Source organism: Sarcophilus harrisii, chromosome 1, assembly GCF_902635505.1.
Source record: "Sarcophilus harrisii chromosome 1, mSarHar1.11, whole genome shotgun sequence".
Classification (NCBI taxonomy): Eukaryota; Metazoa; Chordata; class Mammalia; order Dasyuromorphia; family Dasyuridae; genus Sarcophilus; species Sarcophilus harrisii.
The window spans coordinates 587,174,136-587,318,314 of NC_045426.1; positions in this window are offsets into that span (position 1 = coordinate 587,174,136).

Below are 144,179 nucleotides of genomic sequence, written 5' to 3' on the forward strand. Positions count from 1 at the left end.
TGTTCAGGGTATATATTCAGAGCAGGAAGTTGTCCCAGATGCAGGGTTTATTGAGTGTTATAGTTGATGTAATTTGAGATGTGCAAATATTTCCTCCATGATATGTCATTACTAACTGAAATTTCACCCTTAGTGATTCATTCCTTTGTGTTAAACATTACCATGTCCTGGCAACATCTTTTAGAATGCAAATCTTCCGTGAAGAGGTAATGCATCAAGCCAGTGATGTCTAACCACAAAAGGGGGCCACTAAACTGCATGTAAGGATCCCTGCAGGCATATATTGGTATAGAAAATTACGTATTAACATTATCAATGTTTTAGTCTCATTTTGAAAAAAAAACATTTCTTGATAATTTTGTTAAATATCTCCCAATTTTAATGTGGTTCATCAACACTAGGAAGTGTTATGGGCCATGTGTAGCTCTGTGTTTGATATCTCAGCAGTAGATTGTCATTGTGAGGTGAATAAATTCTCAGGATGATTGTGACTCATCTACTAGCCAGCTGCTTTTTAGGTGATCTTATCCAATGTGATTGGGAATTGGGATAAGGTAAAAGCTCCATCTCCGTACCTATTAAATTTTCACATCTGTTTTGAAAAACAGCATAGGAGAGAGAGAGAACGGTTGGACATAATCTGCTGAGATTTGCTATTGCTTAAGAGATATTGTATTTTCCTATATTTATGCTATAATCAAGCTACACTGGCCAATCTCCTAATTCCAGGATTGTTTCCTGGAATTTCAATGCTTTCTTTTTTCACTTCTGCCTCTTAGCTTTCCTGGAAGACTCAATTAAAATTCCACCTTTTGCAAAAGACTTTATCTCTGGCCATTTTCCCTTCCACTCTTCCCAGTTCCCTCTCTTTGTATTACTTTCCATTTATACATATATATGGTGTGTATATAAATATTGTTCACTTGTTTCAGTCATGTCTGACTCTCATGACCCTTTTTGGTGTTTGCTTTGCAAAAGTACTGAAGTGGTTTGTCATTTCCTTTTCAAGTTCTTTTTAGAGATGATGCAAACAGTGTTAAGTGACTTGGTCAGGATCACCCAGCTACTAAGTGTCAGACCAGATGTGAACTCAGGAAGATGAGTTTTCCTGATTTCAAGCTTAGTGCTATATCCATTGTATAACCTATCTCTCTTTGTGTGTGCATGTACACATGTGTATGTATGAGAGTATACACATATGTGCACACATGTTTATGTATGTATGAGGTATGTATGTGTATGTGTTTATATCCTGTCTTTCATTAGAATCTAAGGGACTGTGATTTTTTTGTTTGTCTGCTTTTTTGCTTTCCTTTGTCTCCCCATTGCTTAGCACAATCCCTGAATCATAGTAAGGACTTCATAAATATTTGTTGACTGATGGTCAAAATTGCCAAGGACAAAAGATCCCAAGTTTATGAGATCATGGCCAGTAAGTAGCAGAAACAAATAGTCATAGGTATGAGTCAGAAACAAGATTTGAATCTTAGTCTTTCTGACTCTAAGGCTTTTCTGTGCCCACTTTGCCATCCTAGTTGTTCTCAGAAGGACCTCCAATTTACCAACGTCCTTAAACTATCACACAAAATGGAGCACAGTTATCTCTGATGTATCTTGATTCCTCTAAGTTTTGCTTCTCAGTGAAATCCAAGATCTCATTAGTTTTTTTTTTTGACTAGCACTTTACACTGTTCACATAGTATACTTTTAGTTCACTAAAATTCTTGCATCTTTTTTTCAGACATGTCAGAATTACAGGATCATTGGATTTAGAGACATCTGTTGTGCAGTGGGTAGAGCTCTGGTCCTGGAGTTCAAATTGAGCCTTATACATTTGCTTGATCAAGTCCCTTAATTTTTCTATACCTCAGTCTCTTCATCTTTAAAATGGGTGAGAGTCTTCCATACCCAGATGCATTTATTTATTTATTTAGATTTTTTCTGGACTAGGTGAAAAAGCAGATTGTTTGCCTCAATTGCTACCTAGTCTTAATCATGAATGGGTAGCAGCCTCAGTCAAACTGAGACCTCTTGAAGACTTTACCTTAAAAAGACCAAGGTCTCCCATTTCCTCCAAGGTCATCTTCAGTCATCCTGATCTATATCTGGTCACTGGCCCCAGATGGCTCTGTGGGGGAAAGTGGGACAGATGACCTTGCCCAGTCTTCCCTCACTTAAATACAATTTACTTGCATGTCATGGCATTCCCTCCCTAATGTCATGGTCCTCTTTGAGAACAAAGGACAAACAAGAACAACAAAATGAGTATGATGATAATAATGGTATCTATGCTCCCTGCCCCCACCATAGTTATTGTGAGGATACAATGAAATAATATTTGTAAAATGCTATAGAAATGTTACCTCTTATTTCAGGGGATTTAACATTTAATGCAATCCCCTTTATTTTCTAGATGAAGAAACTGAGAAATAGTGCTTTGCCTAAGGTCAGAAAAACAGTAAATCTCAGAGCTCCGAGTTGCAGAGATGAACTCATAAAAATTTGTTATATACTGGACAGAGTGCTCCAGGTCTAGGGTAGAATATAAGCATGAATGAGAAAGCCATAGTTTTTAATTGCTTTTGAAAAGGACTGGAACAGGTTAAAGATCCAACAAGAGTGCACTGATCAATCAGTAAACATTTATTAGTTCTTTTCTACTATGGATAGTAAGTCTCTGAACATAATAAAGGATTCTGGGAAATGTAGAATTTTAGATTACAAAGGGTCTTTTAAGGTTCATCATAAGTGTCAGTGATTGTGTCCTCTTTTCTCTGTATCTGCTTCTCTCTGTACTTTCTTACCCTTTCTGCATTTCTTCTGCCTTTCAGAAAGATTTTCCCTGGTTCTTACTAATTTTAGTAGTCAGGACTTTGGCTACATTGTAGAGGGTTAGGAGCAGAGCCTAGTGATAAAGTGGTTTGAAAAATCAGACGATGTGGAGAGATGAAAGGAAGTGGGATGATTCTGCCTGGAGCAGATAAGACTGAAGGACAATTTAATAACTATTCTCAAGTATGTGAAGAGCTCTCACACAGAAGATGGTGACCAGCTGCTCTCCATTTCCTCTGAGGGCCAAAAAGGAGGAATTTTTTTTAAAGTACAGACTGAAAAATTTTGATTAGATATAAGGCAGAATTTTCTGTCTACTCTTTCAAAAAATGTGATCAGGGTCAGGGAGAATACAGGCAAATTATGATAGTGGTAAGAAAGAGGAAGAAAGAACAAGAGGTGAGATAAGAATATGATCCTGTGCAAGTCAATTTTTCTCCCTCAGACTCAGTTTCCATTCCTTAAGGGACTGAATTCAATAAATTAAGTTATCCTGACTTTCTAAATTATATAAATTAATGGCAATATTTAGAAACAGAATAGAAGAGGAATGAAAAAGGAAAAGAAACTAGGAGTCCCAAACAAAATAATGCCTTCTAAAAGTTCAATGAGAAAAAATATATAGCCTTAACAAAATTTAAACAATTCTTCTAGTGAAAATAAAAAGATAGGTCTTGTATTCATTTGTGAATATGATCAAAGTATAGAGAAAATAAGGACTTCTCTTTGATTGTAATGATTCTCATGCAATATGACATCCAGAAATATAAAATCCCAAACACCTGGGATACAACTGCCTCAGAAAGAAAATCTGAGAAATAGGAAGGAAAAAAAAATAAGTTCTAAAGAATAAGATACTTCTTATTCACTAATTGAAAAAAAAGCAGAATGATGAAAAATTGAAATCTTTTCAACAATTTAATTTTCTATAAGTATTTTGCTCCACCAAATCAAGTGAAGTATTTCTGATAACTCTTTTCTCCTCCATCCATGTCTCTTCTTTCTAGTCCCTACTACACTGTTTTCCTTCTTTTCTTTTCCTTCACATCTCTTTGAACCATCATCTCTTTCTTTCTTTAACTCTTTTTCCCCCTCAAAGCATTGCAAATTTAGATTTTAGAGACTTAAAAAATCCTGCAGTCCAATTCACTTATTTCAGAGATCAGAGCTAATGAGTTTTGTTTGTTGGGTTTTTAAATTTTTTTCAATAAATAAAAATATACTTTGTCTCTTACTTTTCCCTCTAAAACTTGAAAAAGAAAGGAAGCTAAAACTTTAGCAACAAATATGTATAAGCAAGCAAAAACAAATTCTCATGCTGGGCACATGAAAAACATATATCAAAATACACTCTGAGTCTATTACCTCTCTTAGGAATTGAGGAGCCTTCTGCAATAGTGGGTGAATAGTACATTGATAAAGTTCTAAAGTTTTTAAAAGATTTTTGTCTACAATGATGTAATTGTGTTCTCTTGGTTCTGAACACTCCACCCTTCATCAGTTTATATGATGCTTACTAATTTTCCCAAAACCATCACCTTCATAATTTCCTATAATATGATAGTATGCAATATTCATAGAGCATAATTTGTTGACATTCTCTAAGTGATGATATACATTTAGTTTTCAATTGTTTGTTTTTTGCCCTCATAGACAGAAGTATTATAAATATTTTTGTACATATAACCTTTTTTTCTTTCTTTCATATCTTTGTGGCATAGATCTAGAAGTGGCATTTTTGGATTATGCAATATGCAAAATTTAATAACTTTTAATAATAAAAACATGTTATTTTCAGAAAAGCTAGACCACATCAAAGACCCATCAACAGTGCATCAATCAATCAATAAACATGTTTTAAGTGCCTACAATGTGCCAAGCACTATAGTAATCACAAAAGATATTGAAAAAGCCAAAGGATAGTCTCTGACTTCAAGGGGCTTGCAATCTAATGATACTAAGTATAAGAAAACAAATCCAAAGCAAGCTATATACAGGAACAGAATGAAGGCACTAGACTTAAGAGGATTTGGGAAAGCTTTCCTGTAGTAAGGACTTAAAGGAAGCTAGGAAGGTCAGTAGTTGGAAAGAGGAGGAAGAGTATTCCAAGGCTGCAGGAGGATCAAAGGAAAATGCTCAATGATTTGAAATGAAGAAAACATGGCAAGGAGTAAGGTAAGATGACTGAAAAGCTAAGAGGAGGGACTAGGTTATAAAACTCTTTAATGCAAAAACTTCAGAACATACTGAAGGTGATAAGGACTCAATGGAATTTATTGAGTAGAAGTATGACAAAATCAGAGCTTTGCCTTAGGAAAATTTTGATATATGAATGGAGGATAAATTAGAGTTGAGGCAAATAGATCCATCAGCAGCAGAAAGTAATCTAGGCCCAAGGTTATGAGGGCTTGCAGTAGAGTAATGGCAGTCAGAGAAGGGAATGTAAAGTAGAGATGATTCAAAGATAGAATAACAGGCTTTGGCACTAATTGGGATATGGGAGTTGAGAGAGAGTGAGGAATTGAGTATAACTTCTAGGTTGAGAATCTGAGTGGCTGAGAACATGGTGTTGCCCTTTATAGTAACAGGGAAATTAGAAAGGAAGGAAATTTTAGGGAGAACAATAATGAATTCAATTTTCAACATGTTTATTTTAAGATGTGTACTTGACATTTAATCTGAGATGTCTGAAAACTGGTGGTGATAAAAAATTGGAGGTCAGCAAGAAAAGTTGAAGGGTCAAGAAAAGTCAACAGGAAAGGGGGATTTGAGAATCTTTAGCATAGAGTAAGTAAATCCATGGGAGCTGATGAGATCACCAAGAGAAATAATACAGAGGGAAAAGAAACTGCCCAGGACCAAATCCTGCAGCTTACTCATGGTTAGAGGACATGTTCTGAATTAGAATCCAGCAAAAGAGACTGAGAATGGGTAGTCAGATAGGTAGAAGGAAAACCAAGAGCAAGTAGAAAATATTATCAAGGATGATCAAAAGTGTCAAAAACTGCACAGATTGCATGAATGCATATTTTGCCATATCTACCAAGATCAAATTTGAACTTAGGGTACTTTTTTTTTTTAACTATAAATCCAGAACTTTTGTCTCCTACACTGACCTTTTCTCTTTAATTTCTCTCCTTCTATATGGACTCTCAGAGAAGGGGAAGAAAAAGGAGAGAATAAAAAGGATTAAAGAAACTGATGAACCACAAAATCTCAGGATTGCAAGGGACCACAGCTACATACTAGTCCAATTCACACTTAAAGAAGAATTCCCTCTACATCATATTCAAAAGGTGGTCATCTAATCTTTGCTCAAAGCTCTTCAACACCTAAAAGTGACCTGTAGTGGTCTCTGAGCCTTCGTTTCATCTGAGTAATCACCATGAGAATAACCAGGTGTTAAAGTCCAAATTCTTTATTATTTCCTTCAAAGTCTTGGCTCCTTGCTTGGGGCTTCGGCTAGTTTTCTGGAGGCCTTCCAGAGTCTTGGTTTCAGTGGAGAAATGAAGGAGGAGAGCCTATGCTCTATAATAATTACATTATCATTGATGTAAATCTTGTAGAATAGGTGTCAATCGAACTATATTAAGTACTAAGTACATATACTGAACTAGAGAACTATTAATCACCATGCTAAACTAGATAACCATTGTCTTATTAATTCCACTGGGTTAGCACCTTGTAAGAATCCATGTTTCAAGTACAGAGTTCTGGCCCATAACAGTGACCCGTTCCACTTTTGATAGTGAATTTTTCTTTAAATCAAACTTAAACATTTATCTTTGCATAACTTATAATCTACCTTTAGGATTTAAGTAGACTATATTTAATTCTCCTTCCATGTGATGATTTTGAAGACTTGAAAGAAGATTTCATATTTTCTTGAGTCATTTATTCTTTAAGATATGCACCCATGGTTCTTTCAATTAATTTTTATATGACATCAATCAATCAATCAACAAACATTTATTATGCACTCCTCTTAGTAAAAGAAACATATGTTAGGTACTGTGCTGACTGCTAAAATTAAAAAAAATAATAATTAGAAGTAGAAACAGTGTCTGTCCTCAGGGCATTTTTATATTCCCATGAGGAGACAACATAAAAAAAAAAATCAAGACATACATAGAAAAAGGGTAACCTTAGAAAGTAGGGCATTAGTAGCTGGGGAAAGAAGGAATGGTATCTTATAGAAGATGTCCTCTGAACTGAATTTTGAAAGAAACCAATGATTCTAAGAGTTAGAGATTGGGAGGAAAAGTATTCCAAGAATGGGAGACAACCAGCAAAAAAGGAACTGAAATGAAAGATGGTGTGTTGGATTTGAAGAATAGTAATATAGCTGGATCATGGAGTGCTTAGAGAAAAGTGAAATAAGACTAGAAAGGCAGGGAGGAGCCAAGTTAGCAAGAACTTTAAATACCAAACAAAAGATATTATATTTAATTAAGGATGGGACAGGGAATTACTGGAGCTGATTGAGTAAGGTAGTGACATATTCAGACTCTACTTTATGAAAATCACTTTAGCAGCATGTAGGGGATGCATTGTAATGGGAGAGACTTCAGAAAGAGACCTAAACTAATGTAATATCTGTGTAGGTAGAAAAAAGAGGAGACATTTAAAGACTTATTTTAGAGAAATAAATTATATAATTTGTCAATTGGATATATGAGGTAAAGGAGAAAGAAATTGAATATGGCACCAAGGTTATGAACCTGTATGACTGAAAGATTTCTTTAAGGGGACAGAGTAGTTAGGGCAGTTACACAGTGTCAGGGCTGCAGTCAGGAAAATTCATTTTTGTGAGCTCCAATATGGTCTCAGATACTTATTAGCTGTGGCAAATCACTTAACCCTGTTTGTTTCAGTTTCCTCTTCTGTAAAGTGAGCAAGAGAAGAAAATGACAAACCACTTCTGTATCTTTGCCAAGAAAAGTCCAAATGGAGTCAAAAAGTTAGATATGACTGAAAAATGACTGAACAATAACAACAATAGAACTAATAGTGCTCTCAATATTATCAGGACAGTTTAGGCAAGGGGGTTTTTTGGGGAAAGAAAATGGGTTTTGTTTTGGGCATGTATAATCTTATTTTTAAGCCAAATCTTTAATATGATACATAATTCCTTTAATTAATAGAGAATATAGTGACTTGATGATGCATATCTGGTATGAGGGGTAGAATAGGTTTGAGAGTTCTTGAAGAGAAGAGATATTCTGGGTCCCTTTTTTGAGACAGACTCATATAGTTTCAAATTCTATTTGAAGAGAGATTGTGGAAAGAGAGGAAAGAATTAAGCAAGCGGCAGAAATGTAGTTGGTATGGCACCTCAATGTGTCTCTAATATCCAGCCATATTCAACTCTTTCCCCATTTTTCCTCCATACTGAGATAATGCTTAATAAATATTCTCTCTATTCTTGTCACTCTGTGGCTGTGTATTCTCGTCTCTATCTCTCTCTGTCTGTTTTTGTCTCTGTCTCTTTCTATGTCTTGCTCTGTGTCTCTCTCTCTCTATCTATCTCTATCTGTGGCTCTTTTCCCCATTCCCCTGCCTCGCTTTCCCATCCCATTCTGCCCTTATCTCCATCTCTCTTATTCTGTACATTTTGTATATTGAGTATATATACTTCATCCTGGGATGAGATTATTATTGTGTGTTTTTTTTTTTTAAAGCTCAAAACTGTTCTGTATATTTTGAATGTTTTAATATGATTTAAATAGTCCCCAAAGGCAAAAAAGGTTAGACCTTCTATAAAAATAAAAGTTATATGAAAAGCAAGTAATCTCAGAGTTTTTACTATCCCTGGTGTGATAATCTTAATACTCTACTCCTACATCAATCAGCTACAGGCTTGGCCTACAGGTTTATGCCTGCCTTGTGGCTAGAATGAGTACCTACAGGCCCAGGGCTGCCCATACTCTGCAGGAAGTATGAGACTGAGCAGAGAAGAAATAGTTTCTATTGTAGGAACAGAGTTCAAAGCAATTCTTTTGCCTTTCTTGTTGACACGGGCTTCCTGGACTCAAGACCCTGCCTGTTAGCCTTCTTAAGACCCAGGATACCTACCTTTTCCTTCCTATCTTATCTAACCTTACTGAACTTTTTTCCTTTGACTTTTTAGACTTGAAAATTCTTCAAATCCATCATGTTTTGGTCTAATGGCCTTTTTTTAGTCCTATTCTTTTGCTATTCATTATCTAGCAGGACACCCCTGGGCATGAAAATCCTTACACTCTCTAGGATGGAGGCTTTTGCAAATTAGGGTTTTGGGGGGAGAGGAGGAGGGGAGAAGATGTATTGGTATACATGATAGGCTTTAGTATTAGGGGGAAAACTGTAATTATAGTTGTCATTTGAGGAAAGATTAAGTTTTAATTTAAGTTTATAGATTCAGTTCTAGGATGGGCATTGGAGATCTTGTCCAATGCTTTCACTTAACAGATGGAAAAAATGAAACTCTGAAAGCTTAAGGAACTTATCCAAATGATAAAGATATAAATACACAAGAATGACAAGGATAAGTAGTAAGGGATAAAGATGAGACTTGAAACCCCATGCTCTAACTATACCTGTGCATTTTACTCCTTTACTACATGATAAGTAATGACAGAGAAGGGCTTTTTGATCTAGAGACTAAATAGACCATAGGGAAATAATTTAGGATGTATAATTCTTTTAATTTAATATTTTATTTTTCCAAATTACATGTAAAAACAATATTAACTTCTTTTTTTTTTTTCAAATTGGGAGCTCCACTTTGCTTCTCTCTGTCTTCTCTCCTCACATTGAGGAGGCAAACAACATGTATGATCATTTAAAATACATTTCCAAATAAGTCATTCTGTGAAAGAAAACAAGACAAGAAAGTATAAAAATTAAGAAGATTTAGGGCTCTTCATTGATATTAAGTGACCAAAGCCTTTGGCACCTAAAATGAATCTCTGTGCCTCTGAAATTTCAAGACTCTAACCAGCAATGATGATGATGATGATGATGATGATGATGATGATGATGATAGATCAATTTAGTTAAAGCTTTTTTTCTTTTTTAATGGGGAAAAGGAAGGCATTTGGGGGTAAGGTTCACACAGCTAGTGATTAAGATCACATTTGAACTCAGATCCTCCTAAATCTAGAGCTGGAGTTCTATCTACTAGCACCATCTTAGCTGACTCCTTAAAGTACTTTTCTTACAACCACTATGATAGGCAGGTAATTCGTGTATTATATCCATTTTACAGAAAATGGAATTGAGTTTCAAAGAAGTCAAACAATTTTGTCACTACCATGGATAGGGGATTCAAATCCAGGTCTCTCCCAATTAGAGTAGAAGCTCTGGAAGAAATGTGTATAGACTCTCATATAAGGGAAGTGAAAAAATAAAACCAGATCACAAAGAAACAGATAAATGATGAAATGGGTGGAACATTGGACTTGGAGTTAGCAATAACTGATCAAATTCAGTATCAAACATTTACCAGCTATATGATCCTAGGCAAATCACTTAAGTTCTGCCTCAAGTTCCTGATCTGTAAAATGAAAGGATTAGATCAATGATCTTTAAGGTCCCTTATTGCTCTAAATCTATAAGCCTAAAATCAGCTTGGATACTGATAGAAATAATTAATACTATCAGAGAAAGGAGGCAATTTTATTTCCTTCAGCCTAGTTTAATGATTTTGTAATTCACCTTCTAGAAATCTGCTTATTTAATTCATAGTCATTATGATTTTTTAAGGGATGTGCATTTCTATTGTCTAGACAAAATAATTTGAATCATGAGTTAATTCCTGCTTCTTATTTGACTTATTTGAGTGTACAGAGAAAATACTGAATCTCAAGCCTATAGCTCTAAAAATGAGGCTCTCCCTCCCACATCTGGTTACAGGAACCTGAAATATTCAAATTCCCAGGTATTCCCAATTTCCTTATTTAAGCCAAAACCATAAAGAATTTTTGTTGTTCAGTCATACCTGACTCTTTTTGACTCCATTTGGGGTTTTCTTGGCAAAGATACTGGAATGGTTTGCCATTTCCTTTTCCCATTCATTTTATAAATACAGAAACTGAGGCAAAGAGGATTAAGTGAATTTCCCAGAGTAAAACAATTTGTAAGTATTTAAGGTTGGATTTGAATTCAGAAAAATGAACTTCCTGACTCCAGGCATAACACTGTATCTACTTAGTTGTCCTCTATAATGAAGTAATACCTAGCCAATTCAACTCTATTTTGGGGGATACAAACACTGTTGCTGAGTGGGGTAAGCTTATTGTTTTGTTTTTTTGTTAGCACAAATTCTTTGAATGAACTTCTTTGTGGTAAGATTGAATAAACAACCAGTTATGTGGCATTTTTCTTTGTTTTAGACCTTGTGTACCATTATAAGAAGTACTTCTCAGATAGTCATATGCTCTGATCAAAAGCTGAGAAATTATGTTTTCTGTCACTGAATTAAGCTGACTTTATGAGATTTGTCCATTAGAAGTTTATTAACTCTTAATTTATAATTACTTTTTGCAGATTGGTTAGCTGCAGTTTGGTGCTGGTTAGTACCTGAGAACATGTAAAACAAGTCCCAGGATATAGAGAATGGAGATAAAATTAAGTCCAAAGTCTAGTTGGCAGTAGATTTCTTGATTAAAATTCCAAAGTCTGTGTGTATAAGGAGAAATTTGGTTTCCTATACAAAGCTCAATTGATATAGTCATGAAATATAATTGTGATTGATGAAGTTTTTATGTGTTAATAAGTTGTTTAAATTTTGTTAGCTCTTTTTAAACTATAGGCATAGCTCTCTTAATCCTAAACCTAATATGTGAAAATTATTAACAACAACAATAATAATATATATATATATATATATATATATATATATATCCTTTATGGTTTACAAAGTGGTTTACATTTGACCTTTACAGTGGTCCTATGAGGTAGCTGCTATTATTATCATAGCCATTTTACAGATGTGGAAATTCAAACAGAGAAGATAAGTAATTTGTGTAGGATCATACAGCTACCTAGGAGATATCTGAGACAAGACTTGAATTTGAGATTCCCATGCTATCTATCCACTGAGCAATCCAGCTGCCATTGTCTGGACATGATTCTTCCCAAATCTTTTAAGAAGAACACCCTTTAATAGAGATAGTTAGAAAGTGGGAGTGAAACATAGGCTTAGACCAACTATGGATAAAAATTCCTATGCTTATACCTTTAGCCCAGATGTTTCTCCTTCCATTTCCAGTCTTTACTGATCATGGAATCTAGTCATAAATGTTCCACCTCATTTAGAAACTGAAGGGTTATTTTGAGAGTTCATGATTGAAGAAGTAGGTAGACACATTCCAAATAGACATAGATAAAAAGAGACAGTCACTCAAGGAATAAATCATCTTTTGGGAGTGGGATCTCTCAGAGCACAAGAGGGAATGAGCCATTGACTCAGGAGAGTGCCAGCCCTGCCAACGGAGAGTGGAGCTTACACAGAAGAAGACAGAAGTACCAGAGAACTGGGTAATTCTAGCATTTCCTCACTACTACTGGGCTCTAAATGTGTGTCCACTCTTTCTGTGAACACTTTCTTAAATCTAGACAGTCAACAAAACAAGAAATGAAGCTCTGATGTAGCATTTGGCAATTTCTTAGCTGAAAATGTTCACATCAAAAATTTAACAGCTGATTCTTAAGGGATTCAAGCTAGTTCCAGCACATTTCTGGTTCCCTTCTATCCTGGGGTGAGAATATTGGGAAAAGAGTAATTGTTCAAAGATATGTAAGGACATATTATCAGAACTTCTCGTTTCATTTTGTTATTTTGCTTTATCTTACTTTAGGGGAAAGTCTGACTTGATCAAAAGATTTGAGGGGGAATAAAATGCAGATTTGGTTTCCCAGATCAGAATCAATATCTAGTTTAAGACAATTCTCTTCTGGAGTGTGTTAACCCTTGCTGCAATTGGGTATGGTTTTGACCATCCCTAGCACTCCTTGTGCATCCTTGTGGAATTTGTTTTTCTCAGAAATATTTTTCTTTCCCTACACTATTTTGATCCAAGTAATAAGAAGAACCTCTCTCTATCTTTTCAGTGGCTCCTTTCCCAAGAGAAACAGAAAATTAAGTAATGCATCTTCCTTCAAGAAGAAGAAAGAAAATAGGGACAAATGTGGACAGAGTCAATGGAGCCTACTGAGATGGGGAAAAGAAATTGAGAAGAAAGATGAAGTAAGACTAGGGTATTGAAAGGAAGTATATTACAGAACTAACCTCTAAAGCCAGACTCCCTGGAGCAGGTGCTGTAGCAGTTGGTATTATAGATGTTTTTCAATATATGATCAAACCTGAAAATAGCAGGTAGCGGCACAAGAATGGTATCACTGTGTCCCCTGTCATAGCAGGAAACACAAATCCTTGTCTAAGATGAAATGGGTTTATGAATGACCTATGAATCAGTGAATCTGTGATGCATGCAAACCCATTTCTTCCTGTTCAGCTCCCAGGAAAGGCCAAAAACTTTATTTCTTCACCCCAGGGAAGTGAATCCTTTAGCTGTTTTGTGCCTGCCTTCATCAGCTAGCCAAGGTCAACTGTGAACTGTCTCTTTCCTTACTGCCATCACCCCTACACACACACACACACACACACACACACACACACACAGCAAGAGAGAGAGTGGACTCTGGCAGTAGAAATAGCAAAGAGTTGTGGACAGGATATAGAAGAGTTCAGGGTACTTCATTATTCTCTGATTTTCATAGATAATCAAGAGTGTTCAAGATTGTTTATATCCCAGAGACTACTTTCACAGAATGCATAAAGTTGTACCTCGAATAACCTCACCTTCCCATTCTTTTAAACATTCCCTCAAGGACTTGTGGTATGTTATTGTTCCCTGAAATTCTATTATTAAAAATTCATTCTCTTAGATAAAAGCATTAGCCTCAGTTAAAATCCTGGTACTTCAAGGAGAGAAAATCAGCTGTAAACACTTGAATGTGGATCATTTAGGGACTACAGAAAATTTTGGTTCCTGAGTGAAAGAGGACAAAGATCTCCTAAAACCTATCCCATTTTCACTCTTGCTCCCAAGTTGATTTGTATGGCAGTCAGAGGCATTCCAGTGGGTTTGAAAGATTTTCCTCATTCCAATTCTATCGAATCCTTGTGCAGTATTATTAATTTTGGTAATTCTAAGAATTCCTAAGCTCTTGACCCAGGGATATGATAGGAATGAAAAAGAGCAGCTGAAAAATGGTATAGGAGCAAAGAGTGTCATTGGCAGATACACTTAGCAAGAAGACAGGGCTGGGCAGCAGAGGACCTCAGATTAGAAGTGATAACGGTTTACTAATATATGTGCAATGCAAAAAATAATGGAATTGCCCCATAGTTCTTAGCCTCTGCTTTGCTACTTACTATTCTGTGTGTCTGCTCTGGGAGAGATAATGACTGAGGCAGATCCCATCAGGGTAGAACTTGAGAGTTTTCACTGTTCTAGAAATAACACAGATGATATTGTTTAGTTCCAAGGTTAGTTCTGTTAGTCCAAGAGAAGGTTTGGTAGCTCTTTCTCTAAGAGTAGGTTGGATTGAGAGGTTTCCAATTGAGTTGTTATATGCAGTCATTACTTCCCAAATTGCTTTCCTGGATTTCATGATCTCCAGAAATTCATCATTCTGCAAAATAAAATCAATTCAGAAACTTGTACCTCCTCAGCATTCCCTGATCCTGGTTGGAGAAAGTGAACTTTGAGGAGCTCCTGCTTGATGCTCTTCCTTTCCAAGAGAATTCTCCACATCATTTCTCACCCCTACTGTAGGATTTCATCATTCCTCCATTCTAGGTAACCTTTCCTACCCTTTTCAGCTTCTTTTTATATATTGTCTCCTCCTGTAAGTTATAGGGAGGACAAGGACTGGCTTTTGCCTTTGTGTTCCCAGTGTTAACTTAATGCTTGACATATAAGAGACATTTAATTAGTATTTACTGTCTCTGACTATTATTGAGATTTATGTAATTTTTTTCTGTTGACCCCTTTAAAAATGAAACTTTTACTTGCAAATAACATCCCAATTTCCCCGTAAGATTATAGGATTACAGATGTGTCATAAAATCAAATGTTATTTTTAAATAGGGGATTATAAGAAGTATGTGCATGTGTGTATTTGTATGTGTTTGTGTTTATCCAAGATCTAACTTCTGGGTTTTCTTTTGAGGACAAATCAGCTGTAGATCCAAAGTTCTACTGTCTGTCTTCTGCAGTATGAGAGCATGCAAGGCTATTTTAAAGTTGTTGAAGAAATGCAGGGAGAGAAGACAATTTTGAATGTCAAAAAAAAAAAAAAAAAAGATTCATGAACATCAGCAACTTGCAATCCAAGGAAGTTTGGTCCTCAAGGATCACTTGAGACAGGTTGAACTGCTTCTCGTACAAAGCAGATATTGATGAGTGACTCACAGCTGCCCAGTAGGGCAAACTCAGATTGGTTGTATAAAGCTAGAAATGTGTAATACAATCAAAATCTTATCTGTACAAATTAGAATCTGTCTAGGAGCCTGAAGAAAAAAGGGCTGAAGGTGAGCCAAGACTGGCTAGAGGGTAAGTAAAATAAAAAGAATAAAATAAAAATTTCGAATAAACCAAAAAGAAAAGATTGTCAGTCAGAGAATTATTCAGGAGAGTAAGATTTGGAATGTGAAACAATGATATGTATAGAAAGTATGCTTTGATTTGTTCTATGGAGTCATGACAAATAAGTAGAATAGATGTAAAATTTCCAAATCTACTAAAATCATTAATAGAAATGACATTCACACTCTAACCAGGTATTAATAGAATCATATATTTAGAACTAGAAGGGAAATTAGAGACCACCTAATCCAATCCATGCAGTTTATTGATGAGGAAACTGAAGTCCACTCAAGGCTTTAGAAGTCATGAATGACAGGAAGAAGCTGAATCCTGATCATCTGATTCTCAATTTGGGGATCTTTCCATGGTACCACCTGACTTCTACATTATTCCTAAATGATAATCTCATTTGCAACAATTCATGTTTGTAAAATGCTTTCTATACTTATACATACATATACATATACATATGTACATGTATATATATATGTACATATGTGTATATATATATATATATATATATATATATATTTGTTAGCATTTCATGACATACCTGAGAAAGAGAATACTAAAATAATTTTAACATTTGCAAAGTACATGATTACCTACAATTACACTTTGAGGTAAGTGTTTCAATAATGAGTGTATCTCACCATGTTGTCTCCAAAGAATTAAGATTTAGATTTTCTATATACTATTCAAAAGCATTTATTTGGGGTGATGCAACCAGTAGGTTTTTGTCCTTTAGGGAGAGGCAGCAGCTGGGGGAAAAAGTAGTTCTCTTATAAAGCAAGAGTGCCTAGGATTCGCTGATGAAAAAAGTGGCAAGCCATGATCAACTGCTGAAGAGATAAAAAGAACCCAGTGCATATGCTATTTCCCAGGGGGCATCGTATTCTCCTCTAAGGAAGAGGGAACTGCAATGCTAATTATATATTAATAAGACTAGAACCACTAAATGGTGGCAAGGAAATTTGGGACTATGCTCAAAAAATTGCCAAATTGTGCCTACCCTTTGATGCAGTAGTGTTTCTACTGGGTTTATATCCCAAAGAGATCTTAAAGGAGGGAAAGGGACCCACATGTGCAAAAATGTTTGTGGCAGCCCTTTTTGTGGTGGCAAGAAACTGGAAACTGAGTGGATGCCCATCAGTTGGAGAGTGGCTGAATAAGTTATGGCATATGAATGTTATGCAATATCGTTGTTCTATAAAATAAATAATCAGCAGGGTGTTTTCAAGGAAGCCTGGAGAGACTTACATGAATTGATGCTGAGTGAAATGAGCAGAACCAGGAGATCATTATATATGGCAACAATAAGACTATATGACGATCAACTGATGGATGTGGCTCTTTTCAACAATGAGATGATTCAAATCATTTCCAGTTGTTTAGTGATGAAGAGAGCCATCTACAACCAGAGAGAGGACTGTGGGAACTGAGTGTAGTTCACAACATAGCATTTTCACTCTTCTTCTTGTTTGCTTGCATTTTATTTTACTTTTCTTTTTTCTTGTGTGGCATGATAATTGTATAAATATGTATACATACGCTGGATTTAACATATATTTCTACCATATTTAACATATATTGGACTACTTGCCATCTAGGAAAGGGAATAGGGAAAAGGGGGGGAGGGATTGGAACACAGGGTTTTGCAAGGGCTAATGTTGAAGACTTGTCCATGCATATGTTTTGAAAAATAAAGAGCTTTAATAAAAATAAAATAAAATAAAATAAATGGTGACAAGGATTGGCTAAGTAGAGGAGCCATTTCAGGGAAGGTCCCTTCTGCTTAACTATATATTCAATGGCCAGAACATTTTCCTGTGTTCATGTGAAGCTCACATGCATGTGTCTCACTCACAGCAGAAAGACTTGTTTATCTCATCAGTTACTACAACATGTATTTTTATCCCTATTTACAAATGAGGAAATTGGAGCTTGGAGAGATCAAATTGATTTGACTATGTTTATATAACTAATAAGTATAAAAAGTTGGATTTGATTCAGATATCTCCCAACTCCATCTCCAATACTCTGCACTATTGAAAGCAGCCTTTTATTATTCCCATTTTGAAGATTTGAAAATTGAGGACTTAATATAGTACATATTCATAGTAAAAATATATAGTAAGTGACCGAGCCTGAATTTTAGTTTCAGAATTCAAGAAGCATGTATTAATCTTCTTATTCCATTTAAAGCACAGAGAAAGCATAGTTAAGCAATAGAAGATAAAACAAACCAATCCCTATCCTCAAAGATAAATACAAAACATTGGAATGGAGGGAAGACTGAAGGAGTTAGGAAATGCACGTGTGACATGAGTCTTGAAGGAAACTAGGGATTCAAAAGAACCAAGATGAAACAGGTTCCTGAGAAAGTCAGCAGGAAGTATGTGCCACCATTACCACCACCTTGATTTACCACCTCCCCTTGACTCCAACAGAGATAGTCCAGGACCTTGAACTCAAGATCTTTGGAAAAAGCAGTGCTTTATCCCTTTACCACCTCCACTCCCATCATCGCAAAACGACCAGAACTGCTTCCAAATCGGCTCCCACAGTTCGTACCAAAAGGAAAAAAAAATCATTGTGGAGAGAGATTCCACCTTCCTTTTGATTATCAGCACTAACTACTGACCAGCTATTTAAAGGTGCATGTACACAAGAGCTTTGGTACTGCATTTTAGAGTAGCAGTCCTGATTTCAGTCCAGTTTTCATAGCCATTATTAGGGAAACAGTCCTGTAGAGAAGGGGCCTCCATCACCAAAGGTCAACTAACTTACCCACATGGCAGGCAAGGCAGCCTAATTGAAGAAGCAGCAGGAACCCTGTGAGAAGTATCAGGCAAATCAGATCATTGTTACCAATTTGACCAACATATCTCTTTAGACCTTCACAGAGACAGCCCAAGGCTCTGAACCCAAGGACTTTGCAAACAATAATGCTTTCAGCCCAGTGACCACAGCATCAGTCTGGGATATACATCTCTGTAGATCTATACATCTGTTCCTGTAGATGCTACTGTAATACAATCACTAAAAATACAGGAAAGAAAGTTTTTGCTATTAAAATCCTTGGCACTGTGAAATCATTCAACAACTTATGCAGAGTTGATTTGCAATTTTAAGTCCATCTTTTAAATGTACAGTGTTATAGAAATGTTTTTTATTCTATAAATTAAAAATAATATAAATTTTTTAAAATTTAAAAATTAGAAACTGATTTTATCAGTGAAAAAGATATGAAAAAAGAGGCATTATAACCTATTTTGTCTTTGTAACGCTAAATAATTACCATGGACCACTATTCATTTAATTTGCAATTGTGTTGCCTCCCCCATTAGACTATCTACAGGGACTGCTATTCTATTTGTATTCCCAGTGCTTAGCCCAGTACTTCACATAGAGTAAGCATGTAATATATGCTATTTATTCACTCCTTTATTTAATCATTCATATTAGGCACTGATAGCATGGTCCATAAAGACACACAGGTAAAAAAATAAAATTTCGTATGTTAGAAGCAAAAAGTGGATCAGTTTTATGGGAAGGTGAAGAATGTGAGGAGAAATAGTGTAGAATAAATCTGGAAAGGCAGGCAGGAGATGGATTGGGAAGGGCTTTAAATTGGAAACAGAGGTGTTTGTATTTTGATCCTAAAGGCAATATGGAGTCATTGAAGATTTTTGATAAGGAAAGTGACATAGACTTGTGCCTTAGGAAGATTGTTTTGGCATCCACATAGTGGATAGATTGAAGAGGGGAGAGCCTGGAAGCAGAGAGATCAATCAGGAAAGATCAGTGCTGAGGCTATTATTGTCATCCAGGGGTTCTAAACCTTTTTTCTTTCATAGAGCCTTTTGACAGCATAGGAAGTCTAGGAAGTCCTTTTTAGATTAATATTTTTAAATACATAATATTAAAAGACACAAGATCAATAAAGAAACAAATTATACTGAAACAGCAAAAAAAAATATTTTTTTAATTCAAATTCATGGGCCCCAGATTAAGAACCCCTACAAAAGTCCCTGTGAGAAGTGACGGGGATTTGAACCAAGCTGGTGGCTGTGTAAAATAGAAAGGAGCCATGTAAGGTCTATTTTAAAGGAAGGGACAATAAGACTTGGCAAATGCTTGACTATGGAGAGGGTGGTAGGAGAGAGCAAAGAATTAAGAAGATAGATCAGAGCTTCTTAAACTCTTTCCATTCACAACTCCTTTTTGCCTGAGAAATTGTTATATGACTTCAGTAACATAGGTCTTTAAAACAAGTATACAAATCAAACATCTACAGACAATAAATCACAATTTCATGACCCCCACATTCAGTTATGAGACTCTATATGGGATCACAAACTACAGTTTAAGAAGCTGGGTGATAGAGGTTGTAACCTGAGTAGGTGGAAGGGCAGTGATCCTCCCAAAATTGATAAGAAGAGTAGATTCCCTGGAAACAGTTCTGTTTCATACAAGTTTTATTTTGGAAAAGCCTATAGAACAATCAGGTGGACATTTTTAGCTGGCACTTGAGAGAGAAAAATGGAGATGAGATTTGGAATCTCATGACTGAAGCCATTGGAACTGATAAGATCAACCAAAGAATTCCTAGAGGAAAAAAAAGAAGAGGACCCAAGATGGGATCTTGTGGAAACAGAAGATGTTCAGGAAAATAAGAGGAAGAATATAATAGTCAGACAGGTAGGAAGTCAATTAGATGAATATATTATCTTCAGAACCATTGGAAGAGAAGAATACCAATTGTTAAAAATTTCAAAATGTCAGAAATAATGATTGAAAAGAAAGAATTTTGGATTTAGCAATAAACAGATCATTGGTGATCTTAGAGAAAACAGTTTCAGTACTTTATGGACATTTTTAAAAACCAGATTTGGTAGAGTTAAGTAATAACTTCACGGAAGAGAAGGTAAAGGTTGGAGGTGATATTTCTTAGGATCTTGACTATGAAATAAAGAAAAACTATAGCTAAAGGAAATATGAGGGCCAAGTGAAGGTTGTTTTAAGAGTAAGAAAAATATGAATATCTGTATAGACAACAGGGAAAATGCTAGTGGATTAAAAGGACTCTGAATATAAGAAAGGAGGAGAGAAGAATGGGGAAGAGAAAGGAAAAAGTGAGGAAAAGAAAGGAGGAGATATACAATGTTCAGTTTTGTTTGATTTTCTTGGTCTTTCCATTTGCATGATTATATATTGCTTTCTTGGCTCTGCCTAAATCACTCTTATTAACTCATGTTAATTTTTTTGGATGCTTCTCTGAATTTTTTCGATTCATTTTATGATTTAACAGTATTCTGTTACATTCAAATACATAATCATTTATGGGTATCTATTTTGTTTATTTATTTACTGTCATAAAAGTGTATACATATTCTTATATGTAAGATACCTTTCTTCCTATTTTTGATTTCCTTGGGATTAGTGGTGGACCTGAGAAGCAGACTTTTGCATCATAATTCATGCTAACAACTGAATTTGGTCAAACATTCTTGTCAATTCTTTTGGCTCTTCAGGTAAGTCTGGGTGACTTGAAACCAGAGGTCAGGGCTTTTAATAACAAAAGAGAGTTGAAGCTTAATTATTTGTATATTACTTTTTTAGTAACAAATAAGAGCTAAAATCTGTGTTTCAGCTAGGTGGTAATCAATTTTCTTATTTTTTCTGGTGATTAAGGCTCTGGTAAGGACCAGTGGGTCCCAGTGGCTATAAGTCCGTGGTCTAAACCCTTCATAATTCTGAACTATGAAAATATGGAGATATTTTGAGAGGCAGAGATCCACATTTGTTTTACAACCCCACATAAAGGCTGTATTTATCTACACTATGACTCTAGATAAACCCCTATCAACAAAGAACTTCAGTAACAGATTTAGTAATAATGCTGAAGGTGTAGGAATGTGTCTCCAATTGTCAAATCAGGGGAAAGAGGAGTTAAACTTGATTTGCTCAAGTCCAGAGGGCAGAACCAGGAGTAAAGAAAGGGTAGATATTGCAGAGAGGCAAATGTGTGGAAGAAAAATAACAAGGACAAAACCAACCTCCTAACACTTTTAGCTCTCCAAAACTAGAATGTGTTACTTTGGAAAGATCAGTTTCCTCTAACTGGAGGTTTTGAAACAAACACTATAGCTTCACTTTCTAGGAATGCTGTAGAAGGAATTCTCAGGTACCTGTTATCCTGGAATTAATAGTCTCAAATCATAGGATATGTTTATAGCTGGAAAGAATTTAGAGGCTATCAGGTCAAATGAGATAATTGATGTTAAGCACTTTGCAAAATTTAAAGTGTTCTATAAATATAAACTACCATTACCTGACCCAACTTTTTCATTTTATAGATGAAGACATTAAGACCACTGAAATAATTATTCAACATCTTGCAAATTGCGGAAGTGAGATTTGAACTCTGGTCTTCTGACTCCAAATCGATTAGCCTTTCTACTAGACCATGCTTTTGGGATTCTGATATTATGGAGATTAATTCTATAATTCAAGGGTTGGTGATTTCAATTGACTTGTCTAAATTCTCAAACAATACAGACTACAAACCTTCTGTGGCTGATAACATTTGTGAACTGTTGTGACAACACAGTAATGAATCTATTATTCTTTCGGGGTCTTTTCAACCTAGTACAATGCCTGATACATATTAGAGTGCTTAACCTATTGTTATTTGTTCTTCCTTCTTAAAGAGAATCATGGCATCAGGGATAGGTTGCCATAACATACAAGTGAATTGGATTTAAGTGAAGGAAGACTATGCAAATTTACCAGCTTTACTTTCTCCTCTGGAGCCATCTAGGTCACTGGAAAATAGTGGGAGATCTTGGCCTTTTTAAGCTCTTTATCAGGCTTGAATTTGACTAAAGCAAAATCCAATCAATGACTAAACAGTAGATAAGATATGAGCCAGAGAATGACCTTTTTTACTTAATATTTATCAATTTGGGAGGGGAAGACCTGAAACAATTGTCGTTTATATTCACTCTGAGCCAAAATCCAATTCACTTGCATGTCATGGCATCTTGTCCCTGATATTGCAATCTTCTTCAAGAACAAAGGACAATTAATAACAACAGAAGGATGCTTAATAAATGTTTATTGAATAAATTGAATAAATTATTGAATGAATTAAATCAATTTTTATTATTGAATGAATGAGTGAATAGTAAAATTCTTTGATCTCCTCTTCTATAGTCTCTTCAACATAATCTGGTTTTACCTTCCAGAGAGTATGGCATGGAGGGAAATTCCTGGCTGATACCTCTCCACCACATCTCCACAACACATATTAGTGATTATCTCACCATGAATACAATTTCTGAAAAAACACAGCCCGTACTTTACTTTTCTCCTTCCTCTTTGGCCTCCCTTACAATCCCCTTGATAACTGTCTTGCAAATATCCTATTCTTTTCTACCATTCCATACTGTTCTGAAATCATGCACTTTGATCAAATCAATCCTGCCATTGTTCCTGTATTGAGTGTGCCAGTCTACTTTCCCATGGCTCTCCTTCCATTCCTGTGAATTTCAAGATTAAAGAGTTGTTCCTTTCCTTATAAATAGAATCTTCTTCATTAGAATACATGTTCTTTGAAGATACTTTCTTTATTTTCAAATTTGTGTTCCCCACACATACCTGGTGTTTGGGAAGCATTCAATAAATAATGTTTTGTTTTGCATTCATTTGTTCATTTATTAATTTTTTCCCCCAAGACTTCCCCAAGTAAAATGATGCAATGTGGTTGGATCTTGCTGATCAAAATGTGATCCAACAATTTAAAATGTACTTACTATAAAAACAGGTATGGTTATTAATGACCAGGTTTGGAGACATTAAATCTATTTTATATTATTAGTATTATGAATATTATCTACTTACTTGCCTCTGGTCCAAGGTTTTGCAACCTATCAGGTATGTACACTATCAGGAAGCATAAGAAGTATAACTTCTCATAGGTACTGGAAATATTTGGTATAGAATTATGTTAGCTGATCATAATTAATTAGTCTATTTATTATGTAGATATGCCTGGTAAAATCTAGAATTTATTTCCTCTGATGCACTTAGGACCAGTGCTGAACTTTAGGAAAACATGGATGAAAGTTCCACAGGGCAGTTAGGTATGGATGGGTTTCTATCTTCATATTTGAAAGGAACTTATGAATTGATGAGATCACAAATCCAATTTAAGAGTATTAATAGTATGAAGATGGCCAAGTCACTTAATCTTTCTCAATCTTCGTTTTTTATCTTTAAAATGGGGCATCCATTTTACTATGATGTGAGCTTCATATTAAATGAGATACATAAAATTGTTTGATTAAAATATTACACAAATACTAGTTTTTGATTATTACTTCTTACTGAAAAGTTTAATTTATTTTATTTCTTATGTGCATATGCATGATGATGTCTACAATGTGTTTCTTTTCATATATCATATCATATAATCAGGGATATAGAAAGTTTTCTGGATACCAGGGATAGAGGGTTCATAAAAAGCTGGAAACTAGATTACTAAACTAAAGGTAAAAGCCAATAGGGTTTTCTTAGAGAGGTGAGAGGGAGAGAGAAGGGGGCAGAGGGAGAGATGGAGGCACAGAGACAGAGGATAGAAATATGAGAGACAGAGACAAATGAGAAACAAATGGAGAGAAAGAAAAACACAGAGAGACAGAGAGACAGTTGAGAGAGAGAAACAGACAGACAGACACAGAGGCACAAAGAGAGAGAGCTAGAGAGAGATCCATTTTGGGGAGGGAGAGCATATCCCCAGCTTTGTATTCTGAGCTTTCTCTTTCCTTTCCATTTGCATGTGCTTCTATTCATTTTCCTCTTATTCTCCCAGACTTTGCTATCCTGTACATGATACTGGACTGTCTCGTTTTTGTCACTATCTTTCTGCCTCTGTTACTCTCCTTGTTTCCATCTCAACTCTATCAATGTCTGTGCGGGCGCGCACACACACACACACACACACACACACACACACCCCTTTTGTTTCTGGGCACTTCTCTCTTTGTCTTTGTTGCTCTTCAAGCTTCTCTTCTTTCTCAACTATGTCATTTTGAAATTACTACTTTTGTTGGTCACTGCAGGACTTTGGAGAGTAGCACAAGATCATTGATGGTAACATGGGTACTCCTCACTTCCAACCCAGGAAGGCCATCTTGTTGATCAACCAAAATTTCTAATGCAGAAGAATATCCTGCTTTCTGAACAGCTGGTCTTTACAGTCTTTCACTATGCCCACCCATACTTTTGAGTCCTTCTAGGGAAATATAATGTCTGTGCTATAAACTTTTCAAGGTGGACCACCGGGAGATCTACCCTCAGAATAAAAGTTAGATCCACAACCATGGCCTTACACTATACTATCTCTAGATGCCTGCCCAAGTAGCTCCAAGGTTCAACCCTTTCACATGCTAGGCCCAGGATACATTGCATTGTATCAGTGTGGGACATTTCCCGGTCTATTATTTGCTATCCCAGTCTGCTCCAGTGCATGAACATCAGTCTCTCCTCTTGGAAAGAATGAAGGGATGCTAATCTGGGAGTCTTCACTGCTGGAATTGTCCGTGCTGGGATTATGGAGATGGGAAGGACTCCTTCCAGGATGACTCCAGGGTGTCCCATGTTATGCAGAAAACAACCACAAGGCTTTATGTCTTGGGATCCAGAATACTGTGAATTGTGTGACTGTCTAGTTATTTAACCTATACCAGTACTGGAACTGAATCCAAAATAATTAAATACTCAAGTAATCTGCCCATTGCTCCCCCAGGTACTCAAGTGTCCTAATTTCTCTGCCCCAGATTCCTCTGGTATTCTGGTCCCCATCTGGAGTTTGAACTATGATACACATGAATGGAATCATAGGATTTAGGGATAGAAAAGACTCTAGAATTGTTAAGTCTGACAACAAATGATCAAAAAATCATCGAGGTTATACAGTCATTGTTAACTCTGAAAATACCCAAGAGCTGACACAGGCTTATCACAAGCAGAGTTAACTCTAAGAAATAAGATTTTAAAAAACCCAAAGAACTAATAGTTATAAGCAAAAAAAAAAAAAACCAACCAAACAAACAAAAAACAACAACAACAACAACAACAACAACAAAAACACCCTTTATTCCACTGGAGGAGGGAAACCAGGCTGGAAACCTGTTTTAGCAAGACCAAACCTTAACAACAAATTGACTACTCAGTGAGCCATGACAATGAGGGATAACAACAAAAATGAAGCAAGTTTAATTCATAGCAGGGCTTCATGACTAGAACATGGTTCTTGCAGGTGTTTGTCCAAGCTCAGGGAGTACCTGGGACTGACATGAAACAATTCTGGGATTTTTCTGTGGCAGAGTTTATCCAGAGGGTGAGAACAAAGAATTGTTTTTAGCCAACCTTGGGGCACAGCTTTTTTGGTGGCACTTAGCTTGGGAAAATAGGATAGTTCCTAATAGCAAAAAGAGATGGGTGATCTTGGCATTGCGATTTTATAGAATATAAATCATCAAGGATGAAAGGGTCTTTATAAAGAGCCCATCTGTCTACTACAATTCATTTTTACAGATGGGAAAACTGAGACTTAGAGAGTTAAAGTGACTTTTTAAGGTTATAGTATGTAACATATTATATGTTAGTATGTAACAGAGTCAGATTTAAAACTAGTACTCTCTCCACTCTGGCACTCTAATGATTCTGTGAGACCTGAAGGCACCTATTAATCCCCAAACTTCCCACTGAGCTGCCCGAGCTCCCCCACATTTTCCATGAATCCAGTGCCATCTATCAGGCATTCAGAATAATAAAAATAAATGAATATCTGAGCTGGTCCCACTGTGTCATTCCTCCATCACCTCAAGTGTGAACAATAGCATTAGATTAATAAAAACCTACCAAAGCATATATATGTATATGTACACACACATGCACACACCAACCTGTCATAGACTAACTTCTATATATTCACTTAAAAAAAGATTGTTCTCATTAAATGTCTCCTGAATTTTGCTTGATTTCCTCCTCTTTCCAAATATCTGAAATACCTTTCTATTGTTCACATATAAGAAATTTTTTCCTATTGTTCGTGTGTCACACTTTTTGACAGCACTTACGCCCTGACTCTCAAACTTCATCTTTTCCCATTCTTCATCTGCTTCAAGAAAAGACAGCCCTAAGAACAGAGCTGTAATCTTGGAAGGTCTTCCAAAATTCTGGTGATTTATAAACCAATTGTTTCCATTTGTAGACCAACCTCCTAAGATTATTACCTTGAATTTGGGGGAGAGATTGCCATTGAACTTCGCTAACACGAAGAAAAAGAGTGAAGTCATATTAGTGTCATAGTCTGCACATCTCCTGTTAATTATCACAAGGAAGTGGCTCATAAAGCTGTTTGTAGGCTTTAAGGAATGACTTTCAGAAGGAAGCTGCTGCCCTTGGCTTCAATTTGTATTTTCACTTCAGAGGTTTCTGAAATACAATTAGAAAATGGAGAGGAAAATTCAGTGCCTTATTACCTTTCCCTGTCCTCCTCATTCCCCACAATGAGGACTGCTCAAAAATTTATATAATAACAAATTGTGTCTTGAGTATAACAAAAGCAGGAATGATGGGTGGATAAAATGAGTCATTTAAGAATGTAAAATTAATGGCTATTTCTAACATAGGAAAAGCTGATATTTTTACCAATTTCTGTCAAGTTAAGAGTAGATTTATGGGTAAATGGCTTCTAAGTTTCAAGTTGAGGTTTTTTTTTTTATAATTAAAGCTTGGAAATAGGATTGCTTTTTTTAAGTCAAAAGTTTTTGGCTGCCATTTTTCTTTATCATTTTCCTCAGGCTCTATTTTGTAGCAATATTTTTAGAATAATTACATGGTTGGATTAATAAGTTGATATGGCATATAAATTTAATTTCTATTTACTTTTATGTTGTGGAAGCTATTGTGTAGCTAGAATTAAGATATCATAAAATCATAGATTAAGAGATGAAAGGTATCTTAGAAGTCTTCAAATCTTTTTAAAAATTTCATTTTAAATTAAAAGTTTCCCCCAAAAAAAAACCTTGTAAAAATTAAGCATAGTCGAGCAAAACATATTCTTATGTCGAACATTGTCTCATCATGAGGTGGCCATCAGTCTTCATTGATTCTCTGGAAATATCGCTGATCTACATTGATCAGTTGTCAAGTCTCAGACTTGTTTGTTTTAAAACATTGATATCATAGTATAAATAGGTTTCCTGGTTCTGTTTATTTCACTCTGTATCAATTCACGAAAGACTTATTTGATATTTCTGAAACTATTGATTTTCATTTCTTATACTCTGGTAGTATTCCATTACACTTTTTATAACTTAGTTTTTTTCATCTATTCTCTAATTTTAAAGCACTCCACACACACACACACACACACACACACACACACACAAACACAACCGGAGTTGCTATATTTTTACAGAAAAGATCGTTTCTCTATCTTTGGTCTTTTTAGGGTTTTTTTTTTGGGGGGTAGCTTAGATTCTAGGCCTAGTAGTGATAGTACTGGGTCAAAAGACATACTTAGTTTATTAACTTTTGGAACATAACTGTAAATTGCTTTTCAGAATGTCTGGACAAACTTCATATTTTAAAGATGAATAAATTGAGACTCAAAAATTAAATAAAAGGAACTGTCCATTTTTAATAGTATTTTATTTTTTCCAATTACATGGAAAGGTAATTTTAGCATTAATTAAACTTTTTTTTTAATTTTCAAATTTTCTCCCTCTCCCTCAATACATTCACCCCAAGATGTTAAGCAATTTTATGTACTTTATACTTGTGTAATCATGTAGAACTTATTTCTATATTAGTCGTGTTGTAAAAAAAAAAAAAAAAAAGAAAGAAACAGACCAAAAGAAAAAATACAAAAAGGAGAAAGAAAATGAAATGTTTTATCCTTCAATCTGTATTCAGACTCTACTTGTTCTTTCCCTGAATGTGGATAACTTTTTCATTATAAGTCCTTTGAAATTGTTTTATATAATTGTATTGCTGATAACTAAATCTTTCATAATTGGATATCCTATGACATTTCTGTTGCTATATATAATGTTTTTTTTGATTCTACTTATTTCACTTTGCATCAGTACAAATGAGTCCAGGTTTTTCTGAACTCTGCTTGTCTTTTCTTGTAGCATGAGAGTATCCCATTATATTCAAATACCACAATCCTTAGCCATTCTTCAGTTGATGGATATCCCTTCAATTTTAATGTTTTGCCATTACAAAAAAGAGATGCTATAAATATTTTAGTATAAATAGTCCTTCCTCCTACCTTTTTTATTTCTTTAGGATACAGATCAAGTTGCTATTGTTGGATTTTATATATGCACAGTTTGATTGCCTTTTGGATATAGTTCTGAATTATGCTCCAGAATGGTTGGATCAGATCACAACTCCACCAACAATTCATTAGAGTCCCAATTTTCCCATACTCTTTCCAACATTTATCATTTTCTTGTTCTGTAATATTAGACAATTTGATAGGAGTGAAGTGGTATATCAGAATTGTTCTAATTTGTATGAAGAGTTTTTTTTTTTTTTTTCTTTCTCCTACTAGTTTTTCTTCTGCTGGCAATTGGGAATGGATGAGTGTAGCTCCCTATTCAAATAAATTCCTCATTTGTAAAATAAAAATGATCATTTATTGTCTGAAGAAAACAAGCTCTGCTAAGAAGAGCCAAGAATTATATAGCACTTTAAAGTATACAGATGATTTTATTATTATTTGATGTCATAGAAATTCTGGGAAGTAAATACTATATATATATATATATATATATATATATATATATATATATAAAATTAACTCCCTTTTCATTGTAAAGAAACTAAAGCTCAGAGAATTTAGGTGAATTGTCCAGTGTTACCCATTAAGTTATCACCAGGCATTTATTAAGTACCTACTAAGTGCTAGGCAGTCAAAGACTTTCTTGGCTCCAACTTTAAGACTATTCACTATGCCTCATTATCCCCTTCAGACTATCTTTTGAAATCTCTTTTAACTCTGATCCTCAAAAGTTATTCGTTGTCAATAGCAAGGAACTCTCAGGGATTGGAGGCTTACAAAGAAAGAGAAATAAATCTCCTCATCCTTTGGTTATGTCTCATTGGTCAAAGTGATTCTGCTCCTAAGTCTCTCAGACCCCCAGGCTTGTGATGAGTGGTAGTTGAGATGTCATATCCTCTTCTGCATTCCTCTCTCTTCTCTCATCATCTTTCCTCCAGTCCAACAGCATTTGTTAGCATTGTTATTATGTAAACAATCAGCACCATGGCTAGAGATAAACATTCTTGTGGTCAGTACCAAGGCCAGGTAAGAGCAGAGATGATACTAAAGTTAACCTGTGTTGTACTAACCATGAGCAACAGGGGAGTAGAGAGGGAGTTACCAAGGCTATTTAAGGAGTAAGAGGAGCAGTGAGTGATGCCAATGGATTTAACTAGACTGTTCAAATTTGGTACATTTAGGCAATTTGAATGGTTCCCAGAGTGAGAGTATGACCCAGCTGAATTACTACTGACCCATCCCAGCTAGAAGCAATCCTATTTTTAAGTCCTACAATTCTTAAAATAACTAAAAAGCTGTATTAGGGGCTGTGGGATAGATGTAAAAGTGCATTGTTTCATGGAGTCAGATGTCAAGTCATTGACTATTCTTGATTAATTTCTGAAGTTTCTTGATAAATTGGAACAAAGTACTTCGAAAGGACAAGGAATCCCATTCCATAGCTTCAAAAAATAGTTGAAAGTTTATGTTGATTTTGAAATTTAAAAGGTACAAAGCACGTAAGCAGTTTTGGTTTGTCTCATTCCTGATCAAGATAACCAGAAACTGATCTATATTTTGAAATTGGTTGGTTGGTAGGTAGAAAAAAATCAGTGGATTAAGTTATCAATCAAGTACCTACCACCTGCTCCAAATAACCATAGTTGCAGAATTAGATAACTCAGATAAAACAGAGATTAATAAATTAAGTACTTAATAAATACTTATTGACCAATTTCTTGATGTACAGAACTCTTCCCTGTAGAAATTCCCTCTCTCAATATAGGTTATCACCTTCTCTTATAATTATAGTCTTAGAAATAATTATAGTCTTAGAATACCCTTCACAGAAGGGTAAATTTAGAAATATATATATATATATATATATATATATATGTTGATTAAAAAAAAAAAAAAAACCTCTCCAAATACTTCACTATCTGGAAATCTCTTGCCTGCCTCAGAAGATATAGGGGATGGCCAGATTATATTTCTAATCATAGTGTTTTAGTTGATTAATGACATTTATTATATTTCTCTTATCCAAATTCTGACAATTTCTGAGAGGACCAATTTTGCCAGAAGTCTGTTTAAACTAAATATAACTAATATTTAGTTATTAATATATATGTAGAAATATAATTTATATATAAATATATAACATAATATTTAGTTATTAATATAAATAATATAAAATAACTAATAAATTAAATATAAAAATAACTAAATGTACTGAACAAGATTAGAGAGCATTAAAGAAAATAATCATGACTTCCTAAATTTTTCTGGTTGATAATAAGACAGATCAAGGATATTTTAAGGCCTGAGTGAATCCATAAAATGATTTCTCATTTTCATGTTTTCCATTTACTAAAATGATAGCCAAAGTCTATTCTGAATGACCTTCCATACTTCCATGTTCCATTCCCAGAGATTCTATCTGAGCTATACTCTTTAAGGGAATTAGATCCCTTTTGATCAAAAGTGAATTACGCAGAGTATTGTTTGATTTGACGTAGTCCTAGTTACCTGAAAGAACAGTGGGTTATTCACTGAGCTCCTTAATGCTACATTGTATCATGTGGTTACAATGCAGTTTATAAAGTAAAAATAATCTTACAGGAGATTGTTAAAAATGAACAATGAGATATGTCTATATGATAACATTAAAAATATTTTAAAGGAAATTTTTATTGTTTTAAATTGAGAAAACAAGATTTTAGAAAAAAGGCCAAAAGTAGGTCCTATATATGAAAGCATCTGGTTGATGCATAATTTTTAGGTCAGAATCAGAGAGGAGAGCAAGAAAATTTAAAAAGTATGTAAGTTTCATTCTTAAAGGTTTTTTTTTTGTTTTTTTTTTTTTAAGAGTCTGGATCTTAACTGAGCAAGTAGAACTAGCACTTAGTCTTAGAAAGTTGTTCTTGATGTTGAGAAATTTAAGTAACTATGTAGCCATAGATAGCTGATTTGAGCCAGTGGAAGAACTATAATCCAGATCTTTCAATCCTCTAGAACCGAGTCCTCTATCCACTATGCTGTCCTCTCTCCCTCTCTTCCTTCCTTCCTTCCCTCCCTCCCTCCCTCCATTTCTCCATTCCTTCCTTCCTCCTCCTCTCTCTCTACACCCCCCCTTTCCTCCTGTCTCTGTGTGTCTATGTCTGTCTATCTGTCCATCTGTCTCTCTTCTCCCCTGTCTCTCCTTTGTGATGCTACTTCATTTTAATTTCTCTCCATCCTTTTGTCTTTCTTTAGATCTAAGAAATCATGAAGAGAAGCCTCAGGACATATCTTAAACATCATCATCTCTTTCCCTACAAAAGAAATGAAACAAATAGCAAAGAGTTTCTGGCTATAGGAGCTAAGCTCATTCTCTTTCCTTTGCTAGCAATATTAGAAAGGAGACTCTTTTTTTCTAATACCTGAGGTATCCCTGAAAGGACTTAAGCTTTTATTAATAGCCTACCATCATCAAAGGCTAACATTCATTTGGCAAGTGCCTAGGAAGAAGAGGATGCACACATAGTATTTTGATTACTGTTCTTTACATTACAGAGGCTTATAGCATTTGAAAATCAAAATTATATTTTGACTGACAGCTTGCAGGTTATAAGATTCCTCCCAATGTCATTTTAAATAGCAGAGATGCTAAGTTTCCTGAGTCAATGCTTCTAGTCAAAAGACAAACTCAGGGTATGATGGCTGTTTTGTAAGTATGACTGCTAAATGCCTAAGCAAATGAATCCTGAAGGGAGCAAGACCTGTGAGTTTTTCAGATCAAAAGTGAAATCTTAAAAGGCTGGAAACCTCAAAGAAAGACCAGAATTCCATACATCTTGATCAATAGACTTTTGAACAGAAAATTATTAAATCGGAACTTTGTTTCTTTTTTCTTTGTTTTGTTTTCTTTCTTTCTTTCTTTGATAATTCCATTTTATTTATAATGTGTAAAACATCCTAGGCACTGGGAACAGGGAAAAAAAAAAAAAAAAACAACAACATGGTTCCTGCCTTGAAGGTTGTTGGGATAAGCATGATAAAGCAATACTGGATTAGGAGACTTTGATTGAAGTTCTCACCTGTTTACTAGCTCATTATTCAGAGTAAAATCAAGTTTATGTTTCAGAGTATTTTCAGACTCTGTTTCTAGAAAAATGAATGGGATTGCATTAGATGAACATTCTTATCTGTTCCAATTCTAACATCCTATGATTGGGTGGTTGTTAAGTAACAGAGTGATTAAATGACCTAACTATAGAAACTAGTATTTGTTTTAAAGCTTCCAAATCACCTGCTTGGGAATTTAATGACCATATCTTGAATATGAACTGGCATTATAAATGTGCCATTGAAAATTGTCAATATTTTATTTCTTTTATGGAAACGGAATTCAGGGAAATTGGCTACAGCAGAAGTGTCAAAATTCTGATCTGTCCAATTGAACCAGATTAAAATGTAATTTTAAAAGATTTAGTGAAAATAATGCTAACAATATAAACAATGTTAATTTGTGGTTTTCCAAGTATATATGAGATTTTTAGGTATCCATTTCTATTTGAGGATAAGATCATAGGAAAAGATCTTAGAAGTCACACAGTCCAATTTTACAGATGAGAAAAATGGAAAGTCAGAGAAATAAACTGACTTGTTCAGAGTCGCACAGAAAGAGTCTGAGATGAGGTATGACCCCAGTTCTTCCTCACTCCAAATACAGTGCCTTATCTACAACATTACATGATCTTTCAATATTTTAAAACTATTTGTCTAGCAATCTTTCAAAAGTGTGACTCAATCTTAGCTACCCTACTCCTATCCTTCAGTTACTGTAAAGCAAAAAAGTTGTAGTAGTAATCAGAATGACTCACTTATCCTACCACTAAACCCACTATGAGGAAAAGGAAGGCTTTTGGAGGCTGAAAGATATATAACATATTATTAATTACCTGTTGGCATCTTACTAAATTTATCAGACTTTTTTTTTACCCCAATCATTCCTGTGTTTTCATTGGTATAAAAAACTTTGAGCAAGAAAATTCTCTTCTGAGATCAATCGATAATTGTTTTGCAACTGAGTGTGAGAAAAATTGTCTGGGATTCTGAGAGGTCAAGAGACTTTCCTAGGGGTCATATGGCCAATACATGTCAGAGGTGAGACTTGAACCCAAGTTTTCTTGATTCTTGAGCATGACTTTAAATTCATAATATTAAGTGGTAGCCTTATGAAACAACTTTTTAAAAAAATAACTTCTTTTCATAGGGAAAATAATTTTGGTGGGGTTGGTCAATCAGAATGATTGAGGCTAATTTTAGTGGATCAGGATTTGAACTTGGAATGTTCCTTAAAAGTCATCTCATTCAATTCCACTATGTATATGGGGCAATTGAGGTAAAAGAGGCAAAATTATTTGCCCAAGATCATTCAGATGATAAAGGCTAAAGCTGGAACTCTCAGATTTAAGTGATCCAATCCCACATCGTGTATTCTTTCTATTACACCATGGTAACTAGTATAATTTTACAATGAAGTCTGGGAAGGGGTGATGGAGGAAGAGGAAGGGAAAGGAGCAAGCATTTAAAAATACCCATTATTTCCAGACACTGTGGTAAGTATTCTCACTTGACCTCTCAACAGCCTTGTGAGGTAGGTGCTGTTATTATCTCCATTTGATTGTTGTGGAAACTGAGGTAGACACAGGTTAAGTGGTTTGCCCAGAGTCACACAGCTATGAAGTATCTGAGATTAGATTTGAAATTTTGTCTTCCTAAGTTCAGGTCCATCATTCTATCCACAGAGCCATTAAATGTCCTGACAAAATATTACATCTATAAAAACATTCACAAAACATGTACACAATTTCAAATTTATTTGGTAATAGGGCATGAAGAGGAAAAGTTATTAAGGTAGGCCAAACATCAATCAGGGAATAATTACTAAAGGAGATGAGGTTAGAACCAGATATTTTGGACTGAGTGATGAGAAACCTGCTTCCAAGTTAGAAAGACTTGAATTTAGGTCTGGCCTCAGACTGTGTCATTTTAAGTAAGTCACTCTCAATGCTTTGGCAACTCTTTAATACTATAAACTGCAGAGGAGGTGATGACCTGCAATGTTAGTAGGAATTTCCTCACCTGGGAGTACCAATGAAATCCATTGGCTAAAGCCTAACCTTCTTGGTCTTAAATATTATATTGATTCAACTACAGACCACATTGGAGCATATCTGGTAAAAATCTTGAATATGTATCAAAATCCTATATTTGTACTAACTCTTGCCCAAGTCCTTGATATGTCCTAGACAGAGAAATCACAGTTTGAAATGAGACATTAAAAGCTACATGGACCTTCCCTATGTCAGTGACTTTTGTAACTACTCAAGAAATCTATTGAATCAATGAATCTATTGTCATCACTTTCACAGCCGGTTATCTTTCATATGCAACAAAAGATGGTGAAAGTGACTTGTGGAAATATTAAGAAGAGATTGGCAACAAAAGTAACAAAGACAGTGATAATGATAAAAGGGGATGTAATAATTTTAGGAGAAATAAATCTGAAAACATTTTTGAAGTAAATATATAATTAATGTTACAATATAATTAATTTACCATGTATGTGTATATGTGTGTGTATTTCCCTGTGTATCTATGAGGAGTATGGCATCTAGGTGTCACAGTGTATAAAATGCCAGACTTGGAGTTAAAATGCCTCAGATACTTACTGTGTCACCCTGGCTAAGTCACTTAACTTAGCTTCAATTTCTTTATCTGTAAAATGAGATGCAGAAGGAAATAGCAATCTAGTATCTTTGCAAAGGAAACCCCAAATGGGGGCATGAAAAGTCGAACATATAAAAATGACCGAAACATATATATATATATATATATACACACATATATATATATGCATCCATACATGCATGTGTATGTGTATATAGACATAAAAATACACATGTGCATGAAATGCACATGTTTATGCACATACATGTTTTTGTGTGTGTCTATATGTATGTACACATATATGTATATGTTTATATCTATAATTTCTGTGTGTCTATCATTCCAAAGCAATCTTATTATTGGGTCAATATTATAAGTTATATAATTGGTAATAGCATAAGCCAATCTAAAAATGGATTTTTTCTTTTCCTTTTATGAAGTTGCACGGCCCTTAATTATTGTTCATATGACTTGATATGTCTTGTTCTGACAAGGACTAAGATACCCTTTTCTCTCTCCATTGTTGAGCATAGACTTTCAGAGATGATGGGCTTTCCTTAATGGGTTTGATTTAGAGATTATTACAGCCTCATGCAACCTCTGGAGCCTCAGACCCCAAGTTTCCTATAGGAATGATTAGACAGGACCTTGAAAAAAAAGTAAAACTCCTCTCCATAGCCTTTTTGGTGAATATATTTTCTTGTGAAAATGGATGGTTATATATAAAAGCCAGATTCCATATGCAAAAACATATCTAGCAGATGGATAAATATGTATTTTTGAGCTCAGTTTTCTACAGAGTATATTATGTAGGATTTAATCCTGAGTCCTTAGTAAATGCACACCTCTGTTTTCAATTAGAAGCATAAGCTTGTGCCATTCATTGACTACATGTATGCCATTTATTCATTGTGGCCTATGTAGGTGCATACTGCTTAGGTTGCTAGGTCAGAAAAAATTTTTAGCACATTCAGGAGGCTCTACAACATTCTAGGGTTTGTTACAGTCGGCACAGTGATGTAGCATTTAGCAGACTTTTGTATATAGGGATTCTCTACTTGACATGTACTGGACTCTGTTTTATAGCATTTCCATGAAATTGGGAAACAAAATATTTTATACAAATGGAATGGTATATGATTTGGAGTATTTGGTATATGGGTTTGGAGTCATTGATGTTCTTTCCATTTTCTGTGTCTTTGGTATCTTCCCCTCCTTAATTCTTAATACCTTGGGAAATTTCTTGGTACAGTTCACTAAATTTATTATGGCAGATATGTGTTCAATATATGTATATAATGCAATATATATTATAAATGTATTATATATGCATTTATATTTATATGTATAGTAACTCATACACACACATACACACTTACACACCCTTACAAATTTAAATGCTTATGTTTCTTTTTGTAGGCTGCTCTCTAAGATTGATGACAATGTGCCACAGTGGTGGCAAATGAATCTCTATATCAATGAGCCAGAAGTTCAGTCTTCAGACCATCAGATGGATTTTCTTCCTGCAGTTGCTGGACATATTAATCCCAATTTGCCATTTGCAATGGCTTCTACTGCTCCCTTTTGGCAAAGTAATCAGGATGCATTGCCTTCTCAGAATTATGCCAGTAATTTAAGTACTACTCAGGGAATTTATAACACTCATATCTTTCAAAGAAAGTGCCTCCAGAGGAATCATGGAAGATATATGGTTGCTATTGAGACCAAAATTCCTTCTCAGCTTCTATCAGCAGTTTGGTAGTCTTTATAGTATCCTTTTCATTCTTATGTTCTTCAAGCTCTAAGTAAACAAGCTCTGAGCCAATAGGTGTCTTTGTGGATATATCAGGACTCAAAACTATAGAAGACCATCTTGTAGAATCTTGTGATCATGACCATGGCTGGAGAGTCAGAACATTATCTTGACCCTCTTTCCTCTATTCCCTTGAAAATTATCTCTTAATATCTTCAAATTTGTGTTTCTTCCAATAAATATATCCTATATATGTTTTAGTATAACTTTTGCTCTCTCCACATTGGATCTCTTCAATGACATTTATACCTCCTCAATAAGCATTCCTGATACTTCAATAATGGAGTCAAAATATAGTAACTGTATTATTACCTGTAGTAAAAAGTTTGTTGGCAAAAATCTCTGGGGACATTTGCTACTTTTCTGTTCATTATTCTTATTCCAGTTTTATTTGTAAATGCTCTTGGAATGACTTTTATTTAGTGGGATCCAGCTTTCTGCAAAGTGCTTTTTCTCCTATGGTTTTTTTTTTTTTTTAAACTGTTTTAGTAGGTGATAACTGCTCATTATTATTTACAGTTCTTCTTTGTAAGGATTTACAAATGGGCTTATCTTCTTTGTTGTTTTTACCTTTGACTTTCATATTTCTCTATTTGATAAATAGTTGTTAACTAAGGTGAGTTTTACAGCTTGTGTCTCTTTTTAGGGAGATTTACATTGATTAAACTTATCTGTTAAATTATTTTTAATTCAACCTTTTTTTTTTTTTTTTTTTTTTGGTTTGGATGTTAAACCATTACTTAATTTTTTTGTAGACACCAATTGGCAGAAAGCAAAGAAACCAATTCTTAGAGCCATGAAGAGCTCAGGTTAAAAAGTTCACCTCTGACAAATAAATACTGGTTGTGTGACTATGTTCAGATCACTTGTCTTTTCACAACTCCAGAAAGCACTCCAAGATTAGTTTTTGCAGAGAAGATACTGACTTGCATTGGTAGAATTCATTATTTGGGAATTTCCTAAACCAAAGAAATCAATGATTCAGTCCAATCCTTATACACTATGAAATCAATATGATCAGTGCCAATGACCTTTCCTCTCCCTATTTCCCATTTTTCAAATATCAACAACCTGTTTAAATAGGTCAGATTTTGGTCTAATTGCATATCTTTTTTCCCCATTATTTTTGTTCTTCAAGTTTTATCTTAATTTTGCTCTTTGCTCTAGCCATTCAGTGATCTGACTACACATATAATTGATTTAGGTATAAGGAAATGACAGTTCACTTGTCCTGATTTTAAGTCTCCTTTTCAGAAAGGAAGTTGCTGAGTTTTCTGCCTTAACTGTTCACTTGTCTGGAGACTTAGCTCTAATTAGAGTTCTAAGAAAAGCAGTTACTCTGACTTAGAGTTTTGAGACAGCAGTACCTCTTTTGAATGTGACAAGCTATGTAATACTGGGCCAAATAGAAAAGATAATATATTTCTGAGACATATATATTAAGAATTGAAGAAACGGAAAACTTTTAGGTTAATAATTACTGAAACATGGATATGTGAATTATTGAACATATGACAAAGGCAATTTGCTTAAAGAAGATGAGAAATTTAGCTAAGATATGGTTATTTATTTAAAGGAACCAGTCTATACCCTAAAAAGTAAAAGAACAGATTTAAGAATGATATTGAATGAAGATCATAACTCTATATACTTTTTCTTCTTACTGAGAGGTATAAATTCAACTGAGAAGAAAAGAAACTTGGAAGCAGAAAATCAGAGAAGTCAACTAGAGGAATGATTGATTTGGCTGAGAAATTGTCCTCAGTTAAGGTGTTCATCAAGCACAGCATAGATCAACTCAGTTTAGCAGTAGAAGAATTTGCTACAGAAATATATATTGTATGGACAGATTTTAAGTCAAAAGATTGTTACGGGAGCCCCCGCCAGTGGCTCCTGGATGTTGTGGAAGCCACCTGTTAGTGGCTGCTGCAGATCTAATTCTGACCATTTTGTGAGAGGAAGATAATGATATAAGGAGACTTGAGAGGCAGTTGCATTCTCTGACCTCTTTTTTCTTTCCTCTTGTCTCTGATTTATATCATTCCCAAGTCATGAGGAACATCTGCATCGGTAAATTTGTTAACAGTAAAGGCTGATCTGCAACACCTCAACTCTGTTCTCAAGTGTGTTATGATTCACAACTATGGGGGCTTCAGAGAATCAATTCATCCTTTAATGGTACAGTCCCCTTTAACCCTTTACAAGCTTTCTGGGTTTCATACTTAGGCGTGGTCCTCAACCAAATTTGACAATGGTGTTTACAGTAACAGAGTTGTGAATTACCCCAAGGGAAAAAAAATTCACTTATGTGCTGTTTATGCTCTGGAAATAGAAATAAAATAGAAATCTCTGGTGGATTTCTATAAGTGTGTGTCCACTCTTCTCAAATCATTGAGTACATTAATGAAAGAGCACAGTCCTGATGTATATATGAATTGTGATGCATTTATTTACTTTATTTTATAATATATTTGTGATATATGACTATCTATAACATTTCTACTTTTCTCTATTATTAAGTAAATGGTTATGTTTAAGACTTCTATATTTCATAATTTTGAGTGACTAGTTTGTTTAAATGGAAATGCACAGGTGGGGGTTCTTAAACTATAATAAAAAGTAAGGAGGATGTGTTTCCCTCACAGCAGAGTTACCTCTAGGACCCTGAGAGAATTTGAATATAATTTAAATAGTGGTAGTCCTTTTCTGGAAACCTAATAATGAAATGATAATATGAGGGTAGATTTTAATAAGCAAGCCAGCCCAGAGAATGAGTAAGTTTCCACATATTTTGTGAATGAGATTGATATTGTAGACATACATACTGACTATTCCAATGTACCTATTACATAGTATGGGCTCATACTAAGAAAACTACACGGATTCCATATCAACAATAAGCAATTGTATAATCTCATAAAAATATAAACAATTTTATTTTTGTTCCTCTGATGTTATTCAGTATTCACAATGTCTTTTGATTCTTTTTTCTAGGAAAATATTCATAATGTATAGATGTGAGGCTACTATGTGGTCTATAAGTATTTTGGTCTCTCTCATTTCTTACTTTAATCTTATTTTCCAACCTTTTTTCCTCCTTACCATCTGGGGCCATATTTACTTTTATTCTGAAGTTATTAAGTACCAAAATATATGCTGATTTGATTTCTGGGGTCAAACCAATTTTTTTTTTATTTGGTTCTCTTACATGTTTTGGCACATGAATGGATGTTAGGATTCTTACAAGGTGCTAAGTAAGTGGAATTGAGGTGACAGTGGTTAAATCTAGTTTAGCATTGTTTTAATCCTACAACAAATAATGGTTTCCTAGTGATATAATGATTGGTGTATACTCAGTGTGGGGTATATAAGGAAGAGCTGTCAGGGCCAGAAAGGACAAGTGCACTAGAAGCTTTCTGAGGCTGACAGATTCATTCCATTTTCGATCTTTGTGCTGTCTAGAGGCTGAAGATGGCAGAGACAAAGGACTAGCGGCAGGAGGTCTTGGAACCAAGGAGAGAGATAGGCCTCTAAGAAAGCTAACCGGGCCCAGGAAAAGAGACACGATTTGGAAAGAAACAATAAAGCTTTGATTTGAACTTTAATACCTGGCTGCATTTGGGATGATTACACTGAAATGAAACAAAGACTGATCCCAGAAGCCCCCCAAGAAACCTGCTCCCAGAGAACATTATATTTTAGAGAAGAATACTACAAACTGCAATCATTTTGATGATTTCTGCCAGATATTTATCTGCATTAAGATAGATGAGCACATGTCCTATGAACCAATGTTTTATTGTTGCCTTTGAATACCTGATGAAACTAAGTCCAAAAATTTCTTTATTTGTTTCTCCAGGAAAAACTTGTGAGCTAGTCTTGAGATATAAATTCCCCTTTCCTTTTGAATTCATTTATAGTAATTGTGTCAAAATGGGTATAATTTCATTTCTTCAGCTCTTTCAAATCATTAGAGATCAATGGATCAGGATCTCATACAAGAGATTTTTAGAATGTCCATAGCTAAGATAATATTTGTAGAAAGTAAAAAACCCTGTGACTGCTTTGCACCCTCTGATTTCTTTTCACTAATTTGGATGGTCATTGTAGAAGAGGTAGAGGGCCACACAAGATTGAGTAGGAGGGTTTTTATATTTTGTGTCACAAAGAATTTATTGTCATGTTTCCAGCTTACTAATGATGGGTCTCTTCATATTTTCTTAGGTTAATCGTTGGAAGACAGACTTAGTCTATTTTACCAGAGCTATTGTGAAAGCCTCTTTAGATTGGTAGAATCTGCTGGTAAAGCTTTCAATAATCCAGGGTTACTTCTGTACTTTGATGAGAAATCAACATAGGATTTAGTGTATGGTAATTACAATTGTTAAATGGAATATATATGTATGTATATGTGCATATATATACCCCCTACATATATGTATACATATGAATATGCTTGTATGTGTGAGAGAAGTAATTATTTTCATATTATGTTCATAACCAATTAGTAAATTAAAGTGAATATTTTTCTAGTTATTTCCTCATTCATGTTCTAGATCCTGTAGTCCAGTCAGTAAGATTCTGAAGGACATTGCTAATAGATGAGATTTCCCAGATTTTCTGGGTACATGCTCTGAGATCTTGGGGGCACACCACTCAACTAGAAGATTTTACTTTCATTTAGAATATAAACATGATCTACTGTAGGTTAATTCTTGCTCTTAGAAAATAAGCCCATGGCCTTGACCCCTCCAGTGGAGTTTAGGGTAACCCAACTTATGAAGGAGAAAACCAACCAGAGTGGTCTGAGAAAAGAAGGATTCTTTTGTCCAGATCATTAGAGGCAACTGAGTCTCATGATCAAGTCATGTTCTCAGTAAGAGGAGCTGAAGATTTTTAACTAATCTCCTCATTAATATGTCTATCCCCTTATGAATTGTGCACCAATTAGGGTTGATTTTCACCTGTCAGAGGCACTTCTTTTTCCAAAGGTGTTTAAGCATTCATTGATCTCCATGATTTTGTTTTGTGTTACCAAGAGAAACCATTGACTTTCAAATTATTGATTATCAGGTAGCCCTAATTAATAAATTGTTTATTAATTACCCAGAAACTCTTGTCTCTCAGGCTTTTCATTTATCTCATATAAATGCATGTGTACTTACACACACACACATACACACACACATATTATATATATATATATATATATATATATATATACAGACATACATGTATATTTATATTATCTCTTTTTCTATATGTATACACATATGCATATATATAGATATATGTACATATCTCTACCTACCTACATATTCATCCATCCATCCCTCCTTTTCATTTCCCTTCCTCTCTTCCTCCCTCCCTCCATCCATCTATCTATTCATCTGTCTATTTTCTTTGTTTTTTTTTAAAACTTATTCCAATTAGCACCTCCTGTAGGAGCTTTTTCCTGGTTCTCCTGTCAGTAAAGAAGGTATGGGGGACAAGAGGCTATAGACAGATTTCAGGAAGTACATGAATTTGGGTGGGAAAAAGTCATGTCTTTATTTTCATCATCTGAAATTTGGTATTTCCTTTGATTATTTAAAAATATTATTCTGAAGGAAAGAATTTGTAATGAAATAAAAGTTAGAGAACATAGAAAAATGAAAAATGGATAGTTTTTATTACAATACATTGAAATATTTTTGTACAAACAAAACCAAATGCTGCCAAGATTAGAAGAACAGCAAAAGCTGGTAAACATTTTTTACAGCCATTGTTTCCAATAAAGGTCTCATTTCTCAAATACATAGAGAACAAAGTTAAATTTATAAGAATACAAGTCATTCCCCAATTGATAAATGATCAAATGATATGAACAGGCAGTTTTTCAGATGAAGAAATTAAAACTATCTATAGTCATATGTAAAAATGTAAAAATTGATTAAAGAAATGCAAATTACAGCAACTGTAAGGTACCAGCTCACATCTATCAAATTGGCTAATGTGACAGTAAAAGGGCAATGATAAATGTTGGAGAAGATATGGGAAAAGTAGAACATTACTTAATTGTATTCGAACCATTGTGGAGAGTAATTTGGAACAATGCCCAAAGGGTTATAAAACTACGCATATCCTTTGATCCAGTAATACTCCTGCTAGGTCCATATCCCAAAGAAATTATATAAAAAGGGAAAAAGACATGTACAAAAATATTTGTAGCAGCTATTTTTACATTGGCAAAGAATTGGAAATTGAGGAGATGCCCATCAATTTGAGAATGTACAAATGAGGTGTGGTACATGAATGTAATAGATTACCATTGTGTTACAAGAAATAACCAGTAGGCAAACTGCAGAAAAACCAGGAAAAATTTACATGTACAGATGTTGAATGAAGTGAGCAGAACAAGGAGAACATTGAACACATTAATAGCAATGCTGTTCAATGATCAGCTATGACAGATTTAATTCTTTTCTGCAATATAATGAAACAAGATAAAACCAAAAGATGCATAATGAAAAATCTAGAGAAAGAACTATGTGGAGTCTGAATGCAGATTGAAGTATACTATTTTCACTTTTTTCACTCCTTTTCTTTCTTGTGGTTTCTCCTTTTCCAATTCTTCTTTCACATCAAGACTAATGAGGAAATATGATTAAGAGTGAGAGGGAGAAAAAATTTAAAAATTATAAAAGTGAATTGTTAATACTAAAATAGTATTAAATGGAGATATATATATATATATATATATATATATATATATATATATGACCTGTAAAAGTAAAATTAAAAAAATGTTCTTCTGAGAAGGGATCCATCAGCTTTACCAGCCTGCCAAATGGACACATGGTTCCAAAAGATAAAGAAATCTTATTTAAGGCTAGATTTCGTTTGCTCTATATTTTGCATATGTACAGGTGTGTGTGTGTGTATTCTGTCCATTCGAATATAAACTCCTTGAAGACAGGGACTATTTTTGCTTTCTTTTTCTACTTCCAGTTCTTAATACAGAGTCTGATACATAGTAAGTGCTCAATAAATACTTTTCAGTTAATTTGTTGATTAGCTCAGAAATATCAGCTCTTTTGTGTTACAAAGATAGTTTTAGTCTGTGTGAATGAGTTCTGGCAGGAGAATTATTATTATTTTTTTAATTCAAGTACCATGCAAACAAATAACAATTCTTTGGGGAAATTTTTTTTTTTTTGTTATTACCTCAGTTTTTCAGGTGAAAGAAAGAAGAAAAATTCACGTTTTATCTGGTTTCTAAACATTAAAAAACATAAGAGTTCAGCTTGCAGTAGAGTTGTAATACCATTCAATCCAACAGATATTTGTTAAATGTGGACTTATCTGAATGCCAGACTCATGTTGCCCCAATGGACTTAACATCTTAAGAATTGACAAATTTTAGTGTTCTGAAACTATATAGATAATATAGCTGAAGGGTGGGAGACAAGAAAAGGGAATGGAACATGGTATAGGGAAGAAGGGATTTCATTAGGCATCTAATAGTAGCTGGGTTACAATCTTATGGCTGCCACTTACTAGCTGTACAAGCTTGGAAAATCTCTGAATTTTGGCCTCCTCATCTGTAAAATGAAAATAATATCACATCACTTGCTAAACATAATATGCAATTAACAGTGTGATTGTGCTGAGGCACAAATGAGATGGCGCAATGAAAGCACTTGGAATACTGCAAAGTGCTCTGCAAATTGTCCAGAGGCCTCACTGTCCCCACATACTCTATCCTGGCATTGATAATATCTTGGCATCAGTGGACAATAAGGATTTTTATAATTTCTTTGAGGTCACTGTTCTGGCATTGGATGGTATCTCCTTAATGAATTGTGAGTTTTTTGTCTTTGGTTGCAATCCCTCAATTGGAGACAATCTATTGATGCACAAGCAGTTCATACCCTGGGATTATTCCCTTGGACTTGACTTCAAAAAGGAGAGTTGAGGCAGAAAGCAAGGCTGAATTGGAGGGTCAGAAAGAAAGGTTAGGCAGATTTTCAAGATCTTGTTTGCTTTTTTTGGTAGATAGCCAACCACCTACAAGAAAATCTTGTGCTTTGGGGAACTAGATGTAATGTACTGTAACATCTCTAGACTATCAGAAGAGCTCCTGATCAAGCTTTTTGTACTTGAAACAGGGGGTACTCAATCCCATAAAAATACTAGAGGAATTCATAGATTCCTGATGGAGATTATGCTTGTGGGAGAGGAATGTTTGACCATTAGAGTGCTTTCCCTTTGAGAATAGTGTGCAAATCCTGAATAGTACTTTATGTTATAGATCTGGAGAAATTGTAGAGGTCTCTGTTGGGTTGAAATCCACCAGAGAAGATAACTGTTTATCTGTGTAGGTATGAGTACATTATATGTGTGTATGTGAATTTAGATAGACAGACAGATAGATATTTTGTTTGTTATACATTGGAGCAATTTATGACAATTATAACAACAAAGGAAAACCTATGGTTTGGATGTTTTTATCCTGAGAACTTGTAGGGGAACTGAAGGTTCTTTTCCTTTTATATATAAACTTAAACATGAGTCAAATTCTGATATTTCCAAGGGATTCATTGGGAAGGGGGAGCACAATCCAAAACAGGAATTTTATGAGAAGTTTCCATAATTGAACTCATTCTTAATAGACCCAGAACTTTGGTTCTGGCTTCTGGGTTATAGACATAACAAAGAATTTCTATCTTGGTATGACATACTCATAATGAAAATAACTTCAGTGAGATATGAAGGAATATTTCCAACATGTTCCCCATAGGTTTGTATTTGCAATGATTATTCTGATTGATGCTGTACATGAAGATCTACGCAGCTATTAAAAATTGGGGCAAAATATAACAGTCAAGGAAGGGAACATTAGAAATGTGAAGCCCCAAATGGAATGATTCTAAGTGACTATTCCTGCTTATTTATCTGACAGTGCCTTAAATACAGAATTACGTTTGAGATCATTTTGCCCATATTAAACATTAAGTAGTACATAGCAACTCTGATTCCAAGCTGCATTATAGTATTTTCTATTCAAAGAAATATAATTTTGTATCCTTCTAAAATGGAAGAAAATATTCATCTTCCTTTATGAAAATCCAACAAGTACAAGCAGATTTACAGAAAGAGAAATTAGGTGATTTTCTTTACAAGTTGGCTTTCTTTAAGTAGCATACATTTAAAATGAGTCAATTTACCAAAAAAAAAAAAAAAAAAACCCAAAAAACCCAACCCCAACTTACATATAACTTTTAAAGAAGCAAATCTATTGTATAAAACAAGGTGCTGGTTTCTATTTTCTCCTAATTAAGTTACATGCTCTTACCTCATGGAGTACAATCCTAATCTTAGGAGCTATTCTCATTTCACAAATGATTCACAATCTTGATTTAGCAAAGGACAAAGAATAACTAATCTCCTCCTGAGCCTAGCCTGCTGTGTCTGTGTTGGGCCATAGTTCTTTTGAGAAAATGTTCCAGATACCCTCCCTGACTTCAAACTCATCCACCCTGCAGTACCCTATGTTTCATCATTATGTATAAATCCCTTTTGTCCTCTGCTTGCTACATTGGGAGGGTCCTGATTAATTAATTAGGGCAAGATCTACTTGGAACCATTAAATAGTGAATTTCACAACCCCCCCCCCCCCCAAGCAATCAGTGTTTCTTGCTTTCTAATTCTTGCTGCTTGCTATGAGGTACTCCAAATAGGAACTCTTGTACAGTCTCCTATCTTTTTTATTGTAGAAGCAAAAGCATCAGCCTGTGAACGTGGGCTCAGAAAGCTGTCAGAGCTGGCCTCCCCCTAACATTTGAGGGGATACTGGAAGCTTATTGGTGCCTCTACTCTGAGCCTGAGTCAAGGACAAGTGGGGGTGGGGAGGAGAGCAGCAATAAAAGCTAAAACATCTCTGACAAAGCCCTAGAGCTGCATAGGAAAGACCCAGGTGGCTAGGAAGCTAAATCACAGAGAAAGCCATGGGACAAGAGTAGGGGGAAAGTAGAGAGAGCAACACACACACACAAACACGCAAATCCCTTTCCTTACAAAACAGAAGAAATTGCCTAAGTAGCAAGCAAATGAAGCCCCAATTCCAAGGACTTTTCAGGGTCTGCTTTCCCTTCAAAGGAGGAGTCAGTACGGCCAGGATAGAGAAAAAGCACCGAAGAGTTGGCCAAACTTTCTCCCACCCCCGCTCAGGCCTCCTCCCTCCCCTAGCTTTATTAGGCAGGCAGCCTGATAATTGGTGTGCAAAGGAGAGGATCTCAAGAGCAGCAGCTGGGTAAATGGTAAATCATGCCATTCTGCCGGCGCGCCCACATCTGCAGTTTCACGGAAATTACATTAGGCGAAGGCTTGGCCAGTGCCAGGGGGCTCGATGCCATAGGCTTCTCTGTTTCCTAGTTTGGAGTGGGAGAAGAAGGATTGCTCAGGAAGCTGCCTCTGGAAGCTACAGTTTTATCCTCTCCAGCTTCACAGTCTTGGAGAATTACTTATTTATTGATCTCAGGTAAAGGAGGTTTGAGCTCTCCTCCTCCTTCCATTGCCCCTTTCCTTCTTCCTCCTCCCCTCCCTTTTCTCCTCTGCTCCCTCTGTTTCCTCTTCGCTTCTTCCTCTTCTCTGCTCTCCCTTTCCCTCCCCTTCTCTCCATCTTCTCCTTCCTTCTCATTTACTTCCCTCTCCCCTTCCCTTCCAATATCCTATGGGATTGATTTTCAGTAGGCAAGAAGTCTTTTCATCACAGCCCTTTAGCAGCAGTGCCTACTGAGAAGTGGTCTCCGGAAGCATGGAGCAAGCTATCAGGGAACACACACATTTATTCCCCCTGTCTCCACTGAAAATCAGGTTTGTCTAATCCACCAGTCCTAACAAGTTCATGCTTTCCTGTTAGTTGTTCAGGAGAAATCCAACAGATTGAAGCTATTTGATCACTTGATTAGTCTAAACAAGTCTGGATAATTAGCCTGCCTAATTAATACCTCTGTCTATTGTGCAGTTTGAGCAGAAGGGTTTTGAAGGTAGTGCCAATTTAAAGATGTAGAAATAATTACTCCATAAAATTGGGCATCAGGCATATTTCCATGGGATTTCACCTTGAACATGCAAACACTTTCTATTTTGAAATGGGATTTGTCAAAATGAGGAACATTTGAACGTTCTCCAATCTGGAACTGTTTCTTATAGGAGTGGATGGAAACCCTGAATCTACCTTACAGGCATGAAATCCTTTCCAGATATTTCCTGTAAAAGAAAAGAGGCACCTCAGTACCAGTATCCATTGCTCTCAGTAAACTAATATAAAGAATTATAGAATTGGGGATTTACTAAAGAAATTCATTTTACATGAATTGAAGCTCTGAATTTAAGGAATTCTTAGCATTGCCTGCTGACCAAATGTGACATTACAATTCACATCTATCCTGGACAAAGAAGGAGGGCAATAAATTCTGGCAATAGAATTTATTTACTAGATTCTGGAATTAGATAATAATCACCAATTGCCTGTGAGACAGTGGAGAAGATATAGGTTCAGAGAACAGTAGATTTAGAACTCAGAGTGCAGGTCTTGGAATCAGGATGGAACAGGGTTCAAATTCTATCTTAGACAATTATTAGTTGTGACCTTGGACAGGTAATTTCACTTCTCCCAGTTTCAACTTTCTCATATAAAAAGTGGGAATAATAACCCTAGGGCACATTATACCCCATAGAATCATTGAGGTATGTATGTGTGTGGGTGTGTATGTACTTTATGAATCTTAAGGCACTATAAAATATATAATTATTATTATTCCTAGTTAAATACTTTGTAGTAGCAGACATGTGCTCCAGTGTGCAAAAAAGATTCATGGACCCATGAAATAAGCAGCAGCCCATGTGTCCATATTTAAATAGGTGAAGACAGATTTCTAAGTGAAGTTGAGGTAGAACTGGAATACATTCTAGTCATATATATGTATATCATATGTGTATGTAAATATGTATATGTATATATATATATATATATATATATATATATACATATATATATGTATGTATCTATATGTTCCAGAAATTAGGCACCTAGTTGTCACAGTAGAGAGAGTCCTGGTCCTGAAGTCAAAAAGGCCTGCCTTTAAATCTAGTTCCATGTGCTTATCAGCTGTATAATCCTAAGAAAGTTATTTAAGCTCTATTTGTCTCAGGTTCTTTAGCTATAACATAGGAGAAATAATAGCACGCATCTCCCACAGTTGTGAGGATCAAGTGATATATTTATAAAGCACTTAGTATGGGGCCTGATACATAGTAGACATTTAATAAAAATATTTATTTCTGTCTCCTTTGATAGAACATATGTTGAGCCATCTTGGCTGATTTCCATCAGCCATGAGCACTGGTGGAGTATTGGAGATTTTGAGCTCTTCCAAAGAAAATGATAATGAAGCATTCCCATTATTGATCATTAGGTTTTATAATGGTGGCAAAAGGTGTCCACTTAAAGAGTCCACTAACCCAGACAGAATGCATCAACTCAGTGGACATTAAAAGTAGTGAACCTGTCCTTTGGCTCTCCCTTCTCCCAATAGTCCAGTACGTCAGATTTTTTTTTGGGGGGGGGGTGAAGGGATAGGACTGTTGCCTTCTTCATCTTCTCCTCCCTATTTTACTCTCCACCCCCCAACCAGTTGGAATGACAGACTGCTTGCATTTGTCAGACAGCTCACCTGGGCAAATTCAGCCTGGCTATCTTTTCTTTGTGTTTTTCTTCTGAGCACAGATAATTAAATAATGATATTGGGAGGCAGCTTCATAAGTTGTAGAGCTGGGAGCTTTGGGATCTCTGAATAGGAGCTAAATAACAGCAGGAGTTTCTGCATCAGAGAGGATGACCCCCTGAAGAAAGATGAGCCCAAGCCCTGATCTGAATTGCCAAAAGACATGAACTTCAAGGTACTGGTTTGTACAGTGCAGAACCAAGATGAAATTTCAATTCCAATTTGTCAGTTTCCCCCCCAACCCCAAATGCTTTATGATTTGACAATTTAAGTATTAAATTCCTGGGAGAATATGAGTTAATCTGAAGTTACTGGGCTTATTTAGGTATTTTATTACTCTGTATTTATGATTATTTTAGTAATTTTATAATTTGTTTTCTAAGGGAGCAAATAAAAATCATACAATATCATATACACTGGGGCAGAGGTATAAAAAGCCAGAGAGTTAGAAGAAGGAAACTCTTTCATGTAGTCAGACTCTGCAAGAACTGAATCTAATGTATATTCATGAGTCCTGAGACAGGAGGGATCCCAAGTAGAAACCACGTAAGAACTAGAGCTTTCCCTCAGTCAATCTTTTTAAAAAAATATTATTTTATTTTTCCAAATACCTATATAGTTTTAACATTCATTTTTGTAAGACTATGTGTTCCAAAATTTTTTCTCCCTCCCTTATCTTCCTCCTCCCTAAGACAGCAAGCAATGTAATATAATTTAAACATGTATAATTCTTTTAAACATATTTCCATATTTGTCGTGTTGTACAAGAAAAATCAGACCAAAAGGAGAAAAACATGAGAAAGAAAAAGCAAACAACCAAGCAAAAAAGGTGAAAATACTATGCTTCAAACCATATTCAGTTTCCATAATTTTCTTTCTGGATGCAAATGGCTTTTTCCATTCCAAGTCTATTGGGATTGTCTTGGATCACCAGCAGATCTTTAACTTGTTGGAAAAAGAAATTAGGCAACAGCTCTAAGAGGAATTTAATATGCTTTGGGTTTTTTGACTTAATTTTTTATATCTTTTGTCTTTTTGTAGGACAGAAATAATTGGTGTTCTCAATATCATCTCACATAAAGTAAGCAATAAGATGTACAATTTATCAATCAGTGGCCTTGAAGCAAGTGTGAGAAGTCTATGAAAGGGATATAATGATTTGAGATAATGTGAGACAAGAAGTTCTATCCTAGTTAGCTGAAAGATTTTATCATGCCCTCTAGGTTCCACATAAAAGTGTTGAATGGGAGGCAGATACAAGATGGCAGAGTACAGGCAGCAAACCAGCTGAACTCTATAAATATTCCTCTCCAACTTTAAAATAACCCTCAAATCAAAATTTTAAGTGGCAGAACCAATAAAAGGTCAGAGTGAATTATTTTTCTAGCTTAAGACAAAGTGGGAAATTGGCATGAGATGTCTATGACACTGGGGTGGTAGTTTGTTAGGACAATAGGAAGAGTACCAGCAATGGGCTTTGAAGCAATGGCAGTAGTGCTGCAGCAGCTTTGGGAGCTTCCAGATCAGAGATGGCAATTATGTTCAGAAAGATATTACAGGGGACTCTTTTCTGGGTATTGGTTCATCTGGTGATTGCAAATTCTATTGCCCATGTGCAGTTCTGTGTCACAATTCCAGGGTGGAGAGAACCACTAGTACTTGTGAAACTGAAGAAGAGTAGGGGATCAAGAAGAAAGTACTGTAAACAGCCAGAAAGAAACAATTCAAATATGGAGCCACAGTTAGGATCACACAAGAAAGGAGTGGATATCTTGGAATATGATATTCTGGAAATCAAAAGGGCTGGTATTACAACCAAGAATACTTATCCAGGAAAACTGAATATAATTTTCCAATTTAAAAAATGGATGTTTAATGAAATAAAAGATTTTCAAGCACCCCTGATAAAGACCAGAGCTAAGTAGAAAATTTGACAAACACAAGACTCAATAGAAACATAAAAAGATAAACATGAAAGAATAGTCAAAAGAGACTTGATAAATTAAACTTTTTAATCTTCCTCTCTGGGAAGATGATACATGTAACTCTCTCTTCCACTTAATAGTATTTTGTTTTTTGTAATTACATGTAAAAATAATTTTCAACATTAATTTTTATAAGATTTTCAGTTCTACTTTTTTTTCTCTCCCTTCCTTCCTCCACTTCCCAAAATGACAAGCAATCCAATACAGGTTATAATTGTGCAAGCATAATGAACATATTTCCATATTAGTCAATATATGTAATTCCTAAGAAATTTATCATTAGGGCAATGAGGAATGTACCAAGAGTATGAATGTAACTTGATTATGTTGGAATGATCTCAAAAAAAGTGAAGGAGTGAGGGGGGATGCTTTGGGAAAAGGGAGAAAGGAAATGTAGAATGGGATACATTTTCTCACATAAATCATACAAGGAAGAGGTTTTTAGTAGAGGGGAAAATTGGGGGGTAATAGCAGACAATTCTTGAACTTTACTCTCATTGAATTGATTCAAATTGGTTCAAAGAGGAAAGAATACTTTCTTTCTCTCTCTCTCTCTCTCTCTCTCTCTCTCTCTCTCTCTCTCTCTCTCAGACATTATATTAGAAATATATTTTACCCAATAGAAAAAATAGCCAAAGGGGAAGCTGATAAGAGATATGGGGAGGCATGATAAAAAAAAAAAGAGCAGATTAAAGTGAGGCAGTGGTCAAAAATAAAAGTCTTTTGGGAAGGATGGTGGAGAGATAGAGAGAGAGAGAGAGAGAGAGAGAGAGAGAGAGAGGAAGAAGAAGAAAACATGAAGAAGAAGATAAACAGAAGAAAATAGGATGGAGGGAAATATATAGTTACCAATCATAACTGTGAATGGGAATAGAATGCACTCATCCATAAAATGAAAGCAAATAGGAGGATGGATTAGAAATCGAAATCCAAAAATATATTGTTTACTAGAGACATACTTGTAACAGACATATTTGAAACAGAAGATGCATTTAGAGTTAAAACAAAGGACTGGAGCAGAATCTATTATGCTTCAGTTGAAATAAAAAATACAGGGGTAACAATCATGAGCACAAAGTAAAAGCTAACATACCCAATATAAAGAGACAATCATGGAAACTACATTTTACTTGAAGGTATCATAGAAAATGAAGTAATATAAATTTTTTTTTAGCAAATTTCTCTGATAAAGACCTCATTTCTAAAATATAGAAGGAACTGAGTCAAGTTTATAAAAATAAGGTCCTTCCCTAATTGATAAATGGCCAAAGGATATTAATAAGCAATTTTAAAAAAATCATAGTCATTTAAAAAATGCTCTAATCACTATTAAACACATGCAAAAAAAAAAAAAAAAACCTCTGGGATACCACTTCCCAGCTATCAGAAATAACAAATATTGAAGGGGTTGAAGAAAAATATGTACACTTATAAACTCTTAGTGGAGTTGTGAATTAGTTCAACTATTCTGAAGAACTATTTGCAACTATGCTTAAATGGCTACAAAATTTTGCTTGCTACTTGATCCAACAATGCCACTACTAGGTTTGTATTCCAAAGAGATCAAATAAAAGGACCTATATGTCGAAAATATTTATAGCACCTATTTTTTGTGGTGGCAAAGAAGTGGAAATTGAAGGAATGATCATTTATTAGGGATTGGTTGAACATGTTATGGTCTATGATTTTGATTGAGTACTATTGTGCTATAAGAAATAACCAGAAGGATGGTTTCAGGGAAAAAAATAATATTTTATTTTCAGTTATGTGTAAAAATAAATTTAAACATTCATTTAAAAAAGTTAAAGCTCCAAATTCTTCCTGAGATGCTAAGCCCTTTGTTATAGGTTATATATGTGAAATCATGCAAAATATATTTCCATATTACTCATATTGTGAAAGACACAAACAAAAAAACAAAAACAAAAAACCAAACCCAAACCAACATGAAAAAATAAAGACATTAAAAATAATATCCTTCAATTTGTGTTTAGACTTCCGAGAGTTCTATCTCTGATACGGATAGCATTTTTCATAATGAGTCCTTTTCAAAGGACCCATCATAAAAAGCTGCTATCTACCTTCAGAGAAAGAATCAATGAACTCTGAGTGCAAACTGAAGTGCAATTTTCTAGCTTTTTTTGTTTTACTTTTTTTTTTAAATATGGGTAGCATAAAAATTGGCATCATATTGTTCTCAGTGGGTGGGAGGGATTGAAAAGGAGGGACAGAATTTGGAACTCAAAATTAAATAAAATAAAAGAACATTAAAATAAATAATACATTAAAAAGAAAACTCTATAAAAAGTTTTTAATTTTTAACTTAAAGCATATATATTTAAAAAGAAAATAAAGTAGACCTATAAAAATATTGAGGTAGCTGAAATAAGAGAATTACTGAATTTGGAGCAAATATAGTTTTCTAGTACACCCTTATTTAAGAACTACTTAGAAGAGACGAGATAGGTCTTGGGCAGAAGTCCTTCACCTGCTTTTCACCTTTGGCCAGAGAAGAAACTTTTGAACTTTGGTGGGAGTGGAAAATGTTGGACTTTTCACTTTCCCATTGGTTTCCCAGAAGCATTAGATGATTAAGGAAATCATGAGAAAAATGGTTATTTCCCAGATGCTCACCTCTTCCCTTGGTGATATCCCTTACTGAGCCTAATCACTTTAGCAAACTCCATTTTTGCTCCCTCGCCTTCCCTTTTGGATCGGGGTGTGGATATTCTGGTTTGTCTAGAAACATCTCTGGTTTATTTTCTTTTTTCCTTTGTTTTGCTGAGGCAATTGTGGTTAAATGACTTGCCCAGAATCACATAGCCAGGAAGTATTAAATGTCTGAGTCACATTTGGACTCAAGGTTTTCTAGTTTATTTTCTCTTGGTTGGAAAGAAGCAGAATGATATAGTGGGAAGACTGAGGCCTTCCAAGGCAGGAGGATCAGAGTTCAAATCTAGACTCTGGTATTTTTATTGTTAAGATCTTCCATAGTTCCTTTCATATCTTCGTACTTCTATTTTCATATCTATAAAATGAAAAAATTGAACTATAGCACTTATAACATACGTTCCATCTCTAAATTTATGATCCATTTTCTCCATGAAATCCTTAATCCCTGATTTACATGTCCTTTTTCTTCTCTCCCATACTATTCTCTAGCTCATGGAGATAGGGAAGACTGTAAGCTTCTTTTAGACAGGTACTATCTTTTGCCTCTTTTTTCTATCCCCAGCACTTAATTCCTACAAAGCAGAAATTTAATAAATGTTTGTTTATGTAATCTGGTAAAGCTTTGCATAAAGGTTGGAAATCTCTGAGCCCATTCCAATGTTCTGTTTTTCTAGCCTCTTGGATTTACAGAGGATTGCTTGATTCAGTGACTGGCAGCAATAGTCAAGTCTGTTGAACAGTATCTAAAAATTCATTTTTCTTTTTGATTTCTTCTTGAATAAAATAATCTCCATCTTGCACTTTGAAGTGGATATTTGTATAACCTGAAACATCTCCTGGAATGTTGCTTGACTTTCCATTATTCAAGCTTCTGAGAGATTATGGGGTGATATTATGTCCCTTTGAGTCACTGGCTCCCTGATATTGTCACTCTCTCATGAAGCCAGTTCCTAGTGTGAGGTTGGGTAAGTTGGCTTTAGAATTAAATTGGGATTGCGACTGGCAAAATTCCCAAGTGAATTACAGAGCATCTAAGAGTGGGGACTCCCTCAGGTCATCCAAGGGATCTGATATAGCCTTCAGCCTGTACAGCATGCCTGGGGCAGTGTGTGAAAAGAATATTCAACTGCTGGTGAGTTTGCCTGACACAGACCAATAAGGATGAACAAATGAAATTACAATGGGAGAGAGAAAAGTCATTTTATCATCTGTCTGTGCAATTTCTAAAAGAGTATATATTTATGCCACCCATGCTTCTACTAATTGCTATCCCAGGGAATGATGCTTGTGGGAGGGATGCGGGGGAAATGGGTTCCTTCCCCACCAAGTTCCTTTGCATGTGTGACCCAAGTTCCCTAAATATAGTGGTTTGAAAAGATGAGTCAGCAGAACACAAATAATGGGCTGTTTCAGAGGTACTTCATACATTTTTGTTGAATAGATTTGTTGAGAAAAGGGCCTCTGCTATGTTGCTACATCCTTTTCTTCCTTTCCAGTCGTGAAGGGGAGTATGCTATGTGCTCAGCACCTGGCTGGGGCTTCTCTTTTTTGTCCATGGACAATTTCTGAAGACTCAGTAAGGGCTAACAATACCTGAAAGAGCATGGAGGAGGTAGGGCCCTTGGCCCTTAGGGATTTTCAATAGCATGGGTACATATAGAGTATAATAAAAAAAAAAATGTTAAGACTGATTTTTGAGCAAATGTTCCAAGCAAATGAGTGTTGACCTTCAAAGCAATTATCATAGAGTCTGTACTCTGATTTAAATCATAATAATGGTTTATTAAGAGTGCTAAAGCACTTCATGTACTCTACTAAGAAAGCTCATTGGGGTTGGGGGATGTGGGCAAATCCTCTGGTGCTTATTATTTGTGTAACTTGGATTGATTCAATTAACTTTTCTGTGCCTCAGTTTACTCACTTGTGGATTGGAATGAATGACTTCTGAGATCCTTTTAAATTCTAATCAAATGGGACAGCTAGATGGTATAGTGGATAGAGTGCTGGCCCTGAAGTCAGGAGGGACCTGAGTTCAAATCCAGCCCCAGACACTTAATACTTCCTAGCTGCTTCATTTTAATCAGTGTCTCCAGACTTGATCATTTGTTCAGTTATTGGAATTAAGCTTAAAGGATTTTGTTAATTTCCAAAAATAAAACTCAATTCTCTCAGAAGTTGAAGCTTTGCTGCCATTGAGGATACTAAAATAATATGCCACAGATTCCAAAGATCATTAGCAATTTGATTTGTGAGATCCCACAAATAGCTTTGATTAAGTCATAAATACCTCTTAATAATTGTCACTTCCCTTTCTGCTTCGAAGGAACAATACCTAATTGAATATATAAATTCTAGTCTTATGGTTAAAAATAGTTTCAATTTGGATACAGTCCTTTTGGGGGCTTGGGAATATTCTCTACAAACATCCTTGCTATTGATTATCCAGTCAATGCTTAAATACTTCCAGGAAGGAGGAAACATGCTATGTCCCAAGGTCATTATATCCATTGTTGAATGAATAACAAAGATTTTTCCTTACATTGAATTTTCACTAGCTGGCCCTTACTTCAGTGCAGTTCAATTCAATTCAGTCCAACAGTTTCCTATAAGTAAAGTTAGTAAGCTAGGTGCCAAACAGACACAAAGCATAGTTCCTGGTATATAGTAGGTGATTAATATATACTTGATTATTGATTTATTAATTTCTTCGCTTTAGGAGTATGCTTAATTTTATCTATAGTCTTCTTAAAATATAGAGTCTAGAATTTAAGACAATATTCCAAATGTGCATTAGCCAGTATAGTACACAGTAGGACTATTCTCTCCCTTATTCTGAAGATTACCTTAATGCTTGAAAGTTCTATAATTTTGTTGTTGTGGCCGCTTTTTCCACCAATACAACTGGTAACCATTCAAACAATCTTGCAGAATTTTTGTGGCCAAAATGTTTATCACTGTATAAATAATATTGTGATAAATTCCTCCAAATGAAATCCTCTGACAATAGACCTTCAGCCATTTGTTGAGTACATAGTAAAAACCTTTCTTCCCAGCTTGGTAATAATAATAGATATATATATATATATATATATATATATATATTTTAGTATTTTCAGGTTTGTCCAATACTTTATATTTGTCATCTCATTTGATTCTCATATCTGTTATGTGAATGCAATTATTACCTCAATTTTAGAGGTAAGGAAAAAGTTTGAAAGAAGTTAAGGAACAACTAAGTATCTCAGTCAATATTTCAACTCAAGTCTTCCAAACTCTGTATCCAATATTGTCCACTATGCTGCTCAGATGCCTGGTACAACCTATTAAAGTTGACATTCTAGCATCAGAGAAACCACAATCACAGCTAAGCTGTGGTAATGCATTACAGGAGGATTTTATTGCAAAGTTGTGGACATTAGACATTACAGTCTAAGATTGTGTAAGACTGGGATCATAAGAAGCAGTTAAATGGCACAGCAGATATATTGTTGAACTTGGAATCACAGAAGCTTGAATTCAAATCCAGTCTCAGATGGTTACTAGCTGTGTGGTTCTAGGCAAGTCACTATCTCTATTTGTCTCAGTTTCCTCATTTATTAAATGAAGTTAATAACAGCTAACTCCTAGTTTTATTGTGAAGATTATATATGAGATAATATGTGTAAAGATCTTTGTAAATCTTAAGGTATTATACAAATGCAAGTTTTTCTCGTTATCATTAACTCCTACATGGAAGGAACCTTTGAAGATATCTAGTCTTCCACTGGGAAAGAGAGGTAAGATGATTTGCTCCCTGTCATAAAAGGCAAAATTACCATTAAAATTTAAATCTTCAAACTCTCAATCCAGCATTCTTTTCATTATATCATGCTATCTCTTATACTCTTGACTCATCTAAGACATGCCTTGAAACCTCCAGAACTTCTTCATATAAATTGCTATCTAGTCCTATACTACTCTCATCTACTTGTATAATTGATTTTGTAAATTTGTGTATGATGACTTTTATTCCTAGTAAAAATCTAACTAAGTTCAAGATGGTTTTTACATCTTGATTTTTATCATCTAACATGGACTATATCTCTCCAAAGAGAGATGCCCTGGAATACTCTGTTTGAAACTTCCCTCCACCTTGACATCAATTCTTTAAATAAACCCAACTACTTTTTGAGTTTAGCTATTCAACTATTTCTCAATCTCTAGGGCTGATTTCTGGGGAAGAAGATAGAGCTATCTCAGATATTTCACAAATATGTCTATATATATATATATATTTATTCTGATTTTGATATTGATATTTGAGAAAATATGCAAACAAAACTATTCATAAATTTTAGTATTTTCCAGTTACATGCAGATACTTCTTTGATTAATAAAATACACATTTAAAAACATTATAGAAGTCTCAGCAGTTTTCTGTTTTTATGCATTTTTTTCAATCAATGTGAGGAATTTACATTTTTTATATTTAAAACAAGAGTTTTTCTTACTTAAAAAGTTTGGGAAGCACTAATGTGGTCCACATTTCTCTATCTTGTATTAGAAGGAGAGATTTTTATTAAATGCTTTACTGCAATCTAGAAAAATTACATTGATGGCATTTCCTTTGATCTAAGAATCTAGTCAGAGGCCTATGAATGTCATTAGAAAGATCATTGTGGGGAATGGAATAAGGTAAAAAGAACAAGAATTTTTTGTGTCTCTTCTGTGCCAGCCATTGTGGTAAATGTTTTACAAATAATCTCTCCTTTGATCCTCGGGATGAGGTAGATACTATTGTAACTTACATTTTTATAGATGAAGAAACTGAGGCAGATAGGAGTTAATTGACTTGCTCATGTAACTTGGCTGTTACATGTCTAGAGTGCTTAGTGGAGTGAGGCAGGTCAGTGGTAGAGCAAGGCAGGAGAAGGGGGAGCAGACTGGAGAATGAGTGAGAAAGGGAGAGCAAGCATAGCTGATATTCTAACAGTTTGAAGGTTTCAGGCACTCATCAGATCACTGAGTCAGCCTCAGATGTTTGTTCTAGAGGGCTAGGCAGCTGATGTGGAGGAGCAGGCTGGAGCATGAACTAACTCTTACCATCTGGGACTGTTTTTCTGCATTTCTTTGTATTCTAATAGTTTAGCACTGTGTCTGACACACAGTAGGCACTTAATAAACAAGTCAATTAGTCAGTAATCAGTTATTAAACCTATGCTAGACACTATGCTAGATTTAGTGAGGGATACATAGAAAGGTAAAAGACAGTCCCTGATCTCAAGAACCTCACAGACTAATGGAGACAATAATATGGGAACAATTACTGTGTACAAAGATGTTGCATACAGATACATTTTAAATAATCAGTAGAGGGAAGGCATTAGAATTAAAGGGGATCAGAAGAAGGTGGAAAGATGGCAGAATTGTAGCTGGAACCTGAAGGAATCCAGGAGGCAGAAATGGAGAAAGAAAGCATTCCAGATTAGTGAAAATATCCAGAGTCTGGATATGGAATGTCTCATTTGAGAAACAGCAAGGAGGCAGGGAAAAGGAGCAAGAAGTATCGTAGGATCATTCAAAACATGGTGGAGAGGGAGATAACGGTAGGTATAAAAATAAAGAAGAAGGTTATGAAGGCCAAATAGATTTTGCACTTGATTCTAAAGGTTATACGGTGCCACTGAAAATTTTTGGGGTATGTGTGGAAGATGACTTTTGACTCTGTCTTATTAGACTGAAAACCCATTGAGGACAGGGACTATCTTTCACTTTCTGAATCTCTAGTGCTTAGCATAATGTCTAATACATAATAGGCACTTAATAAATGTTTCCTGACAGAAAATCATAAAACTGACTGACTGACCTAAACTCAAGTGTTCTGCCTCCTAAATCACTGCAGTCCAATTCAACTCCTCTGGAGGTTATTTTGACAGTCCAGATTACCTGGCCTGAGTGAACTCCTTAGCAGTCAGTTAAATGGTAGGATTTCCTGAAAGATGGATCTTCCCTTTGGAATTTCCTTTCTTTCATAACCCTTTTCACCAGGACAGCCTTTTTCACAGAGGCCCTGACTCTGCTGGTTCGCTCAGGACTGTGCCATCAGGGTTTGCCACAGTGAGCACGGTACCACCTGCCCTTAAGAGACCACATTCTCTGCTTGACTCTCAGCTTCATGGGTTCTTCTACTGCTCTAATAACTCAGAATATTCTTTCTGTTCAAGAACTTGCCATATATTTCTATGCACCAGATGGTCATTTGGTAGCTACTTGATCATATCAAGCAAGGCAGTCAAATCTCTAGGCATATGATGCCTTAGAAAATAGTCCTATAAACCTCCTTTTAGGTTCTTTTGAAGAAGTTCCAACAGTGCTGTCTCCTCTTACTGAAATATGGCTTTCAACTAGCAGAACTCATTAAAATGAGTTAACACTGAAGTGACCCCAGGATGCCTGAGCTGAATACTGTTTATAAAAAAATAGTTGACATTTTCATAATACTTTAAAGTTTCCAAAGTGTTTATATATACATATATATGTGTGTGTGTGTATACATATGTATGTGTATATATATGTATATATATATATATATATATATGCATATCTTTATCTATCTATCTATCAACCATCCAAAATCTTTGCCAAGAGAACCCCATGGACAATATTGGCCTACTATACTCCATGGGATCATAATAGCCTGACATGATTAAATGACCTAAATAACAACAACAAATACACAGACACATAATATATATATATATATGTATATATATATATATATATATATATACACATACACACACATACATGCATACATGTAAAAATCTCATTTTTATCTTCACAATTACTTTATTGTATAGCTACTCTTATTATTCCTATTTTACAGATGTGGCAACTGAGGCTGAGACAGGTTAAGTGACTTGCATAGATTCACATAGTCAATAAATGTCCCAAGTGAGATCTGAACTCAGATCTTTATGACTTTAAGCCTAGCACACTGTATTAGCTATTCTACTACTACTATTCTATTGGTCTCCATAAACATATCCCATTTTATAGAAAAAAATCTTCATAAATTGCTTATTAACCCCCCCCTCAGTATCTAATAATTCAATATTAAATTTAGGTTAAATTATTTCTTTATATTGTTTGAATACCCCAAAGGTGTGAAGCTAAATTGTAAATTAGTTCAACAATAGCCAAACAAACTCATTGCCTGCTCAAGGTGACCTTTAAAGGTGGTTTGCTGTGTTATCAGTAATGCCCACACAAAATGTATCTTGATTTTCTCTATTATGATTGGCATAACAAGGAAGGAACATAAAGACAAAGATACATCAGGGAGGAAAGATAGGTGGGACAATGCATAAAGTGCTGGACCTACAGTAAGAAAGACCTCAAATCCAGTTTCAGATACTTATGTGCTGTGTGTCTCTGGGCAAGTTACTTAACCTGTCTTACTCGGTTTCCTCCTTTGTAAAATAGAGCTCAAATAAGATAATATTTTGTAAAATACCTGGCACAGATTAGATACTTAATAAATGGCTGTTGCAATACCTATATCCCCAAAGCTCTCCTAGGGCTTTCTCTGGTTCTATGAGCAATTTAAAGCCCCTAAATGATACACATGTTGGCCAGCTTGGTTCAATCTAGAAGCACAATTAATTGATTTTTAATGCTTCTTCTATAGTCCTGATAATATTGCCCTTGTCTCTTGCCAGAATAATGACATAGTGCATCCTAGCTGTGGTAGATGCCCAGCAAATTGTGATCTCAGTGTCAAGCCATACAATTCAGGGACTCAACCTTTTTGATGTCATGGGCCCCTTCTCAAAATAATGTTTTAAAATATATAAATCAAAAGATAAAGAAGTAAAAAAGAAATCAAAGGTTAGTGGAAGAAATATGTGGGTGTTTTTTTTATTATTTTTTTTTCCTGTTCATAGACCCTTCTTGAAATCTATCCACAGATCCAAGAAGTCCAGAAGTTAACCTAAACTTTTCTATCTCTGCTGCCTATGAACATTGAATCCTATGTTAACTGTAACCCTTAGGCCATGTGGGAAGAAGTTTGTGAGAGGAAGTAAACTCTCTGAGGATAGGGATTATTTTTACCTTTTTTTTTTTTTTTTTTTTTAAAGTTTCTAGTGTTTAATACAGTACCTGATAGATAGATACTGGTTGATTCAGTAGGGCTTGGGTGTGGGAATGAAGAGAGGGGGGCAGGAGAGGGAGAAAAAAGAGAAGAGACATGCAGAGGGAAGAGAGAGACAGAGAGAGAGAGACATGGACACAGACACAGACAGACAGACAGAGACAGAGAGACAGAAAAAGGGACAGAGAAAAAGAGACAGAAACAGAGAGACAAAGAGAAACAGAAGACAGAAAGAGAGAGAGAAGAAACAGAGACAGAGACAGACACATACAGAGAGACAGAAATAGAGACAGAGAGAAACAGAAGAGAGAGAGATAGAGACACACACAAACACAGAAAGAGAGATAGAGAGAAGAAGAAGAAAGAGAAGGAAAGGAGAAGAAGAAGAGAAAGAAGGGAGGGAGGGAAAGAGTGGAAGAAGGAGGGAAAGAGAGCAGACAGATAGACAGAAAAAGAGAAACAGAGACAGAAAGACAGAGACACATACAGAGAGGCACACACACACAGAGACAGACAGAGACAGAACCAGAAAGAGACAGAAAGACAAAAAAGAGAGACAGAGAGAAAAGCAGAGAAATAGTATGATGGAGACAGACAGAGACACTGAGACAGGAAGACAGAGTCAGAGACAGACAGAAACAGACAACAGAGACAGAGAGTCAAACCCAGAAAGACAGAGACAGTGACAGAGACAGAGACAAAAAGAGGCAGAGACACAGACGGAAAGAATATGAAGAAATACTAATTAATTTTTCCTTTTTTTTAAACCTGAAGTTTGAATCCAGAATGATGACAGCCAGAGAAGAATCAGGACATCAATTTTACCCTTTTGAATAATTTTTAAAGTTCAAAAATGAACATTTATTTATTGATTAACCTGAAAAAAGCATTGCAGTTATATTAACATTGATATACCTCTAAGCCTTAGCTTTTCAGACTTGAAATGTGGATTTGAAGACTATGGGTAATTTTTGCTATTCAAACAACACATTCCCCAAAGATCCCTGCTCTACAGACAGAGAGAAGTGACTTGAGAAAGCCAGCATGTCTTTTGGGAGGCTGGCAGAACTAGAGTCTAAGAGTCAGAATTACAAGCAGTGACAGGTCTTTCAAATAGTGGTTATGGTCACTGACCAAAGGACAGCTAAAGGGCAAACTTTACATGGGTACCATGTGGGAAGAATTGCAATTTCTCCATTTCATCTCTTCATCCATGCCTACACACATAGGTCTGATGACCATCAATGGCAGAGCCTTAGGACATGAAGGACAGCAATGTTTATATAAGATCATAAAAGACTTCCCCTCCCCTGGAAACTGTTGGGAATATATATATACACACATACATACACAAGATAATATATATACATACACACATACATATATATATATATATACATACAAATCAAACATTTACTTTAATAAATTTATTTAATAAATCATAATTTTGGGACCTCCATATTTAACTACAAGCCCCCAAATTGAGTTATAAACCACAGTTTAAGATACCAGGACCTATATCACTCTGCCCTAAGATGCAGGTTGCCATAGTGAATAGAGAACTGATCTCAGAGCCAGGAAAGTCTGTGAGTTCAAGTCCTATCTCTGCCTTAAGTTGATTATATGATCCTGGGAAAATCATTAAACTTCTCTGAGCTCTCCAAAAGAACTCTCAGGGGTTCTTAACTTGGTGTCAGTGAACTCATTTTAAAAAATTATATAGACATATGTTTATATATGTCTATATAAACATATATACATATATGTTTATGCCCATATATACATAATATACACATATGCAATATATTTCACATATATTACATATATGTATATACATATATATTACATATATTTAAATATGATTGATTTCCTTTGTCATCTTATAAAAAATCTTAAATTTATGAAATAAGCATTTCCGTAATATAGTACAATAAAAAGATAATTGCATATGAAACTACAAATCAATACTGTATAACTTGCTATTCCTTTCAAATATATAGCCAACTTATTATGTAGATTTCTTTTTTCTCTCTTCCCTCTATCCTAGAGTAGACTACCATTAGACACAAATAGGTATATTTATGTAAAATTTTTCTATATATATACTTCTATATAGTATCTTTCTTTATATGTCTTATACAGTTAATTTGGGAATTTATAATTGTAATGTTCAGGCTAGTTTTCTGGTGGTCCTCTGGAAGGGCCTTAGTCTCAGCAGGATAGACACCACGAGAATGGACAAGAATAGAGTCTAAAGTCTTTATTGTCTCTTACGCAGTCTGTGTCTGTCATAGTCTGATTCAGTCTCAGTCTGACCCAATCTCATCCAGCAGTATGAAAGTCTGTCAGTCTCAACCAGTCTCAGTCTGAGTCTGACTTTGTCCCCAGTTCTCTAAGCTCTTATACTGAGTATAAGCTAAGCTAGAGTGATTATTATCATTATTTCAAACTAAAGTGATTATAACATTATATCATACTAGATATATGCGAACTAGAAAACCATCATCTCATCAATTCCACTGAGTTAACACCTTGTTTCAAGTATATTTCGCCAAAGTTTGGGTCCAATCTATATAATAGTCAAAATAATTTATTTGTTAAAAGTTATTCTTAAAACAATATTGTGCTTATTGTATACAATGTTTTATTTATCCTTACTTCATTCTACATTATTTCATGCAAATCTTTCCATGTTCATGTAAATCTTTCCAGGCTTTTCTAAAATCAACCTGTTCATCATTTTTTATATAAAAATAGTATTTCATTACTTTCATATACCATAACTTATTCAACCATTCCCTAATTGAGAGCTCATCATTTTATTTTTTATTGCACAGTAGTATTTCATCACAATCATATACTATGGCTTGTTTATCCATTTACTAATGGATAAGCATTCCTGCAATTTCCAGATTTTTACCACTATAAATAGCATTGCTATAAACTTTTTAGAATATATAGGTTCCTTTCTTTTTTCCCTAGTAATCTTTGGGAATACAAAAAATAGTTGTCTTTCTAGGTCAATGAATATAGGTAGTTAAATAACACTTTGGGCATAATTCCAGATTGCTCTCTAAAGTTCTTGGATTAGTTCACAATTCCACCAACAATGAGTTGATGTCCCTTTTCCCTTCTATTGTTTTAGCCAATTTAGTAGTTTTAAAATTTAGATATCCTAAGTTTGTTTCTGTAACCAATAAGGATTTAGATTATTTTTATATGACTGAATTATTTTGATTTCTTCATCAGAAAACTGCCTGTTCATATTCTCTGACCATTTATGAATTAGAGAATTACTCATATTCTTATAGATTTGAGACCTTTATATGATAAACTGATTATAAATTCCTTCCCTCTCTCCCCCATTTTCGGTTTTCTTTCTGATCTTGACTACATTGCTTTTATTTGTACAAAACCCTTTTAATTTAATGTAATCAAAAAAAACCATCCATTTTACACCTAACTTTGCTATTTCTTTTTATTCACAAATCTGTTCCATAAGTCTGATAAGTAATATGCTTCATGTTCTTCTAATTTTCTTGTAAAATTTTTCTTTATATCTAGATCAAGTATTCATTTTGATCTTATCTTAGTAATTGGTATAAAATATTGGTCTATGTCTAGTTTCTGCCATATTGCTTTCCTGGTTTCCCTACAATTTTATCAAATAAGAAATTCTTATCCAAAATCTGAGTTCATCCCATCTACATTCAAAGTTATAATTGCTATTTGAGAATTTTGCTCCGTCTTATCTTTAGATGGAGCAAAACCTAGCTATTTCTATACTAAAAGACTATAAGTCTTAGAACACTAAATTTCAAAGAGCAAAGGCTCTAGAGTAATATCCAAGAATAACTTAACCAGCAAAGTTGAGTATAATCCCGAATAAAAAAATGGCCACAAAGCTCTTTTTTTTTTTTTATTTAATAGCCTTTAATTTACAGGATATATACATGGGTAACTTTACAGCATTAACAATTGCCAAACCTCTTGTTCCAATTTTTCACCTCTTACCCCCCCCCTCCCCTAAATGGCAGGATGACAAGTAGATGTTAAATATATTAAAATATAACTTAGATACACAATAAGTATACATGACCACAACATTATTTTGCTGTACAAAAAGAATCAGACTCTGAATTATTGTACAATTAGCTTGTGAAGGAAATCAAAGATGCAGGTGTGCATAAATATAGGGACTAGGAATTCAATGTAATGGTTTTAGTCATCTCCCAGAGTTCTTTTCTGGGTATAGCTAGTTCAGTTCATTACTGCTCCATTAGAAATGATTTGGTTGATCTCGTTGCTGAGGATGGCCTAGATCTATCAGGACTGGTCATCATCTAATGTATTGTTGTTGAAGTATATAATGATCTCCTGGTCCTGCTCATTTCACTTAGCATCAGTTCTTGTAAGTCTTTCCAGGCCTTTCTGAAATCATCCTGCTGGTCATTTCTTACAGAACAGTAATATTCCATAATTTTCATATACCACAATTTATTCAGCCATTCTCCAACTGATGGACATCCATTCAGTTTCCAGTTTCTAGCCACTACAAAAGGGCTGCCACAAACATTCGTGCACATACAGGTCCCTTTCCCTTCTTTATAATCTCTTTGGGATATAATCCAGTAGTAACACTGCTGGATCAAAGGGTATGCACAGTTTGATAACTTTTTGAGCATAGTTCCAAACTACTCTCCAAAATGATTGGATTCGTTCACAACTCCACCAACAATGCATCAATGTCCCAGTTTTCCCGCATCCCCTCCAACAATCATCATTATTTTTTCCTGTCATCTTAGCCAATCTGACAGGTGTGTAGTGGTATCTTAGAGTTCTCTTAATTTGCATTTCTCTGATTAATAATGACTTGGAGCATCTTTTCATATGACTAGAAATAGTTTCAATTTCTTCATCTGAGAATTGTCTGTTCCATATCCTTTGACCATTTTTCAATTGGAGAATGGCTTGATTTTTTATAAATTAGAGTTAATTCTCTATATATTTTGGAAATGAGGCCTTTATCAGAACCTTTGACTGTAAAATATTTTCCCAGTTTATTGCTTCCCTTCTAATCTTGTCTGCATTAGTTTTGTTTGTTACAAAACTTTTCAGTTTAGTATAATCGAGAATTTTCTATTTTGTGATCTGTAAGATCTCTAGTTCTGCTTTTGGTCATAAAACCTTCCCTTCCACAGGTCTGAGAGGTAAACTATCCTATGTTCCTCTAATTTATTAATAATTTCATTCTTTATGCCTAGGTCATGAACCCATTTTGACCTTATCTTGGTGTACTGACGTTAAGTATGGATCAATGCCTAGTTTCTGCCATATTAGTTTCCAATTTTCCCAGCAATTTTTTATCAAACAGTAAGTTCTTATCCCAAAAGCTGGGATCTTTGGGTTTGTCAAAGACTAGGTTGCTATATTTGTTGACTGTTTTATCCCTTGAACCTAATCTATTCCACTGATCAACTAATCTATTCCTTAGCCAATACAAATAGTTTTGGTAACTGCTGCTCTATAGTATAGTTTTAGATCTGGTACAGCTAAGCCACCATCATTTGATTTTTTTCATTAATTCCCTGAAATTCTTGACCTTTTGTTTTCCATATGAACTTTGTTGTTATTTTTCTAGGTCATTAAAATAGTTTTTTGGGAGTCTGATTGGTATAGCCTAAATAAATAGATTAGTTTAGGTAATATTATCATCTTTATTATATTACTCCACCCTATCCAAGAGCATTTAATATTTTTCAATTGGTTAGATCAGACTTAATTTGTGTGAAAGTGGTCTGTAATTTTGCTCATAAAGTTTCTATTTTCCCTTGGCAGATAGATTCCCTAAATATTTTATATTATCAGTAGTTACTTTAAATGGAATTTCTCTTTGTAACTCTGACTGTTGGATTTTGATTAGTGATATAAGAATGCTTGATGACTTATGTGGGTTTATTTTATAACCAGCAACTTTGCTAAAGTTGTGGATTATTTCTAATAACTTTTAGCAGAATCTCTGGGTTCTCTAAGTATACCATCATGTCATCGCAAAGAGTGATAATTTGGCTTCCTTATTGCCTATTCTTATTCCTTTAATCTCTTTCTCAGCTCTTATTGCTATAGCTAGTGTTTCTAATACAATATTAAATAATGCTAACGTGATAGTTAGGCAGACCTTGTTTCACTCCAGATCTTATTAGGAATGGTTGCAGTTTGTCTCCATTACATATGATGCTTACTGATGGTTTTAAATAGATGCTGCTGATTATTTTAAGGAAAGTCCATTTATTCCTATACTCTCAAGTGTTTTTATAGGAATGGATGTTGGATTTTATCAAATGCTTTTTCTGCATCTATTGAGGATGATCATATGGTTTTGTTAATTTGGTTATTGACATGGCTAATTATATTGATAGTTTTCTAATATTAACAAGCCTGCATTCCTGGTATAAATCCTACTTGATCATAGTGTATTATCTTGAGGATGATTTTCTGTAGTCTTTTGCTAATATCTTATTTAAGATTTTAGCATCAATATCATTAGGGAGATTGGTCTATAATTTTCTTTCTCTGTTTTCCAGCCTACCTGGTTTAGGTATCAAGTACCATGTCTGTGTCATAGAAGGAATTTGGTAGGACTCCTTCGTTCCCTATTTTATCAAATAATTTATATAGCATTGGAGGCCAATTGTTCTTTAAATGTTTGGTAAATTCATGTAAATCCATCTGGTCCTGGGGATTTTTTCTTAGGGAGTTGTTTAATTGCCTGTTCTATTTCTTTTTCTGAAATGGGACTATTCAAACAATTTACTTCTTCCCTCTGTTAGTCTGGAAGTCTGTATTTTTGGGTAGTCATCCATTTCACTTAGGTTATCAAATTTATTGGCATAAAGTTGAGGCAAAATAACTCCTTATTATTTCTCTAATTTCCTCTTCATTGGTGGAAAGTTCTCCTTTTCATTTTAAGACTACTAATTTCATTTTCCTCCCTCCTTTTTCTAATCAGATTTACCAAAGGCTTATCTATTTTATTGGCTTTTCATAGAACCAACTCTTAGTTTTATTAATTAGCTCAATAGTTTTTTACTTTCAATATTTTAATTTCTCCTTTTAATTTTAGAATTTCCAATTTAGTATTTGATTGGGGGTTTTAATTTGGTCTTTTTTAGTTTTTTTTAGTTGCAAAGCCCAATTCATTAATCTTTTCTTTCTCTGTTTTATTCAAGTAAGCTCTCTAAGGATATAAAATTCCCTCTTATTACGCTTTGCTGCATCCTAAATTTGGTATGATGTCTCATCATTGTCATTATCTTGAAGTAAATTATTAATTGTATCTATAATTTGCTGCTTCACAATCATTCTTTAAGATGAGATTGTTTAGTTTCCAATTACTTTTGGTCCTATTTCCCCTAACTTTTTGTTGGATGATAGTTTTATTGCATCATGATCTGAAAAGAAAGCATTTACTATTTCTGCTTTCTTGCATTTAATTTTAGGTCTTTATGTCCTAATATATGGTCAATTTTTGAATAGGTTCCATGAACTGCTGAGGAAGAAAGTATATTCTCTTCTATCTCCATTCAATTTTCTCCAAAGATCCAACAATACCTAATTTTCTAATATTATATTTACTTCTTTAATTTCTTTCTTATTTGTTTTGTGGTTTGATTTGTCTAATTCTGAGAGTGCAAGGTTGAGATCTCCTACTATTACAGTTTTGTTGTTCTATTTCTTCTGCAACTCTCTTTAACTACTCCTTTAGGAAGTTGAGTGCCATACCACTTGGTGCATATATGTTTAATATTGATATTGCTTCGTTGTTTATGCTACCCTTTAGCAGGATGTAGTTTCCTTCCTTATCTCTTTTAATTAGATCAATTTTTACTTTGCTTGATCTGAGATAAGGATGGCTACCCCTACTTTTGACTTCACCTGAAGCATAATGGATTTTGCTCCAGCCTTTTACTTTTACTCTATATGCATCTCCTGACTTTAAATGTGTTTCTTGTAAACAACATATTGTAGGGTTCTGACTTTTGATCCAGTCTGCTATCTGCCTCCCTCTTATGGGGAGTTCATCCCATTTACATTTACGGTTAGAATTACTAAATCTGTATTTCCTGCCATCCTAATAACCCCAGATTGTGCTTTATTTTCTTGCCTCCCCAACCCTCTTTCCCCTTCTAAACTTATGTACCCTCTCTGTATCCACGATACTTATCCTCTTTATAATCCCTCCCTCCCCCCTTTGAGTCTTTCCCCTTCCTTCCCTTATTACTCTTTTCTTTTCCCTTTTCCTCTCCCCGTTTTTAATGAGGCAGGAGAATTTTCTCTAAAACAAATGTCAATTATTTTTCTTTTGAGCCAACTCTGATGAGAGTAAGATTCACACAATGTTCCTCCCCTCTCTAAATTCCCTCAGATATGATAAGTTTCTTAGCCTCTTTGTGGGATGTGGTTTCCCTCTTTTTATCCCTCCTTCCCACCTTATTCTGCCATCATCCCTTTTCCATATCTACTTCCTTTTCATGTTATATCAGTACAATCAAATTATACATGTATTCTTTTTGTATATCCACAACAGAAATACAATTCTCAAGAGTTATTTTACCTTTTCTGCATCTCTTGAGTTCTATTCTTGGAGATCAAATTTTTTGTTTAGTTCTGGTTTTCTTCAGAAACAAATGGAATTCATTTGTTTCATTAAATATCCATCTTCTTCCCTGGAAGAAAATGCTCAACTTAGCTGGGTAGTTTATTCTTGGCTGCATCTCAAGTTCTTGTGCCTTTCGGAATATCATATTCAGGCCTTCTTTCCTTTAATGTAGAGGCAGCCAGATCTTGGGTGATCCTTATTGTGGCACCTCGGTATTTAAATGGTTTTTTGGCTGCTTGTAAAATTTTTTCCTTAATCTGATAGTTCTGAAATTTGGCCACAATATTCCTTGGGGTTTTATTTTAGGATTTCTTTCAGAAGGTGTTGATAGATTCTTTCAATGCCTATTTTACCTTCTGATTCTATTACATCTGGGCAGTTCTCTTTGATGATTTCTTGTAAAATAATATCTAGGCTCTTTTTTTCATCATAGTTTCGGAAAGTCCAATAATCCTCAGATTATCTCTCCTAGATCTATTTTCCAAGTCTATGTGTTTACAAGTAGATAATTCGTGGTTTTTCCAGTTTGTCATTTTTGTTTTGCTTGACTGATTCTTGCTGTCTCAATGCATCATTAGTTTCAATTTGTTCAGTTCTAATTTTTAAAGAATTATTTTCTTCATTAGCTTTTTTTACTTCTTTCTGTATATGTCCAATTGAGTTTTTGAATGTATTGTTTTGGTCTGTGGAATTTTTTTCCATTTCACTAATTTTTTTTTTTTAGTGAAGGCCACAAAGCTCTTATGTACAATTTGCTATTTGCATTTTAAAATAAATCAGTATAACTTTCCTGAAGGATAGTTTTGTCATCATATCACATTGCGATCAAAGGTAACTAGGTTCAATAGATACCTAACTGGCTATGGAAAGAGGAAGTTCAAATATTTTTCTTCCCAGTTTCTCTTTTTACCTTATCCCAGTTACCTTATCTTTCCCCCTTTATCATCTATTCTTTATTTTGCCCACTCCTCTAAAATTCCCTCCCTTTTCTTTCCTTACCATTATAATTTTATTATATACACTCTCTTAAAAGTCCCTCTTCCACCCTCTACCTCACATTTCTCACCTTTCTTGAAGTTCAGAAGACTTCTCAACTTCTTCGGATGTACATTTGACTTCCTCTTCAACTCAGATAAGAGTAAGGTTCCAACATTACCAGCCTTTGATCCCAACCTGTTTCCTCTACTAGTTCTTTCCTTCAAATCCCTTTTAATGAGGTAATTGTTCCTTTTTACCTTTTTCTATCCAATTTTGTTTTTTAGAATCACTTCATCATATACAGCTTAGCCACAACCTTTTTTTCAAACTACCTTAGGAATGATAAATTTTTAAAATGCTGATAAGATTTTCACATATCATAAGTAAACAGTTTAATAGTTTAGTCAGTGCCTTATAACTGGTCGTTAATGATTTCCTTATATTTATTCTGGATCTTTTATAACTCATTTGTCATTAAGGTTTTTGTTTTTTTGTTTTTTTTTTTGTTATAAATATCTGAAAGTCTTTCAGTTCTTTGTGTTCTTTTTTTTTCATTTAATATTATGCTCAATTTTGTTGGATAAGTTATTCTTAGTTGTAACATTAGCACTTTTGTTCTTTGAAATATACTATTCTAAGACCTATGATCTTTTAGTAAGAAGCTGCTAGGTCTTATGAAATCCTGATTGTTTTCCTACAGTATTTTTTTTTTTTTTTTTTTGGTGGCTTGCTATATGTACTCTTTAACCTGGGAATTTTGAAACTTATCTATGACATTCCTGTAAATTTTCTTCCTAGGATGTCTCTCAGATGGTGATGGTTGGATTCCTTATACTTCTATTTTACCTTCTTATTCTAGAATTTCAGGTTCTTTTCCTTAATAGTTTCTTGTAATATTGTATCCAGATTTATATGATAATTTTCAGGTAATCCAACAATTTTTATATTGTCTCTCCTTGATCTGTTGTTTTTCTATTAAGCTGTTTGATATTCTCTTCTATTTTTTATTTTTATTATATTTTGGTAACTTGTAATACCTTTCAATTTCACTTGCTCACTTCTAGTTATTTTCTTTCTTATGATTTCATATTTCCTTTTCTAATTGATTAATGTTTTTTTCATAATTTTCTTGGATTGCTTTTTCCCTCTAATTTTTCCTCATTCTTTCTTATTTGACTTTTGAATTCCTTTTTAAGTCCTTTCAAGATTTCTTTTTAGGTTTAACATTCATTACTCTTTAGAGTAGGAATGGCTTTAAAAAAAAAAAAAAACTTAAATGTATTCCTCTGAATATGAACCCAGATCTTCTTTTACACCAAAGTTGCCATTAATGATTGGGTTCTTTTTCCTTTACTTACTCATTTTTGTTTCTAATTTGTCTTATTTTACTTTTTAGCAGCTTAATATTATTATTATCAAGTTGTAGCCCCACACTGTGGCTAATGTTATCCTAGGCCTCAGGTCCTTCTAATCGCTGTTTTCTCAATTCTGCCCAGGAGAAGTCCCTAGCTCCCTTCCTGAAAATTTCTGACCTATTCCACCATCTTCCCAGAATGACACTTCATCTTATTTTAATCATTTGAAAACATTGTTCTAAGAAGGGATCTGTTGATGTCACCAGAGTCCAAAAGGGGTCTAGGACACACACAAAAGTTAAGAACCCCTGCTTTAGAATAGAAGTTTCAGAGCAGCTCAATATATGAGTGTTGGAGTAGTATCCTCACCAGGAGTTCTAAAAAATGCTAAATGCTAAATCTAGTCTCCGTTGATTGATTGGTTTTGTGTTTTGGCTGGCCCTGTGATTTCATCAATCTAAAGAACTCCTGGTGAGAAACTTCCACCACCAACACAAATAGAGTCCTCTGAAATTTACAGTCTTGGAGAGCTGCTTGAGGACAGTGATAGGATAAGTGACTTGCTAAGGATTAGTCCTTTTGAGCTAGAGGCAATTTGAACCCAAGTCTTCTTTCCATGACCAGTTTATCATCTATTGTTTGTCTTTGAGTGCTGTGTAATATGGTGTACAAAGCAAAAATTATACTGCTTGATTTTAACATCCAAATAATAAATTTAAAGAGAGTTGAACTAAACAGATGTGATGGGAAACAGATGTCAGATAGATGAGGAACATTATTATATATTATACATTACATTTTAACATAACCATTATATAATAATTATCTATAATGAATAAACAACCACATATTTTATGTTTTTTTTTTTTTTTTAATTGTTGTTGATTTCCTCCCTAACAACTTCTTCCCATATGGGGATCATGGATTAAAAAACTGGAATAGAATAATGTATTCCACTGCTTGCTAGACAGTGGCCCCTAGTGGCCAATGAGTGAAGTAAGATTGCAGGCTTTGCAAGTTTCCTTGAAGAACAATCAGATTAGTATTCTTTTGAATAATATAAAAAAAAAGAAAAAAGAAAAACAAACCCAAAACAAACAAAACAAAACAAAGACCGCAATAACTCCCAAAACCAGCTTTTTAGACACTGATGTTCAGTCCAAACACGACTAGAGAAGGAACAACATTTGTTGAATTAATTTAGTCATTTTTTGTTTCCATGTTACATTTTCAAAGGAACCTGAAAGGCTGAGATAATTATTTCAGGCCACTTCCATTGCTAATGATGACTTCATCTGGATTAAAAATCCTTTTAGGTTAGCCTGAATAGAGAAGCAGCCACATCTAGAGAAATTCATATTCAAGTAATGCTAAATATCCATAAGTTAACCCTGATTCACAAGCATGTTTTACTTGGCTTATTGTTCAGAGGTCTTATATTTGTCAGGTTCTTCATGATCATGTTTTTAGGGAGGGAGGGGAAGGGACATTTTGTGGCAAAAATACTGGAGTGGTTTGCCATCTTCTTCGGTTCATTTTGCAGGTGAGAAACTGAGGCAAACAGGATTAAAATGAATTGCTCGGTTAGCATTTTTGTCTGAGGCTGGATTTTAACTCATGAAAAGAAGTTTTTCTTATTCTAAACCCAGTGATCTATCTATTACCCAACTTGACTTCTCAGTAGCAATCAAATGTTCGAACCCTGAAAATGCCCTATCATAATTCAGGACTCTGGACTAAAGGAAATAATTTGAAAAATGAGATGTTCCTATGTTAGTTAATAATTTTAAACTGAGCCTTCTCCTTCCCTGAATGAGGTATATGAAATTCTCCGAATAAAATATTCTCCAAAGGATCCATACTGATACCCCTTCAGCACAGCCTTCTTTGAAATACTTATCCTGCTTTAGAAATGAAGCAGGTCTAAGGTGAAATCTAGAAACAATTTCCAAATGAATTTTTTAAATGGAATTTTCCATTTAATTAATATTAATTATTATTATGAATATTATTATGATATTAATATACTTGAAGGCATATAAAGCTATAGTGAAACTGTGGTATAAACCCTATCATTACAGTTGAAAGGGACCTCATCTAGACCACTGATTCTTAAGTGTGACCCATAGATTCCTGGAGATCCTTGAGACCATTTCAGGAGAGTCTAAAAAGTGAAAACTATTTTCATAATATTAAAATGTTTTAAGGTCTAATCTGGTAAATGTCTAACAAATGGCTCTCCAAGAAAAATAAATGTACCTACTACATGCTTTTAAGCATGTAGTATTATTAACATTTTCTTAAGTCTATACAATCAATAGAATAATACTACAATTTGTATCATTTGCAGGTTTCTAAAATGACATATTTACATTGAAAAGTAATTATCAATGCACACCCCTGGATCATATAACTCATATAAATAAAGGGCAATCCACACTAATTTTTAAGCATATGTTTGTGTGTGTGTGTGTGTGTGTGTGTGTATATATATATATATATATATATATATGAATATATACGTATGTGTGTGAGTGTGCGAGATAAACACAGAGAAAGAGACACAGAGACAGAGACAGAGACAGAGAAAGAGAAAATATGGAAAGTAATAGGGAACTAGAAATTTTATTTCATTGGTATATAAAGAATTCCCTTGATAAGGAATGTCCCTCTACCAATGCAAGACAGGTACTTCTAATTGTTGCACTAAGTGTCAGAAGTGCAATTTAAAGCTGAGTCTCTCTTGATGGCAAGTTGCTTAGAGCCCTGAGACTAAATGGTTTTTCTAGATTACACATTCAATCTGTGTCAGAAGTAGAATGTGAGCTTATGGGGTCATAGTCTTGAATCACACACACACACACACACACACACACACACACACACACAGAGCCAAATAATAAGACATATACATTCCCTAAAAGCATGGCATTATACAAATTCACTCAATAAAACCAAAAAGTTTTATGGGAAAAAATGAGATCGGGAATAACATTTAAAACATTTAAAAAAACAAAGGACAAATGTCCCTTTCTCTCCCTCCCTCAGTGACATCCATAAAAAGGTAGAGGGACCTAATAATAATAGTAGTACAATTTGACATGTGTAAAATAGTTAAATAATGCATAAATACTATAATAAATAGTGTTTGCATTGGAAGATGGGCTAGAAAAGTCTCTTGATAATTGAGTAGATGCAATTCTGCAGTTCTGAGCCTTAGGCCTTGGGTAGTCAGAAATCTCAACATATAGGAAGGGGTAGTGGTATGAACCAAACTAGTACTTCTGCACCAGAAGATATATAATATACATGGTACCTTACTTAGACAAAGATTTGAAGTTTGCTTGTGGGACACTTGTAGCTTGTGAATAATTATGAAGTGGCAATTTGCTGCTTTCTTTAGTGTATATATCGATTGTTTTCAAAATGCTTTACCAGAGCTTATGATTAGAGTCTTGTTTCCATTTATAAATAGGGAAATTGAATCTTCAAATGGTTGTGACTTAACTATGGTTACATAACAAATGTCAGAAGCTAAGTGAAGCCAAGTGTCTCACTGCCAGATGCTGTTTTCTTGCAATCCATTTTCCTTCATTTGGCTGAATTGAAGAGTAGGGGTGAACTAGCTTTCTGAATGTCATCATCTTAAGGAGTGATGGAATTGAGACTCCAACTCAAGTTTTTTGATGTCAATACAACATACTTTTCATTTTTATTTTTGTGTATATATCTGTATGTATATACATAGATTATATATATAATATATTTTAGTTATATTTAAAACGTTTTTATATTTGTTTTAAAATTTTTTGAGTTCCAGATTCTTTTCCTTCTTTCTTCCCATTCCATGCCCCCCCTGGAGAAGGCACATGTGAAGTTATATAAAACAATATTATAAAAGTCATGTTGCAAAAGAAAACATAGATCTCCCCCCAAAAAAAGCCTTAAAAAAAAAAGCCTTAAGAAAAATAAAATTTAAGAAAGTATAGCATACTTTAAGAAATTTATTTATTTAGTATTTTATTTTTCCCCTAGTTACATATAAAAACAATTTTTAATATTTTTTCTTTAAAATTTTGAGTTCCAAATTCTCTCCCTCTTTCTCAGCCCCCTTCATTGAAAAGGCAAACAAGTTGATTATGTTATGGATAGGTAATGCATATGTAGTCATGCAAAATATATTTTCATATTAGTTATATTGTATAAGAAAACATAGACAAAAAAGCAGAAAAAAAGATTATGCTCTGATTTGTATTTAGACTCCACCAGTTCTTTCTTTAGGTTTGGATAGCATTTTTCTTCATCAGCTCTTCAGAGTTGTTTTGTAACATGGTATTGCTGAGAATGTCAGCACACTTTTTCAGTGAAAATCTACTTATTACTTCTCTTATTTAACTTTGTAAATAATACTTTCTCATAAACTTTTAGTTGGAAGAGACCTTAAAATGGGTTCTAATCCCATCTCTACTATATTCCCAACATGTGATTTTATGTTAATCCAATTTACAGAATTTTAGAAATTATAGGGAATTAATTTATATTCATTCATTCATATATAAGTATGTGTGTGTGAGAAAATAAAATTTCAGAGAGAAATTGACTTGCTCAAAGTCCTTCATCTAAATAAGTTTTTTCCATATATTTCCCCACACTCACTCTACTTTCCAAACAAATTGGACCCACTATTTTTTGGAACTTGATGTTCAATGTCTATGTTTTCATGTCCCCCATGTCAACACTACTCTTCTTCCTAATATTGGCCTTTCCAAATCTTTAGTTTCCCTGAAGATTCCCAACAAGTGAGCATTAATTTTACTTGCAGCTTTTACTGAGATTAGATCCTATACATTTTTCCTTGTTAATCACATTTACAACTCTAAATTCATGGTTCACAGATCTAACTTTTACAGCCTTTACCTCTTTCCTAGTTTCAGATCTGCATTTCCATCTACTCTGTGAATGATTCTACCTGGATGCCCAAGTAGTTCTTCAAACTAAAAATCTCTGTCACCAATCTGTTAGTCAAGAAAAATTTATTAAGTACCTCCTATTTACCTGTTCTAGTCTCATTGTTTCTACCTTGTTACAGGCTTTCAAGTACTTTCTTTACACTACTTTTCATATTATTGCCATATATCACTTCTTTTAAATGTTGTTCAATGAATTCTTATTATCAAATGAGAAAGGTTTGTTAAAAAGTTCTTAGTACACAATAGACAGTATATAAATATTTATTTCGTTCTCTTCCCCCTTTTTTATTCTCTAGCAAGTAAAATTCAAATTCCTCAGTGTTACATTGAATATCCATCATAATTTGAAACTGTTGTATCTTCCCACTCTTCTCTGATCCTTTGCTTGTCAATGCATTCCATGCTTCAGTCAAATTGGACCATTCCTTTTCTCATTTTTTTTAATTTAATTTTTTCTTCAGTTAATAAAATCTCACGTTTTCTTTTCTACTTCTACCACTGATATTGGAAAAAAAACTGAAAAAAAACACTTATAAATATTTGTATAATCAAGTAAAACAAAGTTATTATGCCATGTTCTGTGCATTGGGTTTATCTCACAATTAGATTGAATGTTTCTGGAGGAAAGCAACCATGTCTCATATTTATGTTGTATCCTTCTTAACACCCATTTCCTTATAAAATACTGAGTGATTTACAAATACTTTAAAAATAATAATTAATAACTTTGTACATTAGAAAGTCACCTAATACTCCAACAACTAGAACAAGAACTACAAGAATTGTGACCTCACCATTGCATCATTATGGAGGGTTAATGGGAAGGTCACATTTAATTCAATTCCTTCCCTTCTCTCAGGAAGATCTGAGTGGGCTAAAGAAGAGCAGGTAGCTCATTCTCTATTTGCAATCTGCTCACAACTGCTCAGTACTCCTTGAATAGATGGGAACATTTTCCAATCCAATTTACTTCAAAGTAAGTGCTGAATCTTACAACCAAGGCTGAGATAATGCTTTACCACCTCACTTGTATTATATATTCCTCCAAGTTTGAATTCTCACCCCACTTTTTTAAACATGTAAAACTTCTGGTGGGGTAAATGAACATGTAATCTGGATAGGTTATATTACAGTTGAAAACTAAAAATGATGATGAGTGCTTTTCTTTTAATTACTTTCTTTATCAATTCAACTCAGACTCATTTTAAAGTTGCCTCTCATTCACTCTGCTAACTTTGATTTGCGGAAGTTCAGTGTATGGTGAGCTATTTAAAAACACAGTAGAAGCGTAACCCTAGCTCAAAGTTAAGCTCATCTTTGGAACTCCACATTTTTAAATTCAGTTTTCTCTCCTTCCTCCTAGAATCTTAATCAAGTGTATGAAAGAAATAAGGTCCTCTACTTAAAATAGTTTTTGCTCTGTTATTATTGAAACAGGCAACTTTGATACATTATGTTTAAAGATATTTCCTTCTTGAAAGCTATTGAGACTAGCTGGGTAGCTGCCCTGGATTTTTATATGGGATGAGTAACTCACCACACCCAGAGTTGAGACACACAGAAGGGGCAAATTTTGAAGGGGCTTAAGTTTCTTTCCTGGTCCTTTTGTAGGCTTAAAATTTGATTGTTGACAGATTATCTTGCCCTGATATCAGATTCTGCTCACCTGTTTAAGAAACCTTGCTATAAGAGATTTCTTAAGTAGTCTAATTAAAACTAATTTATTCAATAAATACTTAGCTCAATCATAAAAGACTGACTCATGCAATTCCAGAGACATGAGGAAAGCAGATAATTGATCAAAATATTAATTTTTGAGGACGCTTGGGCAAGAGAAATATTGAACAAGTGTGGATAGAAGATTCTGCCTAAGCTATAACAGAGAACAAGTATGTTAAGAATATAAAAACAAAATTCCCCCAAAGTACATAGATGATAGTTTGATTCTTGGGTTTCTTGCTCTTTGCTTATTTCCTCTGTTATATAAACATCTAGCTATATTTTATTTTAACAAAAGAGAAAACATTTTTTTTAGAGAGAAAGTAGGCTGAGTTATAGACTCTTCTGTTTTTTTTTTTTTTTTTTTTTTTTTTTTTTTTTTTTTTTTTTACCTTTTTTCCACTATAAAGCTTATCTCATAGTCAATATCACAATAAATCTCCAACAATGTTAGAAACACCAAGTTGCACAGAATAGGATCCTGGAATTCTGAGAGAGATCTAAGGAATATGTTTGGAAGTCCAACACATTTCAGTGATAGAAAATGTTTTCAGATGTTAACAGATTAAGACAATATACTTCCCAGATTTATAACATGTCGATTATAGTCTTTTGGCAGCTAGGTGACATACTGCATAAAGTTCTACACTTGGAGTATTGGAAGACCTGAGTTCTTACTGGCTGTGTATCTTGGAGAATCACCTAATTTCTGATTGCCTGAGTTTCCTCACCTGAAAATGGAAATAATAATAGTACCTTCCATTTGGGGTTGTTGTGAAAGTAAAGTGAATATTTGTAAGAAAGGCTTTGCTAACATTAAAATGCTATATAAATATTGTTATGGGACAGCTAAGTTATATAGTGAATAGAGTGCTGGGTCTGAAGCCTGAAAGACTAATTTTCCTGAATTCAAATCTGGCCTCAGATATTTACAAGCTATGTGATACTAAGCCAATCACTTAATTATTTTGCCTCAGTTTCCTTACCTGTAAAATAAACTGGAAAAGGAAATGGCAAACCACTTTAGTATCTTTACCAAGAAAATCCCAAATGGGGTCATGGAGAGTTAGACATAACTGAAATGACTGAATAAAAATAACAATAAAATAGCTATGATTATTATTTAAAATAGAATTGAGCTTTAGATTCAGACTCTGACAGATATGTGAGACATATTTAGGAGAGAGAAACTTGATCTACCTCTCATGTCAACCCACAGAGGAAGCTGCCTATATTTGTAAGACTAACTTGTAAGACTAGTTTTGAAGAAAAGTATAACCACATAACAGTATATGTCAACAAGCACTTTTAGGCAAATTAATAACTCCATTATTTTGTGTCCATAATCATCTTTGTACACACACACACACACACACACACACACACACAAAATTCAAAACTACTGGCCCTGTCTATTCTTAACAATACACTTCTACCTCTGAGTCAAGTCTATCCCTTCATATCTCTAGGTTAAGAAAATACAAGCCTCATCATGCAAACATACACAGAATTATGCAAATATATTCATATACAAATATAACAAAAAGATAATGGAAAAAGAAACTTATTAAGTTATTTAATCCCTGTACACTAGAATTTGCATGACTTCTCTGAAGAGTTTGCCTGATTAAAATGTATAGACATATTTTGATATTCCACACCCAGATATTTTGAAAATCTCTTGAAGCTTTGAGGATGAAGACAGAGACCAAGTAACAATTTTAGAAGATCATATCTTCTCTACAGATTTTTCTATATCTAGGGAAGGTAAATAAGAATTCTAATTAAATTCATTAAAATGTTTGTTATGCCTTTATGTGCACAGCCTTGTGTTTGGCTACAAAGAGATAGAATACAAACTCTGTCCTCAAAGATTTATAATTTGTTAGCACTTCTTAGAGAAGTTTAACAAATGCCAACTGGAGAGGTATGAGAGTCACAGGCAACACTATTTTAGAGTAAAAGCTCATTAGAAAAATATTACTTTTTTGGATGACATAAGATTAAAAAGCAGTATCAAATCACAAAATGGAAAAAAAAATAGGTTAGGGGGAAAAAGAGCCTTCAGGAAATTTGTTACAGATAATGCAACATTGCTGGGAGAGATAGTTGACAGCTGGATTATAGAGTCTATATTAAAAAGCTCTGGAAAGGCTAGAGCATTGGAACAAATTAAAAAAGAAACTATTCAAATCAATACAGGCAAATGGTTTAAAAAGATCCATAAGTGCAAGATTAAAGATGGAGAAGTAGCTAGACAAAAGTTCACCTGGAGAAGATTAAGGAAGTTTGGCAAATCCAAAAGGAGACAGTATAAACATCAAGAAAGATAATGTTATTATAGATTGAACTCTTGCAGGGGTCCTCAGACTTTTAAAATAGGGTGCCAATTCACTGTCCCTCAGACTGTTGGAGGGCCGGACTATAGTAAAAACAAAAACTTAGTTTTGTGGTCCTTTAAATAAAGAAACGTCATAGCCCTGGGTGAGGGGGATAATCGTCCTCAGCTGCTACATCTGGCCTATGGCAGTAGTTTGAGGACTCCTGAATTGTCAAGAAATATCAAGTCTATACTTCTATTACATCCTGCCATGACAAAATCCTATCTGGAGTATTATTTTCAGATATGAATATCACATTATAGGGGGAAAATATCGATAAGCTGGAGAGATCCATTTAAAAGAGTGAAACTAATAATTCCACTTGAGGAATGCATGAAGATACTGAGAATTTTTAACCTCGGGGGAAGTTGTGGAATAAAACTGCCTTAAGTATTTAAACAACAATCACATAGAAGAGACATAATTCTTAGTGGCCCTTGAAGGAAGAATTAGGGATTATGGGTAAATATTGCAAAGAGCAAAGTTTAGAATCAGTACCATGAAAAAAATCTTAACAATTATAGTCATTCTAAAATTGCATGAGCAATCCCAGGACATAGTAGATTCTTCCTCACTGGGTATGTTCAAGCAAAGATTGACTGTCCACTTACTAGGATATGATATTGTTGGTTTAACTATATTAATTCTGAAACCTCTTTCCACTCAGCATTTCTGTTAAAATTGTAATGTATTTCAATTAAGCCAGATCATTCCTAGAGCATCTGAAATCAAACCTGAAAAGATGACAAAAAGAAATAGAAAAAGCAATAGGGATACTACATTTTTAGAGTAAGACATAAAATATATTGCTATCTTCAATGAAGACAGCGGAACTATTATACTTGCACTCAAATAATCTCACTCCCTGAAGTACTCAGAAATGATACCACGATGGTGCTTGGAAAGTTGTCATTGAGAAGAATGACTAGGCCTGATAAAAAATCAGAATCCAAACAAGTCAAAATAATTTTACTGGCATATATATCTAATATCCAAGATATTTCAAAGAGAGGAAGATTCTTTTAAAAAATGGAAAAAGTCATGGATGATGTATTAATAAAGCAAAAAAAAAAACCCAAAAAACACCACCACCAACAACAACCAAAAAGCTATCCAATGGCTACTGAGTTTATGATGAAAGTATTTAATATTCTATATGTTATTTATAGGAATATTTTTGTATATATTGAGGGATATTAGTAAAAGCTTAAGAAATAGGTAATTATCAACAGAACCATTTTCAGTAAAAAACAAAATCTTTATTGTCATTTGGCTGTCTGAGAATTGTAGAAAATGTTAAGGCTCTCTCAGTGGATCTACTGTTTATTGATTTTTTAAAAAAGAATCTGACTCTTAAAAGTTCTCTTTAGATGAAGTACCTTTAAAAACATCATGAAATTTTATAGTAGTCTATGGCAGAAGGACTATAAATTGTGATTTGACCAGAAAGCAGAAATAAGATCTATCAGGGGATCTTTTCTATATATGTTTAGACCAGAAGGTACAGTTGGGAAGCATAGTATCAAGTCTCCTAATATTTAACTGTTCAATTTGAATAGCTTTATACAAGATTGAAGAAAAATAGAGAAAAAAGAGACCCAGATAGGAGATTGTCGTAGTAATCCACACATTTGTAAGTCCTTAATGAGTTAATCATAAAATTTTAAATTAAAAGGAACTTGTATAATCTTAATCTTTTCTATTTTCCCCCCTAACTTTTGCCTCATTCTAAGTGGTTTGACAAGGATAAGAAAAAATTGAGACAGGGGGTTGGGATACAGTAAGTTAAAAAGAGTGAGTCTGACAAAGCATTTTTGCCCATTGTTATACTCAATTGTTTGTTCCTATAAGAGCATAGACTCTACATGATGGTAAACACCATTATCTGGTGGTAACTCCAATAGTTCATTTCCACAATACATCAAGTCTGTTACATGGTCCAAACCTATCTTTTGGAAACATATTATCATTGTTCACTCCTGGAATTAGTATAACCTGAGTTCAAATCCAGCCTCAATACTTCCTAGCTACATGAAATCATTTAACTTCTGTGTCTCAGTTTTGTCATCTGAAAAATGGAATAATAATAGTACGATTTCTACTATTTTTTCCTATGATTATTATAAGGATCAAATGAGATAATAAATATAAAGTTCTTAGCATAGTGCATACATAGTAAGCATTATATAAATGTTAACTATTATTTATTTATTGTGATTTACATGTTGTCATATGCCCATTCAAGAACTTGTTCCTGTTTGGTTATAAGATTCCAAATTAACTTCAATCTAGTATAATGGCTTTCTATTATTTTTATTTATTCATTTTAATGCCATCATTCAATCCCCCAAATTTGGTCTTCTCATCCATTAAAAGGGGCAGCTAAGTGATGCAATTGATAGTGGCAGGCCTAGAGTCAGGAAGATTCATCTTCACAAGTTCAAATCTTGTCTCAGCCACTTAATAGCTGTGTGATCCTATGTAAGTCACTTAACCCTGTTTGCCTCAGTTTCTTCACTTATAACATGACGTAAAGAAGGAAATTACAAAATTCTCCAATATCTTTGTCAAGAAAATGCCAAATAGTATCCTAGAGTCAGATTTGATGGAAGTGACTGAACAATAATAATCTGTTAAGAATATGCCCCTTGACATTTGTCACATATGTGCTTGTACATATATGCCTTTTAAAAATAGTATTTCATTTTTTCTTAATTACATGTCAAGACAATTTTTAGCATTCATTTTATATTAGATTTTGAATTTCCAGTTTTTCTCCTTCCCTCTTTGGCTTCCCCTCTTCTGAAAATGGTGGGTAATTTGATATAGGTTATACAGGTGCTATCATATAAAACATATTTTTGTATTAGGCACAGTAGTGAAAAAAGAAACAGATCAAAAGGGAAAAAACACAACAGATAATAAAATGCAAAAAATATGCTTCTATTTGTACTCAGAATCCAAAAGTTCTTTATCTAATTATGGATAGTATTTTTCTTTGTGAGTATTTTGTACTTGTCTTGGATCAGGATTGTTGAGAAGAGCTGAGTCAATCATAGCTCATCATCACAATGTTGCTGATATTGTGTACAATGTTTTCCTGGTTCTGCTCACTTAACTTTGCATCAGTTCATTCAAGTCTTTCTGGGTTTTTCTGAAATTTATCTGTTTAGCATTTCTTATTGTACAGTAGTATTTAGCCAATTGATAGTCATCCCCTCAATTTCCAATAATTTGCCATCATAAAAAAGTCTGCTATAAATATTCTTTGCACATGTAAGTCCTTTCCCTATTTTATAATTTATCAGATTATCAATAGAATCTCTTCATGCCTATTTTTGCCCTCTATTTCCAAGATATTAGGTCAGTTTTCCTTGATAATTTCTTGGAAGATGCAATTCAGATCTTCCTGTTGAATATAACTTTCAGGTAGTTTAGTTATTCTGACATTGTCTCTTCTGCATATATTTTCTACATCAGTTGTTTTTTTCATGAGGATTTTTCCATTTTTCATTCTTTTGAATTTGTTTGATTGTTTCTTGATGTCTTATAGACTCATTACCTTCCACATGACAAATTCTACCTTTTACCTACATGTTTTCCTCAATTAGCTTTTGTTTTTTTCTTTTCAATTTGGTGAATTGTATTTTTAAGGAGTTTTCTTCTCCTTTTCCATTTAGCCAATTCTACCTTTTCAGTGATTGTTTAATTTTCCCAAACTATTGACTTTTTTTTCATAATTCTCTCACATCACTCTCATAGATGTTTTAACACTGCTTTTCTTTTATGAGTTTGTGTCTTGATCTTCCTTGTGATCCTAATAACTTTTTATGGTCAGGTCAGGTCCTTTTTTTTTTTTTTTTGAGGGGGAGGGGGTCATCCTTTCTGTCCTTTTTCCTTTCTTTTGGTTTTTGAGCTTTGCTACTTGGGTGGAAAGGGCATTGTCTCAGGCTTCATATTTTAGGGACTCCAGGCCCTGACTGTTTAACTTATGTTGTATTGAAATTGATTTGAGACCCACAGTGGACCCTTGTGACTGGCCTGGTGCTAAGAGGGATGGCTGGTACTGCTGAAAGACCTATCTCAATAGCAATCTTTCAAGTGATTTATCTTCAAGTAAACTTAAGAGCAATTGATTTAACCAACATTTATAAGGGCCTATCAAGATTCCAATAGCACATGTGTATCAATAAGAGGAATCTTTCTTGGCAGATAGAAGATGCTGAAAGTAGATTGATATCGTAGATAGAGTGATGGACTTGGGTCAAAATCCACTTCAGATATTTAATTATTATGTGACATTGAGCAAGTCATGTAACTTCTAAAAGTCCTAGTATCTTCATCTATAAAATGGACTTAACAAGTTCATATATGTAAAACATTTTAGCAAAACTTAACAAGCAATACAAATATATGTGAACTTCTACAATTATTAAGTCACAATTCATCTATTCTGAGTCAATGACAGTTACTATAATCCAAGAATAATAAACATAAAAATTACAAAAATTGGTAGCACTAAATATAATCACCAGGTATTTTAAAAGGTTCCCATAAGAACTGAATGTTTAAATAACTTGCTCTTAGTCAATGCGGTGACAACCTCTACTGGTAATTGAGGAGGGCTAATGTAGATAATCCTGGTAGGAACTCTTTAACTGATTCATAGAGTTTATGTCATGGGTGAACTGTGGAATTCCCCAGTTTCTCCCCTCACTCCTCAGTAACCCTCAGTTCTTACAGCTACCCACAAAATGCTTTGTTTCAATGCTTTTTGCAGGTGTTGAAGTGCTCAAGGGCCTAGCTGTGTCAGCATCAGATCTGCCTTAAAAAAGCTAAAATAGAAGTCTAACCTTGTCCCACATTGACTACTCCCTTGCTTTTGGCTCCCTTAGCCCTTTTGCAATATTTGTGCTACTTCATATATTTGTTTCCTGGTTGTGCATGAATATAAATCTTTTCAACAAGATTCTTAACTCCTTTAGGGCATCAACTGTGGATTTTCTTAGTTTTTGTTTTATTTCTTCCATTAATTCTTGGATAGACTCCTTTTTCTTTCCTTGGGAGACACTTAGTGATGTTTACTAAGTGATTTTTATTTTTAGTGAATGATGCATAACAGGCAAATGACCAACATTAGCAAATAATACTCTCTGTAGCTGCATAGAGGGTATCTGCATTAGATGTAATGATTCCTGACTTCCTATCATCCAAAATTAGGATAGAAGGCTACTTGAGAGGGTTTCCCCGTGATTCTAGTTTCTCTTCTCTTGTTCCTAATAAAATTAGGGTTCACTGTTGGGCTTTTGACTTCCTCAGATTTACAGCTGGTTTTCATACACACCCATTTGCCCAAGATGCCTATACACACCCAGTAGGAAATATAAAAGAAGCCAGAGGGCAAAATTTGCTCTAATCTAAGATCAGGTTTACATCAGTGTTTCTTCTTATTAGTACCATTGTCTCAAACTTTTTGAATTGCTGGATCCTTGCCTGTTTTATCATTTGAAACCTTCCTGACATTCCTAGTCTTGCCTTAATTCTTGTATTCCCTATCCAGTAACTGCTCTAAATTTTGATACCAGCCCAATACCTCAAGTTTTTTTCTGAAAACTACTACCAAGTCTATTCCCTATTGCTGCACATTTCCTCAAAATGCTAATATCTAATGTTTAACATTAATAGACAACTCTTCAAAGTTTAAATTGTAGAATAGTTGCCAACTTGTATTAACAGAAGGTGTTTCCACATTGAGATTCCTCCTAATGTAATGCCAGAGAAACTGAGGCAAGAGAGAGATTAGAGAGTTTTTAATAATTTATTGAAAGGGAGAGATTTACTGGGACCTTATGGATCCATGGTTTGGTCCCAAGGCTGAATGAAACTATCGTCTCCAAGAATCTAGCATCCAGCATTAAGCATTCAGCAGAGAAGGTAAGTTCTCCATGACATATTTATACACAGTAGCTAAACAAAGACTGGGGGGAGGGTGGAGTCCAAACTGGTAAGTGGAAATCTCCAGGCAGGAACCACCAATTTGGTTCTGACAGGTTGGAGGGTAGGACCACAAATTCTTACTAAGTGGGAGGTAATTAAGTGTTTGGCTAGATCCAGAATGTCTGAACTCAACCTTTCTGAGTTTACATATTGACAATTTATAACCTCTGAGTTATACCAGTCTTAATGAACCAGAGTGGGGGTGAGAGGGGTTTGCAACTAAGGGGATTGAGGCAGAACAATTAAGGAAACTGAGGCAGAACAATTAGGGAAATTGAGGCAGAATCAATTTAGGGAAACTGAGCCAGGACAAATAGGGAAACTGGACCAGGACAATTAGGGAAACTGGGCCAGGACAATAAAAGAGAACTGTGGCACAACACTACCAAAGGAAATATTCCATTGAAAGGAAATTTACCACTTTCTGAGGTGGATTATTATGCTTCTGTATATCTCTATTTGTTAGGAAGTTTGATCTTAATCAAATCTTTTCTTCTAGTTTGCACTTTCTTCTCCTTGTTCCCAACTTTGTCCACTGAAACCAGAAAGAATAATGCTAATAAAAACAAGAAGGGTAAGCAGTTGGATTAGAACAAGTAAACACAGAGGAACCTGATAATGGTGACACAATTTTGAGGCTATTGAGGAATTGATTCTTGAGCATCAGAAAGAAGAAAGGATTCCAAAGTTGTGGGAAAAGATCTTAGACAGACAAAAAAGCAACCAAAAATGTCAAGATTCACTTATTTTCTCTACAACATATTTATAATAATAATCTCTATAGGTATTGATATTCTCTTTAATGATGATAGTATGACTGGGAAAAGGAAGACTTTCACAAGTGATATTCTACTGCATATTACATTTTTCTATTTACACAATTGACTAAAAGATGATGAGAAAATGACCTAAATATTGTTGATTTCAAAAAATGATTTGGTAGAACAGAAATGCTGTCTCAAAGGTTCTCTGTCAACAAGGAGATGTATATGTTAAAATCAAACAAGATTGCTTGAAATGGATAGCAAGAAGATTGTCTGATTACCCTCTATTAATATTGAGAGAAGCAAAACAGGAAGACACATATGCTCATTGAAGGTCTTTGCCACTGCCATAAAATTTGGCTAGTACAGAATCCAGATACAAAGATGATACATTATAAATGTCAAGATTTTCCAAATGCTCTTGTTTGTAGATGCCTTTATACTTAGAGATTGTATCTATTTCTTGAATATTCACAGCCTCCAAAATGAGATCCATACTAATGTAGACTATTTTGGCCTATCCACAAAGGAAAAACCAAAGTGATAAAGAATGCTCATCAGTCAGATTATTATCTGTATTTGGAAGTACAATTCAAAGATATCTTCCACTAGAGAGCCATCAAAAATGCACTGTGAGCCAAGTCTAGAATGGAATGGGAATAGAGCAAGCTATTTTGTCTCTGGAGAATTGTTCAGTTTCTTATGCTCTTAAAATTCTACATAAAACTTTAATCCCATTTTTAATACAAATATTTTTCTTAATATGTTATAATTAAGGTTCATAGAATAACAAATTCTTCAAATTTTAAGTTGAGGTTCACTCAAAGACAATGGGCTAGTATATGGTTAAGTGTAGGTGGGTTTCAACAAACAAGAAACAAGTAATTGTGCAGAAGAAGCAGTATTAAGGATGGGCTAGATTAGACACGTAGATAAAAAGGCCAATAGAAATGGCAATTGATCCATTATTATACAAAATATGTCAAGAAGTCTTTAGGTAGGTTTCCAGCCCAGTGAGTAGAACCCCTATGTGCATTCAAAATTTACCATTTTTGAAAGCACATACACAAGGTGCCAAGATGGGCAGGCATTGGGAGATTGTGATGTGCAGTGCTGAAGGAATATCTCCATCAATGCAAGCAGAGATCTATCTAAGAAGTTTTGAAATGAAGTTTTCTCGGCCTTAGGTTTTACCACTAGTTCCTTTCTTAGATTTCATCTTTTGTGAATTTCTGACCGAATTTATTCATATCTTTTTTACATTGTAGCTATTCTTTATGCTAGCTAGCTTGGAAGATATACCTAAACAATTTTCTTCCTTTCCCTTATTCCACTTCCCTTTTCATCTTAAAGCACATTTGAATAGATTTGAGAAACTCAAAGCAAATACATTTTTATTTTTGCTTGTTATACTCATGCTCTTTTAGTAGTAGTGTATCATTTCTGTATTTTGAGTCATAAATTCAAATCCATTTTTCTCACATATTTCTTAATCAATGGTTCATTTTCCAACCCTGCCTGTCTCTTCTGAAGCTATTCCCTGTGGTTATCAGCAGTGATATAAAATATCACCTGTGCATCTAAGGTCTTTATATTCTTTGCCTCTGTAATCTTTATTTTGAAAGCCGTTATTTAAAAAAATTAAATAGAATATTATTATTTTCCCCAGTTACATGTCAAGAAAAAGTTAGCATTTATTTTGACAAGATTTTGAGTTCCAAAATTTTCTCCTTCCCTCTCTTTGAGTTCTGGTATTGTTAGGTCACCTTCCTTTACATTTTTTCATGAATTCCCTTGATATTCTTCCAGATGAATTTTGTTATCTTTTCTTTTTTCTCATTTCTATCAGATAGTTTTTGATAGTTTGATTGGTATGGCATTGAATAAATATATTAGTTTGGGCAGGATTGCCATTTTTATTTTATTAGTCTGGCTTAGCCATGAGAAATTGATATTTTCCCATTTGTTTAGATCTGACTTTTATTTGTGTTAAGAAAGTTTTGTAATACTGTTTATCTTGGCAGGTAGACTCCCAAATAGTTTTATATTGCTTATAATTATTTTAAATTGAATTTCTATTTCTATCTCTTTCTATTAGACTTTGTTGGCTGTATAAAGAAATTCTGGTGATTTATGTGAGTTTATTGTACATCCTGCCATTTTTCTAAAGTTGTTAATTATTTCAAGTAATTTTTTAGTTGATATTCCAGGATTCTCTAAATATATTATCATGTCATCTGAAAATACTGATAATTTTGTTTCCCCATTGCCTATTTCAACTCCTTTGATTTCTTTATTTTTCTTCTTTTATTGCTAAAGCTAGTATTTCTAGCACTATAATAGGTGATAATGGGCATTCTTGCTTCATCTCTGATCTTATTGGAAAGGCTTCTAGCTTATCCCCATTACAAATAGTTTAATTTATCTAACAATAATTAACAGTTTATCTAAACAAATAGTTTAGATAAATACTGCTTATCCTTTTAATGAACACATCTTTTATTCCTGTTTTTTCCTAGTATTTTTAAATAGGAACGGATGCTATATTTTGTCAAAAAAATTTTCAGCATCTATTGAGATAATTATATGATTTTTCTTGGTTTTCTTACTGATATGGTCAATTATGATGATGATTTTTAAATACTGAACCAACCTTGCATTCCTGGTATAAATTTCATCTGGTTATAGTGAATATTCTTGTGATATATTGCTGTATTTGCCTATTTAGTATTTTTATTTAAAGCTTTTTCATCAATAATCACAGGGAAATTGGACTATAATTTTCTTCCTCTGTTTTAGCTCTTCCTGGTTATCAGGACCATTTCGCTCATATTGTCAGGTATTGTCAGAACGTCATTTAAAGAAATAAAAATTTCCCTAAATACTTTGGCTGCATCTATAAATTCTGGTATGCTTTATTGTTAATCGTGATTTTCTTTAATGAAATTATTTTTTCTGTGAATTCTATGATCCCCTCCTACTTCCTGTTGGTTAAGATAGATTTCTACATTCAACTGGTTGTGATTATTATTCCCTCTTTGAGCAAATACAGATGAGAATAAGATTCAAGTGATGCTCATCACCCACTCTCCCCCACTCCTTCTCCACTGTAATAGGTCTTTTATATCTCTTCATGTGAAACAATTTACACCATTCTACCTCTTCCTTCCTTCTGCTCCCAGTCTACTCTTTCTCATTGCTTAGTTGTTTTTTTTTTTTATATCATTCCCTCAGATCCATGGTATACACATATCCTCTGTCTACATCTATCCCTTTTAGCCATATTATTAGTGATACAATTATTAAAAATTACAAATATTATTTTCCGAAGTATTGATTTAAACAGTTTAGCTCTATTGAATCCCTTATGTTTTCTTTTCCTACTTTTACCTGTTTATATTTCTCTTGTAGGTTAATTTTGGATTTGGTTTTGGTCTTCTTTTAAAATCTTGAATTCCAACAGAAAGAGCTACCAAAATGCTGTGAGAGAAGATAATGAAAATGAATTAAAGCATAGTATTTTCAACTTTTTTGTTTTTGTTTTTGTTTTTTTGTTTTTTTTTCTCATAATTTCCCTTTTGGTCTGGTTTTTCTCAACAATATGACAGATATGAAAATATATCTAAAATTACACATATTTAACTTATGTCAGATTGCTTGCTGTTCTGGGGAAGGAGATAGTGAAAAGAGGGAGAAAAATTTGGAACACAAAGTCTTATAAAAATAAATGTTGAAAATGAGCTTTACATGTATTTGGAAAAATAAATAATAAAATACTATTAAAAGGGGGAAAAATCTTGAAATCTTTCTCTTTCATTGAATGACCATTTTTTTCTCTTCAAATATTATGCTTAATTTCACAAGGTAAGTGTTCCTTGATTATAGTCCTAGTTCCTTTGTCTTCTGGAATATCATACTCTATGATCTTTGTTTCTTTAATATTGCTGCTACCACGTTCTGTCTAAACTTTATTGGAGCTCCCCAACATTTGAGTTGTTTCTTTCTTGCTACTTGTAGTATTTTTTTTTCTTTGAACTGATAGTTCTGAAATTTAACTATCATATTTGTTAAATTTTTATTTTGGTGTCTCTTTCTTGGGGTGATCAGTGGATTCTCCCAATGTCTATTTTGCTGCTTGTTTCCAGGACATTTGGACAATTTACTTTGATAACTTTTGGGAAGATGCTATCCAGGACCTCCTTTTGATTATGACTTTCAGGTAGTCCAGTGATTCTCTTTTTTTTTTTTTTTTTTTTTTTTTGTCATTTTGTGTTCTGATGCTTTATTTATTTATTTTTTTTTATTTAATAGCCTTTAATTTACAGGATATATACATGGGTAACTTTACAGCATTAACAATTGCCAAACATCTTGTTCCAATTTTTCACCTCTTACCCCCCCCCACCCCCTCCCCAATGGCAGGATGACCAGTAGATGTTAAATATATTAAAATATAACTTAGATACACAATAAGTATACATGACCAAAACATTATTTTGCTGTACAAAAAGAATCAGACTCTGAATTATTGTACAATTAGCTTGTGAAGGAAATCAAAGATGCAGGTGTGCATAAATATAGGGACTGGGAATTCAATGTAATGGTTTTTAGTCATCTCCCAGAGTTCTTTCTCTGGGCATAGCTAGTTCAGTTCATTACTGCTCCATTGGAAATGATTTGGTTGATCTCATTGCTGAGGATGGCCTGGTCCATCAGAACTGGTCATCATATAGTATTGTTGTTGAAGTATAATGATCTCCTGGTCCTGCTCATTTCACTCAGCATCAGTTCGTGTAAGTCTCTCCAGGCCTTTCTGAAATCATCCTGTTGGTCATTTCTTACAGAACAGTAATATTCCATAATTTTCATATACCACAATTTATTCAGCCATTCTCCAACTGATGGACATCCATTCAGTTTCCAGTTTCTAGCCACTACAAAAAGGGCTGCCACAAACATTCGTGCACATACAGGACCCTTTCCCTTCTTTATAATCTCTTTGGGATATAATCCCAGTAGTAACACTGCTGGATCAAAGGGTATGCACAGTTTGATAACTTTTTGAGCATAGTTCCAAACTACTCTCCAAAATGGTTGGATTCGTTCACAACTCCACCAACAATGAATCAATGTCCCAGTTTTCCCACATCCCCTCCAACAATCATCATTATTTTTTCCTGTCATCTTAGCCAATCTGACAGGTGTGTAGTGGTAGTCCAGTGATTCTCATATTGTTTTTGCTGGATTTATTTTCCAAGTCAAGAGGTATTTAACTTTTTCTTCCTTTTTTTATTCTTTTGTATTTTTTGACTGGTTCTTGATATTTCACAGAATCATTAGCTTCCGCTTGCCCAATTCTGTTTTCCTCATTTAGATTTTTTCCTTTTTTCTCCACATGGTCAATTATATTTCTTAAAGAGTCTTATTCTTCTGAATTTGGGTCTTGGTATTCCCTGTCACTATAATAGCTTTCTATGGTCAGATTCTTTTTTGTTGTTTGTTTCATTTCTCTCTTCCTCCATCTCTTTTCCCCTCCCATTCCCTTCCTTTCTTTTGAATTTGAGTTCAGATTCCTAGGGGGAAGGAATACTATTTTAGGCTTCTTGAGCCCATGGCTGGTATCATAGTGATGTTGTCTGTTGTCTTGAAGTCCACAGGAAATCTTGGTGACAGGAAATCTTGGTTATTGTTAAGGATGTGATGTGAAGGGTATCTGGCAAAGCTGGAGCTAGAGGGTCTGGTAGTTTGCTTGTGCTGCCTTGGAGTTTTATTGGTGGTATCTGGCATGTGCTGAGGGTAGATGTTTCTGTATTTTCTCAGGGCCACACTGAGGCACAGGTCTAACCGATGGAGGATGTCTGATTGCTTGGAATTGTGCTGTACCACATGGAGGTCTGCTTGCTGGGCTATGCCAGAGCACATGATGATTCCTTACAGCTGTAATCTCTAAGGTTCCTTGGATTTGCCAAAGACATATGAGTTGTATTGGTATTGGCATTTACCTGCTCCACCTCACTTGGATTCAAATCTTCAGTGGATTTGCTGAGGTGGGGTATTTTTGCTGTGAGATTGCTCAGATCTTCTTGTCTTAGACTCTAGGAGCTTTCCTTCCCTTATACTAACGAGAGGGACCCCTCCTATAGATCCTTCAAGTTTCCTGGGCAAAAAGATTGTTTTACCCTGTCTCTGCTACTTTTGTTGCTCTAGATCCTGTCTTGAGGTACTATTTTATGGTTGCTCAGAGACAGGTCATTCTGTTCTGGGGAAGGAGATAGTGAAAAGAGGGAGAAAAATTTGGAACACAAAGTCTTATAAAAATAAATGTTGAAAATGAGCTTTACATGTATTTGGAAAAATAAATAATGAAATACTATTAGAAGGGGGAAAAAATCTTGAAATCTTTCTATTTCATTGAATGACCATTTTTTGATACAGAAGAAATGTATTTCTTTTTTTGGAGTGGGTAATTGGGACAGTGGGGAGAATATTGGACCTGGAGTCAGAAAAATATGAGTTCAAATCCTTCCTCATACACTGTGTGAAATGAAGAAGTCATTTAATATTTCTTTGCCTAAGTATCTGCCAGATAAACTTTGTAAACTATGTGAAGCTGGAAATGTAAGAGGCAAGATAGGATATATTGGCCAAAGAATTAGTGGCCAAATGATTAATTTATTAAGTATCTCCTCAATGCCCTGACACTGAAGATGCTTTGAAGGATGGACTGGATCTATGAGTATTATTATAAGGAGCTTTCTTTTTTTTTTTATTAAAGCTTTTTATTTACAAAATATATTCATGGGTAATTTTTCAACAAAACCTTTCATTCCAAATTATCCCCTCCTTCCCCTGATCCCCTAGATGGTAGGTAGTCCAATACATGTTAAATGTATTAAAATTATATGTTAAATTATATATGTATATATATATATACATATTTATGCAGTTATCTTGCTGTACAAGAAAAATCGGATCAAGAAGGAAAAAAAAAAAGAAAATAAAATGCAAGCAAACAACAGAAAGAATGAGAATGCTATGTTGTGGTTCACACTCTGTTCCCATGGTCCTCTCTCTGGGTATAGATGTTTCTCTTCATCACCAAACAATTGGAACTGGTTTGAATCATCTCACTGTTGAAGAGAGTCATGTCCATCAGAATTGATCATCATATATAGTCTTCTTGTTTCTGTGTACAATGATCTCCTGGTTCTGCTCATTTCACTTAATATCAGTTCATGCAAGTCTCTTCAGGGCATCTCTGAAATCATCTTGCTCATTTTTCTTACAGAAAAATAATATTCTATAACATTCATATACCATAATTTATTTAGCCATTCTCCAATTGATGCGCATCCACTCAGTTTCCAGTTTCTTGCCACTACAAAAAGGGCTGCACACATTTTTGCACATGTGGGTCCCTGAACCTCCTTTAAGATCTTTATGAGATATTATCCCAGTAGAAATACTGGTGGGTCAAAGGGTATGCATAGTTTGATAACTTTTTGAGCATAGTTACAAATTGCTTTCTAGAATGGTTGCATCTGTTCACAATTCCACCAACAATGTATCAATGTCCCAGTTTTCCCACATCCCCTCCAACATTCATCATTATCCTTTCCTGTCATCTTAGGCAATCTGTGGGGTGTGCAGTGTATCTCAGAGTTATCTTAATTTACATTTCTCTGATCAATAGTGATTGGGAGCACCTTTTCATACAACTAGAAATAATTTCAATTTCTTCATTTGAAAATTGTCTGTTCATATCCTTTGAACATTTATCAATTGGAGAATGACTTGAATTCTTCTACATTTGAGTCAATTCTCTCTATATTTTAGAAATGAGGCCTTTATCAGAACCTTTAAACATAAAAAATGTTTTCCCAGTTTATTGCTTCCTTTCTAATCTTGTCTGCATTAGTTTCGGTAGTATTTGCTTTCTTATATTCCTCCTGTAATCTTCCCTATACACTCTTTGCAGATGATATGATGGTAAACTTAGGAAACCTTGGAGAACCAACTAAAAAAGCTACTAGAAACAATTCACAATTTTAGTAAAGATGCTGGACACAAAATAAATTATCAACATTTTTGTATATTACCCACAAAGTCCAACAGCAAGAGATACAAAGAGAAATTCCATTTAAAATAACTTTTGATAATATAAAATATTTGGGAGTCTACCTGCCAAGGCAAAGTCAGGAACTATATGAACACATCTACAAAGCACTTCCCACACAAATAAAGTCAGATCTAATCAATTGGAAAAATATCAAGTGCTCATGGGTATTCAAAATAATTTAAAAATTTCAGACAAATTATTAGCAAAGATGGTAAAACAACATGGCACAGATATTATAAACTATGATCAGATTGGGATTATATTGTGGGATCTATATTGTAGGACTATCTCAACAGAAAATATTTCAAGATAATAGACTATCTCAGCTTCAAAAGCAATAAAAATTATATGAATATATAAAAAGTTGTAGAAGAAACTCCTAATGAAATAAAAAACCCATTTTGTTAAAAGAATTAAGGCATAGAAATTAATGGATATTTTTCTGAATATGGTAAATAGTAATTATTTAAAACCAAGAATCACAAATATTTATGCAAAACATAAACTGGATATCTTTTCAATAAAATCAGAGGTAAAGCAAAGATATTCATTATGCCTACCATTATTCGATGGTGCTAGAAATGAATATAATAAAATATGAAAAAAAAATGAGGGTGTAGAGAACTACCAGAAACAAAGAACTTCTGCAAGGTAACACAATAGGATAAGAATAATCATGAACACTTAGATAGTGTCTATTTTGTGTTATGTATTATCCTAAGTATATTAACAATAACATTTCATTTAATTCTTACAAAAATCCTGTGAAGTAGGTCCTATTATTATTCCCATTTTGCAGATGAGAAAACTAAGGCAAACAGAGGTTGGGACTTGCCTGGGGTCACACAGCCAATAAGTGTCTAAGGATATATTTAAACTCAAATCTTTCAGATTAAGTTTGACACTCTTTCCATTATATCACTTCCTGCCCAAACATAATACATCTCTCTGGGTTTTTACATATTTCTATTTAAAACCCATTTGGAATCAGTACAAAGAGAAATCCCATTAAAAAGAAAACACCAGAACATGTGAAATATTTGTGGGTCTACCTATCAAGAAACACTTAAAAACTATATGAATTCAACTACAGAGCACTCTTTGCAGAAAAAATTGGAAAGATATTAAATATTCTTGGGTGAACTGGGCAAATATAATTAAGTGGCAACACCACTGAAGTTCCTTTATTTATTCATTTTCATACAAATCAAATTACCAATGATTTATGCTATAAAACTAGAAAAAATCACAAAATTCATCTGCAAGAACAAAGCAAAAAAACTCTAAGGATATGATTTTTTAAAAGTGAAAATGAAGTATTTGTTGCCATGTTATCTCATTAAAAATCATCAATCATTAAAATGACAGATACAGTATTGAGGTTGGAATGAGGGAGACATGTTCATGAGATCAAATCCAGCTTATATGACTTTGGACAAATTATTTATTCTTGTTTGCCTCTGTTTCCTCCTTTGTAAAGTAAACTGAAGGACAATAAAAACTTTTCCAATATCTTTGCCAAAGAAAATCTCACATATGATCAATACTCAAAAATCAATAAAAAACATATACCCTTTGATCCAGTAATAGTATTTAACCTATACCAAAGAAATTAAAAAGAGAAAGAAAAGGATCCATATGTACAAAAAATATGGCAGTTCCTTTTGCATACTCAAAAAATTAAAAATTAAGAGAATGTGTATTAGTTGTAGAATTTCTGAGCATATATTCATATAATATTACATTTGCAACATGAAATTGTTGTGCTATATGAAATTATAAAAAGAATAATTTTGGCAAAACCTTGGAAGATTTTCATGAATTTATAGAATAATTTTTAATTCTGTTCTTTAAAGAGAAACAGAACATATCTAATCTGATACACAAACTGGTAATAGTGGTATAGTTAAGAAAAATAATTTTTAAAGAGTTAAAAATTGTGATCACTGCAGTGACCAACCCTAATTTTAAAGTATCACTGAAGACACATATTATTAATCTCCTAATAGAATTGTAATGGAGTTAAGGTGCAGCATGAATCATTCATTTTGAAACATGACTAATGTGGGAATTTGTTTTGCTTGACTATTCATCTAGGATAACAACAATTTATTTCCCTTTCACTTGATGGGAAAATGTGGTAGGAGAATCTGGGAGCTAGTGATGGTGTCACTAAAATAAAAAGTAAAAGTAACAAAAGAGAGTCATTGAAGCATTTTAAAAATGCTTTAAAAACCAATAGTAAAAAGATCCATAGGAAACACAGACAAGACATCTTTGAAAATTTGAATTCCTTGTAGACTTTAAAAGAAAAGCAAATTTTTCATAGTTTACAGCTTTTATCAGTAAAGCAGAGGCAAAGTTAGTGCATGACTTTTGTTTTCAGATAAATGTGCACTCAATGCAGCCTCTGAGGCTGAGATACAACAGAGTTTGGATCAATTCTTTGACAAGTGCTAATTTTGGACTGAGAACAGCAAGAAAATACAGGTTCTCCACCAATCAGCACTATACCATTCATACTTGGAACCACTGGTTATAGCAAATGAAGAGATTTTGACTGCTGTCCATTAGTTCATTTATATTGTAGTATATTTGCTAGGCATGTATACATAGAGGATATACATAGATGATGATGTTGATATCTGCATTGCCAGAGTTGGGAGGCTCTGAAGGAAAGTGTGGAAAAGAACAGTACTAGAATGCCTACCAAACAGGGACTGTTTGTAAACAGGTAACTGTTGTATTACCTTGTTGTATGCCTATGAAACTTGGACAGTCTACCAGCCCCATGCCAAGGACCTGAATCACTTTATCTTTAGAAGATCCTAGAGATTGCCTGGCAAGATAAGGTACTTGACATTGAGATCCTTTCTTGAACAAACCTACCAAGTATTCATACCTCTACTACAGAGAGTATAATTCCAATGTGCTAGCCACATTGTTCTAATGCAAATTTTGCCTAAAAACTATAATACAGTTAACTCATACAAGAAAAGCACTCACATAGGGACTAGAAGAAATGATACAAGCATTCTCTCATGGTCTCTCTGAAGAATTTTGAAATTGATTGTGAGCCATGGAGTCACTGGTACAGAACTGTCCACAATAGTGTGTTAGCATCAATGAAGGCACTATGTCTTGTGAGGAAGAAGAACTGCAGTCGCTCAAAATAAATGTGAGAATCACAAATTTAGAGATGTTTCCATTTCAAAAGTTCACATGAACTATTTGTGCCTGACTGGTAGTAGAATATTCTGAATTCATATTGGTCTGATCAGCCAGTCAGATGTGCTATACTTTAATTCTGATGTAATGAGGTCATGGTGGTCTTCTTCAAACATGAAGGACAATATCCATATTGTTCATGGCAAAATACACACACATGGCACAAACACACACACACAAATGGATAACAATCTGGTTTGCCTGGTGTTATTATAGAGTAAAAAGAAATAAGACAGGAAAGTGACAACCAGATTGAGGGTTTAAATTTCAAGTTAAAGTATATGTGTCATATCATAGCAGAAATAGAGAATCACCAATATTTTTTTTGAGCAAGGAGTGACATGGTTAGTGAGGCATAAATATTCTAGATTGAAATTAATTTAGTTGTTCTTGATGAAACTGTCCTAGCTTTCATTGATTGCAATTTCTCTTAATAGAAATTCACATATTATACTTTAAATAACACATTCGAGATGTGTTCTAGGACTTGAAGTCAAGTTTACTGTCCTATAGCCTGCCAATACAATTGTTGCCCTGATTTTCCAAAAAAAAAATTGCTGTTGTCCCATTCTTATGACTTTGAAACATCACTGACAGTAAACTCTACAATCATTCCCTTCAGTTATTTTAATAATCAGGAGTAATTCATCAGGGCCTGGTGACTAGCAACTCTTTACTGATAATTTTTCTGCCATTTTCCCAGTTCATAGATCTTCTTGGAAATAAAAAGGGCTAGCAAAAGTTAAATGTTTTGCTTTCCTCTGTTGCCTGTTGGGAATGGGAACCTTTGGGGAAAAAATTTAAAGACACAAAGAGAAACAATTCTGATGAGGAAGAACAGTTGTCTCAAAAAAGGAAGCAGAATGGATGAAAAGAGAATTTACAAATCAATTTAGATTTTAAGAAGATAAGGTAAATGAAAACAAAGATGTTTTCAGATAATGTATAGAAAGCAAGATTTACAATATTTACATTTTTAAGAATTGTTTTAGGAGGGCAAAACCTGAGAATGAATTAAAACTGGCGGAAAAAAAATAAGGACTACAAAAGAAGGGTGGATTTTTAAAGGCATATTGAGGGGAAAAGAACGAAAGAAAGGATACGACTTTTGTTTAAACTGACAACAGAGAGACAATATAATTAATTCTTATTGTTTTTCTGTTTTCTCTGCCAAGAAGAGTCACCAATTACCAGTGGCTGGTAAAGAACAAAAACTAAGATGATTAATAGGCAATTGTTACAAGTTTGCTAAATGTCAGATGGGGAAAATTCTAGAGATAGCACTAAATTAGATTGTAGCAAAGTATTTCATGAAATATCAAGTTTTTCTTGTGAAAAATATGGTGAGGTTTGGGCTAGGAAATTTTACAGTTAGATAGATTTTGATCTGATTGAATAATCACATTCAAAGAATAATTAATGGTTCAATGTCAACTAATAAAGGAAGTCTCCAGTGAAATGTCTCAGGGATCTGTGCTTATCCATATGTAACTTATCATTTTAATTGATGATATAGAGAAAAATTTCAAATTTCAAATGATTTAAAGCTAAGAGGAATAAATGAGATGCTGAATGATAATAGGATTCAAAGAAATTCTTGACAAGCTAGAAAATTGTCCTAAATTGCTTAAGAAAAAAATTTCCAGAGATAAATATAAAGTCTTATACTTGTGTTAAAATTAACTTAACCAATATGATATTGGGGATATAATTATACTACAGGTAATTTGAAATATTGGTGAAATTCCATGTGCATTCAGTGGGACATTAAGAGTCAAAAAAATGGGGTTGCCGCCAAGATGGTGGAGAGCAGACATGTCTCTATATGGCCTTCTTTGAGCCTCTCTCAAATTAACAGCAGATTAAGTCTCTGAATTGGTTTTGGAGTGACAGAACCCACAAATATTTGGGGTACAACAAATGTCCAGAAGAAAACACTTTGGAAGAACTTCAGCAAAGGTCTGTTTCAATCAGTCAGGGAAAGAGGCTGCTGAGCCCAGATCACAGCACAGGGAGTCCAGGGCAAGGAACTGGGCAGGAGCCAAAGCAGTTTCTCTTGGGGAATCTACTGTGAGGCTCTTAGATTACTCTATCCTCATGACAAGCAAGTGGTTCAGTAGATTACCAATAAGACACCCAAAGCAAATACAAAAATTGTAAGCCTTTTCAGTCAGAAGTACTGCTCCCAGAGCAAATTAAAGCAGCTGGTGCCCCTTTGCCTTAAGAACAGACCTCAATCTTTTTTTAAAAAATGAGCAAAAAAGCAAAAAGAACTCTGACCATAGACAGCATTTATAGAGAAAGAGAAGAGCAGACCTCAAACTCTGAAGATCCTAAAGGCAAATCAACTCCAGATGAAACCCCAAAGGGTGATATGAGTTAGTCCCCATTTCACAAGGCTCTCTTAGAAGAATTCAAAAAAGGACCTTAAAAGGGAGAAGAAAAATGTGGGAAAAATGAGATCTTTGCAAGAGGGTATGGAAAAGGCAAACTGGAAATTATCTGAAGAAAACTTAAAAAGTAGACTTGATGAATGGAAAAAGCATATAACTCCTTACAAAATAGATATAAATAAGAAACCCATTTATTGAAAGCAAAATTTTTTTACATGGGAAAAATGCAATGAACAAAACATTTCAATTGGCCAAATGCAAAAGGAGATAAAAATGTAATTGAAGAAAATAATTCACTAAAAATTAGAATTGAACAAATGGAAGTGAATGACTCAATGAGACTTCAAGAATCAGTCAAATAAAACAACAACAACAACAACAAAAGAAAATGTAAAATACCTCATTGGAAAAACAACTGCCTTGGAAAATAGATCTAGGCAAGAAAATCTAAGAATTATTGGACTTCCTGAAAACAATGATAAAAAAAAAAGCCAAGACATCATCTTTCAGGAAATCATCAAGGAAAGCTGTCTGGATGTCCTAGAATAAGATAGCAAAATAGCATCGAAAGAATTCACTGATCATCTCCTGAAAGAGACCCCAAAATAAAAACTCCAAGGAACATTATAGCTAACTTTCAGAATTATCAAATCAAGAAGAGAATATTGCAAGCAGCCAGAAGGAAACAATTCAAATATTGAGGAGCCACAGGATTACTCAAGGCCTAGCAGCTTTTACTTTAAAAGATTGAAGGGCATGGAATCTGTTATTCTGAAAGGCAAAGGAACTTGGATTGTAGCCAAGAATCAATTATCCAGCAAAATAGAGCATCATCATTCAGTGGAAAAGATGGACATTCAATGAAACAGGTGAATTGCATATATTTCTGATGAAAAGACCAAAGCTGAATAGAAAATTTGTTCCTCAAATACAGAACTTGAGAAGCATAAAAAGAAAAAAAGGAAAGAAAAATAATTTTCTTTTAAAAGTTAAAAAACTGGACTTCTAGGGCAGAGCCAAGATGGCAGAGATGACATATGTTTCTCTCTGATCTTGTCGTACAACCCTCAGACTGTTTAAGCAAATCCAGTATCTGAATTAGCTCTGGAGTATAGAACCCACAGATATTGGGAGTGGAGCAAGTTGCCAGCAAAAGATAATTTTGAAGATCACCAGAAAAAAGATTTGTTTCATTTGAAAATGGGAGGGAAGCAGTCAAGCACAAACTGCTGAGCACAAATACCAGCACATACAGTGCAGAATCCCAGGGCAGTACAGACTCCACAGGCAGTGCTAACTCCATAGGGCAGTGCAGATTCCATGGGGCAGAGAATCTATGGGGAGGAATCTACAGCAACATTGTTGGCTATTCTGCCCTGGCTGTAAGCTAATGGATCAGAAGAGAAGTAAAAAAATCCAACTCAAACACAAAGGTTAATAGTAAACTATGAAACGTCAGAATCTCACAGGGCCAGATCATTCCCACCTGGCACAGGAAGTGAGTCAGCACTGGCCCAGTGCAGCCTCAGCAGCTTCAGCTGCTCATAGAGGAAGCTGCTGCTTGTTCAGGAAGCTTGCAAAACCTCCCCTGACCTAAAAGCAGACCTTACCATCTTTTTAAAAAGTGAGTAAAAAAGTAAAGAGAACTCTGATGATAGCATCTGTGGTGAAAGAGAAGAACAGATATCAAACTCTGAGGAGATTAAAGGCAGATTGTCTCCAGATGAAGCCCCAAAAGGTGATATAACCTGATCCTCATCCCATAAGGCTCCCCTAGAAGAAATTTAAAAAGGATCTTAAAAGAGAGCTAGAAAAAAAAATGAGGGAAGGAAATGAAAACTTTGCAAGAGGGTTTGGAAAAGCCATAAAACTCTTAAAAGATAGATTTGATAAATGGAAAAAGAAAACAACTGCTAGAAAAACAGAATTTGTAAAACAGAAAAAGAAAATTCCTTAAAAAACAAAATTTGTGAAATGGAAAAAGAAAATACCTTCTTAAAAACAGATTTGTGAAATAGAAAAAAAATTCATAGAACCAAACAACTCATTTAAAAATTCAATTGGACAATTACAAAAAGAAGTAAAATAAGTAAATGAAGAAAATAATTTGCTAAAATTCAGAACTGAACAAATGGAAGTGAATGACTCAATGCGACAACAACAATCAATCAAGCAAAACCAGAAAAATGAAAAAAATTAAATATCTAATTGGGAAAACAACTGACCTGAAAAATAGATTTAGGAGAGACAATCTAAGGATTATGGGATTTGGTGAAATCCATGATGAAAAAAAAGGGCCCAGACACTGTTTTTCAGGAAATTATCAAAGAGAAATGCCTAGATGTCATAGAATCAGAAGGTAAAATGACCATTGAAAGAATTCACCAAACACCTCCTGAAAGAAACCCCAAAATTAAAACCCCAAGGAATATCATGGCTAAATTTCAGAACTATCAGACCAAGGGGAAATATAAGAAGCCAGAAAGAAACAATTCATATACTGAGGAGCCATAATAAGGATTACTCAGGACCTAGCAGCTTTCACTTTAAAGGATCAAAGGGCCTGGAATCTGATTTTTAAAAGTTGAAGGAACTTGGGATAAATTATATAAATTATATAAAGAATAAATTACCTTGCTACACAAGCATTTTCTTTCAGAGTAGAAGATGGATATTCAATGAAACTGATGAATTCCATTTATTTTTGATGAAAAGATCAGAGCTAAACAAAAATTTTGACCTCCAAATATAGAACTCAAGAGAAGCATAAAAAGGCAAAAAGAGGAAAAAAAAAACTCTTGAGAACTATTTCTATTGTGGGTACACATAGAGAATATGTATAATCTGATTTTACTGTTATAATATTAAAAAGAAACGAGAGGTGGAAAGGAAGATTGTAACAGAAAAAAAGGGGGAAAGTGGAATTAAAATGAAGGAAATTACTTCTCAGGAAGAGACAAAGAAAACCTATTATAATTGAGGAAAAGAAGGGAGGATGATGAATATTGTTTGAATCTTACTCTCATCAGATTTGACTCAAAAAAGAATATTAGATATATTTGGTTTCACTGAGAAACTTCTTTCACCTTATAGAAAGGTGGGAGGGGAAAGGCAAAAAGGGAGGAGTAGGCTAAATAAAAAAGAAAACAGAAATAGTAGGGGAAAGATATAAGAAAGGGGAAGAGTATCTAAAGGGGGAGGACTGCTTGAGGCAAGAAGTGCTCATAAGTAAAATACTGGGGATGAGGGAAAGGGGAAAATGGAAAAAAGTATAATTTGGGGATAATAAGGTGGCAGGAAATACAGAATTATTCATTTTAACTGTAAATGTGAATGGAGTGAACTTTCCCATAAAACATAAGCAGATAGGAGACTGGATTAAAAGCCAGAATCCTTCAATATGTTGTTTACAAGAAACACATTTAAAGCAGAGTGATACATACAGAGTAAAGATAATAGGTTGGAGCAGAATCTATTTTGCTTCAGGTAAAGTTTAAAAAAATCAGGGCTAGCCATTCTGAACTCAGATCAATGCAAAATCAAAAACTGATCTTGCTAAAGGATACCATAGATAATGAAACAATGTCAATTTATACAAAAATTGACCATATATTAGGACAATAAAGATCTCAAAATCAAATGCAGAAAGGCAGAAATAATAAATGCATTTTTTTCAGATCACAATGCAATAAAAATTACATTCTATAAAAAGCCAGGGGAAAATAGACCAAAAAGTAATTGGAAACTAAATAATCTCATCCTAAAGAATGAATCAGTGAAACAGCAAATCGTACACACAATCAGTAATTTTATCCAAAAGAATTACAATAATGAGACAACATACCAAAATTTGTGCAATGCAGCCAAAATGGTAATAAGGGGAAATTTTATATCTCTAGATGCTTACTTGCACAAAATAGAGAAAGATAAGATCAATGAATTGGGCTTGCAACTTTAAAAGGTAGAAAGAGAACAAATTAAAACTCCCAGTCAAATACTAAACTTGAAATTCTATAAATAAAAGGAGAGATCAATAAAATTGAAACTAAAAAAAAAACCATTGAATTAATAAATAAAGCTAAGAGTTTGGTTTTATGAAAAAAAAACCAACAAAGTAGATAAACCTTTAGTTAAGTTGATTAGAAAAAGGAAAAAAGAAAATCAAATTGTTAGTCTCAGAAATGAAAAGGGAGAACTATCCACCAATGAAGAGGAAATTAGAGCAATTATTAGGAGTTACTTTGCCCAACTTTATGCCAATAAATTTGACAACCTAAGTGAAATGGAGGAATACCTACAAAAATATAGATTGTCCAGATTAACAGAAGAGGAAATAAATATTCAAATAGTCCCATTTTAGAAAAAAGAAATAGAACAATTTATTAATCAATTCCCTAAAAAACATCTCCAGGACCAGATGGATTTACATGTGAATTCTAACATTTAAAGAACAATTTAATTCCAATACTATATAAACTAATTTAAGAAATAGGAAATGAAAGACTCTTATCCAATTCTTTTTATGACACAGACATGATACTGATAACTAAATCAGGTATGACAAAAACAGAGAAAGAAAATTACAGACCAATCTCCCTAATGAATATTGGTGCAAAAATCTTAAATAAAATATTAGCAAAGAAACTACAGAAAATCATCCCCAGGATGATACATGATGACCGAATAGGATTTATACCAGGAATGCAGGGCTGGTTCAATATTAGGAAAACTATTAGCAAATTGACTTTATCAATAACTATATTAACAAAACCCATATGATAGATGCAGAAAAGCATTTGATAAAATCCAACACCCATTCTGATTAAAATAACTAGAGAGTATAGGAATAAATGGACTTTTCCTTAAAATAATTAGAAACATCTATTTAAAACCATCAGCAAGCAGCATATGTAATGGGGATAAACTGGAACCATTCCTAGTAAGATCAAGTGTAAAACAAGGTTGCCCATTATCACCATTATTATTCAATATTGTATTAGAAATGATAGCTTTGGCAATGAGTAGAAAAAGAGATTAAAGGAATGAGTAGGTAATGAGGAAACCAAATTATCACTCTTTGCGGATGATATGATGGTATACTTAGAGCACCCTAGAGAATCAACTAAAAAATTATTAGAAATACTCCACAATTTTAGAAAAGTTGCAGGATCCACAATAAAATCACATAAATCATCAGCATTATTATATATCATTAACAAAATTCAACAGCAAGAGATACAAAGAGAAATTCCATTTAAAATAACTGTTGGTAGTATAAAATATTTGGGAATCCATCTGCCAAGGGGAAGTCAGGAACTATATGAGCAAAACTACAAAACACTTTGCACACAAATAAAGTGCAGTCTAAGCAATTGGAAAAATATCATGTGCTCTTGGATAAGTCAAGCAAATATAATAAACATGACAATACTCCCCAAACTAATCTATTTATTTAGTGATATACCAAATTCCCAAAAAACTATTTTACTGACCTAGAAAAAATAACAACAAAATTCATTTGGAAGCACATAAGGTCAACAATTTCAAAGGAATTAATGAAGAGAAAAGCAAATGAAGGTGGCCTAGCTGTACCAGATTTAAAACTATATTATAAAGTAGCGGTCATCAAAACCATTTGCTACTGGCTAAGAAATAGAGAAGTTGATCAGTGGAACAGGTTAAGTTCACAGAACAAAATAATCAATGGCTAAAGCAACTTAGTATTTGACAAACCTAAAGGCCCTAGCTTCTGGGATAAGAATTCAATATCTGACAAAAACTGCTGGGAAAATTGGAACTAGTATGGCAGAAAGTAGGGATAGACCCACACCTAACACCATATACCAAGATAATGTCAAAATGGGTTCATGATCTAGACATAAAGAATGATATTATAAACAGATTAGAAGAACATAAGATAATTTACCTCTCAAATTTTTAGAGAAGGAAGGAATTTGTGACCAATGAAGAACTAGAGACCATTGCTGATCACAAAATAGATAATTTTGATTATATTAAATTAACAAGCTTTTGTACAAACAAAACTAATGCAGACAAGATTAGATGGGAAGCAATAAACTGGGAAAACACTTTTACATCCAAAAGATTTAATAAAGCCCTGATTTCTAAAATATATGGAGAATTGACTCAAATTTATGATAGTTCAAGACATTCTCCAATTTCAAAGGATTATGAATAGACAATTTTCAGATGAAGAAATTAAAACTATATGTAGTCACATGAAAAGGTATTCCAAATCACTATTGATCAGAGAAATGAAATTCTGAGATACCACTACATACCTGTCAGATTGGCTAAGATGACAGGGAAAGATAACAACAAATGTTGGAGGGGATGTGGACAAACTGGGACACTGATATATTGTTGGTGGAATTGTGAATGGATCCAACCATTCTGGAGAGCAATTTGGAACTGTGCTCAAAAAGTTATCAAACTGAGCATACCCTTTGATACAGCAGTGTTTCTACTGGGATTATATCCCCAAAAGATTTTAAAGGGGGGAAAGGGATCCACATGTGCAAAAATGTTTGAGGCAGCTCTCTTTGTAGTAGCAAGAAACTGGAAACTGAGTGGATGCCCATTAATTGGAGAATGGCTGAATAAATTATGGTATATGAACGCTATGGAATACTATTGTTCTGTAAAAAACAACCAGCAGAATGATTTCAGAGAGGCTTAGAGAGGCCTACATGAACTGATACTAAGTGAAATGAGCAGAACCAGGAGATCATTATACATGGCAACAAGACTATATGAAGATCAATTCTGATGGGCATGGCTCTCTTCAACAATGAGAGGATTCAAACCAGTTCCACTTGTTCAGTGATGAAGAGAGCCATCTACACCCAGAGAGAGGACTGAGGGAATTGAGTGTGGATCACAACATAGCATTCTCACTCTCTCTGTTGTTATTTGCTTGCATTTTGTTTTCTTTCTCAGTTCTATTTTTTTCCTTCTTGATCTGATTACAGAAAGATAACTGTATAATTATGTATACATACTTTGGACTATACATGTATTTCAACACATTTAACATGTATTGGATTACCTGCCAGCTAGGGGAGGGGAATGGGGGTAGTAGGGAAAATCTGAAACAAAAGGTTATGTAAGGGTCAATGTTGGAAAAATTACCCATGCATATGCTTTGTAAATAAATAAATAATTAATTAAAAAAAAAAGTTAAAAAGGTTATATGCCTATATGGGAAGATGATATATTTAACTCGAGATCTGTACCTCTCTTATGAACATACTTAGAGACTGTAGGTATAATTTGATTTTATTGTGAAAATGTAAAAAAAAAATTAGAGGAAGGAAGGTGATTCTACTGGACAAATAGGAAAATGGACTTAAAACTGGGTAACTTACATCTCATGAGAAGGCAAAAAAGACCTATTTCAATAGAGGGAAAGAGGGAAGGGGGATGAATATTGAAGGAATCTTACTGTCATTAGATTTGGTTTCACAGAGAAACCTGTTTCATCTTATAGGGAAGTAGGAGGGGAAGGGGGAAAGGAAGGATAGGATAGGATAGAAATAGATAATAGAAAAGATAATTAGAAGTAGAATGGGAAAGGTATAAGAAAGGGGGAGGGACTGCAAAACAGAAGGGCTGTTTGAGGGAAGTGGTGATCAGGACAAAGTACCAGGGAGTAGGGAAAGGGGGAAAGAGAAGAAAAAAAATATAATTGGGGGTGAATAAGATTCCAGGAAATAGAGTTGGAAATTTTATCTGTGAATGTGAAAGGGATGAACTCTCCCACAAAACAGAGCTGATAGCAGATTGGATTAAAAGCCAGAATCCTACAATTTGTTGTTTACAAGAAATTTCACTTAAAGCAGAGTGATGCATTTAGAGTAAAGGTAAAAGGCTGGAGCAAATGTATTATGCTTCAGCTGTGGTAAAAGAAATAAAATTAAATTAAAAAAAACAGGGCTAGCAATTCTGATCTCAGATCAAGCAAAAGCAAAAATAGATCTAATTAAAAGAGGCAAAGGAGGAAACTACATCCTACTTAAAGGTATCATAGATAATGAAGTAACATCAATACTAAACATATATGCACCAAGTAGCATAGCATCCAAATTCCTAGAGGAGAAGTTAAGAGAGCTGCAAGAACAATTAGTCAGCAAAGTCATATTAGTGGGGGATCTAAACCTTGCTTTCTCAGAATTGGATAAATCAATTACAAAATAAATAAGAAAGAAGTTAAGGAGGTAAATAGTATCCTATAAAATTTAGGGATGAAAGAACTTTGGAAAAAATTGAATGGAGACAGAATGGATTATACATATTTTCTCATCAGTACATGGAACCTACACAAAAAATCGTCCACATATTAGGGCATAAAAACCTCAAAATTAAACGCAGAAAGGCAGAATTACTAAATGCATTTTTTCTCAGATCATGATGCAATAAAAATTGCATACAATAAAAAGCCAGGGAAAAATAAACCAAAAATTAATTGGAAATTAAATAATCTAATCCTAAAGAATGAGTAGGTGAAACAACAAATTATAAACTCAATCAATAATTTCATCCAAGAGAATGACAGCAATGAGACAATATACCAAAATTTGTGGAATGCAGCTAAATTGGTAATAAGAGGGAAATCTTCTCTCTAGATGCTTACTTGCATAAAATAGGAAAAGAGAAGATCAATGAATAGGGCTTGCAACTAAAAAAGCTAGAAAAGAATAAATTAAAAACCCCCAATTAAATACCAAACTTGAAATTCTAAAAACAAAAGAAGAGATTAAAAAAATGAAAGTAAAATAATTCATTGAATTAATAAATAAAACTAACAATAGATTTTATTTAAAAAACCCAACAAAATAAATAAATCTTTAGTTAATTTAACTAGAAAAGGGAAAGAGGAAAATAAAATTATTAGTCTCAAAAATGAAAAGGAAAAACTTTCTACCAATGAAGAGGAAATTAGAGTAATAATTAGGAATTATTTTGCCCAACTTTATATCAATAAATTTGTAACCTAAGTGAAATGGAGGAATACTTACAAAAATATAGATTTCCCCAGCTTAACAGAAGAGGAAAGAAATAATTTCAATACATCCATTTTAGAAAAAGAAATAGAACAAGCTATTAATCAACTCTCTAAGAAAAAATTTTCAGGGCCAGAAATTCTATCAAACTTTTTGAATTCTATCAAACTTTTCAAGAACAATTAATTCCATACTGTCAAATACTATTTGGAAAAAACAGGGAAAGAAGAAGTCATACCAAATTCCTTTTATAACAGATATAGTGCTAATACCTAAACCAGGTAGGAAGAAAACAGAGAAAGAAAATTATAAACCAATTCCCCTAATGAATATTGATGTAAAAATCTTAAATAAAATATTAGCAAAAAGTTTACAGAAACTCATCTCCAGGATAATACACTATGACCAAGCAGTATTTGTACCAGGAATGCAAGATTCATTCAACGTTAGGAAGACTATTAGCATGATTGACTATATGAATAACCAAACTAACAAAAATCATCTTAGCTCAATAGATGCATAAAAAGCATTTGATAAAATTCAACACCCATTCTAAAGGCCCTAAAAAGTATAAGAATAAATGGATTTTTTTCCTTAAAATGATCAGTAGCATCTATTCAAAATCATCATCAAACATATGTAATGGGAACAAACTAGAACCAATAAGTTCCCAATAAGAACAAGGGTGAAACAAGGTTGCCCACTATCACCATTACTATTCAATTTTATATTTGAAATGTTAGCTTTGGCAATAAGAAAATTAAAAGAGATTAAAGAAATTAGAGCAGGTAATGAGGAAATCAAATTATCACTCTTTGCAGATGATATGATGGTATACTTAGAGAACCCTAGAGTAGAAAAACTACTAGAAACAATCCATAACTTCAGCTTTTGAGATTAAAAACTCACTATTTGACAAAACTACTGGGAAAATTGGAAACTAGTATGGCCAAAACTAGATATTGAACCTAACACCATATACCAAGATACAGTTGAAATGGATTTATGAGTTAGACATAAAAAGTTATATGCAAGTTAGAAGAACAAAGGATAATTTACCTCTCAGACCTGTGGAGAAGAAAGGAATGTGTGACCAAAGAAGAACTGGAATTCAATATTGAACAAAAAAAAAAAAAAACAGATAATTTTGATTATGTTAAGTTAAAAAGTTTTTGTACAAACAAAATTAATGAAGACAAGATTAGAAGAGAGGCAATAAACTGGGAAAACATTTTTACATTCTAAAGTTCTGAAAAAGGCCTCTCTAAAGTACATAGAGAATTGACTCAAATTTATAAGAATTCAAGCCATTCTCTAATTAATAAATGTTAAAAGGATAAGAGCAGACAATTTTCAGATGAAGAAATTGAAACAGAGATTTACATGAATTGATGCTAAGTGAAATGAGCAGAATCAGGAGATCATTGTACACAGCAACAATAAGATTTTACAATGATCAATTTTGATGGATGATATGGCTCTTTTCAACAATTAGATGATCCAGGCCAATTCTAATTATTTTGTGATGATGGAAGCCATTTACACCCAGAGAAAGGACTGTGGGAACTGAGTGTGGATAACAACATAGCATTTTCACTTTTTTTGTTGTTGTTGTTTGCTTGCATTTGATTTTTTTCTCTTTTATTTGATTTTTCTTGTGCAGCAAGATAATTGTATAAATATGTATGGATATATTATATTTAACATATATATATTTACCATTTTAAAAATATATTGGATTACTTGTCATCTACAGGAGAGGGTCAGGGGAAGGGAGGGGAAAATTGGAACACAAGATTTTGCAAGAGTTAATGTTGAAAAACTATTCATGAAATATGTTTTCAAAATTAAAAAGCTTTATTAAAAAAAGAAAAACAAGTCAAAAAAGCTAATATAATCTTGGACTTCATTAAGAGAGACACAGCTTCCATAAAGAAGAAGCTGATAGTCCCAATGCTCAGATGTTATCTAGGTACCACATTTTAGGAATGAAATCAATAAGTTGGAGAAAATCCAGAGGTATATAACTAGTATTTTGAAGGATCTCCAGTCCCAAGTGAATGAATATCCATTGGAGGAACTAGGCATATTTAATCTGAGGAAGAGAAATTATTCCTTCTAGATTGTGGGTGAGAGGCTAAGTGTGCAGCATGCTGAAATTTGAAAAAAATATGCATTAAAATTTTGGCCCTCCATTCATACCAGAGAAGATGTCTAATTATTTTTTTTCTTTTAGGGAGTGTTTTCAATGTCTTATTGTAAAATTTGGATTCAATATTTAGTCATTGGATATATATATAAGTCAAAGTTAAGTAAAAATACTATATGAAAAAGAAAATAATGAAATTAACTTTTTACTTATTTTAACTTTAAAAAAGAAATTGTATATATTTATATATTAAAAGATAAATTATGTTGACACATAGTACTATACATATATTTATGCATTTTTCAGTTTCTAAACTTTTTCTGTATTGTCTACTGGCCTTTATATGTCATCTGCAGCTTCTGCAAAACTCCTCCCCAAAATTTCCATTTAACTATTTATGGAAATCACGATGGGGAAAATTGCAATGTGAAAAGAATAATTGTAATGGCCATCATGTAGAAGAGAGATTAGACTTGTTCTGTTTGCCCTTAAAGGACAGAATTAGAAGTAAGAGTATAAGTTTTAAAGATGCAAATTTAAGCTTGATGTCAGGAAAAAATTCTTAATAATTAGAACTATTGAAAAGTGGAATTTACTTCCTTGCAAGATATTGGGTTCCCCTTACTAGAGGCTAACAAGGACAAGTCAGATGACCACTTACCAAGTATATTGTAGTAGAGAATCTTTCTGAGTATAGATTGTACTAGATGCTCACTGAAGTCCCTTCAACTTGAGAAGTCTATGATTCTGAGACTTTAAATAACAGTCTGATTTATTTGTTGATCCTTAGTGCCCCAATATTTCATATTAAACCAGCACCTTAATAATTATAAAGAACATCCTCCTAGTTACACTATTCTAATTGCTGTTTTACAGGTGAGTGTAAAGTATGGGCTAACTCTCTGGAAGGCCTTAGGATCAGTCAGAGTCAGGATTACTCAAAGTTCTTGGTCTTCAGCGGAGAAGTGAAAGAGGCAGGCAAGCTTCTATGAGGCTTGCCAAAGATGTATCCTGGATTCTGGAGTCTGGAGTAACCAACCTCCCTCTTCCTTATCCTGACACCAATTGCCTCTCACTTCTCTCCCCCTTCCCTCCAATCCTTGCCTACAATTATCTTACCACCAAACATGCAGCAAGCACTAATGGTGAAGATAACCATCATCCAAATATATGCTAATAGAGCCATTGTCTCACATAGAATAGGTAGCCTTATGTGTTCTCTTGTCTAATTCAGAGTTTCAGCCCTCTATAGATGAGGGTGAGAAAAGTTAAGGAACTTCTCCATAATCCAGCAATTATTAAATGTCAGACTTTGAATCATATTTCCAGGCTTCAAGTCTAACATCATTAGAATTTTTCAATAACATTGTGTTTTCAAAAAAGATGTTTTTTTTCCTAGTGAACAGGGGTCTCAGAGATCATCAAATCTAATCTGTCCCTAGGCAAGATTCCCCTCCCTAACAGGCTCAGTGTTCACCAAGTCTTTGCTTAAAAATATCTAGAGAGTATGAGCCCACAACATTCAGAGGCAGCCCATACTTCCTTTAAATGTCTCCAATAGCTAGGAAGACTTTCTTTAGGTCAAGTGTAAATATATCTTCTAAAAATTCTACCTATTATCTTATTTTTTCTCCTTTATAGTCAGATAGATAAGTGTATCCCAGAGCTGAAGACAGCTATCATGAACACCATGTATTCTATTCCCTGTGTGAAATAATCCTAGTTCTTTCAACTGATTGATTGTCTTAAGATCATGCATCAAGAGCCAGTAGACATCTTAGATAATGACCTCATTTCTTAAACTATGACTATAAAACCCATATGGGGTCTCATAACTGAAGATGGGAATGGTGAAATTATAACTTAATATGTTTAATTTGTATGCCTATTTCCTATTTTATATAGCTGTATACCAAGGATTGTGTAAAAATGTCTCAGATGAAAAGGGGTTGCCAGTGGAAGAAGTTTAAATAGACTGGATCTAGACCAACCCGTTTTTTGTAACAAGAAAATAATAAGCTAGGGATGTTAAGTGATTTCCCCAGAATCATTTAGATTACAAATGGAAGAATCAGGATTTAAACTAAGTCTTCAATTTTGACACTCTCATGGTCATTGACAAACCTGCTCCTATTTCTTTGGATTCCCTCTAACTTGTCAATGTTCCATAATGGCAATCATCATTGAATATTATATTCCAGATGTGGTCTGATAAGAACCCAATGTCACTATCACTTCCTGTCTTGGGCATGCAATGCAGAAGTCTCCAGATACTTTTCAAATAAATTACTGCCTAGCCATGCTTCTCTCATCTTGTGCTTATGTAGTCAATATTATAAACCTGAATCTAGGATTGATCTCAGTTTTGGGCCAAATTTCTAATGTGTCAAGATCTTTTAAGATTCTTCCTTGTTGTCTAATGGATTAGCTACTCTTCCTAAATTAGTGTCATCTGAAAATTGGATAACAGTAGAATTTGTTGCCTTTTCCAAAAAAACATTCAATATCATAGTTCCAAAAACAAATTGGGGTATTACAGAGGAATACTTCTTCTAGGATGACATCATACCATTTACAAAAAAGTATATTCAACCTCAGTATATAAGATGTGTTCCCATAGGAGTTTTCAGCGACATTTGTCCTCCCTGTTTGCAAAAAGGTAGTCATATTTATGTGTTGTCTTGGTATCAAGGGGAAAAGACAATCCAAAGCTTCTAAGCTGAATAGAAATTTTGAATATTATTTGAAATAAGGAACCATTCATCATTTGTCTTTTAGGCAACAGATAACTTCCAAACAATGAATTGTTTTGAAGAACAAAAGGTTTAAGGACTGTTCTTTGGGGGTGTGCCCATAATTAGAGAAAGGAAATCTGGTGAATGAGACAAAGGAGGAATAGAAAAGTTAGGGGAAAAATTGGTTAAGGAGTATTATGGATGTGAAGGGAATTACAGAGGAGTAGGGCAGTTCTAAAATTAAATGTTATATTTATTTTATGGTTTTTTAAAAGTTCATTTTCTAATAGATATTTGTGGTTAAATGTACAATCCTCTTTTTCTGCTCTCTTTGCTTATGTAAAATGTTCAAGTTAGTGTTTGTAAAGTATAAAATAACAAAAAATACAATTTTTTTCAATATACCATAGATATTGAGAGAACTACAAGATGGAAAGTTTGGTTGACAGCTTTATATGCTGCAATTAAATCCTGGAGAATGACAATTGAGCCAGGATCTTTGGCTTTGAATATAAGGGAAGCTGTGCAAAAGCATCCAGACCTTTGAGAAAGCAGTTTCAGAAAAATTACAGAAATCCATAGTTAGTGGTTAGGGTGAGATGAGTTATGATAAAATAAAGGCAAATGTTAAATGCTTTTTATTTGAGATATTTGCTGCCAAACAAAAGAAAGAGATAGGTCAGTAGCTAAAAGAAGAAACAGATACACTTTTTTTTTTTTTTTTTTTTTTTTTTTTAAGGAAGAAGACCTTGTGTGAAGGCAAAGAAAGCTCTTTCCGAAGAAGAGTAGATTGGAGATAGGTACAAAAAATAGGGTAAAGCTTGTGGCCCAGTTCCTGAGAGGGAAGGATGAGATTGGGAGAGAAGTGTTAGCCATCCCATCTGAGAAGATACAGAGATACATTGAAATGAAAACAAATTTTGATAAAGCACCCTCTGCTTCTTCAGTCTAGGTGGAATTCCATGGCCTTAGAATCAGATGATGTGGATTTTAGCCTTAGATCCACCTCAGTCTGGCAAATGGACAAATCATTCAGTGTCTTTCACCTAGCCTTTGTTCCAGTAGTCTCTAAAATGAGATTGATTATAGTCGCACTATCTTCCTTCCATAGTTGTCTTAAAACAACTACTTTACATACCATATAACACTATAAAAAGTTAGGAAAGAGTTGAGATCATTTACTGGAATTGTGGTTGATGTGTGTAGAAGTGTAAGCAGGAGGAGAAACGATAAAGTTTGAAATACTTAAAAAAATCTTTTAAATTCTGGATAAATATCAGCAAATATGAACTTCTTCTTATGTGAAAATATAAAATAAGAATTTTATATGCAATTGTAAACATAGATATGCAGAAATTTTAAAATATATGTTAACACAGTGGTACCCTGCTTGTCTATGACTCTTTTGAACTTCCTTTTTAATCTTTGCATTTCACATGCTTCCTTTATACTTCTCTTTTTTCTCCCCCTTCCCTCTCTATTCCTCTTCCTTCTTTCCTCCTCCTCATCTTTCTTTTCTTCTTTTTCCTCCTCTTCCTCCTTCTCCTCCCCCTTTATACTCACATAGTAGGTGACAAGGGATTACCTAAACTCCAGTCAGAAATGGACAACCCTGTCCTGGGAATACTGTGATTTCCCAACTTTAGGTCTTTATTTAGGTTATTAGGTATTACGTCTTTCTTCCAGTTTTTTTCCTTTTTAAAGGCTGACCCCCAAGTGCCAACTTCTCTATGAAGACTTCCCTATGGTTGTTGCATTCCTTATTTGGGAGGTAAATCAGTGATTATGGAGATTCTTTTAAAATCAAATCAGTTTCTTAAATTTAAAAACTGTGCAGTAATCAAGGATTTTTTTTCATTTTATTCCAAACAGTTTTTTAGTGTTCAGAATGAGTAACCTTTGTGGCTGTGGCCATCAGAGCTTGGAAACAGAAAAGTCAGGGAGCCATTACGAAAAGGGGGTGAACCAAATTCAAGAGGGATAATAAAAACAACTTACCTTCATATAACATTTTCGGATTTGCAAATCGATTTCCTCTCAATCTAATTGTGGGCAAAGCAAGAATTTTCACACCCAATTTAGAGATGAAGAAAATGAAACTCTTTGAGGTTAACCACTTTGCCCATGATCACACATCAAAGATATATCAGACAGATGTGAATTCTAGTCTCTTGATTTTTAAATGAATGCCTATTACTTCCATGATTACATTTTATATAAAAAAGAGAAAAAAATGGGAGTCCTGTTTGTGAGCAATGGTCCAAAGAAATCTTCATTTGATTAAAGAATGTATCCTGAAATTAAAAGGGAAAAAAGAAAAAAGAAAACCACAATTTCCTAAACCTGCTATTTAGCACACAGTCACTAGATGGGGATCTTGAGTCAGTCATCGCTCAGTGCTCCTTTATCTCCTGTTTTCTTTATTTAAATCTGTTTTATCCCTGTCTGAGCACACAGTCTATATAAGTTTACAATTTGAGCCTTTCTTATTTTTCTTTTACTGAACTTTTTTTTTGAGCAATGATTTACCGTGAATCAGATTTCGTCTTAAATGTAGATGCTTAATTAATTTCTCCTCTGGGGTCACAGCGAGTGGAAGCAGCTCGAGAAAGTGGCCCCGGTGTGCACTCGGCCAGCTATTAATCTGGTGTTTATTTCTGGCAGAATGCTACCAGTGTTTATTCGCATTGCCCCCACAGGGTGTGGTTGGCTGTGGAGATTGTCTTTGTGCCACATAGCTGATTAGGAGGATAGAGCCCTGGTAGACAACCTTTGCAGCAGCTTGTTATTGCCATAAATGAACCCGTTTTAGGTCTCCATATTTGCTAAAGACCCAGAAGCAAAATCTCATTTTTCTCCTCCAATCTGAATTAAATTTCTGGAAGACTTTTTTTTTTTTAAGAGGATCCCTCTTTGATCCTAAAAAATTAAGAATGAAGTGAAAACCCATGGCTTTGTATAATTGGATAAAGCAGTGAAGAAAAACCATAAGTAAAATTTCTCATTCCGCTGAAGACAATGATTCAAGTCACATTTGTAAGTTTCTCTGCATATTGAAGAGTTGGTCAGTCCCGCCTGTGATGCACTGACCTCCCGTCTTGGGACAATGTGGCCATTTAGCGTTGGCTGCTATCTGAAATGAGTTTGAGTGTCTTCGCTCATTTCATAAAAAACACACATAAAGCCCACATAATAAAACATGTAATTTGGGATTATTGCCAGTCTCTGTTCAGAAGATGCCTAGTGCTGAATTTGTAAAAGAACTGAATTCCTGCTCTTTGCAGATAGAGAGAGTCTTCTCTGCTTCCATTTGGGGTGAAATCATCCTGGCTCTAGGAAGCACGAAAGGAAGAGAAGAAAAGAAAAGAATGAAAATATAAACCAAGAAAAATCTTTAATAGAAAGAAAGGTCAGGGACCTCACTACTAGATTTAGTGCCTGTTAAGTCAGAATTTAGACTTAGGACTAGATTTCAGCTCTTTCTTCAGACAGTAGTTATTTGATTCCATGCAGATTACTTAATGTTTTCTGTGCCTCAGTTTTCTCATCTGTAAAATGACAATAATAATATTGTCGTCACCTTCCAGGGTTATTGGGAAGATCAAATGAGATTAACATATATGAGGTACTTCACAAATCTTAAAATGCTATACATGTTGTTATTATTTTATTCCCTAGGACCCAGGTAGATCTTGGGTACATTTGAAGCTAATGAATGTACCATTTCAAAAATATGTAATCTCTTCCTTTTTTTGCCATTCCATTCAATGCTGCCCAGTAAAATGATACCCTTAAAATTTGCTTCTTCAGGATTTTATTTTCTCCTTCAATGGTTTCCACCCACATGCAGATGGAGTGGGGCAACAGTATTTGCCAAGATACTAAGTATACAAAATTCATTTCATAGAATTTCATTTTAAAACATTCTTTAGGAATAAACATTGGTTCTCTGATTTTGAATTTTTTACTATATATTTTTGGTTCTGATGCTATTGGTCAGGGATATAGAGATGTAAAGGTGTGGGATATAATTATCTTTAAGACTTAAAGTAGGGAAGTATAGTGGACAAAGTTCTGGATTTGGAGTCAGAAGCCCTGATTTTAAATCCAAGTTTTACAACTTAGTAGTATCTCTTTGATCTGGACTATTTGTGTGATCCAAGTATAAGCAAATGGGTGTTGCAGTGGATAGTACCCTAAGCCTAGAGTCAGGAAAATAAGATAACATTCATTTCCTAGCTGTGTGAACCTGCACAAGTCATTTAATCCCATTTACCTTTGTTTTCTCATCTCTAAAATGAGCTAGAAAAGGAAATGGCAAACCACTCAAGCATCTTTACTAAGAAAACCACAAATGGGGTCATAAAGAGTCTGATATCACTGAGTAGTAACAAAAATTTGGGCTAAGCCATTTTACCTTTATGTCTGGAAAATGGGGAGAATGAATTAAGATCAGAGAAATAAAATTCAATTAGAAATGGGGTTCTCTAATCTGTATAGAAGAACTCTGGTTGAGGCACATTGACTTGGTTTTAAAATGTTATCTCATCTATCTTTTATTGCATTTTAATTTATTTCACTAAATATCTCCCCATTACATTTTCATCTTGTTTGTGTTGCACTAGGGAGCATTCAGGGCTCCAGGCTTTGACACTTCTGGATGAAGTGATTTATAAAAATCCCTTCCTGGTTCTTAATCTATGATTCTATGAAATATTGAAGTTTTCAGATAATGATTTTAGAATTAGAGGTGGAAAGGACTTTAAACATTGCCTGGTACAACCCTTTTTTTTTTTTTTTTGGTATATGATCTGAGGCAGCGAGAACTCAAATTATTTAGAATCACATGATTATAGATTTAACACTAGAAGAGACTTTAGACCTTTCTAGTCCAAGTCCCCCATTTAACAAATGAGGAAATCAAGACCTTGAGAGATAAAATATCTTGCCCAAGATTATATACAGTAGTAAGTAGAAGAGCTGAGTTTGCAGCCCACATATTTTTATTCCAAATCTAATAGTCTTTCTACAACATCATCCTTAGAATTTTATTCAGCTTGCATAGATGGCAGCAACTTCAAATATCCATTCTCATAAGCATAGGAGCTTGTCTTGGAGCCTTTGCCCAGAATTTCTACCTAAAGGCTGAACCCTATCACCAAGAGAGATTTTTAGTTAACTCAGAAATGGGTGTATTTTCTGATTGTCAATTTTGTTTCTAATTCTGGGGCTTGCATGTGCTGAGAGATTCCAACCAACAACTAAAAACATATGGGTTGCTACAGAGACCCAGGATATGTTTTCCAAGAATCAAGGGACTTTCTACCACCCTCCCCACACACATATTAAAAAAAGTTATCGATATTGTGTACATACATATGGGTGTCCCAATGTGGTGAATGATTTTTAATTTGATGAAAAATAATTGGTCTAATCCCTCTAGGAGATCGTGGTCTGGGTAAAGGGGAAAATGTACACTGGGGAAAACAAGATGCATGACAAATGTTTAGAAATCTTTACTGGCCTTGAAATGATGAGAGGCTCCATAATTAATCATAAGGGGATGTTTTTAGTCACAGAAAAGATCATTAGTGAAAGGCTAGAGTTGTCATCTTTGGAGTCTTATGAAAATGACATTTCACCCTCAGATCTTCCTGAAGATTTTTTTTGTCTTTCTTTTCTGTTCTTTGACATTATAGGACTCAGTAATTGACTGCTACTTAATAATGAGGGTGGGTAGTGAAAGAATCCTGGCTAATGTGCCGATGGATGGACATTTTCTAAAACACATATGTGTCCTAGGATGCTGGATTATAACTGCACAGCCCAAAGCCAAGGTTGCTTTCATTCTATTGTTGTTAAAAGACAAGTTTTTGTACCTCTTTTATTTGGTATTTCACAATGCAAAGTCCATATATTGGTTTTGGCTTCCATCCAGTTCTTAATTTGGGGAACCCGAAGAGAACTCTGAATATTTCCCTAATCAAAGGATGTCTGCAATAGGCTATTCTGCAGGGAGATGGGTCTTATTAGAACTGTGCTGACAAGCAGTCAATAATAAGGAAATCTTGCTATTCCTTATTTACTCAAAAGAGGAGATGCTGATTGACAAGGGCTGAATTGTTATGTTGATGACATATCCTTGTTTTTTCCTTCTCCTGGACTAAATACCTGTGAATAAGAGCTAGTGAAGATCCTAAAGAGTAAATAGACCTCCGTTTCTCTTGCCTCTTAGCAAAGATTCTTTAAGAGGTTGGAACACTTAAGTTCATAGCAACATAAGCACAAGCCTTTGGTCCCAATGTATTGACTTTTCTGTGGCCAGTTCAGGGAAATGACCCTTAAATTAAGACACATGTCTTCTTATCAGGAATGTCATTCTCATAATGGTTTTCATCAAATGCTACATGCATGTTGAAAAAAAAAAAAAGCTGGGTTTATTTAATGCAGCACCTTTAAAATAAAAAAAAAATAAAAAAACATTTCATGAGCTTTAGAAATAGAATATAATTGTTTCAAAGCAAAAGTGAGTGGTTTGATTTCAACCTCAGTCTATGGAAATCTTTGATTTTGATTATAAGATTGGACTAAGAAAAATACAGTGGAAAGTAATTGATTTGTAAATTAAAAAAAAAAAAAGCAGCATTCACTTAACCTTTCCCTAAACTAGTAAGTTGATAACCATGTTCCTAAAATGGCCTTTTTATCATATAAAACCAGGTTCTTGAATGAGTCATTGTTTTCATTCAAAAATATCCTTTCAATTTTGAAAACACTGATCATGGATGGTTTATAAGAAATATTATTTTATAGCATCTTTTTCCATTTGTATCTTCTTTAACAAGTAAGAAATGTTAGCACTGTACTTCTCAGGGAGTATACCATTGTGTTCTCATTGATGCTAGTTTTTTTTGTTTGTTTGTTTGTTTTTTTAGCAGATGTCCTTTTAAAATAAGTAGACCTTCATTTTGAACATACTAATTCTGACAACAGGAGCAAAGTTATAAAAATTCAACTGATTCTTTTGCTTCTGTATTTTGCAAATAGTTTTTCCTCCTGATATTCTCATGTAAGAATATAAATCATGACTTTTACATTAAATAGAGTCTGATATTCACTATTGGAAGAAGGGAAAATCACACAAACTCTAAACTTCATTTATCAAGATATCTTGGGTCAGGTCTATATTGAAATATAAAGTATCCACACCTCTCTTCTATGGTCATTACCAACAAATAAATATTTCCTAAGTTGTTAATGATTACTTACAGGACTTAAATTTTGAAGGGAACTTAGATGTTATATAGAGTAATCCCCTTCATTTTTACAGATGTTGACACTATACTCCAGTTAAGTAAAATGATTTGCACAGCATCAAATAAGAAGAAATGATTGAAATGGGTTTTGAATCCAAGTCTATGCCTATGGGAAATCTATTTATTCAAACTACAAGGCCATAAAGAAGATACCACTATTATCTTGGGGATAGTAATAATATCTTAATCATAGACAAAGCACTTGAGAGGAAATACACATCTTCCTGAATTCTGGCTTTATAAATTTATTCCATAAAGTAATGGCAAGTATCAAATTAGGATTTTAAATAAGTGGATTTAAATTGTAGAATAGGGTTTATAAACCTCAAAACCATAGTTTTATCCACTAACAAGACTAAGCATCTTTCATTGACCATAGTTAGTGCTCGATAAATGGTTGCTTGGGTAACAAACTAAAATGAATGAGATGATATAAACAGAATATTCAAGATGGTCTCTTTGAAGGCCATATCATGGAATACACATAATTTTTGCTACTCTGCTAATAGTTTAAATGTAATTCTAGCCAGTATTATAAATTATAGATTTAAAGCTGAAAGGGAATTTGGAAATCATCTAATGCAATCGCTTGATCCTATCTCCCTTAACACAGATTTTGAATCTTGGGGCTAAACTTTTAGTAATTTACTAGAATCTTTGTGGCTGGCTATTAATCCCAGAGAACCTCCACTATTTCTCTCTGCTTGCTCCACCCTATTCCTAACACAGAATATATAAGGCAGGCCCTTTCTATAGTGATTTTTAAAACCAACTATGTACATGTGAGCAAAAACAGCAAATTAAGTTCCTGGGGGTACTTACTTATTTGATCTTGGATAAGTCAAAGGAAGTCATATGTGGAAAGGAAAAATCATTACATTTGTGGTCAGCCTATGTGGTATTGAGTTCTAGCCTTGCCACTTATAATCTGTATGACTTTGGGCAAATCATTTTTAATCTCTGAGTCTCAGTTTCCTCATTTGTCAAAAAAGGGCTTTGCACTGAATAATCATAGTTCCTTTCATTATTAAGTCCTATTCAAATAAAAGAAATATTCTTTTATACCCACATAGGTTCTTTTATCATTTTCTTTCTCTAGTCTCTTAGATGAAGACCTCATCTTATACTTTCCAGATATACTGAGACCATTCATGGGGGCTCTTTCTCTCTTTTTTGCTGAGGCAGTTGGGGTTAAGTGACTTGCCCAGGGTCACACAGCTAGGAAGTGTTTAAGTATCTGAGTTCAAATTTGAACTCAGGTCCTCTTAACTTTAGGGCTGGTGCTCTATCCACTGAACCACCTAGTTGTCCCAGGGACTTTTTCTCTTAATCTTATTTCAAGATATCTTAATATTATCTACAATTTTCTTATTTATGCTATACTTTTATAAAGAGCATACCCTTCTCCTCTCCAGAGTTAAACTTTGTTCTTGTTCCCTTGGTCCTATCTCTTATGATCTCCTCTATGAGTTTTACTTCTCAGTCATTTTCAGAATCTAATTTTAATTTTCTCCAATGTTCCTTGCTCCTTGCTTATTACCTGCTGAACGGGAGCATAGCTCACCCAATCTTTAAATAAAAGCTTCACTTGTGTTTTCCTTTCCCTTAAGCTTTCCTCAGTTTCATCACAAACTCCTAGAGAACGCAGTCTGAATTCTATTCTTTTCTCTCTTTCACTTTTCAATCTGTTCCAGCTTGGCTTCTGACCTCATTACTCAATGGAGAATGGTCCCTTCTAGATATCTCATGCTAACACTGGGGCTTTTAGAGAATATTGACCATACTGTCCTCCTGGAAACTTTTTCTTTGTAGGATATTACTTTTTTTCTGATTATTTTTCAGTATATATTGCTTTATCAATATTAGCCTATCTTCTCTAAAACCCTAAAACTATAGCCTTGTTTTTCTTTTCTTTTCTTTTTTTTTACATCCTTTGTCTTGGTAATATCCTAAATTCTCAGGGATTGTTGTCCCCTTTATGCAGATGACCTCCCCCATCTATAAATCCAGTTCTAACTAGTCTTTCTCTTGAGCTCTCCCTAGTGAAAACCTCTTCCCATTTCTACTCCCTGATTATTTTGTACATTTTTATATTTGCTTATTTATGCTTATTTTATTTTGTCACAGGAGAAAGTAGGCTCTTTGAGGTTTCTGCTTATTTATGTCTTTGAGTATCCTCTGCCTGGCATAGTATTAATAAATGCGTATTTATTGAATTGAGTTTCCTACTAAATTTCCCCAACTAGATGTCCTTTAAATTTCTCAAACTCATCACATTCCAAATGGATGTTTTAATTATTAATTTTGTCTACACACACACACACACACACACACACACACTTACCTCTCTTATTTTTCTTTTTCTCTAGAGCAGAGGTGCCAAATTTCCTGCCTACATTCCAAAAGAGTCCATCAAAACTCCTGAGTTTGGCTTGAAACAGATTAAAATGTAATCGAGAAATATTTAGCAAAATAAATAAAAAATACAACAGGACATAGATAATGTGCATATGTAGTTTTCTAATTTGCTATAATGGATAGAATTTGGGTCTGAAATAAAGACTCGAATTCAAGTTTAATCTCAGACACTCACTTATTGTGGGCAGGTCATTTAACCTTTTTACCTCAGTTTCCTCATCTGTAAAAAGAACTGGAGAAAGAAATGGAAAATTACTTCATTATTTTGCCAAGAAGATCCCAAAATAGTGCCATGAAAAGTTAGACATAATTGAGCACCCAAATCAGTATGGGGTTCTCTGGGATCTGTTTCCATTTGAGTTAAATACCCTTGTTCAAGGGTCCCGGAATTTTTCCAGTCAAGCAAGTCCCCAAACTGATAATCATTCTTGACCTTTCACTCCCTTTCACTTCCCATTACTTATTCTTTTGCCAAGTAATGTTGATTCTGCCTACATAACATGTCTCATATTCTTTTTCTTCTCTCACTCACATGACCATCAGCACAATCAAGACTTTCATCCCTTCTCATGATTATTTAATAACTTCATAATTTGTCCTCTTAATTTGGGTATCTCTTTCCCTCCTTCCCTCTCTCCTTCCTTCCCTCCCCACTTTCTTTTTTTCCCATCCTTCACAAAGAAGTCAAATAAATACTCCTAAATTCTGACCATATTATTCTCAACCCCCAATCTTTCTTCAAGAATCTGCAATGCTTCCTCTTTAGGATAAAATGCATTGTTTGGCAGTGAAAGCTCTGCATAATCTTGGTCTGATCTAACTTTCTAGATCAATTACACATTATTACCTCTTATATAATCTAAGTTCTAATTACTTTCTATCTCCCTCACAACATGTTTTATTTCTCTTCTCTATATTTCTACACAGTCTGTAGGCTCCTTGAAGTACTAGTTCATTTTTGTATTTTTACTCCCAGCCTAGAGCAGTGCCTTGGACAAAGCTGGTGCTTAATAAGTGTCTAATGAATGAGTATAGCACAATGCAAATAACACACACCCCTAAAATCATATCATACCTAATATTTGAATGAATGAATTAAGGCTGGCATGAAAACACTGGGGTTTTCCACGTACTCATAGACTGACCTACAAGACTACTCACATATATCTCAGGGGGTAGAATTCCTTTCAGAAGGGAATATATTTTATTGGGAGGAGAGTGGTGGGGAAGAAGCCTATTTGTAGTATTGTGTGCTCATCACTGTTCCTTCTCTTGTCATAGTTGAATGCTAACATAAATCTTTTTTTAATAAAATGAACTATTAAAATTATTTCTTTACTGAATGATGGCTGAAACAGATGTATTTTAATCTACTAGGCCTAGCAAATGAAATTTACATGTCAGGAGGGTGTTTCTGGTTAATAAAGGTTTAAATAGAAAGCAGAAAGCTAAATAAATATGAACTACACTGTTTTGCATGCGAATTTAAATATATAATCCAAGGTTGTTGTTGTTTTGTTATTATTAAAGAATTTGTTTATGAAGTAATATATTTTATACTATCTAATATCATTTCTTAAGAATACTATATAAACATAGACTCTTGATATTCAGTTTATATTCTTTTTCAAATACAATAAAATAATATACCAGTATATTTTGTAAACTCTTCTAATCTTGTGTCACAGGCTTTTGTAATTTCAGCCTGATATCAACATGATTTGCTAATTTTATTTTACCATTTCTTTTTGTCTTTTCATGTAGGATCAAAATAAAAAAATATTATTTATATTCTTTATAAAAATCCACTAACCTTCTCTCATTTTAAAATATGATGAAACCTCTCTAGATTTTGCTTATTACTATTATAAAATGTTTATCCTAAAAATGATAAATACATTTTAAAAGCTTGAAGACGTATTGTTCTTATTATTTTTACATTTTCTCGTTACTTTGAACTATTGCCAGACTAGATAAAGGTAAAAATGACTGAATTTTCCTAAATTGCCTGAGTGGAAAGCCCTGGAGTAGCTTTAATGGATAGACAGTCTAAACACTGCTGGGCCCCCAGTTCCCTTTTCCCCTTCTCATTCATCCTCCCCCTCCTCTAAGCATCATCCCTGGTGGAATCAACCCCAGGAAAGAAAATGGCAGCTCCAAAGACCTGAATTGTACCTTAAACACTGTGGGGCTTTGAAAGTTTCCCCTTTCATTCTCACCAATGGCCTGAAAATACAAGCATTCTATTCCAAATTCACCTTTCCACAGTGAAGCACAAAGTTAAACATTGCAGGAGAAATCATTTTTTAAGTGTTTCGATGAAGGGCTCAGGTGTTATTCTATCCTGATTAAAAAATGCCTGAGGTTTTTTTTCCCCCTTCCTCTTTTAAATTACCGCAAGACAAACTCTGATAGGATGTCCTGATTTTTTTTTTTTTTTAACAACAAACTGAGTTTTAGAATTACAATTTCGAGTGTATTGGTTGTATCACCCAAAGACAGGGTGGCTGTGCATTTGTCAGACATTATTGTATTGTTGGGCTTCTGAGGAAATCTAAATCTTTCAAGCTTTGCTTGAGTGGGTTAATTCCAGACCCTGAATTACAAGTGCAATTTGAATTACATTGCAAATGCTGAACTTCCTTCACTTTAGCAAAGTGCCTTTTTTCCCCCTTTCCCCTTCTGAGACTTATGAATTCCAGCTATTTTGATGTTTTTCTTTTCCAAATGTTGAAATATTTTCGATAGCTGTAAAAAAAAAAAACAGTTATTTCCAATGAGAGATGTAGAAAAGGGTCCTTTCCTCTTTGCCTCTGTTTATTAATTCTTGTTTCTTTGGTTCTGCATGTATTTTGTGAAAACTCCTTAGTCTACCCCGACTGAAGCATTTAAAATAATTACAAAGCCCATGCAAATTCAGTCAGTGGGACTTTTAAACCTAAACTCCCCCCTTCCCATTCCTTTCATAGGTATTTTTGCAAAGGTACCAAGATGGAAGGGGAGGAGGAAGGTGGAGAAATAATTGAATAGGCAACAAACGGAGCTAAGCAAAAATAAAAGCAATCTAACAGAATCTAAAACTGAACCCTCAAAAAACAGAATCCAAAGCAAGCTTCTAGGATCTCAAGATCTTTCGGTTTCCAACAAAGTATTAACCAATTAATACCGACACCCAGAGAGGCAAAGATTTTGACACCTATTTTAAAGAACAATTAAATGGCTTGCCTAAGGCTTTATTTTTTTTTTTTTTTTGCCTTCTTGTTAAAAGCTTTCAGCAGAAACTCAGTTCTGCTTTAACCCCTAGACTTCATTTAATCTCTTCCTAATATTAGCAAAAACTAAATAAAAATGCAAAATTTTTAAAGATTAGATAGATGGGAGGAGGGATTGGAATTAGAGATATAATGCCTAAAATGATGCTATTTTATCTCATCCACCTGAAGGAGGTGCTAAAACAGAATTTTTCTTCCTTGATTATTTCTGAATATACCATTGTATTTACGGAAGTACTGAGATCAGGCTGCTGAAGCATGACAGTACAATTTTCACACTGTAGAAGAATATATCTGGCACTTCGCAGTGGGAAGTCTGATTGAATAATTGTTACAAGAAGACAAGAAAATACAGGTTAATATTGGGAGTTCAAAACCTCCCTCCCCAAAATACAACCAACTAAATGGGACCCTGACATTGCAGAAAATTGTGGTAATCAAAGGTTTTCAGTGAAAATTCCCAGGTCCAGATCTTCCTTCAACTTCGGTGGGAGTCATCAATTCAGAAAACTAGCTTGGACTCTATGTTTTTAAAGCCGTCTCTTTTTTTCTCATCTTTTCTAACTCTTTCATCTGTCACTGTATACTATTGGTGAGACAGTAACTATTGGGTCTTTGTTCTGTTGTGTTCAGCCCACCCCTAGGGACATAACCTCCTGCCAGAATTATGTAAAAAGGGACCTGGCACAATATTGTATTTATGGATGCTGGGGATGAATTTAGGAGACCGTCCCTTACCAGGAGATTTCAATCCAAATAATAATCCAGCAAAAATAATTTCCTTAAGGGTCTCTGTATTCCAAACACTATTCTAGGTATTGAGGATACTAAGAAAGAAATGAAACAATTCTTGTCCTCAGGGAACTTATGTTCTATCAGAGAAGCATGAACTATATAGCTATCAATATTGATATAAATTTTTATATATCATATATAATGTAGGTATAAATATATATGATATATAAATACAAAATATTATATATATATATATACACACACAGAACAAATGCAAAATCTATATATAGTAATTGGGGAGTGAGGATCAAGAAAAAATTCTTGTGGAAGGTGTCAATTGAAGTCATTTTTTCTATTAGAGTATCTTCTCCAACTTTCTTAGGGCCAAGTCAGGCCAGGGCAGCTCCATTTCCCTTCGGGGTTTATGGTAGTCTTTACTACCTTTCCTCAAACCCTGATTAGCTATATTCTCAACAGGGTTAAGTAATAGTGATCAGAATCCAAGTTCCATTTAATCAATCAGCATTAATTAGTCTTAATTAAACAGGAATATTTAAAGTAATATTTCCTTTAAATATACAAGAACAACAACAACAACAAAAAGTATAAGTATTTCTCCCAATACTTTCTGCTTAAGGATGCTAGATGGTGCAATGGTTAGAGTCAGGAATTCCTAAATTTAAATCTAGCCTCAAATACTTACTAGCTGTGTGGTCCTAGGCAAGTCACTTAATCCTCTTGTTTCAAGTTTCTACTCCATAAAATGAGCTGGAGAATGAGATGGCAAACCACTTCAATATTTTTCCAATGAAAGTCCCAAATGGGATCACAAAGAATCAGACATGACTGAAAGCAAATGAAAAACAACACTTCCTGCACATGTTCATTCTTATGCTATATTCACTCTTATGCTATTTCAGAATTCTGGGAAAGCATTCTCAAAACTTAGTTTAGCTCCTCCGAAATATTGTCCCATCCACTTCATGGTCTTCCTTCCCACTTTAAAATCTGTCCTGTGACAAACAGAAGATAGTAGGATACTAAATCTATTTTAAAAAGAAACAATTTTCAAGTGGGGATTTCTAGGCAGCAACTCCAGCAATATGTGAGTCCAATAAGGAGTGGAAGACCAAGTCCTTCTCTACCTTGGTATGATGGCAATTCCACACATATTGCAGTTAGTTTAGGTTATTTATTCCAGGCAAGTTTGAGCTAGGTAGCTCTAATCTCTTGTCTTTCATTCCCCATAGACAATCTTGTGAATCTGAAAGGTCTAAAGGTCCTGGGAAGCTTGTCTATGGCAAAATAGTAACTGAATATAAATATTCTTTCAGTATTACTGATGGAAAGATTGACCCAAATCTAGCCCATTTGACTAGAAGACAACTTTTGGAAGTGGTTTGTCATTTCAGTGCAGAAATGAAAAATGAAGCATCTGATTAGCAATCTTAAATTGCTTTATATTCAGAACAGGCTAAAATGTTGACCTCCTAGCCAATTTAGCTAATAGTTAGAAAAGTGGGTTGCTGAATCCTATTGAAGTCATTATGTGAATTTATGCTGTCATGCCTACCATTCCTTTTTGGATATAGGAATAAATTATTTGTCCTAAACCCAATTCACATTGTACATTGAACATTTATTTTACTACCTATGCGAACCATAACTAGCCATAAGCAATTTGTCTTATCACCCCCAACCGCAGGATTCAAGGGTAGAATTTCATTAACAGATCAGTAGATATGAGAGAAAAGACTCCTTCTTTTAATAGTTTTCCCTAAAATTGAACTTAGTTCAATCATAGTGTTGAACTTCAAAAATAGACCCCAAAGGTTGAGGTCACAGATGGATGTCCCGAGGTGTCTCAAAAGAATTTGCTTCCACCCATCTCCAAGTAAAGGGCAAAGTTTATTGTAAGGCCAATTGAAGTAGATTAAGTAACAAAAGGATTTAGCAAAGCATCCAGAACAAGAAGACAAATTTATTGAAAAAGACAGACAGATCTGGTTCTTCATGTCACTGATACACTAATTTTATGGCCCAGAGGTAGAACTGAGGAGTGATCTGATATGGACATCACCATTTTTCTCAGAAACTATGTTGCCACCAACCAACAGATTGTTATCTGGCAGTTGGCAAAATTTCTAGGACTATACCATAGTATTCCTAAAGCCAGGAGACTTTAGGATTGTTGACCAAAAGATTGTTAGAACAATAGCACTCCTAAGGTCTGGGGGGGTCTCAGGATTACTGCTATCTTTCTCCTAGAAGCTGCACCCTATCAACAGGATTTATTACAGGATAGCAAGGACATCAGTACCCCAACCCAATGGGCTCAATGTGGGGAGGGTGGAAGAACATTGCCTCTCAGGATAGAATTAATTTCTAAAACATTTCATTCATCCACATAATGAATTAAGCAATTAAAAAAAGAACTGATATAAGAGAAATTCTGTTTACAGAGAAGCTCTTCCCCAAAGTCATCTTGTTCTAAGTAAAGAAAAAAAACAAAACAAAACAAGGAGTTCATTGTTTCTGGTATTTCTCCATGTTTTTTTTTTTCCTTTTGGAATTTTGCAATTTATGAAAATTCTGCCTGTATAAAAATGTTTTGCCTCTTTGTATAGCATGCATTTATTAAAAACTAACCCAGCCCAATGTACCTTCCAATTAACCCAAGTTAGACAAAAAAAATTATCTTCAACAGAGCAAATCCAGTAAAGGTTTCTTCTGTACACCCAAATGGAGTGAGTACACATTTCAAATCCTGGACTGATGAAAAACAATTAAACAATGGCAATGCTCTGTCCGTTCTGTTGTCTTTTCATTTCCATTAAAAAAAGAAAAGTAGTCTGATATCAACAGTGGTAATAATGCCATGTTCAGGGTGTAACTTTGAAAACAAAGTCAGGGCTTATAAAATTGAAGACTCTCTTAATAGCATTACTAGCTTGTGTTGGAAACACTGTACATTATAGTATCACACTCTGCTGTCTAACAAGTAATTGGAAATATTCTATACGTACAATTTGAGTGAGTTAATGTGACTATGAGAACCTTAACTTTTTCATTTCCTGACTTTTTTATGTTTAAATTTGTAACCTTAACATTTGCATTAACATAGTTATTTGCATTTCATTATAGTTGAAGTTACCTCATTCAAGGGATTTGGTAGTAAGTGAGTATTTATAAAATGTGTGTGGAAGAGAATTTCCAACAATTTTATGCATTTACTTATTTATGTTTGCAGGCAATCTAGGTGGGGACTGGGGAACTCAAGAGCTGATTGGTGTTATGGAAATTTGAAGGGACTATATGCTTCTGTTTGTTACAAAATCACCCTGTGGGAAACATTTCCTGAAGGGGAGGAAATCCTTGTCTTTTTAGAATACTCTTCATTTTATTTAATATTTGTGTGTGTGTGAGGCTGTCAAGCACCTACTGGATGTTGTTTTTACAATATCTCTAAATATGGCTGAGAGTTCTAAAAGCATGTTGTGCTAGGAACTTCTATCTCCTTTGCGCAAATAAAGAAACTAAGGTCAAAAGAGATTTAGTTACAGCCAAATACCATAAAGTAAACTTATGATAAGATTGGAAGAGATCAAAGATTTATCTTGATTTGAATAAATCTTTACAAGAATATCTGTATCTATAAAGATAATCAATAGGAGTTAGGGGTTAATTCCAGGGATGATCTGGAGCCAGCTCTCAACTGTTCTGAAAACCCATTATTAAATTTTAAATGTGAACATTTACAACTCAGAAACATAGTTACTCTAAACTGAGGGTTGATTTGTTTTGTTGATTATCTAGACTTTAGAAATTGTTAATAATTTAGATTAAACTTAAAAATGTATGCATACATGTTTTTTTTCCTGGAGGTTCAGTTAAACATTTATCAGCACATCTCTGGATTTCATCCCTTGAACTCAGCAGGAATGTGGTAAAAGGCTTAAGGCTTGAAGTAATCAACAGACTGGAAGCCTGGTGACTATAGACTAATAAAAATAATAATTATTACTGGAATTTATATGGAGATTTAACATTGCAAAATCCTTTATATCCAGTATCTCATTTGAGCCTCACAACACTTTTGGTTAGTTGCCTTACACAAAGTATTATATGGTCAGAAAGTATGTTAGACATGGAAGCAGAGGACCTTAGTTTAGGATTACACTTTTAAACAAGGAAGGGGTCTCAGAACCCATATAATCCAACCCCTTCATTTTGTAGATAAAGACATCTTGAAACTCAGGGGAGTGAAGGATTTTCTCAGCAGGTATCAAGTAGTTACCCTCAAGAGGTTTTGCCATTTTCTAACTGTAAGACCTTTGGGAAATTACTATCTCTGGGTCTCAGTTTCCTAATCTGAAAAATGAGCTGATTGGAGCAGTTGACAACTAAGGTCCTATTCAGCCAATTGGCTTTCTGTTAATATAGCTACTTTTTGCAGCTATATTAACAGAAAGCCAATTCTTAAAAACTCTAGAAGTTCAAGAAATCTTTTGCTATGAGTCTAAAACCTGGAGTAGTAGAAGTTAGTGAATTACATTTCTATGACATTTAGTCAGTTTAAAAAGCCCCTTTCTCATACCAGTTCTGCAAGGTTCATGGTGTAAGCTATATTCTAAATATGGAGTCATGGAATTAGACCTAGAAAGGATCTTAGATTTCATCTAATGCAGCCCCTTCATATTATGTTGTATGTGAAGGAAGGGTGAAATGACTTCCTTCCATTTGTCTTGTCTATATTTTGTTTCTATATTATTGTTTATAACTAGAAAACTGGACTTGGAGTCAGGAAATCCCGAGTTCTACTAGGATCTCAGACACTTGATGGCTGTGTGATCCCATCCAAGACATTTAACTTCTGTTTACTTCAGTTTCATCTGTAAAATGGAGATAGTAATAGCACAAGGTTGTTATAAAAATCAGTAATTCTGGACAAACTGAGACAAGATAAAAATTAGAGAGTTTTTAATGTTTTATTACAGAGAACTTGACTAGTTGGCTGGATCCAACTATTGTCTCAAAGTATCCAGCAGGGAGTGAGGGATTCCAGAGATTCTTATAGGGCTTCAGTGATAGGGGATTTAAAGGCAAGATGGGGCTAGAGTACTGGTGAGCAGGAACTTCCAAGAACAGACCATAAATTCGGTTCTGACAGGTTGAGAGTAAGGAAGTAGCAATTCAGAGGAGAAGTAACCAATAGCATTTTAACATAGAAAATAGCACAGTAGGTAAAGTTTCCTCCTGCATGGAGAAGTAGTATAGTAAGTGACAAGAGTAATCTTGTAAGAAAACCATTATTAGCAGCTTCAGAGAGAGAAAGATGTTCTAGTTGTGATATAATGAGCATTTCCTCTGCCACTTGTGGTATAGAAGTCTATATGCAATTGTTCTTTTGTATATATAGGGTACCGATTATTCCTTGTTATTTATCTTCATATTGTACTTAAATAAATATCATTGCTTTAAATGAAAGTGAGCATTGATTCAGTTTGGTAGAGAGGAAATTTGAAACAGAGGTTCAAGGGCTATGGTTCTGAAAAGATGCTGATCCAAAGAGGTTCTTGAACTTGGAAGTAGCTTTCAGAGGTCCATTTGGAGAAGGATGTGAGCTACATATACATAAAAGAATTTTAAATAATCACACATGAAAGCACAAACTTCATTATTTATAATATATTAAAATGTGCTAAAGTGACACAGCTATGTGGCTGAGGGGATAGAGTGTTGGTCCTGGAGTCAGGAAGATCTGAAATCAAATCCTACTTTAGATATTTACTAGTTGTGTAACTCTGGACAAATCACTTAATCTACATTTGACTTAACCCACTAGAGAAAGAAATGGCAAACCACTTTGGTAGTTTTGCCAAGAAAACCACATGGACAGCATTGGCACACTATGGTCCATGGGGACATGAAGAGTTGGACACTATTGAATAACAATGGAATGTATACCTTATCTCTTCAGAATCTCAAAATCTCAGAATTTTAAAGGATCTTAAGTACCATGTTCTCAAATATTCTGCTGAATATTCCTTTGACATTCCTAATAAATGGTCATCTAGATTTTTCTTGAAGAATTCAAGTAACAGGAAATGCCAAGGCAACTCAGTTTATCTCTTGATATCTATATTTTAAAAAATTTCATTTTAATATTCTTTTTATTTGCATTGATATGGTCAATTTTTCTATTTCCACTTATCTGATACTTCATCAATTAATGTCATCTTTTTTCTGATTTCATATTTTTATGACTCAATAATATTCTGTTTGACTCATATATCACAATTTGTTTATCCATTCCTAATTTAGAGACAATAACTTTGTTTATTTTTGATAGTTTAATTGTTAAAAAAGATTTTCCTAGCATCAGTCCTGAATTTACCTTCCTAGAGATTTTCCTCTTGCCCCTAGTTCTGCCTTTATGACCAAGGGGAAAAAGTCAAATTCTTCTTTCACATAACAGCCCTTCAAATAGAGATAGTTATCATATCTTCTTCCATATACTTTCTTCTTTGCAAATATCCTTCTAAAAATGGTGCCTATGGCTAAATACTTTTTTGGGAAAGCATTTAACTGCAGGCAAGAAAAGTCATAGGCAATCTAACCCTGGAGAAATAATATTGTAGGTCCACTGCTTCTCTTGCTGCCTGTTAATTGCTGATGCTGTTAATAGCACTATCATTCTCCCAATCATTCATGCTTGAAACTTCATTTACTCAACTCCCTATTAAACCCAACAGTATTCCTTCTTAAGTTTTCCTTGCCTTTTGCTCTTCTTTCCATTTGCATTGCTACTACTCTGATTTGAGCCCTCATTAATCCTGGCCTGGATTACAAGAATAACCTAAAATGTCCTAGTGGCATTGAGATGGCAAGAGTATTGTGTGGGCTGTGAAGCCAAGGAAAACTTGGCAATGGCAACCTTCAATTACAGTATTAAGGGTAAATGTGTACAGGTCTAAACAAAAAATTGCTTTTCACTGCCTAATAGGTGAGAAGTTAAAATAGAGCATTAATTTATGTAAGTCCTAAAACATAGTTTAATTTAGAAGTCATAAATTCTATTTTTAAATCATGTTAAAAAGTAGGGAGATGATAGAAGGTCTCAGAGTTTAGAGACTCATCAATCAATCAGTAAACATTATTACTATATACTAAGTACTGGGAACATAAAGGCAAAAACGAAAGTCACTTTTAGTTCATTCAATAAATATTTATTAAGTTACTACCATTTGCCAGGTCCTGTGCTAAACACTGAGATATAAATGAGAAAAAAGAGAGTCTCTACTCTCAAGGAGTTTACCAATCTAACGGGAAGACGACATATAAAAGAAAGATGAAAAGTTGGGACTGGGATGGGATATATTGTTTGATGGAACCAAAGTCAAGCAGACGTGCTGATAGAAAATTAGTTACTGAGAAAGTTGTGAGCCCTCTATAAAGGGAGTTTTCTGGAAAAGTTTAGTGCTCTTCCCTCAGAGGGTAGAGGCAATTAAGGATGAAAGGAGAAAGAGTAGAGTATCAAAACCTTAGCCATTCTTTAGGATGATGAGATTTCAGGTGATTATCTTATCCTGGGGTGGGATATGGAGGCAGGAATATTTTCCAAGGAGAATCCAAGCATTACTGCTGATTGTCCTCAAGGAACTGACATGTTATTATAAGAGATAGTATGTTATGTGTGTGTATATACATATACATACACACATATGTCCATGATATGTGTGTGTGCATGTAAAAAAAAAAGAATGATTTTGCTGGATAGAGTACTCATAAATGGGGAATGAGGGAAAGCTTTATGTAGAAAGTATATCTTTAGCCATAACTTGAAGGAAATTAGAAAGAGAGAGATGAAGGGGGAGGGCATAGATATGAAGATGACCAGTGCAACTGTGCAAAAATAGGAAATGCAGTGGCATATATGAAGAACAAGAAGGATGTCAAATTACTAGGACTTTAGAGTACTTGAAGAGGAGTAATGGATGATAAGTGAAGAACAATAGATTAGGACCAAGTTGTAAAGAGTTTTCAATATAAAGCAGAGGAGTTTTTATTTGCTTCTAAAAGGAATAGAGGGCCACTCTAAATTGTTGTTTATTGAGTGAGTTTTTGGAGAAATGTTATGAGCTCTGTTGTGGGCATAATGAGTTTATGATGTCTACAGGATACCCTTTTGAAATATACAAAAATCAACAGTGGAGCTCAGGATAAACAAGGTAACTAGAGATATAGATTTAAGCTATTGTATGCAGATAATTAAATCAATGGATCCAGAAAATCTAATTTCAAATCCAGTTTCTTATATATATTGACTGGATGATCTTGGGGCACTTACACCTGTGTCAGTGGAACGAGTCTCCAGAGACTATTAAATTATGGGCTCCACTATATGACTTGAATCAATACCCACCTGGTTTTGTATTGTATTTCCTGTCAAAGTTGGGTTAGAAACATTGTGTTTCTATTCAAAGTCAGTATCCCGGAGACTACCTTAGAACTTTACCCTTTTTATTACTGTGTCAACCCTAACAACAAATCTCTTGCCAGTCCTGTTGATTCTTCCTCCCTTCCCAAATTCTTATTTGCTCACTTTATTTTATTCCCTAGCACAGGCCCTCATCACTTCTGGTCAGAATTACAGCAGGAGCTTCTCAATACCTCTATTACAAGTCTCTCTCCCTAATTATCCTGTATGCTGCTTCTTAATGCATAGTTAGGACCATGCCATGCCACTGAATGGGTGCGTGAAAATCATTCAATGGCTTTCCAATTTCAAACTCTTTGGACTAAAAAAAATCTACTTAGAAACTATCTATTCAATCTTTCCCTTCCCCTACCAACCCTTGGATTTGTGATTTTATTAGTATTGGGAGCTCTTGGTGAAGAATACCTTCTGCACTGTAATTTGTAGTTTTAATAACTTGCCCAGCCTTATGTGGTTGGAGACCGGTTGCTATTGTGCTTTGTCCTTTTTTCCTCATACCATTAAAGATAACACTCTAACCCAAGTTTTCCTGATTTCCTACAAGATCTAGTTCTAATAATACTTTTTGCATGAGATCTTCACTAGTTCCACAAGATACTTCCTATTCCTCAAAGATTTTTTTATATTTTTCACCCACTCCATCACATCTCCCACCCAATCATTATCAATCTAATGGCTGTGAGGTTTTACCTCAGAGTTACTTTAATTTGCATTTCCCTAATCTTTACTGATTTGTACTGTTTTGTTTCATTTTGTTATTTAATAGCTTGGATTTAGAGGGCAAAACTTTCTAATTTTATATTTTTTTCTTCTGTGCTCCTTTAATTTGTTTATGATATCACTTTTTATATCTAAGTGATGTATACATTTGGAAATTATCCTGGTATATACTACCTGTTGTTGGTCTATATCTAATTTATGCCAGACTACTTCCCTGTTTTTCCAGCAATTTTTGTTAAATAGTGAAGTAACTATAAACATCTGGGATTTGGAGGTTCGTTGAAAACTATGCTTTGATATCAAATTTCTATGTATTGTTTATTTTACCTGTTCTATCGATTGGCCATGCAAATAAAAAATCAGTGTAAGAATTTCAATGAGTTTTGCTTTGTAATACAGTTTGAGGAATATACTAGCATCTCTTTTTCCCCACTTGAGATTCTTTTTTTGTATCCTCAGATTAATTTTGTTATTGTTTTCTAACTCGATAAAATAATCTTTTGGTAGTTTGGTATGGCACTGATTAAGTAAATTAATTTAAATAATATCGTCTTATATATTACATTGTCATGGTGTACCCATGTACAATTAATTTAAATCTATCTTTGTATTCATAAAGTGCTTTGTAGTTTTATTCATATGAGTGTTTTGGTAGGTGAGCTACCAAATATTTTATATTCTTTAGTTAAATTGAATGGAATAGAATGAATTATTTATCTTCCTTCTTGATGAGTTTTGTTTTTAATATGTAGAAATGTTGACAATTTATAAAATTTCTAATAGTTATAAAGTTTCCTATAGTTATTGTTTCAATAGATTGTTCATTGACTCTTGGATTCTCTATCATATCATTTGCAAAAAAAAAAAAATGGTAGTTTTTTCCTTCATTCCTTATACTTATTACTTGGATTTTTTTTTTTTTTCTTGAACTAGGTGCTACAAGTAGCATCTAGAAAAATAGCAGTGGTGATAAAGACATCTTTACTTTACCTATGATCTTATTGGAAAAGACTAGTCTTTCTCTATTACACATAATATTGGCTTTTCAATTTAGATAAATCCTATTTACCATATTAAGAAAAGGTTCATTTATCCTATGAATTATCTTTTTTTTTTCTTTACAAAAATGAGCATTGTATTTTGTGGAAACCTTTTTTTTTTTAAATCATATGCTGTTATTATATGGTTTTGTTACTTTGCTACTAAAATCACATATTATGTTCATAGTTTTGCTTTTATTGAACCAACCCTGTATTCTTGATATAAATGCAATCTAGTTATAGTGTATAATTATTTTAAAATTATGTTGTAAAATTTAAAATGTTATTTTATTTAATTTTTTTTCAGTTGTATTTGCTAGGGACATTGGCCTATGGTTTTCTTCCTTTATTTTTATCCCATGTTTTAGATAACAAGATGGTATTTATATCATAAAAAGTATGTAAGGATTTCCTTCCCTTCCTCCTCTCTACTTTTACAATCTATGTGATATTAGAATTTAAAAAAATGATTATTAGAATTCACTTGGGTATCCATCTGGCCATGGGATGTTTTTTTTTTCCTTTGGGAGTTTATAATTTGTTTCATTTTCTTTTAATATGAAATTTAGTTTTGCTGCGAATGTGTATATTTAGGTATTTTTAAAATTATAAATATATTTCATCAAAAGTTATTAGCATGATAATTTTGTGGTAATTGTGAAAGGAAGATTTGCATTCTTATGTACAGTCTTCTTTTTTATTATATTATAAAATGGAAATGCTTATTTTATTTCATAAACAAAAATTTTTTAAAAAAGTTATTAGCATATTATTGAGCAGAAGGAAGTAAAAACTTAATTCCCTTGAATTGTTGATTTTTTTTCTAAATTTCTGATTCAAACAAGTAGGTTACCTTTTATTTGTCATCAGACTAGCTAAATGTTTACTGATTTTATATATTTATTAACTCTTACATATTAAATAAGTCTGTTTTTTCATTAAAATTGTTCATTTAAAATTGCATTTTTTTTGTAATTTCTACATTTTTTTTATTTTTACTTGTTTCCTTTGCTGTTTTCCTCTTTTATTGCTTCATTTATTTTATTGAAAATAATTTATTATTATTTTTAAAGAAAGGAACAAATTTTTTAAATTAATTGTCTCTCACACTATGCCCTGCAGGCAAATTTGAAAGTTACAAAATAAATTCTTGAATACATAGCTAAATTATCTGACAAAATAAATTCCTATATTAGCCATGTCTGAAATCATATCACTTCCTGCATTTTAATTTCATTCCTCATCTGAGAAGAGATTAATAGTATATTTTATATTTCTTCTTTTTATTAGTTTATCACTGTATTTATTAGAAATCTAAAGTCTTTCAAAATTGTTTTTTAATCATGTTACCACTATACAAATAGTTCTCCTAGTTTTGCTCCCCTTTGTTTACCTCAGGTTATAAAGGCCATCTTCATTTAAAACTGTTCATTTCATTATTTTATGATATTATAATATTCTTTTGCATTCACACACCACAATTTGTTTAACAATTCCCCAGTTGAATATTCCTTTAGTTAAATTTTGGCCTTCAGAAAAAAAGAAAAAAATATTTTGTTCTGTTTTTAAATTGTATGCCCAATTTAATGACTGATTTTTCTTTTGTTTATGAAAGTTTTTTGAGATATACGTTTTCCCCAAGTACTATTTTAGCACTATTCCATTTCCTCTTATATTTGTCATTTTCTTTGGTTATCATATAATTTGATCTCTGATCCCAACAGTACTTTAAGATTAAATTATTTTAGTCTTCAATGAATTTTTAATCCCCCTTTCAAAGTCCCTTTGTAGAATATAATTTTCATTGTATTATATTCAGGAAAAAAGGACACACTTGGTCAGTAATATTTTTACTTTCCACATTTTTTTTTACAAAGTGTTCATGTCCCCAGTTTTTCATCAATTTAAAAATTTTGCCATTTACAAATAAGGTATCTATATCTATATATTTCCATATCCTTTCTCTTCATGTTCAACAATGACCAAAAAGTTACTATTTTTATAAAACACTTAAATTTTATAAAACATTTGCAGTTATCCCTTCTACATCATGGGGACTAAAAGAGTGATGCCCCATAATCAGGAAAATCTTGGTAAAATTTTTTGGTCCTTTCTTTGTACCAGAGAAGAAATCTAATTTCTTTTTCTATTATGGGGTATTTATAGTACCTTAGTGTTTACAGTACTTTATTGTAAAATTTCTGTTAAGTATTTGGTCATAGACTCTGTGTCATCTGTTGGCCTTCAAGTATCATTTGTGGATTCTACAAAACTCCTCAAAAATTTCCATTTAATTTTCTTATGCTAACCTGTATTGTATCAAAGCTGCAATGGGGAAAGCGATGATGTGGAAGGATAATTATATTATAGTCTTTAACTTATTTTTTTCTTTATCTTTTTGTTAGATTTATCTAGGTCTGTAAGAAGTCCATTGAATTCCTTCATTATTTTAATTTTTATTGTATCTTTTAGTTTTATTTTTAATTTATGGAATAAAGCAAACACTTTATAACATGACATAATATAAAGATGATTGCACATGAAATTCCAAATCTCTTATGTATAACTTTCTACTTTCTATTCCTTTTAAATATATGGTAAATTTATCATGTAATTTCTTTTTCCCATTTTTTCTCCTTTCCCCTTCCTCTAATGAAGGCTACCATTAAACACAAATATTTATGCACACATATATATGAATTCTTTATATCTATTTATTAGTTTTTCTTTCTCTGGATGTAGCTAGCATCTTGTTTCACATACCCTTAATTTTTAAATGTGTATTTATAATAGTCAAA